Source organism: Podarcis raffonei, chromosome 1 (assembly GCF_027172205.1).
Source record: "Podarcis raffonei isolate rPodRaf1 chromosome 1, rPodRaf1.pri, whole genome shotgun sequence".
Taxonomy (NCBI): domain Eukaryota; kingdom Metazoa; phylum Chordata; class Lepidosauria; order Squamata; family Lacertidae; genus Podarcis; species Podarcis raffonei.
In genome coordinates, this window is record NC_070602.1 from 84,860,230 (window position 1) to 84,964,012 (window position 103,783).

The 103,783-nt window shown below is 46.7% G+C and overlaps 4 protein-coding genes and 1 pseudogene across 7 annotated transcripts; 3 read left to right on the top strand and 2 right to left on the bottom strand.

Annotated features, from left to right (window-relative positions):
• The first annotated feature begins 7,107 nt into the window (after positions 1-7,107).
• DNPEP (aspartyl aminopeptidase) lies at positions 7,108-24,605 on the top strand. Its single transcript, XM_053401052.1, has 15 exons — positions 7,108-7,231; positions 7,387-7,453; positions 10,428-10,516; positions 10,689-10,802; positions 11,538-11,663; positions 14,367-14,497; positions 15,765-15,849; positions 16,008-16,112; positions 16,550-16,627; positions 19,118-19,201; positions 20,271-20,431; positions 21,546-21,585; positions 22,669-22,770; positions 23,345-23,512; positions 24,188-24,605. Exons 1-15 carry the CDS (start codon positions 7,226-7,228, stop codon positions 24,236-24,238), a joined length of 1,407 nt encoding a protein of 468 aa, XP_053257027.1. The 5' UTR covers positions 7,108-7,225; the 3' UTR covers positions 24,239-24,605.
• A 9,334-nt stretch (positions 24,606-33,939) lies between these two features.
• PTPRN (protein tyrosine phosphatase receptor type N) lies at positions 33,940-66,860 on the top strand. The gene is made up of 23 exons (XM_053401108.1): positions 33,940-34,163; positions 43,279-43,329; positions 44,021-44,134; positions 45,101-45,206; positions 46,071-46,254; positions 46,849-47,164; positions 47,433-47,549; positions 48,020-48,057; positions 48,478-48,803; positions 49,702-49,788; positions 50,605-50,684; positions 51,243-51,307; positions 52,284-52,496; positions 52,718-52,933; positions 53,997-54,144; positions 54,759-54,832; positions 56,000-56,077; positions 57,379-57,498; positions 58,785-58,951; positions 63,478-63,531; positions 63,813-63,877; positions 64,149-64,222; positions 65,581-66,860. Exons 1-23 carry the CDS (start codon positions 34,055-34,057, stop codon positions 65,650-65,652), a joined length of 2,874 nt encoding a protein of 957 aa, XP_053257083.1. The 5' UTR covers positions 33,940-34,054; the 3' UTR covers positions 65,653-66,860.
• Positions 66,861-67,461: 601 nt separating this feature from the next.
• LOC128419864 (dnaJ homolog subfamily B member 2-like) lies at positions 67,462-90,507 on the bottom strand. 3 transcript variants are annotated; one of them, XM_053401066.1, is made up of 12 exons: positions 90,079-90,507; positions 88,463-88,528; positions 81,047-81,138; positions 79,208-79,317; positions 77,909-77,962; positions 76,841-76,957; positions 75,642-75,722; positions 75,220-75,325; positions 74,073-74,143; positions 72,816-73,052; positions 70,964-71,018; positions 67,462-68,540 (listed from the first exon to the last, which is right to left on the bottom strand). In XM_053401066.1, exons 1-11 carry the CDS (start codon positions 90,490-90,492, stop codon positions 70,990-70,992), a joined length of 1,377 nt encoding a protein of 458 aa, XP_053257041.1. In that variant the 5' UTR covers positions 90,493-90,507; the 3' UTR covers positions 67,462-68,540; positions 70,964-70,989. The 3 variants fall into 3 exon arrangements, with proteins under 3 accessions (XP_053257041.1, XP_053257059.1, XP_053257048.1); XM_053401084.1 differs by lacking the exon at positions 88,463-88,528; XM_053401073.1 differs by lacking the exon at positions 70,964-71,018.
• LOC128419879 (60S ribosomal protein L18a-like) lies at positions 81,359-81,951 on the top strand (annotated as a pseudogene).
• A 3,083-nt stretch (positions 90,508-93,590) lies between the features above and the next one.
• LOC128419893 (dnaJ homolog subfamily B member 2-like) lies at positions 93,591-102,885 on the bottom strand. Of its 2 annotated transcripts, none has more exons than XM_053401122.1 (9): positions 102,784-102,885; positions 100,993-101,085; positions 99,441-99,550; positions 98,597-98,656; positions 97,846-97,962; positions 96,449-96,553; positions 95,995-96,097; positions 94,776-94,846; positions 93,591-94,190 (listed from the first exon to the last, which is right to left on the bottom strand). In XM_053401122.1, the coding sequence occupies exons 2-9, from the start codon at positions 101,055-101,057 to the stop codon at positions 93,649-93,651; spliced, it is 1,173 nt and encodes a 390-aa protein (XP_053257097.1). In that variant the 5' UTR covers positions 101,058-101,085; positions 102,784-102,885; the 3' UTR covers positions 93,591-93,648. The 2 variants fall into 2 exon arrangements, with proteins under 2 accessions (XP_053257097.1, XP_053257106.1); XM_053401131.1 differs by lacking the exon at positions 102,784-102,885 and adding an exon at positions 102,580-102,777.
• Between the last annotated feature and the right edge of the window lie 898 nt (positions 102,886-103,783).

A 103,783-nucleotide genomic window follows, 5' to 3' on the forward strand; every position in this document is an offset into this window, starting at 1 on the left:
AGGAAGAAATAAGGTGTGCCTTTCTACCCTTCAGTGCTTACCACGTTACTATCAAGAGCTCTGGCTTCTGCCACTGTCACCCCTACTTCTTAGAAAGGGAGGAGATATCAGTTGTTGCTTGGGTAATGACGGTAACTTGACCTATTCCTGTCGGTGTTTGATGTTTGCCCTGACTGTCTATGGTTGTCATGGAGATCTGGCAGCTGAACTGATGTTTTGAGTGGCAGCAGGGGGTGTCCCAGAGATTGAGAGGTACTGGTGGGGGTGCTGTCTCCAGCATTTGATGTGAGAATTCACAGTTCTCCGCTTGAAAGGGCTTGGATTTCAGGGTGGGTCTGATAGTCTGAATTCTTGATGGGGTGTTCAAGCACTTTTGAGCATCGCTCCCCTCTGTGTGGCACACAACATGTCACTGGCGCTTGGAGATGGAGAGGGGCAGATGAACTGAAACTAGTTCATCTGCCCCTTGCATTGCTCCTAGGTCCAGGGTCCTGCTGGTCTTTTCCTGCTGCAGCCTGCCTCTTTCAACCTAGCCAGGGAACTGGGAGGTAAAGCCAGATGATAAGCCCTTGAATAATGTCACATGAAACCTTCCTTTACTACTGGGTACAGAAAAGCATTGCTGGCTCCATGTAAGCTGCTCCCAGATAATGCCAATGGACAAAGGTTCTCCATATTCTCTAGCATTTTGTCATTGGCACCCATCCCAAATTGCAGTTTTCACTGTTGACAGAGGATCAAAGTGGGCAATTGCGTTTTAGCCTTTCTGAGCTAGTCACACATATAATTGAACTGGGTGTCCTCATAGTGCAGTTCTACCATATTGGATAGGCCGTACCACCACAAAAGGATGTAGCCTTAGTAAAGTGACTACTCCCCTTGTAGTCTAATGTACCCAACACATGATTCTTAGGCCTAATTACCCTGCACCTAATGTGCTCCCACCACTGGATTGGGAAGTAATGTGGGACATACACACACCATTAGTCATAAGTCATATCTACCCTGTTTACATTTTGATGCATTTTCCCCAAACTGGTTCAATCTGAATTGAGAAAAAGAACAACCTAGCTGTGTTATGTATAAACAGCCTTAAGTGGGATCAGAAAAGTGATCAAATAACTATTCATTTTGCTGCATTTTTAGGCCACCTAATAACAAAGCTATCAAGGACAATTATGATAAATGTTTATTTTTAGCAGTGACACTAATTTCCAAGTGGAAACTCAATGCCACCTTCCGCTCAGGTTGATGAAAATTCAAGTGCTTAAAATAGAAGCACAATAGTTGATTGTTTACTCCTATGGCTGAATTTATATCATATTTTCTCCCAAATAGGCAGTTTTCTTGTTGAAAATATTCCTAGCTTTTGCTTTTAGGGTATACATATATCAGGCCATAATCCACGTATTCTACAACAGCAACCAAGTGCAAAAGAATTCAACGAAGCCACAGAATTGTATAAAAGAAGAATAGTTCATCTCAATACAGTCAAACCTCATGTTACGTTTGCTTCAGGTTGAGCATTTTCAGGTTGCGTCCTGCAGCGACCCGGAAGTACCGGAAAGGGTTTTGTCGCTCGCGCATGTGCAGACGTACAAAATGACATCACATGCATGTGAAGAAGCAGTGAATTGCGACCCATGCATGCACAGACGTGGGTTGCGTTCTGCTCATGTTGCGAACGGGCCTCCGGAATGGATCCCATTCGCAATCAGAGGTACCACTGTATAATTTTGGGAACAGATTGTAGTTCAAAATAATTATAAAATGTAATGCTTGAAAACACCACTTTGAGGCATATGATGTGGCCATGCCCTATGGTGTCTTCTTTCTGGTCAGAAATTAACTTTGCTTTTGCAAAATCCTTGGTGTTTGCAGATATCCACACACTCTCTAATTATATTTTTGTGGTGTGGGGATTGATGAACAACAAAAGTGAATCCAGCAAGCCGTTATGGTTCCAAAGATGCTTCTACTACAAGAATTGAAAGATAAACACCCACCATCTCCTACTAAGTGGTCTGAAGATCTCACTAGTTTTTATGCATTCAAATGCATTGCTTTCTCATTTAGATACCTGTTTGGACACATGGAGTTCCTATACTAAGCTATACCTTTAAGATATAATTTTTGTTAATCTTATCACTAATGTCAGCTGATGTTACATATTTCTTTTCCTGTCATATTTGCAATCTTAAAAAAAATAAAAAATACAACATATCCATACAAATGATACATTAGATGGGCATCACATAATCTGAGAATATGAAATGGGGCAAAATTTACTAATTTCCCGAAATGTAGCCTCATATGGGAAAAAGGCTTTTTTGTCTATACAAACAAAGAGTTTGTATGGCTGCAAAGGATTAATATGGCTGCATTAGGATACTGGGCAAAGGTACAAAAGTACTCTGTATATATTTGCAAGGATCCTACTTTATAGTATCTTTGTCTTATCAGCTGAAAAACACGTTTTGTACTTTCTTATTTTATACACTGTTTTACAGAGAGTACATGCATATCATTTAAAATTAGCTGGTAGCAAAAAACTGTTACCATGAGCTTTTAAAGCACTGATCTTGTTGGCTGGGGGCGGGGGAAGCACTGATCTGTTGGCTGAGCAAATATTTTTTCCTGTAAGCTACAGAAAGAACCACTTAGATAGGGCAAGTCATAGTGAACAGAGGCGGCTTCCACAAATGGTGGGTCATTCAGATCTGATTTTTCTGTGTGACCATTTGACAAGTTAGCTTCATCACATTCCAGCTTCTTCATTTATAATATTCATTGTTATTTTGCCGCTGGCCGTCACACACCAGTGGGTGAAGTTTGGTAGACTGTATTTGGGCTGTGTTTTTCTGTTTCAGCAGTCACGACAGTTATCTTGCGTTAAAATGAGGAAAAACAGAGGGTTGTGGTTTTTTTAGGGGGGTGCATTTATTTATTTATTTCTCTTAAAACTGAGATCTACTGCAAAAGCGATAAAGGCTTTGCACAAGGCCACTGTAGTAACTTTTATCATCTTATGCTGGGGTGGAGGCCATGGCAGCAACATCCATGATCATGGGGGTAGCCGGGGGGGAGTAGGGGGGCAGCTGCCCTCCCCCTAAATCAATAAAAATCAATAAAAATACATAGCAAACAGAGTTTCTGTCCCCCCTAACAAAAATCCTGTCTACGCCTATGTCCATGAACATCCGGATTTTCACTGTTTTATGAGGATACTTTAAGGAAATGTAAAAGAGACACTGTTGAAGTGGCCTGGCAAAAAGGGAATTGGACAGATGCTGAAGAAATCAGAAAGGGTTTTGAAGAGAAACCAATGTACCTATAGTAATGGCTGAATTGCCTTGCACCGTGTAGAAAACCCAAGCCATATGGAAACTGCTGTTAGCCTCCATCTGTGCAGCCCACCCTTTGAAGCCTGCCACACTTTTGACCAAAGCACTGGACACAAGCATAGTAAGTTTTGACTCCATATGCAACATCAGTTTCACAGGAGAACAACAGCTGACATTCCTGCTTTGCAAAGGGTTGAACTAGATGACCCGCATGATCCCTTCCAACTCTACAATTCTATGATGCTATGAAAAGTATGAGCCCTGCTGGCTGTTTTTCTTCTTCTTTTTAATTACTTTGCTGTTGATTTTTGTTTGTTTCTGTTTTTGCAGGATCCACTGGTGTAAATCTGCTCCCTTCCTCTGCTCTGGCCATTGACAGTGCTCTGTCTGCCTGAGTTGGTCATTGATGTGTCCTTCCATAGGTTTTGTGTGTATGTGTGTGTGTTAGACAAATAACATATCTGAAATCAAAATTAGGTTGATTTAGAGAGCAGGCAAGAGGGTAGTGTCCCTGGAGTTTATTAGCAAGAGATTCCTGCTGCAGCAGCTCCCCCAAGTGGGAGAACAACCAACACCAGCAGCAAAGCTGCAGAAGAGCAGGAGCCTGTATGCAGCAGGAGTTTTTCTTCAAGAGCACTGCAGTGCCATGGCTTGCAGTTCACTTGACCATTGTAAGAGGCAATCCAGTGGCTAAGAATCCCTAGGTCTTGGAGAGCCAGGTTCAGATCCACACACAGCCACAAAGCTCAATGAGTCACCATGGACCCAGTCTTTTTTTTTATTTGTTTGTTTGTCTGTCCCAGCCACTCTGGGCAGCTCCCAACAAAATATTAAAAACCACAATAAAACATCAACCATTAAAAACTTCCTTGAACAGGGCTGTCTTCAGTTGTTTATTTTCTCTCTCACACACCTTAATCTACCTCACAGGGTTTTTGTGAGGCTGCATGTACACCGCCTTGAGCTCTTTGAAAGAAAGGCAGGATATGAAAATTTTTTGCTCAGTCCGAGGCTCTGAACCAAGAGTCATAGAGGAAACAATATGCAATGGCTGTAAAGAGTTAAATCAGGTACATGTACTTGTGACCATAGAATCATAGAGTTGGAAGGGACGATGAGCGTCATTTAATCCAACCCCCTGCAAGGCAGGAATCTTTTGCCCAATGTGAGGCTTGAACCCACAACCTTGAGAATAAGAGTCTCATGCTCTGCCAACTAAGCTATGCCAGGTCTTCAGAGATCCATTAGAACACAATTCAGAGGGACTGTAAACTGAAGCACATCATAGCAAAAGTCCCCTGGAATAGCTGCAGAATGTCCTAAGAATTCAGCCCTACAATATCAGTCAAAATCTTCTTTGCAGGAAGGATACTCCCTCTATCCAGCACATTTGCTTAGGGAAGGAAACCCATGCGTGTCTTACATGTGTTGTGACTTCATTAAAGCTGGAGAGCTGGCAGATATGAGCTAGATGAAAAGCTTGGAGAAACCTGGATTTCAGTTCTACTCTAGGCACCAACTTGCTCAGAACAAGTTATTTATTTGCAAAATAGGGATTTTGAAAAGGACCTACCTCATAGGAATGTTGTGAGAAACAGAAGACACAAGATTTACCCACCCGGGAAGAATGGCAGATGAAGCTGATGGACTATATGGAACTGGCGGAAATGACTGGCAGAATCCGAGACCAGGGAGAAGAGTCGGTAGAAGAAGATTGGAAGAAATTTAAAGATTATCTACAGAAATACTGTAAAATTAAGGAATGTTAGAAGGATGTTGGAATGAAGTTATGTGGTTTTAGCAGTAATGTTACAAAGGGGTATGTAAAAATGGATTGTTAACAGGTGAGAATGTAAAGTTACAATATATTAAGATAAACTATTAAGATAAAGGAAAAAAATGGTAAGGATTTGCTGAAACAACTATTGAACTAGAATACAAAAAAGGGAGGTGTGAGGAGGTCAGGGAAACAAGCAAATGAAAGATAAGACATGGAAGGATTGATTTGTTTTTAATTGGTTTTACTTTTTTGTATTTTGTATTTTTTTATTCTTTTTTGTTTTGTTATTTTTTTCATTTTTGTGATTTGTTTGAAACTCTAATAAATATTATTTTTTTTAAAAAAAGGAATGTTGTGAGAAACAAGGGGGGTAAAAACAATATACTGTACATCACATCTAGATTCAATTGCTATATGCAACAGTGATAATAAAATAAGGGCTCTGAAGTAATTTGCATGTATTTTCAATCCAGTATTCATCTTCACTTCAACCTGTGGCGCTGAATCATTTTCTCAGAAATAGACTTAATTGGTAAAGCACATGAATTTTATTCTGACAGCAGGGTGCACAATGTTTTCACAAATGCCGAGATAGTAAACAAGGAAAGAGAGGTTCATATGAGTTTATAAAGGCCAGAGGAATACGTGCTGAAGTAGAGGGAACAGATATTAAGATAAGGCAAAACTAAACAGAGAGCCGCATTTAGAACAAAAGTCAGGCAGGCCACTTGCCATTATGTAGGCACACCATGTCTAACATCTCTGTATGGTTTCCCCAGCCTTTCGCACATACTGTGCTGCACTATTTCTGCAACCGTGACAGCTGGAAAATTGATTTCTATCTTAAAGAAAAACAGCAAAAAACACTGTGTCAGGAAGCAAGTTCCCACACCAGATTCAGGTCTGCTTACAACCACAACAATTGCAAAGTGAGAATCTGACCTAGCAAGCCAATGCATATTTACTCAGAAGTAAGCCCCATCTTGTTCAAAAGAGCTTTCTCCCAAATAGGTGGGCATAGGATTGCAGCCTGCTCGTGAAAACAGACCTTCGAATTCCCTGCCCTGGCACAAACGCCTCATTATGCAGAGAATATAGAATCACAGAGTTTGATCTCACCTGCAAATGTGATTATTCCCTGTCCTATGCTTTAGGGCAGAATCCTACACTGAAGCTGTGCTGGCTGATGGGCTGCAGCAGGGATGGGAAATCTTCAGCTGGAGGGCCATACTCTCTTATCGGCAACTTTCTGGGGACCACATGTGGGGCAACAGATGTGATTCTTACCTTTGTGTAGGAGGGTACGTTCCAGTAATGCAAAAACCAGAGGTTTCCTCACTCCCCAAATTTTTCTCTGCATCCTCCCTCTAGGCAACCACGATTCAAAGACACATTCCTGGAAGGCAAAAGCACTTGAGGGCATTGGTGAGAAGGGTCCAGCCTGAGAGACCTGGAGGGCTGCATATGAACCCTAGGCTTCAGGTTCCCCATTCCTGCGCCATAGGATATGGTGCAAGACTCTCTACGCTGGCGATGCTGACGGCGACACACGTACGTTACAGTGGTGGAACACTCAAAGACGCGCTGAAAACGGAGCCTTAAAAGTCATGGGTAGGACCAGTGTTTTTTTTTTTTTTAAATTCTTTAGGGGTACTCTCATTTTCCTACTGATATTGAAATACTGCCCCTCAATGAGGCCAAACTGAGTCACAAAATGTTTAGGAGTATGCGCCCCCCTAGAAAAAAGCACTTGGTAGGACTTTGGTTGCACACAGCAGGAACACACTTATGCCAATTGCAGGGGGTTGGACTAGATGACCCTCGGGTCCCTTCCTACTGTAGTTCTGTGATTCTATGAAAAGCTGGCTTATTATGGCAAGCATCGCGATTACAACGTACGGCCAGCTCTCCGCGCCGGCGGCGGACCTCCGAAGCGGCGTCCCGGGCCCTACCGAGAGTTGCCTGCAGAGGGGGCTCCGCCCGCCACTTCCCTTCCCAAGGCCCAGCAGGCCCAGCGCAGACGGGCGGGGCGGGGCCGGTTCTTGCTAGAGAGGGAAGCGGCGTGGGTATCGTTCTTTGGCCGGGCCGGAGCAGGGCAACCATGCAGGTAGTATAAGCTTGAGGGGGCTTTGCGGAGAGGGACGGGGGCGGCAGGAGCGCGGAGGGTCTCTCGGGAGGCCTCGTGGCCTTGGGGCGTCCGCGCAGAGGCGAAGCCGGGTTGCTCCGGTGCCCCCTCGTGACTCGCTCCCTTTCCTTCCGCAGGCGACCTCCAAGCAGGCGGCGCAGGAGCTGCTCAAGTTTATCAGCCGGAGCCCCTCCCCTTATCACGGTAAGACGGAGCCCGGGACCGGGGGCTTCACGCCCGGGAAGTACTTCTCCAACGGGAGGTCTGCCATGCATTTAAAGCACATGTCTTCCCCCTGAAGAATCCCAGGAACTGGGTGTTGGGAATTGTAGCTCTTCCGAAGGAGTAAACTACACTTCCCAGGATTCTGTGGAGGGGGGGGTAAGCAGTGTGCTTTAAATGCGCGGTGTGAGGGGTGTAAATATGCACAATTTGGGGGGGCGGGGCGGAGGGTACATAAGGAGATAACAGAAATCATTGGGTTAAAGCTGGCCGAAAGTCCAGCAGTACCATTATTATCAATTTATGATGGCGTGGAAGGTTCACAGGCTGGGAAGGACTTGCTCACAAATTTATTGACAGCTGCACGAGTTATTATAGCTAGGAACATATGTGTCAACTTTCCCCTTTTCTTGCGAGGAATCCTATTCGGAATAAGGGAATTTCCCTTTAAACAAGGGAAAAGTTGCCAGCTATGGCTAGGAAGTGGAAAGGGGCAAGGTGGATATAAAATGGAAAAATGGTATAAAGTGGTGTGGGATATAGCCATTAATGATATATTAATATGTGCTATTAAGGTAAGACGGGTTGTATGCAGGAGAAATGAATTTGAGGAGATATGGAAAGTGTTTGTAGAATTCGTACTGTTAAAACGGAAAGGGGTCAAACCATCACAAGAGGTGTTGAAATTTTGGGAGGTTGGATAGTTACCATGGAATGGTCTCGGGGGTGGGATGCACATTTTTATTCTTATTTATTTATTCTTATTACTCTGTCAAAATAAAAAATAAAATTATATTAGAAATAAATAAATGTGAGGTGTATGCATTCTAGTCAAGAAAAAGCAGAGCCATTAGGGCTGTGGAGTGGGTAAAGGGCTGAGGGCCAGATAGAGACCTTGGATGCTGCATTCAGCCCTTAAGCCTGAGGGCACCCACCTTTAAGATCTTCTGCTGAGACTGTGGTCACACTTGCACCATTAAGCACTCTTATAGCAGTTTAACATTCATGGAGAATCCTGGAAACTATAGTTTATGGGTGCTGGGAATTGTAGTTCTGTGAGATCAACACCCTTAACAAATTGCAGTTCCCAGGATTCCTAGGGGGTTACAATGACAACAGTGGTATGAATGTTTTAAATGTATGGTGTAGATGTAACCTCTCCAGGTGACTACTGTGTCAGATGTTTGGCATCCAGCAACAAAATAAAGGGCTTTTATCGGCCTATAGTCCTCCTGGGGGCAACCTTCCTAAATTGCCTTGCCTGGTACTTAGGCTCTCTTTTTGGCACCAGGCAGGGGGAAAAAATGTTATTTGCCCAATCATTTCTAATTTGTAACTTGAGTAGCTTTTAAGGATTTTCATCCATCTTACTGTATTTGTACTGTGATACAGTTGGTTCACTACCTGAAATTCTGGATAAGTTGGTATTTAAATGTTTTTAATAATTAAACTTTTGGAAGATTATGGGATGCTTTTCATTCCACTTTCATAATTTTCTGCAGAACTTTAATGTTCCTTATCTGCAACATGTTCCTTATCTGCAAGTCTTGGTGAGCATAATGTACCATTCGTTGAATCATCTGTTTCATTTCCCTTGTAGAGGCTCAAACAGGTTCTGCTTGATTCAAGGAGGTTCACTGGAGCATTTTAAAATACAAGGAGGGTGGTTTATCTTCTCCACTGTGTTGGATGCTCAGTGGGCAGAAGTACAGGCTCAGGCTTGTAGTCAGCTAAATTCTGCTCAGAGTAAACCCATTGAAATAAATGAATCCAAGTTAGTCATGCCCATTAATTTCAGTGGATCTGATCTGATCTGGACTAGCACTGAATATTACCCACCATTCTTTGTTAGCGTTTCACAATTAATTCTAATCGTTGCACAGAGATGTCACAAGAAACATTTCTAGGGAAGGAGCTTTAGAAGGGCAAATGCTTGAGCCCTGTGTAGATGAGAATTTATTTACCATAAGTGCTTTTTCTCTGTACCCTCTTTGGCTCAGTCTGGCCTCGCCTTTCCTCAAGTGTTTATCTTGCTTTCCTTAATACATTTCTTGTTTGCTCTCTGTGGACATCTGAGCCCAAAGGGTGTTCTGAGCAGTTGCCTATCCTTCCGTGTGCAGGGGCGGCAGCAAATCCTTATCATTTCTGTGAAGGTGTGGTAACATGGATGTTCACCTGCAAAGGCTGGGAAGCCACAAAAGGCTTTGTAGCTGAGGCTATGCTTGCTGCTAGGGTAGGGTAAGCAAGTCAGGATGATAACATTACAATATGACTCTCACACTTGAGTTCAAGAGTACAAATAGGCCTGTGAGTGCAATTTAAGCTGCATCATGCTGATTTTGGTTTTTTGGCAGGGATGTGGGGTATCATTCAGAGTCTCATGTGCCGGGGGAAATTTCATTATTTGTTTACCTACCTATACCCCAGCCTTTCAAAGCTCTGTCATCAAAACGTGTGGGACAGTGAATTCCAAGTAGGGAGGCTGCCGCAGAGAAAGACCTTGTGAACCCCAAAACCAAGACAAATGCACTCAGTGAAAGACCACCTACCAGCTGACCTTAGGACTCAGACATATTGGGAAGAGGCGAGACCTGGAGGTGTATGTTTCCAAGCCATAAAGGGCTTTGAAGAATAGCCAGCACCTTGAATTGAACTTGGAGAGGGACCAGCAGCCAGTGCAGCTGGTATAATAAAGGGGATCCCAGGATCCCAGCACTTGTCCCCAGTTAAGTTTCTGGGAGGAAAATTCTGCATCAGCTGAAGCTTTAGGCTATCCCCAAGTGAAGAGCATTACTGTCGTCCCGTAATTGGGGAGGAGGGAGCAGTCGCACAAACTTCCACCTTGTTCAGAGCAGCAAATAGCTCTTTGAAGCCTGCTTCTGCATGCAGCTTGGCCAGCTGGGGGTGAGTGTCTTCATGCCCCCTTCATGACTGCTTGTGTTTTCCTCTCTTGCAGTGGTGGCCGAATGTCGGAGCCGCCTGCTTCAGGCTGGTTTCCAGGAGCTGAAGGAAACTGAACACTGGGATATCCAGCCTGACCGAAAGGTGTGGAAAGAGAGCGGCTTCTTCCTTCCCTTTCTTATTTGGGAATTGGGGTGGTGGGAGAAGGAGTGGGGTGCTCCAGATGAGGCCTCTGCCAGGCACCCCATCTATGGAACTGGGTAAAACACTGGTGTCTCCCACTCTTTCTTTAACCCCTCTTCTCCTGCCATACTAGTATTTTGTGACCAGAAACCTCTCGACATTGATCGCCTTTGCTGTTGGGGGACAGTACCAGCCAGGCAATGGCTTCAGCTTGATCGGAGCCCACACAGACAGTCCATGTCTGCGGGTAAGCAGCAACCCCCCCCCTTCCTCAATACTGCCTAGCATGCCCCTGGGTACTCTTTAGCATTCCTTCCCTCCTGCAGCCCTCTGTTGTCTCAGTCCTGCATTATTTGTTGTCTCCCCCTATGCATTGACTTTCTGTGAACAGGCCTCTTCCCGATACCCAATATGGATGGTGTGGGGAGACTATGCCCCCCCCCCAGATGCTGTTGAATTCCAACTCCCACCAGTATGGCCAGTAGTCGTGGTGAGAGGTAGGACTCCCAACACAAACTGGAGGGCCACAGGTGCCCCATCCCTGCAAATACTGTTTTCGGCCACTCCTTTTGCCTATGTTATTGGATCGCCAGTGTTTGCAGAATTGTGATAAACTTGCTTCCTCCTTCTGTCAGCAGTCTGGACAACATCCCTTTGGATTTGCCTTCTTCCACTCCTTTTTTAAAAAAACAACAACAACTGTTGGTTGGGATTTTTTAACTGGAATTGCTGAAATGCACCTTTTAACACTAAAGAAAAAGCAATGGACCAAATAAATGCATACAGAATACCAACCAATTGAGTGCATAACTTGGTATATATGTATACGATGAATGTAACTGCAAAAAATCCAGAGCTGCCACCCACTCTTATGACAATAACTCTGGCCCTATTTCTTGTCGGTCAGTTCCTTACCATTTGAGGAGCTAATTCAGTGTGTGCTGTTGGGATATACGTATGAATGTCCTTGTGTGTCATCCAGGTGAAACGCTGCTCAAAACGTAGCCAGGAGGGCACAGTCCAGGTGGCTGTGGAGACATATGGAGGGGGCATCTGGAGCACCTGGTTCGACCGTGACCTCTCTGTTGCAGGAAGAGTCATCGTCAAGGTTAGTCCTGGCTGGGGCCCTGCACTGTGGTGTATACTATGTGACTTTAGGAGCTCTTCAACGCTTAGGTTTTTCCAACTGGAAGAGACCTGACTTTACCTCCAATATTGCAGCCATGTCACATTAGGGCAGGGATGAGGAACACTTGCCAGCCTAAGAGCCAAATTCATTTCTGGACAGCCTTCCAGGGGCCACATGCCAGTGGGGGTGGGGAGGGCCAGAGACAACAAGTGCACAAAGAAGCTAATGCAGTTTTCATCTTTGGACAGCTGAGTAATTTCTACACACACACACAGTCCTCTCTATCTTTTATCCAGACACCCACAAGTTATTATCAGAGGACTGTCATGGCTGAAAATTGGCCACTGTTGCTTTAATGCTTAAAAAGCTGGGTCAGCATGAGTCAGCGGCCTGCACTGTGTATATATAGAGTGAGAAATGTTAGTTGGTTGGGTTGGTTGGTTAGTGAAAGCTGGTAGTGTTGATGTGTGTATAGTTGGTCAGTCACTTTTGCAGAAAGACTTTTAAGAATAAAACTCTGCAAGGATACTTTTCTCGTGGACTCTTTTATGCCAACAAGGGTCCAAGGACCAGGCTGAGGCAACAAAGGGAGGTCAGAACCCTTTCTTTTTGTTTTTTTACAAACACTGACAAGGACAAGGACCTATTCCAGTTAGGAAGAAACACTCAAGGAGGGCAGGAAGTAGACCTACTAAAGGGTGTGGCTGAGGAGGAAAGAGTACCAAGGGCCAGATAGAGAGACTTGGTGGGTAGGGTTGCCATATTTCAAAAACCAGGACACCTCCAAAATTGTTGAGCCAAAAGAACTTGCCTAAGATCTAGGACAAAGCGCCACCTTTCGGAAATCTCTCCCCCCTTTGAAATCCAGATAATGTCCGGGAAAATCCAGACATATGGCAGCATTGGTGGGCTGCATTGGCCTGAAGTTTCCATCACCTGCACATCAAGGCCTATTCTTATATTTGCTCTGCAGCCTGGGAGCTGCTGCAGTAGGACTGGTGAACTTGGCCTTTTAGATGACATTGGATTCCCACCATGCATCATTCCTGATCATTGGCCACACTGGTTGGGGCTGACAGAAGTTGGGAGACTCCCAACAACATCTGAGGGCCAGATGTTGTTCTGTCCTACAGCATGACGTCTTCAGTTGCCACTCCAGTAATGTGAGAACCTTGGGGTCACATGGCTGAAATTTGAATATGGCTACTTCCTCTCCACCACTGCCCTGGGTTAGGTGTGAGAAATAGCTCAGTTTCCACAATTTCAAACTCTAGATAGCTCTATTGCCCAGTTGTTGCTTTTTTTTGTTTGGGGTTCTTGCTATTATATGCTGTTAAACTGAAGATTTTAGTTGGTTGTCTTGGGTGTTTTTTAAGTAGTTTGTGAAATGCTAACATGAATTGACATATTCTGAGGGTGCTTGATGAAAGAAACTGAAGTGTTTATCATGTGGAATAATCAAGCTGCATGCATTGCATTGTTTTGATTGAGACTGAGATACAACAAAGATGCCAACAGCAAATATCCTTCCCTGGAGACAAAGTCCATAAAAGTGTTATTAAAAACCAGCAATTTTAATCTTCTGTTTAATGAATTACCCGATCAGTGCTTTCTGCCCTGGTAAACATGAGTGTGTTCAGTGGAGCTGGTTGCCTAGCTACACTTGAGTAGGACTGGAGTCTAGTTCAAAGTGTGCCATACTTTGCATACTTTAAAGTACTTGTTTGAATATGACTGAAATCAAAAGCGATGAAGAGATGAAAGTTCTGATCAAAAAGATGTTTGGGGCTTTGTTCCATTCTGCAATTCTGTTCACACCTACACCTACCTGAGATTAAAATTAAACATTAATTTAAACCAAGTGGAGATGAGGTTCCTGCAAGCATAGGTGCATGGTCTGTGTGGGCCAGAAGATTTATTAGGGAAGTGGGAATGGAAGGGTGCATAGTTATGGTGACACTCTTACCAAATTGAAATGTGAAACTTTCTAAAAGTTCCTCCAAACTCATGTTCTAAAATGCTGTCATAAATGCTCTTAGTTGGCATATTTTGAGAACAAGGGTCTCTTTTTTGCATTCTTTCTGATTTGCTTAAATACAGACGCTCAGGGCTGAAACAGATCTCTTCTTTTTGTTGTTGTTTTTGAACAACTTTAAAGGAGGGAGGATCTCCCATTTTTGTCCAAGCCAGCAGCGTAGGGGGAGGGAAGTATTCACCCACCCACCCACACCCCTCTACCTCTGAAAGCGCTGATTGTCAGTATTGGTGAAACCATGGGCAAAGTTAAACTATTGGTCCAATCTTTTCCAGTCTCTCCCCCTGATAAGCTGCCTTCCCCCCCCCCCCACATGGGCACTTTTCTTAGATTGTTCATGATAGCTCTATTTTCCAGAAGGGCCATATCTGGGTGGAAGATCACCTGCTTTGCAATTTGATCCCTGGTTTGATCTCTAGAATCTGCAAGTCGGGCAGCGAAGGAGGCCTGCCCGATACCGCAAAGAGCTGTTGCTGTAGACAACACTAGGCTGGGTGGACCAGTGGTTCAATGAGAGGCTTTAGCTCACAGCTGCTGCCTCAATCCCGCTCTCCTGTTCCTCCCCTCTCCCACATTATGCCAGTGGGTGAAAGTGGCAGAATGACGCACACCCTACACTTATGTCCCCCTTCTGTTTTCCATTTCAGGACCTGTCCACAGGGCGCCTGGAGCAGCAGCTGGTGAGGGTGGAGCAGCCCATCCTCCGCATCCCACACCTGGCCATCCACCTCCAGCGCAATGTGAATGAGAGCTTCGGGCCAAACACAGAGCAGCACCTGTGAGTGTGTAAACTGCTGTTCCTCTGTGCTCATATATTCCATGGTGGGTTGGGGCGAGGGGCAGCAGGCTTGGCTGGCACTCCTGTCATTTGCCTTTCAGCAAGAGAGTCTGCTGCAGAGTTTGATCCCCTTGGGTGATGGGGAATGACCTTAGCTCACAGGAAGACCATCTGCTTGGCATGCAGAAGGTTCCAGGCTCAAGATCCCCAGCATCTCCAGGGGTGGGGGCTGGGAATGGTCCCTGTCTGAAGCCCTGGAGAGCCACTGCCAGTCTGAACAGCACCGAGCTAGGTAGACCTGACTTGGTATATATGACAGCTTTCTATGTTGATACAATACTCTGTGCTTTAGGATTGCCTAGAGAGGCCCAGGTCTGGATTCTGTGTATAAGTCGTATCGGACTGGTTGGGACTGGAGGGCTTACTGGCACCCCATCTTTATTTGGTTTTTTTACTTCCAATATTATAGACCACTTAATGTTTAGAGTTCCTAAGCAGCATACATAAGTTTTTTTAAAAAAAACTACACCTTATAGAGAAAAAGAATAATTAAAATTCATTGTAAAAGCAGAAAACCAGTGGAAAATGCCTGCTGAAATGATGGTCTTTGTCACGTGCCTGTCTAAGTTTTAACCAAGTCATACCCACCTGCCCTACACCTGGCCTGTGTGATCAGCATCGCCTCCCAAGCCTTGTGCATAGCTCCTTGCATGGCTCTGTGCCAGCCCCAACAATCAGGTGGTGCTTGCACACAGCTGTGCATAGTGTGCTGGAACCCTGACGCTCAGCTGATTGTCAGGACTTCAAGCTTCATGTACCGTACAAGCAAGAAGGTGGCCCACCTGACATCGTTGTGACGCCAGGTGGTTGACAGTGGAGCGGCCCTGCCAGTATGTCAAACTTGGCCATGGAGATGATAAGGATCCAGACTGCTGGCTGGATCCAGTTCTCCACCCCTGGCCTAGAGGACCACAGGTTCCCCAGCACTTGGCTGTTGGGTATCAGGACCATGCTACCAATATGATGGGAGGGGATGTGATGGCAATGGGAGGGGATGTTCCCTGAGAAAAAAGGTGAGGTGTAGTTACAGTGTTTCTTGCTCTGCCGGGGGGGGGCTGACTTTCACCAAGTGGCTTCTTTGGAAGTGTCTTGTGCTGTTGGGTCTTGGTGGCTCCGTGGGCTCCAGTTGCTTCTTGGAGCCAAATTTCCCAGGAAGCAGCAATAATGAGCAGGCCAGTTAAACAGCCAACACACCTGCCGTTCCCAGGGTCCCGATTCTGGCCACAGAAGTCCAGGAGGCCCTGGAAAAGAAGACGTCCAAGACAGACACAGCTTGTACCTCATCTCTCCAGGTAAGGCTGGGGAGGCAGCGGGGGGGGGGGGGACACAAGGATGCTGTTGAATTGGCTGGAGAGGTACAGTATGCAAGTCCAAAACAAGGGAGAGAACTGACAGCTTTCCAGAGTGGAGTAAGTCTCTTTTACCTTCTCACAACTTTTCCTTCTCACAGAGTCGTCACTCTCCAGCCCTGCTGGCCCTCCTCTGCTCCCAGCTGAAGGTGAAACCGGAGCAGGTGGTGGAGATGGAGTTGTGCCTGGTGGATACACAGCCTCCTGTGAGTATCCTGTTTTATTAAATAAATAAATGGTGCTTTAGGGGTTGGCAGTGGGGTTTGGTTTTGGACAGAGCTAGCTTTCTAAGGGTCACATGGTTGAACTCATTACATTTTCTAGCTCCATGCAACTTTCCTTTAGCACAGCAATGGGGAACCTGTGAGCTTCCTACCAGCCAGCAAGGTCAGTGGTGGGGGTTGTAGTCTAGCAATATCAGGAGAACCACAGGTCCCCCACCGTTTGGTCTGAGAGAGAGAGAGGCGTAGAGAGAGATGCTTGTTCCAGATTCTCATTCATCTCCTGGGGAAAGATCCCAGCTGCCACTCTCCAACCCGTTTGCAAAACCTGCAGGGAGAATGTGTGCTGTGGCAGACAGACTGAACCAGGGAAAGGTTGGTCCCAGCTCAGGATTTTTTCTTTCTGGTGAATCCTCCTCCAGACACTAGGTGGCGCCTTCAGTGAGTTCATTTTCTCCCCTCGCCTGGACAACCTCCACAGCAGCTACTGTGCCCTGCAGGTGAGTACTTTGTGCGGTCGGGGGGGGGGTGTCGGGTCAGAGATGAATCCTCTTCTGTGATCCATCAGTGCCATGGAAAGGAGCCATCCTCTAATCTGCTCTAATAACTTGTGTTTCCCCCAGAAGTCACCTAGAAACTACTTCTAACCCTTGCTCTATTGTTTCACATTCCATCCCCACCCCATGTACTAAAATCACCCGTTACTCTTGCAGTCAAAAGGTGGGGTGACCCATTTAACCACTTTGCACGGTGAAACTATTCCTATGTTTGTGGGAATGGCTGTGTGCAGAAATATACCTCTGGGGCTCTCTCTGTGTGTAGCAACAGGTAGAGAAACATTTCAAATCATGGAGGGGTTATGCAGAACCACAAGGGTTCCAGCTCAGATGAAATGGAATACTGTGGTTTACATGGAAGTAAACCACACATGCGGGGGGGGGGAGGTGAGGAGAAAGTCAGAAGCAGCCAAGTGCAGTGTTTATTTACCATATTTTTCGCACCATAGGACGCACTTTTCCCCTCCTAAAAAGCAAGGGAAAATGTGTGTGCGTCCTATGGAGCGAATGCAGGGGGGAGGTAGGCGGGAAAAGCCCCCAAGAGCTGCACACAAGCTCCGTGCGCTCTTGCAGGCTTTTCCACAGGAGGGAGAAGGGACTGACTGGCCGCATCAGTCCCTTCTCCCGCCTCCCAGAAAAGCCAGGAGAAGCCGCGATCTCTTTAAAGGAGTTGCGCGGCTTCTGCCGGTTTTGCGGGAGGTGGGTGAATCCCCCCACCTCCTAGGAAAGCCCTGTGCAGCGTCTCCCGGCAAGGAGAGGCTGCACGGGGCTAAAGGGGAAGCCAAAACAGCAAGCGGGATCCATCCCGCTTGCTGCTTTGGCTTGCTTCATAGCTGCGCGCAACCCCTCCGGCAAGGAGAGGATGCACGGGGCTATGGAGTCTTTAGCCCCACGCAGCCTCTCCCGGTAGGGAGAGGCTGTACGGGGCTAAAGGGGAAGCCAAAACAGCGAGCGGGATCCATCCTGCTCGCTGCCTTGGCTTGTGCCATAGCCGCGCACAACCCCTCCGGCAGGGAGAGGTTGTGCGCAGCCTGTACGCTGCTCTTTGGGGCTGGGGGGGAAAAATTTTTTTCTTGATTTCCCCCCCCTAAAAACTGGGTGCGCCCTATGGTCCAGTGCGCCCTATGGTGCGAAAAATACGGTATGTAGCATCAGGCATGGGCCTTGGGTCTTTTGTAAAGTTTTGTCAAAAGGTAGGGCATTGACAGGTACAGCTTTTTCCTTTTTTTATAAATAATTTTTATTAATTTTCCAACATACGTTTATAATATCCAACCTAAATTTATCACATATTTTCTCTTTTGGACTTCCTTCAGCCTCTCTAACAATCATCCATTATTCAATTTTTTAATTACACATTTCCTAATTTATATATTGCATTTTATATGCCTTCACTCTCTTATTTTTCTTCAACACAATATTACTCAAACATTCACAGAGCTTCTTGAAATCCCACTAGCGTTATTTGCTCATCACAAATACATTTCAAATAATCTGAAAATTTTCCCCAATTTTCGATGAACTTTTGGTCTCATAGTTATCTGATCTTCCCCGTTAGTTTAGCTAGTTCTGCATAGTCTATCAGTTTCATTCTCCATTCTTCTAACGTCGGTAGTTGTTCCTGTTTCCATCTTTGGGCCAGTAGTATTCTCGCTGCAGTTATTGCGTATTGGAAAAGTTTGCAGGCCTTTCTATTTATCTCATTTCCTACTATTCCTAAAAGAAAAGCCTCTGGTTTCTTAACAAATGTATATTTCAACATCTTTTTCAACTCATTATATATCAATCCCAGAAGCCCAGGTACAGCTTTTTCCAGAACTGTTGCACTACAGCGGAAGCAGCATGTGATTTTAAATTCTCCTTTTTGTGAAATGACTAAAGGCACCAGTTATCTACCCTGGTGACACTCTTCTCCCCAGTACACCAGCTTTCTGACATGGGACTGCAGCTTAAGAGTTGAGCCCAAGGGAGTCCTTCCATTTGCTGTAGTTAGAGGCCCAAGACAGCTGGAAGCACAAAACTCACAGTCCCTGAGCTTGTATACTTTCCCAGATACCTAGGATGGGCACAGGTGGTGGGGGGACGACAGACATCTAGTCAGAAGCCATAAGTAGTCTTTCCTGTGGTGCCAGAAGGGATCTAGCATTGCAGAGAAACCGGTACTCTTTAAGAAGTCGGCTCAGTAGAGAACCTTTGCAAATGTTCAGGCCACGGAGGCCAGTCTAACCTACAGACTAAAGAAAAATAGTTCAATTGTAAGTACAGAATTTAACGTACTGAGAACATGAAGGGAGACGCTGACATGGTTTCTTTAAGAAGTCAGCTCACAAGATAGCAACGCATAGACTAGTAGCAAATATTTTTGTCCCAGGGCACTCCCTATCCTGCCCCATTAGGCACTCCCTAACCTTTTCCCCTTACGTTTTTCTACAGGCACTGATTGAATCCAGCAAAGAGCCTGGAGCTCTTGCCAAAGAACCAAATGTGCGCCTGGTTGCACTTTATGACAATGAAGAGGTCAGTACGAGACAGTTGTGGATGGGCAAGGCTACATTCTGGGTAGAAAAGAGGGAAGGGCCATAGCCCAGGGGTAGAGCATCTGCTTTTCATGCAGAAGGTCCCAGGTTCAATCCCCGGCATCTCCAGGTAGGAGAACTGCTCCTAATCAGTGTAGACAATACTGAGCTAGATGGATCAGTGGTCTGACTCGGTATAAGGCAGCCTCCTATGTTGCTGCAGAAGTGGAAAGTGAAATCCTGTTCTGAGCATTAGGTACCCCTGCCCGTACGGGCCAGTCGTGTCCAACTCTAGGGTTGTGCGCCCATCTCACTTAAGAGGCCGGGGGCCAGCGCTGTCCGGAGACACTTCCGGGTCACGTGGCCAGCGTGACGAAGCTGCATCTGGCGAGCCAGCGCAGCACACGGAAACGCTGTTTACCTTCCCGGCAGTAAGCGGTCCCTATTTATCTACTTGCACCCGGGGGTGCTTTTGAACTGCTAGGTGGGCAGGAGCTGGGACTGAAAGACGGGAGCTCACCCCGCCGTTCTGAGCATTAGATGAATATTATTATTTGGAGAGTGGCTCCACCTGATGGTTTGATAGATGATGAGGGGAAATGTTATGAGAAATTAAGGGGCAGAAACACGTCTGCTCTCTGAAACATTATTCATTCATTTATGCAACACCTTTCTTCTAAGGAGCTCAAGGATGGCATTCCTGCTTCTCCCTGTCTCCATTTTATCCTCAGAACAACCCTGTGAAGTAGGCTCAGCTGAGAGGGACTGGCCCAAGCTCACCCATCCACCTTGCTGGTTCAGCAGTGATTTGAGCCCTCGTCTTCAAGGTCCTAGTCCAGGGGTGGGAAATGTTTGCTTCTCCAGATGTTGCTGACTCCTGTTGTCCTTGACCATTGGCCCTGCTTGATGGGGGCTGTATATCAGCAGCATCTAGAGGGGCAAAGGTTCCCCACACCCATCATAAGCCAGCATTCCTAACTGCTGCACCACACTGAGATGGGAGGTGGAATATTTCTGGGTTAAAAAGGCTCTTCTTGCTGGCTCCTTTACTGACTTGACTTATCTGGCAGGTTGGTTCCCAGAGTGCACAGGGGGCTGGCTCGCTCCTCACTGAACTTGTCCTTCGGCGCATCTCTGCTTCGCCCCAGAACTTGACAGCCTTTGAGGAAGCCGTGCCAAAGTCCTGCATGATCAGTGCTGACATGGCCCATGCCGTGCACCCCAATTATGCGTGAGTATGTTGCTGTGCCCAGCAGGAAGAAATGCACGAGGGTTTAGCAAGTATTTTACTAAATATTAGGCATTCTGCTGTGAATTTGCTGGTTTGCGGTACAAACTGAAAAGTTGGCATCTGTTGTGGAATTCGGCTTTCAAAGAGGCTCTGCTTTCATTAAAAAATAAAATAAAATCTAGTCCCATGGTTTTATAAACGAAATTGTTTGATACTTAAAACTGTAGGATAGAAATGCAAGCTGTCTGACTTACCAACTCTCAAACTTGAAAATCCTGAGGTCAGAAACATCTCTTTATCAGTTTAGGCTAATCTGCAAAATCCAAGTCATCTATTTAAAGGCCCTTCCCTCAATTATAACAAGGAAGTAAGGCTCCCTAAACTGTTGACCATAAGTCCTGGGCCTTGGACCCCTCCAGAGCAGAACTGGGGAATCTGCCCCCCCACTGCACACATTGTTGGACTCCAAATCCCATTAGCCCCAGCCAGCATGGCTGGTGGTCAGGGATGACGGGAGTTGTTGTCCTGCAGCATTTGGAACCACCCTCAGGGGTAGCGTTTTGGCAAAGGACACGGATTGAGGCAGAACCAGTAGTTATGTTCAGCCTTCCCCGACAAATGCACTTTCTCTCTCCCAGGCCTCATGGTCCTAGAAAACAGTTTGGCAGCGTATGCTGAAAGTCAGAAAATGGAGGTGCTCTTCTAACTTCCGAGTTTGGCTTGTTCCAGATGATGTACCCAGCGCTGAATCTGCCCCCTGGCAAATGGTGCCCTTGGGCTAGATGCAGCTCTTAGGCATCACTGTCAAGAGGGTCTTTCTCATCCTGCCACTGGCATATGGCAGTGCTCCTCTTCCCCAGAATGCCTGTCTCCGCTCTAATAAAAGTCCTTTATGCATAAATCTGCGTACAGGTGTTCTCACTGACACATCAGGAGCGCCACTCTGCCCCCCCCCAAAAAAATCCTGCTTCTTTTGAAATTGCTCCCAGGCATTGAAATAACACCACATCTCTTCTTAGTTTCATTCCACTGTCTCTTCTTCGAAATTCAGCCTCATGTTTCTAAGAGTTTGGATCTACTTGGCCAGGGTCTAATTTGATGCTCCCTTTTGCAGCGACAAGCACGATAAGAACCACCGTCCAGAGTTCCACAAGGTAGGTGATGGGGCCACGAGGCAACAATAAAATGTGGAAAACTAAGGCAGACTCTCTGCAAGCAGTAGCAGAGTCGTCCTCAGCACAAGTTGAACGGGGGAGATAGCAAAACTTACTCCTGAAACTGAAGTTAATTCTTCTTTAAGACCTGATAACATTGGTTTTTAATACACAAAACTTTGCCTCTGAATGTAAGAATGAGCTTTTGGAGATGCTGGTGGGGTGTGTGTGGGATTTGCTTTTGCTCCCGTAGCCTAGATGTTGGGAAGTATGCCAAAGGTTATTCGATTGCTGGAAACAACATATTAGTTACAGTCCTGTCCTTTTCAATATTTGTGATGTATACCTTACAGGCTGGAGCTGCAACAGAATATTATAGTGTGCAGTGCTCTTGTTCTGGATTCAGCCAACTGCCCCTGCCATTCTGATAGGGTGTTTCATTTCATTCCCCCTTGCCCATTATTCAGTATCGTGTGCCCACTGAGCATGCTCAATCCTCCTTTGGCTTTTGGGTATTCCTCCCCCAAAATAAAAATATTGTAGCACTTCTGCAAACTTTAGGAGCTTGCCTAAGCCCCTTAAGATTTTGTATTGGGGTAGTGGTGCTGTTTTGCCTACATAAGCAATGTCACTCAAACCTAGCTACGGTAGATGGAAGGAATGATTATGCCAGTGGATTTTTCTGTTGTTGTATTTAGTGGGGCAGGGGGCTTGTTCTAGGACTTTGGATGTCTGGTGGCAAGCATTGGTCCCATTCCGTGACTGGGGGGTTCATGGTGGTTGCTCGTCTCCTGATCCCACAAGCCAGAAGAGCAGAGGGAAGAATGTCTGAAAGCCCAAAGGAAGACTCAGGCCTACGCTTGTTTCTGTGTGGGGATACATATAACTACTGCATTATTCTGGGGCAAGATTGCCGTGGGGTAGGTCTCTGCTTTCCAGTGGTTCCTTTTGGCTTCCACACCGCCTTCTCTCTGTTGCAGCTCATGCTTTCGGGAAGCAAAGCTTTATGTTCTTGATGTATGCAGACCGCATCTCCTTTCTTAGTACATCTTTTTGTTCTGAATCCTCTGGTTTCTCATGCAGGGCCCTACAATAAAAGTGAACAGCAACCAGCGCTATGCCTCTACTGCTGTCACCGAGGCCCTGATCCGAGAAATTGCCAGCCGTGTGGACGTCCCCCTGCAAGTAAGCATTGTTCCTCTCTACCTCAAGAGCTACTCCCAAGCTTTCCCCTTGCACTTAATACTGTGGCCACTAGAGGGTGAGTTTGGATCGGCCAGCGTAGGGAAATACACAAGTGCTATGTCCCTGTACTGTAGATTCTGCAGCCAAGGACCAATGGGGCAAGATGCCCCATCTGCCATTGGGGGGCGGGAGTTGGGACCAGAAATGGTGGGCCTTCAGGATTAAATGCTATGGGGGAAGGCCTTACCCCTTATCTGAAGATGGGTTTTTTCCGCTTCCTTCTGTCTCCAACCCCTGGCTGTTCCTTCTTGGGTTTTAAGGTCTGTGGAGTGTTGACAGCATTTCCACCTCATGGCTGTCTCTTGATGCTGGGGTTGTGCACATAGGTGCGCAGAACCTTCTCCCCAAAGACCTCCTCCACTCCCATCATCGACGCTCAGTAGATCCATATCTGGCCGCCTTTCTTAATGGCCTCGTCCAACAACTAAAGGGAGTCCCCAACCCCTGGACAGTGTCAAGGCCAAATCAGCTGCTCAGGAGCCTTAAGAGAAAGCAATTCATTTGCCTATTGCAGGAATTCATGGTTCGGAATGACTCTCCCTGCGGCAGCACCATTGGGCCCATCTTGGCCTCCCGCCTTGGCTTGCGCGTCCTGGACATGGGTTCCCCGCAGCTGGCCATGCACTCCATCCGCGAGATGTGCTGCACTTCCAGCGTCCTGCAGTCCATCACTCTCTTCAAGGTGGGTGGCAGCTCAGGTGGGGCAGAGGGAAAGCGTTTGCATTGAGCGGAGCTGTTTTCTGCTGCCTCCAAGGGTGTGGGTGTGTGCCCAGGTCTCCCACCCACCCCTTTCCCAGGTTGTCCTTACAACAACCCTGTGAGTTAGGCTAGACTGAGGAAGCTTGAGTGGCGTGAGAGAGGAGTATCTCCTTTGCAAAGAAACTCTCTTGTCACGGGCCTTGGCTGTACGGTTGGGAGCAGGCCAGGAAAAAGGGAAGGGCAATGTAAACAGAGAGCTTTCCCTCTGGCCCTGTGTATTGTTTGGGGAGCAGGTTGAGGAGGAGGGGGGCACAAAGTGTGAGAAGAGCTTGGCAGACAGGAGCAAGGTTTCCATACGTATTGAGGTCACCATCCTCCCCGCCCCGGGTTGCAGGTTGAGCCCTGCTGCCGCCCACTCCCTATCTCTTCCTTGTAATCTTGTCTGTATGTTACCATGGCAACGATGGTGCCCTCCAGTCGGTGATCGGTTTCTGTGGCAACATGGTGCCTCACGATTCTCCTGCTGCCATGGTGACGCCATCATATGTGTGTGTTTGACAGCTGCCCCGTCCCCCCCCCCCCGAGGGTTGTTCTTCCCCCACCAAACCTGACTCTTCCTCCTCTTTCTCTCCTCCTTCCTTCCTTCCTTCTTTCCCAGGCCTTCTTTGAGCTGTTCCCAGTGCTGGATCAGGGACTGCTGAGCAACTGAAGAGCATCTCAAGCACAGGAAGTGGCTAACGCCCCCTCTCCCTGGCCAGATAGCAATTAAGGCACATGTTGTACAGCGGCTCATGGAACGACTGCTTCTGGAGAGTTGCATCTTTCCCCCCCTTTCTACAGTCATTTTCCAAAAGAGGCTGGGCATTTGAGGCTTGCGTACAGCCAGGAGGGCCTGATCCAGAGAGGCTGTGCCATAGAACAGCTCATCCTCGCTCCTTCATAGCTGATAGAAAACTTTATTCAAGATAATGACATGTTAAAGGGCTATCTACAGTCATCTTCGTGCTTTAAGTGGGCACTGAAATTATGGGTGAAATTCCAGCATTGAATAAATGCCAAGTGATGCATACTTTTAATTGGATCATCCCACTCCCACATCCTTTGCTCATTCACTTGGTTGGGTTCTAAATTAGCTACCGCCCTGTGTGAATGAGAGGTACTGGCTGCCAAGCAAGCAATGTCTGAGAGGCATTATATACACAGGCAAGTACACAAGATCACACCAGGTAGATTACATTTGTGGGAATGCACTGTTCAGCACCATTTTCTATCCATAATTCTAGTAGCTGGGGGGGGGGGGGTTATTTTATCTTGCCATGGATGAGGGAATCCCCAGAAACTTGGCTGCCTAGATACCATAGAGTTGCCATATTTCAAAAGTGAAAATCCAGACACAAAAATTGGGTTGACGTACGTTCTGATTTTCCCAGATAATTTCACCTGGACACTGTTTTTGACAGCCAAGTTCTGGCAATTTCCAGGAAATTTAGGATGTATGGCAGCCCTAAGATACCAATGAATGGAATCTCCTTACTCAGGGAGCTCCAGAAGACTTGTTCACTGAGCATTCCTCCTGAATTGTTTGCCAGGAGGTTAGATGACATTGCATCAGTGCAAGTGTTATCCCACACTTTCCTGTGCATTTCCCCATCACTTTCCTTATTGCAAAGAGCATAGGCTTTAGGAGAAGCAGGTTTTTGGTGCAGGATGTCCTGGTCCACTGTAATTGTGCAACCAGAGTTTGCCAGTATGTGCTTGAATCCAATCTGAATATACTGATAGTCTGAAAGTGCCCTCAGTCCCTATGCAGGCCTGGTCCTGGGAAGTAGGAATATGGGTTTCCCAGCTCTCCGTATTAGGGCGGAAGATTGACAGCTCTAATCTAAAATAGTGACTGGAGGTTCAAAGCATCATCAAACAATACATACCTGTCTTTAGCAGAGCCTGTGGTTTTAGCTCTAATCTAGACAAGTGGTGTTAATGAAAAGTGGACAGGAAATAGAAAAGACACAGACATGACTGCCTTGTCAACCTGGTCACCTTCCTCCAGATTTGAACCATTTGCTTAATACCCCCATAGTTTCTCCTTCAGGTGTTCTGTTGGAAGGGAATAACACAAGAAGCTGACTGTAGTGTCGCCATGCATGGTGTAGTGAGGAACCTTTTCAGCTGGAGGCCTCTGTTTGCTCAATGGCAGCCACCTGTGGATGCTGTGTGTCAGTGATGGGTGGCGTCAGAGGCAAAAGTGTGGGGAGCAACAGGTGTGATTTTTAACCTTTGTACAGTAAAATCAGAAGTGTTTACATACACCTTCCACCCATCCCGCATCTGTATCCTTCATCCAGACAAGCTAGGGGCATGGTCACAGATCAGGGACACATTGCTGCCAGGAAAGAGCAGAGCCATTGAGGGATGCGGCATGAGAAGAATCAGGAGGCTTGGAGGGCTGCATTCAGCCCCCAAATCTGAGATTCCTACCTATCACCGCTCTATGTGGAAGGCATCTTTTTCCAGTGGCAAAAGCCAGCAATGGCAGCCCCTGGGCAAGAATTGGGTCTCTTGTCTGATCCTTTGACCCAAACAGTCGACATGCTGTCTTCCAAGGCAAAATCAAACATTTCCATTTGCAAAAACTTCATGCTTTTTTCTTGTGCCCCCAACTTCTGTTTCCATATCCCTGTTTCCTAGATGGCACACAAGCAATCTCTTGCCTGCTATATAGTCCTCCAGTTGATGGTGAAACATGTTCTTCCAACTATAACAAAAATGTAGGGAAACAAAAAAGAGAGGCAGCCTTGTTGTATGCTGCCCTGACCCCCTAGCAAGTTAGATAAGTTTCTAGTTCTATAGAAAGACACAGGGAGTTTGAAAAAGTAAACAGCTTTATTCCTACAGCATGTGAGGAGGTACCAGCTGAAATGAGCAAATCACATTTCCCTCTTCCTGCTGCCCCTTAACCACTAAATTAACCTATGAAAGTTGCTGTTGTGGAATGCCAAAAAAATATGGCAGAACTGTGGGAATTTGCTTAGGGTTATTTTGTCACAAGAGCCTAAACTTGCATCTTTGGGGTTGAAGCTGTTCTGCATTGAAAGCTGGCAGGAGCACTTAACACTGGCTCTTCAATACAATGGTTGTTGTTCTGGCTTAGCCCCTCTAGTAAGTGCATTGGGCCTTTCCTGTTTTATTGGAACTGGTGAGGAGAGTGTGTGATGACTGGCCTTGAATCAAGTGCACATGCTCTGCTTTTGAGAAGTGCTCTTGTTTCTGGTGCAGTCTTTTATTTGCAAAATGAATCCATAGGTCACTTTTTAATGAGGTTGTATCAGGAAGGCAAGGGGGCCACTCACTTTTGTTGGTGGCATTCCTTCTGAAAGTGGCAAATAGGTCTATTAAGCCATTTACTACTGGCCATTTTTAGGGGAAATGTGTTTACTATGATTGTGCAGGCCTCTAGAAGCCAGAGAGCATATTAAGAAAAGTCTTGCTGGGACTTCCGGAGGCGGCGCGAAACAGCAATGGCGGTCCTCTTCAGTTGTTGAAGAGGGGCTCCGCGGAAAAGGGTCGTGCGCTGCGGCACAGCGACGACCCGTTTAGGAAAACCACGGGTAGAGTGAGCCCGTGGCCGTGGGATTCGGCGGGCACCAGGAGCGACCTCGGATACGCAGAAGGGACCCCGTAAGGGGCTCCGGAACGTGGAGGGGGTAGCGGTGCTGTGAATCCATCGCTCTTTCCGCGGAAGCGAAGCCGCGCGGCTGCTGCTGATGAGCGCTGACCTTTCTTCTTTGAACATTTGATTGGAAACAACAAACTCGTGAGTAAGAAATTTGAGGCTTTATTTGGACATCAAATTGGTGAATTTCGGCTGAAAGCGGGAGACGCTAAAAAGGAAGTCAGTCTTCCGTCCCTGTTTAAAGTACTGAGCAAAGTTTTTTTAAAGCGGAAGCGTTGAAAGGAGTTTAAAAGAAGTTGGAACTTACCCTGCAAGTTTGGATTTGATTGTGAGACTGTGCTATACCTCTCTATATTTTGTGGATTATAAAGTTATAAGCCCCAGCTCACGGGCTGCCTGGATACAAAGTAACATCAGACTGTGGCAACTGTGTATAGAGACATAAAGTTACATTGGGCTACTTTGCAGTTACAAAAAAGGAACTGTTGTTCACACCTTCGCAAAGAACCTTTATCATCTGCAGTTTAAAGTGAATTTAGAGGGTTTCCCCCCCTTATTTTGGATTTTACCATATTTGGGAATTAAATGGTGGAAACTTTTCGGGAGCTCCCCCTGCTGGATTGTGGAAATATAAACCTCTGAGAACTGCTGGTTGTTTTGGAAATCTTTTTGCCTGGATGATTGCTTTTCCCATGGGATTTACAATTTGACCTTGAAACCTAGACAGTTGTGGAATGAGTGTGGCAGGAAAAACAAGGGCTGCCAAGAAAGCAAAACAAACTGAACTATTGCAATCAACTTTGCCTGTGCAGCCACGTAGATCATCTGTTCCAATTGTGACAGGTCTGCAAGAAGGACAATTTAAACAGCCAGTTTTGGAGGATATGGCTGCAGGAGGATTAGACCCTATTTCTAAAGAAATATTGGATCAACTGGCAGCATTAAATAAGAAAGCTGATGAACAAGCGGCTAAATTTGACCAGGTTACAGCAACGATTAATAAGTTGACAGACCAAGTTGCTCAAAACACACAGGCGATAGGAAATTTTGAAAAGACTATATCAGAGAACCGAAAATTAGCTGAGGACGCAAACACGAAAGCAGACCAAAACAAAAAAAGGATTGAGGAATTAAGAGGGGAAGTAAGACCACTGAGTAGACAGGTTACTGAACAACAGGCCTATCTGTCTATGGCGGAGCTGAAAAACCGGGAAAGTAATCTTAGGATTAGAAATATTCCAGAACTAGAAAAGGAAGATTTGGCTGGCTTTTTGACTGCAGAAATATCCAAGTTCTGGGGTTTGGCAGAAGAGAAAGACTTCAAAATCGTCACCGCTTTTAGATTGGGAAGAGTGGCCAAGAAAGATAAACCAAGGGATTGCTTGATCATATTGAGATACAAGCAAGAAAAAGACAACATACTTGGCCTACATTTTAAAAACCCATTGGTGATACAGGGAAAGACAGCAGAAATCTTCAGAGACATACCAAAACAATTGTTGGACTTAAGAACTACATACAAGGATCTGGCAAGATTATTAAGAAACAACACAATCCCTTACAGGTGGGAATTCCCCCAAGGATTATCTTTTAATTTGAAAGGGAAGAAGGTGAGAATCAGAACAGCAGAAGAGCAAGAAAAATTCCTAAACGATCACGGGGAGGACCTTCGAAAAGGGACAGCAGGTACCTGGCCACCCCCCACGCCTGGTACAAAAGATCCACCTCCAGACATAGACGAGAAGGGAGACAACCCCATCGGCTAACAAGCTGATCCAGGATGTCTCTGCAGCTTTTTAGTTGGAATATCCATGGGGCAAATTCCCCTGAAAAAAGGAAAAGGATTTTTCACATTTTGAGGAAAGAACAACTAGACGTCATTTGTCTCCAGGAAACCCATGTGACTAGGCTCCACAGAAGAGTGCTAATAAACAAGCGACTAGGCCAAGAATTTATTTCATCAGCTAAAGAAAAGAAAAGGGGAGTCGTGATATATGCAAAGGAGAGCCTAGCACCAAAATTTGTGTTCAAAGATGAACAAGGAAGAATTTTGGCGATCGAAATACAATCACAAGGAGAAAAATTTTTGATAATTGGAATTTATGCACCAAATGAGGGGAAATCTGAATTTTATGGGAAGCTGCATGAGACAATGCTGGACCATATGGACTATAATAACATCATTCTGATGGGAGATATGAATGGGGTTGTCTCCACACACATGGATAAGTCACAAAATCAAAACGTGACTAAAGATGGCAGACTACCAAAGACTTTTTTTGAACTCACAGACAATATGGACTTGATTGATATCTGGAGGACAAAGAACCCCCTAGGTAGAGAGGGAACATTCTTTTCTGAGGCCCACCTATCCTGGACAAGAATCGACCAAATCTGGATATCTAGAGGACTGGCACCCAAGACCAAAAAAGTAGAGATCTGCCCTAAAACTTGCTCCGACCATAACCCCTTGAAAATGGACTTGAGACTTACACCAGCTGGATCCTTCAGATGGAGAATGAATGATGCATTGTTTAGAGACCAGGAGATAGTGAAGAAGGCCCAAAAGACGATGAAAGACTACTTTGAACTAAATTTGAACACTTCGGTGGAAAAAAAAACAATCTGGGACGCAAGCAAAGCTGTTATGAGAGGGTTTCTGATACAGCAGAATTCTATTAAGAAAAAACTCTGGAACGGTAAAAAGGATAAGATCTTGGAAAGGATAAAAGACGGAGAGAAAAAGTTGAGACTAAATCCAAAATCAAAAGAAGTTTTGAGAGAAATAAAATTCCATCAAGCACAATATGCAAAACTGATAAATCAAGAAGTTGAATGGAAAATCAAACAGATGAAACAAAGATCATTTGAATCGGCAAATAAATGTGGGAAGCTGCTATCATGGCAGCTGAAAAAGAGACAAAAACTGAACTTTGTTACCAATCTAGAGGTTGAAGGAGAATGTATTCAGAAACCAGAGGAAATTAGAAAGTGTTTCCAGAGATATTTTAAAAAATTGTTTTCCCAAGGACCCCAAGTGGAGACTGAAATAAATAAATTTTTAAAAAGCTATGGCCTACAAAAACTAACACAAGACAAACAAACTGACCTGAATTATAAAATAACCCAACAGGAAATCGAAAATGCCATTCAGAACATGCAACTAGGCAAATCCCCGGGCCCAGATGGACTTACCTCCAAATACTATAAGATATTGAAGGAATACCTGACTCAGCCATTGATGGAGGTATGTAATCAAATTATGGAAGGGAAGGGGGCACCAGAATCGTGGAAAGAGGCATTCATCACTTTGATACCAAAATTGGAATCTGAAAAGACTCAACTTAAGAACTACCGTCCCATCTCACTCCTAAACGTGGATTACAAGATTTTTGCTGACATTTTGGCAAATAGATTGAAAAAAGTCTTAAATGGAGTTATTCATAAAGACCAAGCAGGCTTTCTCCCTGGCAGGCATTTGTCAGATAATACTAGGAACATTGTTGACGTTCTGGAACTTCTACAGACAAATTTGAACACAAAAGCAGTTTTGATATTTATAGACGCGGAGAAGGCCTTTGACAATATATCTTGGAAATTTATGAAGAAGAATTTGGAAGGGATGGGAGTGGGAAGGGCGTTCCAAAATGGTATAGATGCAATATATTCAGAACAAAAGGCTAAATTGATAGTAAACAATGTGGTGACAGAAGAGTTTAAAATTGAAAAAGGAACACGACAGGGGTGCCCCCTATCACCCTTGCTATTTATTTCTGTCCTTGAGGTTTTGCTAAATTTGATCAGGAAGGATCAGCAGGTGGAAGGAATACAGGTCGGAGGAAAACAATATAAACTGAAGGCCTTTGCAGATGACTTGGTTTTGACATTACAGGAGCCGGTGTCCAGCACAAAAAGAGTATTGGAATTAATTTCTGAGTTTGGTCGGGTGGCGGGATTCAAGTTAAACAAACAAAAAACTAAGGTTTTGGCAAAAAACTTGACACCTTTAGAAATAGATGGGTTTCAGAAGGAAACAGAACTAAACGTTGTTAATAAAGTGAAATACCTGGGGGTCAACTTGACTGGGAAAAATTTGAATCTGTTTAAAGATAATTATGAAAAATGTTGGTCTGAAATTAAAAAGGATCTAGAAATCTGGTCAAGATTGAAACTTTCCTTGTTGGGAAGAATTGTAGCAGTAAAGATGAATGTATTGCCAAAAATGCTGTTTCTGTTCCAGACCCTACAGATCGTGGACAGAGTGGAATGTTTTGGAAAGTGGCAGAGGGACATTATGAAGTTTGTCTGGCAGGGCAAAAAGCCCCGAATAAAATTTAAAATATTAACAGATGCAAAGGAAAGAGGGGGTTTTGCCCTGCCGGACTTAAGGTTGTATTATGAAGCTGCATCCCTCTGCTGGCTGAAAGATTGGTTTTTGCTAGAAAACACTGATGTCCTAGATCTGGAAGGGTTCAACAATGCTTTTGGGTGGCATGCATATTTGTGGTACGACAAGGTAAAGTCTCATAAGTTGTTTAAAAACCATATTGTAAGGAAATCTCTGTTTTCTGTCTGGACTAAATACAAGGACTTATTTGAAAACAAGACTCCGAGGTGGTTATCACCGATGGAGGCTAAAGCCACAAAAATACTTAATATGGGGGGTGGCTGGGCAAAATACTGTGAAATAATAGAAAGAGTGGGTGACACTTGGAGGTTGCAGAGCTTTGAAAAATTGAAAGGGAAGGTGCGAGACTGGTTTCACTATGCCCAAATTTTAGAGATCTTTAAAAAAGATAAAAAAATTGGTTTCCAGGTGGAAAAATCAAAATTAGAACTAGAATTACTTGAACCTAAGACGAAAGTGCTTTCAAGAATGTACAACTTGCTGCTTAAATGGAATACTCAAGATGAGACAGTCAAATCAGCCATGATAAAATGGGCACAAGATATTGGATACAACATTATGTTTGAGGACTGGGAAAGGTTATGGACCACCGGTATGAAATTTACGGCATGTAGTGCCTTAAAGGAAAATATTATGAAAATGATGTACAGGTGGTACATGACCCCAGTCAAACTTGCAAAGATATACCATTTGTCTGATAATAAATGTTGGAAATGTAAGGAGGCTGAAGGAACTTTTTACCACCTCTGGTGGACATGCCCGAGGGTGAAGGCCTTCTGGGAAATGATTTATAACGAGTTGAAAAAGGTATTTAAGTATACCTTTCAGAAGAAACCAGAGGCCTTCCTCTTGGGCATTGTGGGCCAGAGGATACCTAAGAAAGACAGAACCTTCTTTCTATATGCAACGACTGCAGCAAGAATTCTCATAGCTAAATACTGGAAGGCACAGGAGCTACCCACACTGGAAGAATGGCACACACAACTGATGGACTATATGCAACTAGCCGAAATGACTGGCAGAATCCGAGACCTGGGAGAAGAGGCTGCGGAAGAGGATTGGAAAAAATTTAAGGACTATTTACAAAAACATTATAAGATATATGAATGTTAAAAATTTGCTAAGGTTTGAGGTAAATATGCTTCAGTATTGAAATTCGGAGTTGATAGAAACAAAGTTAATGATTGAGAAAAGTTTTAATTTCAGAGTGAATAATTAGATGAAAATACAAAAACACAGGAAACAAGGTATTAATTTGCTGTTTATATTTATTATAAAGAATGCAGGGATGGAGGAGATGGGGAAGTCCAGTGGATGATGAAAAAAAAAAAAAAAGACTTCGAAAAATGAATTTTTTCTTGTTTAATTTCTTTTTCTTTCTGTAAAACCGCTTTTGTTGTGTTATTGATGATGGATTTAGATTCTGGAAAAAAGCAATAAAAAAATTTATAAAAAAAAAAAAAATAAGAAAAGTCTTGCTGGAAGAGTGTGAATGCACCTGCACGCTCTCTCTCTCTCTGTCACACACACACGGACTCACACCCTCATTGCCCTGAGCTGCTATTAAGTAGTTGGGAACCAGACCTCCTTGCTGGCTTGCAAATCATCTAGAGTTCTGCTTTACCCTACCAACGGAGAGAGGGTCGATTCTGCACAATCCATCTGGCCGGAATCCTCAAGGATATATGCAGAAGTCTGTGGATCACGTGAGAGTGGAATGACATAATGCTGCCTTGCGGAGTCCCCTGTATCATTCCTTTTGAACGAAGAGCGGGAGCTTTGGACCTATAGGAAAAATAGGACATATAGGGAACCCCCCCCCCAATGGATTCAGTTGGCTTAACCTCCCTTCCCCATTCAGGTAGAAAAAGAGGCACTGCCGATTTATAACCGAGCGTGTCACACAGAGCTATTTCTGGTTGCTGCGCTCTTGGGGGGGATCGTGGTGGAGATTTCAGTGGAATGTGGCCAAACCCCAGACTGGCTGCGCCTGCCTGCAGGAGGTGTAATTCAACAGCCTCCGCTAACGGAGCGATTGGTGAAACTTAATGCATCAGCAGCGAGGGGTGTGTGCCAGCCTCGCCTGGCGAAGTCGGTGCGACTGGTCGGAGGCGGAACATGGATTTGAGAATGCGGCGAGTATAATACGAGGCGAGAGGGGCGTGGCCTCTCGTGTAATAGGGAGGTGTAACTTTTTTTTCCAAGCAGGGTGTGGCCGTGGCTTTTTTATTATTGGCTTTCCCTGTGGAGGCGTGTCCTTTCCCTGCGTTGCGATAGGTCACTGGGGCCCCAGAGTGTGCTTTGCATGCTCATTGAGATTGGCTGGTTGGAGGTGCGCGTCCTTGTCTCGGCCTGGAGGGGGCGCTGATTGCCGGGTTAAGGATGGTGCAGCGGCCGTGGAGGCGGCGGCTGCCTGGGCTGTGAGCGCGGGGGCACCGGCCGGCATGGGGCGGTGGCGGAGCCTGCTCCGGGCGCTCGGCTGCTTCCTCCTCTCCTTGCTGCCGCTCCTCGGGGCCGGCGCTGCCGCGGATCGCCCGCTGCAAGTGCTGCACGGTGAGATGGATCACCTGGGGGTGGCGAGGAGAAGGAGGAGGAGAAGGATGCAAGCGGGCGGGAAGGAGGGAGGGTGGCCAGAAGGGTAGGACTCTGGACGCCGGAGAGGGAAGCGGAAGGCTTCTTCGCTTGGGATGCTCGGAACTGGAGTGGGCGGGGTGAACGGGGGGTCTTGGAGGAGCCAAGGAGCTCCTTCCTTCCCGGCTGGCAGAGATTAGGGGCAGCCCCTTCGCTTCCATATGGCAGCCTGGAGCTCCGCTTCCTATTTTTCGTGCACGCTGGAGCTCCCTAGTCCTGGTCTCCCCCCGCCCCCAAATAAATCCGTATTTCATTCCGCCCTGAGGATTGGAAAAGTATCCTTGGAGGAGGGTTGGGTTTCGACTATTAAATATGGTGGGGGTTTGGGGAGGGGGGGTCGCTCTTAGAGACGGAAAGGTGGTGGAAACGAAGGGAGGTGCCGGCCCCTTCGCTCTTACCCTTCCCGCAGGTTGCTCTTTCCCAGTGGGAGGCGGTGAGAAGTGGGGATCCCTTGGTTGTTGTTGTTTTCTTTAAACAGCCCATGTAACACGTCTGCATCAGTTCCGCTGGAAACATGGAGTGGAGCATCTCCCCCCCCCCCAATGCTGTCTCCCCACCCCCTTTCCCTATTTTGCTTCGCCTCTGAATCCTCCAGAATTTTCCCTCGGGCTTTAGGGTCCTGGCTGGGTGTTGGTGCTGGTTCCCCATCGCCCCCCGTTGCCCCCTTTTCCTTGCACAGCTCTCGATGTATTTCTCTACCCACACGCACCCCACTCTCCCATGGGATGTTTTCCTCCTTTTCCCTGGTGCGGCTTCAGCCCCCGCCAAAGGGAGATTGTCACCATTTTGCGTGGCAGCCTGTCATGTGCACGTCACAGCGTTGTTAGCCTTGGCTGGCTTTGCCTCCCCTTTCTCTGTTCAGCTCCAGAGTAGACCTCTTCTCCCCCCCCCCGCCGCCGTGTTTTCCTCCTCAATTCAGTCACTGACGTCATTCTCTCTCGCTGGGCCTTTCTCTTCACCCCCCTCCCCTTTTCCAGCCTGACCCAGCTGCCTGTTGCAAACATCCACTGTGCCCCTTTAGAAACGGCCTTCCTTGCTTCCTTCCTTCCTCTCACTGGCTGAAGAAAGCTGGGATGCTGAGAGGGATTCCTTCTAGGAAACAGCAGAGCTCTCTCCATCAAGTGCTATAAAAGTGCAGAGGAATAAGCTTAGCTTGGTACCCTCTCTGGGCCTGGTTATTGATTTCGGCTTCCTTCTTGGCAGTTCCTTATTTGCAAAATGAATCCATAGGTCACTTTTTCTTTTTAATGAGGTTGCATCAGGAAATGGCGCAGGAAGGTCAATGTTCCTTTTTCCTTGCAGCTCTCAAACTTGGGCAAATCTGCATCTTGGTTCAGTGCTTCAGTAGCACTTGGCTGAATAGGTTGGATGTACAGCAACCCCTTCCAGAACCACTACTCAGCCATGCACTGAACAAATGTGAAGGTTCATGAATCTTTTGGATGTTTGCTCTTGGACCACCCTCCTTTGCAGGCTGTCTTTTATTAGATGCCTCTCTTGGGTGGGGGGCATTCAAGAGGGCAAGGTTGTTGCTTGTCAGTTTTGGGAGAAACTGTTAACGTAGGGAGCTGCAAACTCTTTATTCCATGTTCAAGGAGGGAAGTAAATGAACTGATCTGCCATGTGGATGAATTTTGACATAGAATGATTACTGGAAGCTTTTCACCTAATATAGGTTAGGTGCTGAGGATGGACTCCTTTGCTGATCAGTTTCCTGCCTTCCTTGGCAGTGAGGGTGCATTAGAGACTGTGTGGTGGGAGGTGGGAATGCTGGAATGGGGGGGGGGAGAAATCCCTCACACCGAACCCAGTGATGGCCATGGAATATGAGTGCATTGCTTGGGCCATGGGCCTTTAATGCACAGGAACCACGAAGGACACTTGTGGTGGCATGGAGGCTTGAGTTGTGGCCAGATGGTATAAAATCAAAGAGCTGAACTGGCTCATTTAAGGGAAGGGTTGGATAGGTCTTATCACTAGCCCCAGGGCATGATAGTAATCTGCGTGTGGATACTTTGCTGGCTTTTTGTATTTAAAACTTGACCTGTGCTTTCCCTTGACCTGTGGGGATGCTGGTAAAGCTGTCTGAGACTAGGCTGAACAGTAATGAGCATGGGTTAATATGGGGGTAAAATTAAGAGATTTCCACCACATTTAGAAAATTCTGCCTGGTGTGTTTATAGAAATAGAAGGCTTGAAGGCAAAAATATTAAGCTTGATGTTTGTTGTTCAACCAAAGTCCCACTCCTTCTACCTCCTATGACATGTTAGAAGTCTAAATCAGTGTCAATGAATAGGATGCTTTTTGGCAACCTACAATAATGTGTCAGAGTATGGTAGATCTGTACCTTTCTTTCCTGCCAAAAATCCACATGTCAGCATTCATATTGCCATGGATGAAGATGGCAGAAGCATTTCCTATTCTTCTGAACTTATTTGCACAACTCATATAGCAGGGGTAGCCCTTTGGATGCTGTTGGACTACAACTCCCATCACCCTTGACCATTGGCCATGCTAGCTGGGGCTAATGGGAGTCTAACAACAGCTGGAAGGCCACAGATTCTTCACTCCTGAAATAAAGAAAAAAAGGTGGCTACTGATAACCAGTTACCCAGTGGTTAGCTACCATGATGTGCATGTAACCACATGGCAAGCTATCCACCTATATTGTTGTGCCAACTGTTGAAGAAAATCTTTCCACACTTTTGCACATCATCTGAAATCCAGGGAAGAGGAGGGGAAGTGGAAAGGTTCTTCTTGTCACATAACAGGTCAATAGACAACCAGCTTGCTAAATATAGTGGCAAGTTGTTATTTGTAAACTTAGACAGCCTTGTTCATTCACTCAGCAAAACAATAGCACCTGATTTATGTAACTCAAACTCCATTCAGCACTGGCGTATATGGTAAAGAGTTTGAGGCAGTGCTTTCCAGGTTAGATTTGACATTTTGTCGCCCTACTTGCAAAATTGTGCAGTAACTGAGGAGAAGAAAAGGATTGTAGAGGCAATGAGCTGTGGCTGCACAAGAGCGAGACCAAAATATGGAAAGGTAAAATTATTTGTTTGGTTACCAATTTGCAAGAATGTCTCTTTGATCCTTGCCAGCATGCTCTCTACCAGACTCCATAGTTCTGATGGGGAGTCGGTTTTGAGCTCAAACATTGTCCTCAGAAGTAAAAGAAAGACCTGTCTGTCTGTCAAAAAGGAAAACCTATGCATCATTACCTGCCTGAAAATGGATCTGAAGTACAAGAGGTTGTGACCAAAATGTGAAGGTATTTTAATGAGGTTTGGGCAGCTCAGAAATGGAAACTGAGCATATTCTGCCCATATATTGTTTGAGTACATGCTGTCCCTGACATTGCCTGTTATTTAATTGCTTGAATAACACATAACACCTAGTGTGTCTGGTTTTCCCCTTAGCTTTCCAGCTGCACATTTTGTGTCCATCTACACACTAAAGAAACCCTGCAGCAGACGAAGAACTCTTCCCTGGTCAAAAATCAAAATATTGCACATGAGCCTATTTCTCCCTCATTCACTTTCTAAAACCCATTTCTTGCCCTTTGAGAATCCTAATGTGGCAGAATTGTTTCCCTGTTCTTTATTAGCTGCTAGGAATTGAACACCAAGTACTGTTTACAGGGGGAAGGCAATTGCAGCTTCAGCAAGCATTTGTAAACAGCAAGTTTCTCACGGCCTTCCACATTTTGACTAGAAGCCAAATCCTATTGCCAGTACAGCATCTGCAGTGATATTAATCTCTCTGTGTATGCATGTCTGTGTGTGTGTGTGTGAGAGAGAGAGAGAGAGAGAGAGAGAATGTATTTTTAATGTAGCATTAAAAATATATCAAGGTTTAATGAAATACATTTTAAAAATAACTCTGCATGTTGGGCATACATACTGGGTGTACACAATGTGTATATTGTGGCTTTGTTAGAAACTTGTTTTTCAGTCAGGTTCTGGAGTGCCCTATCTCCCATCATGTTGCTCTTTTACTTCTATGTCTGTCAAGCAGAAAAGCTGGGCTTTAAAAATACTTCAAAGTCTTCTCAGTCTGTTTGGAGTTTGTGGGTTTGGGTAAGAAATCTGGCTTTGTGATACCAGGAGACCCACTGAAAGACTTCTGCAGGCCTTTTGCTATCCTGGCTTGCACACATTCATAGGGAATACTCGGGCTACAGTGCAGGAATGAGGCAGCAGTTCATGGCTTGAGAACAGCCTTGCAATGTATAAATATTTTGGTCTGTAGCTTCCTGAAGGCTCCAAGCACTGAGGAAGGCCAGGGGCATTTTAAACAACTGCTTGCACCACATCAACTCTGGCTGCAACACACATGGAACTTCTTGTCTTCAACCATTTTGAGAGTTCTTCTCTATGTCTATGGATTTCAGAACTGGGGAAGAATGATCAAGCAGTCTGTCTTGGGATCTCAGTGCAGATGGGGAAAGTTTTTGGCTCTCTTTCTTGATTCTTGGAAATAATAATAATATTAATAATAATAATAATTTATTATTTATACCCAACCCATCTGGCTGAGTTTCTCCAGCCACTCTGGATGGCTCCCAATCAAGTGTTAAAAACAATACAGCATTAAATATTAAAAATGTCCCTAAAACCAGGGTGTTCTTCCTGTCCATCTTCCCCACCCAACACGGCAAGTGACTATTTCCTAAAGCTATTAGCCCATTTCTTCCTTTCAAAAATATCAAGGGCCAATTAGTTGCAAAGGCTGGCCAAATTAATCCAAGATGCCAATTGTTATGTTAACAAACAACCAAAAAATATTGGTATGATGGAAGAGCCACTAGCTGAAAACTTGCCCCCCCCCGGCCCGGTTGTATTTGGGGTTTGCAGTGCACAGCCCCCTGAATGAAGACCCAAACATGGCCCCATGCAGTCAGAGATATTCTCTGTGGACATTTGGAGGTGCCAAGAAACATGCTGGGATTTCCCCTGGCATGTCATTTGTGTGTAGGATCTCAAGAGGAGGAAGAATGGATTGCGCTATAGCAGATGAAAAGGAAGTACCTTGGACCAATGAGGGGTATTAAGGTGAAACCATGAAACTTGGAAATTGCTTCATTGTAGGGGCTTGGAAAACCTGTCATTTCCTTTTTGGACTACCCTGATCTTGAGCCCTGTTAGCTACGTAGGAGCAGCATACTCCCTTGGTTAATATAAATAATGTTCTACTGGGATAAATAGGAAAGGATGTGCAGAGAGAGGACTGTAGAAGGGACTTCCTTTCCTAATTAGGAGCTCTGCCTCGTCCAAGAGTGTACTCCTTCTCCCCCTTGTGGGGAACAATGCTGCCTAGCACCTTGGTGGTGGTGTAGACAGATTCTAAGGAGCTGCCACCTGCCGTCTGTAGAGATTGAGACCTATCCCCAACCAGCATCTTTTGACATTTTTGCTTAAATCTCATTTTGAAGGGTCCATATTGGACTCTGCTGAACATGTAACTAGAATTTGCCTAGGACAGGTGTGCTGACAGAGCCAGAGCCATCCTTACTGTGCTTGGCTGCAGAATCCCATTCCTCTGGAGGCCTCTGACTCACACCGACAAAGACGTCAGTGGTAGTGCAACGCAAATGTGTTTCCGCGGCCTGCTCTGACTCACTGGCTGGGCAGCTGTGATATTCATTGTGGATGTGGCTGATGGGCAAAGAGACCTACTATTTTTGTGCTCTGGTGCTCTGCAGCCTATACTGCTTTCTTCTACATTTCATGGCATTTTAAATGAAGAAGCGAGAGAGACACAAACTACGTATCTACTTTTGAGACCGTTTCTCCCTGTGGATGTGAAACTGCCTTCTAGCAACCTGCCTTCATGGGCTGTCCCTTGCACCCAGCATTTGCCAGAGCTGGGTATCGTATGCCCATGTCCCCCATCTGTGTAAATTATAATTACACGCTTTTGAATCAGATGACCCCCATAGGTTTCTCTCCAGTCCTGATACCCGTAGCATTAATCTGTGTAGTTCTGATGCATTGGAACACCAGGAATGCCAAACGATCCGTCACAGTTCCAGAGACTTCTTTGTGTGATTCATAGCCTCTCTGATTATCTCCTGATAGAAGATCTCGTGTGGGGGGGGTAGTGTCCCCCCACTGCTCGTCATTTTCAGAACCGCTCTGGGTAGCTTTTAGTAAGAATAGGAATAGGTTAACCCCTGGGTTTTCCACTTGTGAGGTGGGCCCCTGGGACAATTATTTTATTGTTTTATTTTAGCTGTTTGTATCCCATCTTTTAGGGCAAGCCCACACAAGGATTCTTACAGTAAGAAATTATAACTGGTGCACACAGTTCCAGGGAGGGAGGGAATTCTGAATCCGGCCCCCAACTTGTTAGGGCCAAATTAGAATCAACCTTAATTGTGTGAGTGCTGTTAATGTGCATGGGTTTTGTTAGACAAATAGCTGAGTGAAGCCTATGCTACTGGGTAAACATTTAGGCCCTGGGGAGGGTTAATTCTCTTATCTTCCTGCCAAGGTCTCTATGCTGCTCAAACTGCTATCTGCATTTCAAGGGAACATCCACTGCTGCCAGTGGGAGCTTATGAGCCATACTAGTTTCCTCCTCACCTTCGCTGTCCCCCAGTAGCTCAATTTCCCTCTCTGTTGCTTTTTATATAGCAAAAACACATTGGGTGCCTTCATGCAATTAACATCACTTTTTTAGTTTTTCCTATTGCTAACCTTACTAAGGAGTCTTTGGTGAGGCACATGGTCAACATAACTGTCTAGCCTCCCAGGGAATGATTCGTTCTGCCACATCTTTCATTATCTTGTATATGACCTTTTAATTGTTGAGCGTTTTTTAAATTTATTACCACTTTGGATTTTGTCCTTGTTAGCCACATTCTCTATTCATTTTAAAAATACATTTTTATTATGCCTTTCTGCTTTAACAAATCACTGAAGGCAGCTCTTAAAATTTTAGAAGACACATGTACATAAAACTAACAATAAAACTTTAACTAAAAACAGCAGTAAGATCTTCAGTACAAAAACTGAAAAGAAAAGAAATGCAAGCAGCAGTTGTTCATGCTTAAAAAACACCCCTCGATGCCTTCTGAAATAAGGATATATTCACAAGTCACCAAAAGCAGATAGCTAAGTGAGCTTTCCAAGGAAGAGAGCTCCAGAACTGTGACTGCAGTAACTGGAAAAGCCCTGTCCTTTTAGTTCAAAAAGGAGGATAATAAACACTTGGACAAAGGGGCAGGAAGGATAGTTCTCAGTCAGTTGCCAATACCAAGCCTAGCTTGGCTGGGTAGATATTGTAGGCTCAGGGCTATTGGTATAGTCTAGCAGTATCTGTATCCATATTGGATGGGTGAGCTACGTTGTATAACAGTATTTTCTCCTCCCAGAGAATCAGTGGCACACCTGGAAGCTCCTGGGGATTTTCACATTTTACACGGCAATCATGTCTACGGCTTATATAGCAGTGTTTGCCTTGATGATTGCCATAAAATGAAGTGTGTGTGTGTGTGTGTGTGTGTGTGTGTGTGTGTACACACAGGTGATAGATATCTGGGAGGGAGCAATGTCCAATTTAAGCCTTGTTGCACATACTGTGTGTCCCTGTGCCTTTAGAGAGATGGGTCTGCTCTTCATGATTCATGGTAGTTGCTGAAAGACACAAACACACACATGGCAGGCATCTGTTCCATAAAATATGAATCTACCCTTAGGGAACGTTCTTAGTTTATATACTTCATTCTACATCTCCCTCTTGTTTGCTATTAAATGTCACTTTCTAAATGTTTGAAAGCGGTGCCACCATTTGGGGGGGGCAGGTTGGGGAAGAGTAGGAAATACTGAAAGCTTAACAAAGGAAAAAAAACACAGCAATGCCCTTTTTGTGTTGGTTTTGCCTCCAGAAAGGTATATCCTAACACCCATACACAATATCTGGTAATTCCTGAAACAGTTCTCCCAGATATTTTTAATTGAAACTTTGCTGCACATATATTTTGCCTGATTCCTTTCCTCTGTTTATTTAATATTTAAAGTGATAAGGCCCAGCTAATGAGAGAGAGAGGTGCTCCACCTTCACCCCCTGTAGCAAAGTCATTCTAATATTTGGGGGAATAGGGAATCTGTGCCTGTTCTTCAAGTGGACTTAATTTCCTTGCCTCAGTTGTGGCAAAGATTGGGGCTGGTAAGTTTCAGCACCATGGTTAGCTCCTTGCAGACAGCTTGAGTCTGACTTTTCGCTCAGCAATAAAGCACCATTGACAAGTTTAAAAGTTGCTTTCGCATCCTTCATTCACTCAGGGTTTAGAAGGGAATCCAGGTGATGTCATTATCAAAAGGTTGGATTCCTGTATTTTCTGTCAACCCTGCTCCCTCCTTTTTTTTAAAAAAAAAGGCTAATTGCTAGCTTCTTTATTTCGTCATGGTGACCATTGCTTATGGTATTCCTGAATTGTCCTTGAAGGTGATGGTTATTGCTGGGTTAGCTATAGATCTGTGTGATTAGATTATTATTTAACTTGTTATTATTGTTTAAACAGTTCATTTACCACTTGACAACAGTCATGTCTAAGCAGGGTAAAAGAAATACCTTGTATAAAAAAGTAAACACTTATTAAAAGTATAAAATCAGACTTCAGTTTAAGTGCCTGCTGGAATAATAATTTAAAAAGTCATCAGTAGGTGCTGGAATTGAACAGGGAGGAGGCCTGCCTGACCTCTACTGGAAGGGCATTCCATAAAATTGGGCCCACAATACGGAGCACACTGCTCTTGGTGGATACGACTCATGCATCAGTGACTGCACTGTGGCAATTGAGTCCAACAAGATCATATGTACGTAAGGACATCCTGAAGGTAGAAAGAAATGAGTTCTATTCATTTGAAACATTGTAATATAATTTAGGTCTTGAAATACATACTATTTGCAGTAGCCAAGTAGATCTGAACCCCTGCGAAGCAGTCAAGCTGGAGCATCTCTTATATGAATTATAATACTGTCTCTCTGGAAAACTCTGGTGTGTCTCTGTCACTCTCTTTCCAGGCTGCCTATTTGACAGGAGACTCTGCTCCCAACAGGAAGTCTGTGTACAAGGTAAATAAGCTCGGGATGGATTGGAATAAAGGGCATTAAGTCCACAGGGAGGAAAAGCACCTGTTGCTGCAGAGTGATGTACACTTATTTCCCCTGCTGTGTTAAAATATGCTTTCTGCATTTGTTATGACGGCGGGGGGGGGGAGGACCACATGTGCAGCAGGCTCTGATCTGGAAGCCTTTCTGCCCCAAGAATGGGACAAGTGCTTGCTTCTTTTCCATGTTGGCATGTTTCCTTGAGATACTCCTCGATGCTTCTCATATGAATTACAGCCTTGTTGTGATATTGGTCCATTTGGGCATCTAATGGTAGAAGGCGTGACTGCACACCTTGTGCTCACAAGACAAAATTATTTCACTTTCCCTGTCTCTTAGTGCAATCCTACCCAGGTTTGCCTTGGGCTAAATCCCACTGAATTCAATGAGGCTTACTTCCGGGAAAGTGTATTTCAACTTCAAGCTTTTGCATATCTAAGTATCTTAGGAGGGACGTTTGTGAAATTCATTGGAAACATTTTGAGTTTCCAGTGTATTCGCACCCTATATTGAAGCTCCCCATAAGCTGTGCAGCAGCCTGCTATCCACCATCTCATCTGCCTAGCTGTGTGTTATTCTCTGACCCTACTTTTCTCTTCCCCCTCCTTTCACCGATCTTTCCACCCTGAGTTGCATAGTCATGTTATCTTTGCAGATGGATTGTTTGGTCAGTGCCAGGAAGGTTCCCTTCGAGATAAGCCGTACTTCCAGGTCACAGCCTCTGTGCTCCAGCGTTTGCAGGATGTGCTACGGCATCTCATGGCACAAGGTAAGTGTCCGTGCTTGAGGAGGAGGAGGAGGAGGAGGAGGAGAATTAACGTAAGATGAGGGAAGTGAGCCAGCTCTGCACAAACCAGGAGAGGGAATTAAGAGCACTCTATGCCCCTTCTTCTAGTCTTGGCAACATTACTTGGGAGTCTGTCCAACCCCCCGGTACCAGAGAACCCTCTACCAGGTGAGACCATTGGTCCATTTAGTGCAATATTGTGTGAACTGACTGGCAGTAGCAGCAGCTCTCAGGATTTCAGACGAAATTCTCTCCCAGCCCCACCTGGAAATGCTGGGCATTGAACTTGAGATCTTCTGCATGCAAATCAGATGCTTTAGCACTGAGCTATGGCATCATGCTATAAATGCATACTATAATCAGGCACATCTAACATATGCTCAGATTATGGGTTCCTCCAAGCTGGATGTTGTTGTTTTTGGTGTGTGTATTTTGCAAAATATTGTGGCAATAATAGTGCATTAGAAGTGGACTTACACTGGACCAACCACGCCTCAATCCACTTTATTAGTTGTTCTGCAATGCTTCCCCAACATTGCTGCATTGTTGCACAACAAAAGCAGGGCAAAAAGTAAACGGGAACATTTATGGTATAAATAGGTGCAGCATTTCAGCAGGAAGTTGTGGGACTTCGAAACAAAGCAGTGTATCTTCCCCAAAACTTTTGCAGGTGCAAACAGTATTGAAAGGAGAAGCATATATAACAGCCATACAATTCACAATAAAATGGATGGGGCCCTGCATTTTACTATTTTTATCTGGCAAATACCTGTCCCTATATTTTTGGGGGGATGCTGTGCTAAAATCTTTAGTCTTAGTTTCTGCAGTTGGTCATTCTTTGGAGTACAGCTGCTTCCCAAGATTGGATGATATTCATAGCTTCAGTGCTGGATTTAATACTTGGCTATTGTGGCCATGCTTTGACTTAGCTCTCCATCTTCATGGCAGGTTTATCATGGCAGGATGACCTTACCCAACACGTGATCTCCCGGGAGATGGAACGCATCCCCAGACTTCACCTTCCACCTCCTTGGGAGTCTGTAGCTGAGAACAGGTAAGGGGAACAGTTCATTTGGAATGTGAGCTTTTACTTGAGTTGCTGCCATTAATTTTCATCCAATATCTGCTTATCACAACTGAGAGGGGGAAATGTCTCTTGGAGAATAAATGGGAACTCCCTTGTCTCCCAGCTGATAGTCATCTGTCTGTCACTCAGAATGACAATTTTTAAGAAAGGGACAACTCAAACACAAAAACAAGCACAGAGAAGTCTGTGCTTCTCTCAGCCAAGGTCCACTTATCCACATTCAAGGGAAAGGAAGCTGTTGTAGGTGGTTTGAGATCTGACTCCAGTGCTCACTAGTACAACACTAATTTCAGAGCGGAACATTCCTCTTCCAGGAGCTTGTAAAGCTTGCAAGACATTTAGAAATGTCTTGTTCTTAAACTCTCAACGTAAGAACCACCTTTGAACAAATCTTAAGGCAACATTTTATTCTCTCCACGTCTATAAAATCTCTTTCTCTTGCTTATTTGTGGTGCTTTCCCCCCTCTTTCTGTACACAACTGTTTTGAAGGCAAAGACTCTTGAGAGCCCAAGAAATAAGGCTCAAAACGGAAACAAACTCAAAAAGTGCCAGGAAGAGAACTGGAAATGGCAGGACTTAAAAATAAACAGAGACAGCCCACTATGACATTTGGAAACTCCCCATGATGATGTCCACAAGATGTCCAAGCAGTGGCCATCAATGCAAGAACACTTAACTGTATCAGGATGAGAAAACTTCCCTACAGAGAGTTAGAGGCGCTGCCCCTGATAATATTGTAGCAGGCAAAAAACACATCTTGTTGGACTGGGAAATGGGAGCTTCTAGATGCCAAGCTTCATATTGATAGCATAATATATTGCTCTTTTCAGGTTCCCACCTAGTCACCTGTCTCCAAGGAAATCCTCTTTGCCACCAGAGCCTGCCTCCCTCCAGACAGCTCATCAGCCTCCTCTCCCTCCAGTCCTCCTGCAGCGGTACCTGGAGCTGCTGTTGGCTTCTCAGCCTGAGCTACGCTACAAGGAGCCCTTCTTATCTTCATATCCACATCACCAGGTGTGTCTTAGCAGTGCTGCATACAGAGTAAGGGCAAGGAGTCTTCACGAAGAGCTGGAAGGAGAGTCAAGGGCCTGTCCTGTGATTTGCAAGGTGGCCTGTTCAAACGGAGAGAACTGAATGTGCTTAGGAGGCCTAAGTTTTACTGAAGCGTTGAGTAGGAAGGAGTCACTTCAAAGCCTGAGCAGAACTGTGACTGCTGATGATAGATTTTGGACTGCAGGCCACTGAATACTAAACTGCACCACTTTGCCTTTGGAAAAAGTTTCTTGCTGGCTAGGATGGAGGATATTTAGAGGGGATGGGATGCTTGTAGTGTTTTATTTTAACCCATAAGTTCCAATCAGTCACTTCAGTTGCTAATTTTTTACTATATCCTTTCAACCTAAAAGTTCCTTTTATCATCTATTTCTTTTTTAGAAACCCACCAACTCCTTATTAAACCCCATATGCCTAACTGCACAAAAGCTTATTTTTCACTGTACTTTTGTTTTTTTACATTGCACAAAATGGGTCTAGCTGCATGTTAAGACACACTCTGCTGCCCTCTGCCGTGAACACTTCAAGATTGCCTTTCTGTTTCCCTGTGTTCAGTTCAGCTACCCAGATGGTACCTTCCGGGACAACCCCAATGCTCACAGCGCTGAGCACCCTGTTCTGCTGGACCGAGCTGCTGCTTCTAAGGCCCTGTTTGGTGCCAGCACTGCTCCCTCCTATAGGGGGCAGCAGGGACTGGATGGAGGTCAACTTTTCCAGGACCTGGGAGCACTTTACCTAACACAGGAGCAGACAGGTAAATCGAGAACTATGGCGCAGCAGAAGCACGATTCCAGGACGGATGGCCCCTTTCCGGACTATGGCGACAACTCTGAATACAGAGGGGAGCCCCGGGCACTCCTGGCAGAGCCAGGTGAGACTGTTCCTACCTGTGTTTCACTAAGGGGTTCCTCAAGCACTTTGTAGCTCAGGGGTGAGGAATCTGTGCTCTTGTGGATGCTGTTGGACTCCTCCCATCTGCTCCAGTCAGTCTTGGCCAACGGTCAAGATTAATGGGAGTTGTAGTACAATGGCCTATGGAGGCCGCAGGATCCCCACCCCTGTTGTAGCTTGTTATCTCAGCCTAGAAGCCTTGGTGCTGTTGCAACACCTTCCCTCTTTCCCCAATTTCCCTTCCACAGATAGAGCACTAGAGAGGCTGGCAGCAGTGCTTGCCAGCTATGGCATCAGGCCCCAGGATCTCACTCCCCAGCATCTCAGCTCCCTTGCTGGTCTTCTCCGGCTCCTCAGGAGTCCAGGTAAGATCGGCAAGATGGTATATGTAAGAGGATCTGGGAGAAGAGGCAGCTGGGATGTCTATAGCTGAAGGAGAGGAGATGGAGAGAGGGTTGTGTGTGTCTGGGGATAACATGGAACAATATCCAGACTATGTCTGCATTGACAAGGGCCGAGCTGTGCTATTACTGTGCTGATCCAGCCCTGCTCCTCACAATCTGGGGATAAATCTGAGTTGGAGCTCTATCCAGAACCTGTTTTTCTGTGTTGGTGCTTAGCTGTGGAGCCCATGAAGTAGTAATGAAAGGGAGCGTGTACTTGCTGTACAGAATACCTTTACTGCTATGTGATCAAAACGCCAACCCTACCCCCTCCTGCACATCTGGGAACATTGGGCAGAGGTTCCAAAGTGGGTAGTTTGATTTCCAGGTTGGCTTGAGGATTTAAGATCTCATACCTTAGAAACTAAATACTCTTCTAATTCTCTCCCCAGCTGGTAGGCTTGGACCAGACACTCCAGAATCTAAGCGGGTAAGTAGCTCCTTCTAGAGGCAAGGGGCAGTCTCCAGCCCAGAGTTCCTAAGGTCCTCTTAAGATTGTTGGAATTCGCTTTCACACAGTTTACAGGGGGCAAATGGTATGGGAAGCCTGAGTTGATGAACCAACGTCTTGCCCTGAGGAGTAGACTTGGCCTGTACCTAACCTGTTCCAGCCCCTATAGTACAATCTTCCACAGCTAGTTTCTAGATGGACAGCCTGTGGAGAAGATTGGGTGTGTGCCCCGGAGACCTGAAGGCAGAGTTGGCCAGCCTGAGGCTGATAATGAACAGGCACAGTTAACGATTCAGGGGCTTTGGTTGGAGTAGAGGGCAGGAGGGATCACCCAACCGCTGGTGGTTGCAGATTGGAAGTGTTGAGTTGCTGGTGAGTGATGTGCCTCTTTCTCCTCAGGTGACAGAAGCTGAAATGCAACATGGGGAGGAGCTGGAGCCACCCCCCTCTCAAGAGAGCTATGTCAGTGCTGTGCCCACAGAGGGGCAGGTGCAGGCACAGAGGGAGACGCTTAGCCCAACTAAGGCCAAAATAACCATGACGACAGCTTCCCCAGAACAACCTGAGCCCCTCCGTGCTGGTGAGGGGGAAGCAGCTGGCCTCAAGAGGCAGGTGGCAGTGATGAAGAAGAGCCACACATCAGTAGGGGTACCTGGCAAGGATGAGGACCGGCCAGAGACAGCGCTGGCTGCTGAGGAATACGGCTACATTGTCACTGACCAAAAGTGAGAGATGGGGCGGGACATGGGGGGAAGGGGAAGGGCCAAGGAAATAGGAGTTAGGCCAGTGGGGGCGAGGTGTGTGCTCTCTAACATTTGGGAGATAGGATGATATTTGAGAGGTAAAAATGCATGTGCTTGTCTAACATAGGCACGAGATCAAGACTCACACTATTAATAATAATAATAATAATAATAATAATAATAATAATAATAATAATTATTATTATTATTATTATTAATAATAATAATTAAATTTGTATTCCGCCCTTCAGCTGAAGATTACAGGGCAGTTCACAATTTAAAAGCACAAAATGATAACACAAAATACATTTAAAAAGAACCCTGCTCCCATAAGCACATTTAAAAAGCCATAGAATTCTTAATCAGCCAAAGGCCTAGCTATAGAGAAATGTTTTCGTATGATACCTGAAGATACGTAATGAAGGCGCTAGGCCAGTCTCCCTGGGGATAGCATTCTTCAAGTGGGCAGCCACTGCAGAAAAGGCCTGTTCTTGTGTTGCCACCCTCTGGACCTCTTGTGGAGGAGGGGGCACATGAAGAAGGACCTCAGGCATGTGGGGACAGTGAGGGAGAACAAGGAATGTTCTTCTTCTCTCCCTTGAATCCTGTGGCTTCTTGCTGTTGCACTTGGGCAAAACTGGACTTTAATCCCAACACATATTTGCCATCTCATTCAGATTGTTGGGTTGTCTTGACAGCTCTCATGGGCTACATTGCTTAGGTGTTTCCTTAGAGTGGGTGGCAGGAGGTTGTTGGCATTCGCTCATTGTATACCAGTACAAGGAAAGTGTTGCCCTCCTGCTTTCTGCCTCCCATTGTTTCTCCCATGCATGCTTTCCCCATTGGCTCCTGGCCTCTCCTCTGTCTCCACCACCTGCAGGCCACTGGGTCTTGCTGCTGGCATCCGGCTCCTGGAGATCCTGGCTGAGCACGTGCACTTGTCCACTGCCAGTTTCATCAACATCAGGCAAGTGCTACTGGGACTTAACTGAGAGGTGGGGATCCATAAGGAACAGGAGTGTGTTGCTGCCTCTGACACCTCAGGAAGGGGAGGAGCCCGGTGAGGCAGGCTGGAGAGGGTTCTGGAGGCATATCCTGAGGAAGATGCCTTTCCCAAGACTGAGGGGTCTTTTGGGATCTCCGCAATCCTTTTCAAGTAGCTAATGTATCCTCTCCTGGCAGGTTCCCATTGCTGGATGGTCACAAGTCACTTGCCTATTTATATAAATACGGTTACCTGAAGTGGCATTGGAAGTTGTTGCATCAGCTGACTTATCCCGAAGAAACAACTTTTATTTAAAATGGGCAAGGAACTGGAGGATATTGTGGCCACAGTCTCTCTTTCCTTTCTCATATTGTTGCATGCTTGCATTGAAATTGGAACTAGGCCCCAATCCTTCTGCATACCCAACATTATGATTGTGATATAGCTTCTTGGCCTGAGACAAAACACAGGTGGCCTTTACTGTGCCTGACTCCAAGCTGCTAATTGGTAAATAAAGGAGGTGTCGTGAGATTAGAGGGTTAGATATTGCCAGGGCTTTTTTTCTTCTTTTTTTAAAGCCAGAAATCACTGAAACTCCGTTCTGGCACCTCAGGTGGGTGCCATTGCTAATATAAGAGAACAAGTTTGAGTCCTGGCACCTCTTTTTCTAGAAAAATAGCACTGGATATTGTTGAACATGGTGATACACAAAGCAGCAGGGGCAACCTGCTTTGTGGGTGTATATTGTGCTACGATGGAATCGGGACACCTTGTAACCTCAAACCTCTCGCCTTGCAGTGTTGTGGGTCCAGCTCTCACCTTCCGCATCCGTCAAAACCACCAAAACCTGTCTCTGGGTGATGTGGCCAACAGGGCTGGTAAGTTGACTCTGAAACAATAGTTGCAACACATGAGAATGCATCTGGTTACAGACTCATTTCGCCATCCTGGATCTAGAAGGACTCTAGTGGTTCTTCTCAATTAGATATGGGACAGGAGGGCTGGAGAATACTCCAGATGTTGCTGGACTCCAAATCCCATTAGCTCCAGCCACCATTATCAATAGTCAAGGAGGAGGTAGACCAGCAAGGCTGGGAGGAGTACAGCTTCCTCCTCCTGCCCTACAACATTGTACTCCCTCCTGACTTGATGCTTGGCCACCCTTTATCCTGCTGTCCATCTGCCCAGTTAATGTCCATGTGCAGAGTGTCCATTTCTTCCTTCAGATGCAATAGGCAAACATTAGTGAAGGCAGCTGCCTTTAGTAAACAAAGTAAGGAAGGCTGTCATGCAATATGGCAGTGATCCAGAGATAGCAATTAACACACCACTCCCTGGGCCACTCAAATGCCTTCACTCCCCCAGAAACTGCCTGCCCGCGTGCCTTTGCCCTTTTGCCAGCTGTCCCTCCTTTTTTGTCCCCTTTTCCCATCTAGCACTGGTGAAGCCCCAGCTGGAGACGGAGGTGGGAGTGAAGATCCTACAGACAGGTGTTGGGCAGGTAAAGCTGGGGGGTCATAGGCCTTGGGATTTGCAGTGGTCTTTGGGTTTTGACCATAGCCCTATTTAAGAGTTTAAGCAACATAATGGAGAAGCAGGGTTGGTTGTGCTGCTCAGACCTGCCCCCTGCAGCACACCCACCTTGACACAGTTCAGAGCCCTTCACAGCTCTAAAGCAGAGATCTGCCCCCAGCTTGGTGGAAGCACCCAGTGCAGTTTGAATCCCTGGATGTGCTTGGCTTTAAATCCTTACAGGAGGCCTGTATGAGTGGAAGAGGCTCCTTGCTTCTGACATTTACCTTCAAAACTCAAGGAAGGCTCTAAACTGTGTAGAGATGATGGGGTGGAGCTTAGCCACATGGACCTGCTCTTCCTAGCATGTTTATCTACACGTGAGCAGGCCAAGTACCTGAATACGGCCAGGGATTAGTCAAGAAGTGGGGCTTGGAGAATCCTGGATCACCAGCTCAGCATCGCCCAAGTCAAATTTGAAAGTGAGTGGGGCAGGGGCCCTCCAGATGCTATTGGACCGCAGCTTGCATCAGCCAGTGTGGCCAGTAATCAGGGATGCTGGGAGTTGTAGTCCAACAGCTCCTGGAGCTCCCCAGCCCTGCAGTGCCCTTGCAGCAAGAGATCAACCGAGGGATTGGATCACGTGTGGTGGGGCTTCCAGCATGCAGGTTCAGAGTGGGAGGAAATGTACTCGCTGCAGGTTACGTAACGTAGGGAAGAAGAGTTTGGCAGGGACTCCCATGGACTGCTGGGGTTTTCACAGTTGATCAAGGAAATGAGAACTTTTTTCTTCAAGGAGCCAGAGGAAATCCTGGTTGGTTTCCATGATACAAAGATCGTGGGAGCGGCAGCAGCCACCGACTGCCACATGTGCCAATTTTGACTCTCTCTTCCGCCTTTGCTTGTCCCAGGAGCTCCTTCCTATCCCACTGTGCTGCTCTTGACTCCTGTCTGCTTCCCCACAGCGCAACGAGGCTGCGACCTACCCGCACCCCACACACTTTGGCGACACCTTCCGCTCGGTGCTGCTCACCTTTGTCCTGCTGGCCTGCGTGGCTGGCATTGTGATAGCCGCCGCGGTGGTCTTCTGTCTGCGCCAGCATGCCAAGCAGCGAGAGAAGGAGCGGTTGGCAGGGCTGGGGCCTGAGGGAGCGGCTGACAGCACCTTTGAATACCAGGTACGGTGCGGCCCATTTTGCCCTTTGCAAAGAGCTGCAAATTGGGGCTGTTTCCCCAAAGTTTGGGAGGAGCCACAAAGCTTCTGTCCTGGAAGAGGGGCTTTGTGTGCAAGGACACTGCTTTATTGCCTCTGACGTTCTGGCAAGCTCCGACCTGACGTTTGCTCTGCCTGTGGCAGATCTTTAGTGCATTAGCTGCTGCAGCTGTGTCTTTCCCACAGGAGTTGTGTCGGCAGCACATGGCTGCCAAATCACTGTTTGGCCGTGCCGAAGCTCCCTCGCCCTCCGCTCCGGCAGAGAATTCCCGCGTCAGCAGTGTCTCCTCACAGTTTAGCGATGCACCCCAGGCCAGCCCCAGCTCCCACAGCAGCACACCATCCTGGTGCGAGGAGCCTGTGCAATCCAACATGGACATCTCTACTGGGCACATGATTCTGGTGAGGCGTGTTTGCACCGTGTGTGTGTGTGTGTGTGTGTGTGTGTGGAGCTACAGGCTATATTGAGGTGCAAAGTTACCAGATAACAGCTTTACAACAACCAGAGGTGCTATGGACTAGTGGTGGGGAACCTGTGGTCTTAAAAGTGACATTGGACCCCAACTCCCATCATCCCCGGACACTGGCCATACTGGCTGAGGCAAAGGGATGGTGGAGTTCAACCATATCTGAAGCAACACAGGTTCCCATCTTTAGACATACAATTATTATGTGTGGGCAAAATGATAGTAGATGAAATGACAAGATTTCTGATTTCAGATAGTACGCAGCAGTGCCCCTGCTGTCTTTTGCTCCCCATGGATCTTGGCCTATAGATATCAGCAGTCTCCTTTTTGATGACTGGCTATTTCTGGGGCAGCCAACACAGTGTCGTCCAGATGTTTAGGGCCACAGCTCCAGTCCAGAACATCTGGGCAGCACCATATTGGCTACCCCTGGACCTTTTATTTCTTTATTTGGCAGAACAGATATTCTGCTTAATCAACAAGAACCTCTTATGTGGTTTACATAAAACAATATGAAATATAAAGAAACATTTGAAAAAAAATACCATGGTTATGCTAAAACGTATGCAGGATTTGAAGTATAGCAGCAGATGAGAATTGTAGTTTAATAATTTATAATTAACATATATAATGGGTAAAATATAACTAATATAGCAGCTTTATAAGGTCAGAAAAGAACTGCTATGGAAAGGAGGATAGGTCAATGGAAATGAGAGATTTGCTTTGATGGTTGTTTAAAAGAATTTGCAAAATTTGAAAGTTAATAAAATAAATATTAACAAAAATATAAATGAAGAACACTGGTAAGAGCGAACATTAAAAACAATTTTTTTATAATATAAATAAAACCAGCAGTTTCAAACAACATCTGCGTAATAAAATTGCATGTTTAAAATTACTTGTCTGGGGTAGTGTATGTGCAGTTGTGCTTGTGCAAGTGGACATGTTTAGGAGGTGGTAATGATGCTGTCCCACCCCTACCCCCCCGTCGCCCGTAGGCATACATGGAGGACCACCTGCGCAACCGTGACCGGTTAGCCAAGGAGTGGCAGGCGCTGTGTGCATACCAGGCTGAGCCTAATGCCTGTGAGGCTGCGCAGTGTGAAGCAAACATCAAGAAAAACCGCAACCCTGATTATGTGCCCTGTGAGTAGCACAGAACGGTGCTTCTTCCTGGTATCCCTGTTTCCAGGGCCACTGCTGGCATGCCAGTCCTGAGGCTCTTCTGCATGGGGTTTGTTGAATGATTGCATGACCAATGACTTGCTTTTTTCCAGTTTTAATTTGCATTTAAAAGCAAATTTGTCTAGTTTGCACTTTCTAAAACAATGCACAAACGGAAGCACAGCCATTCTTTGAAATTCAGACTTCTCCAAAGTTTCCAGGGGAGTTCTCCCACCAAGGGATCTGCACAAAAATGCATATGCCAGTGTGCATAGAAATGCATATATTTCTGAAAATAAGATACTAAAATGGTATTAGGGGGAATGTGTATATTAGGATAAATTTTCACTAAAATGCTAGTGACTTGAAGGACTTTTTTTTGTAAAAGCAAACTGATGTGGCAATGTGGAGAGCTGAACTTAAGAATGGAAAAATGAGAAACTGAGAGAAACTGGAATGGAAGGATTCACCCGTCCTTAGTAATAGCTCATGTTGTCTGTGAACTTCAGGACTGAGGCCCAGAACCCTCCAGGGGTCCCTGGCTACTCAGTTGGGTCCTGTTACATTGACTCATTGCACTTTATTGCTGTTTCCAGACGATCATGCCCGCATCAAGCTGAAGGCAGAGAGCAATCCATCCCGCAGTGACTTCATCAATGCCAGCCCTATTGTGAGTGCCACAAACTCAGATTCACACTCTCCACTGAACTGCCCCCTTGAATCCACTGAATCTGTCATACTGCCCTCATGTAAGAGGCAGCCTTTTGCTCGGTCAAGTCTATCAACTGTGGCTCATTTTTAAGTGATGTCCTCAAAGCCACCAGGTCCCTTCACTAAAATATGACAGACCCGTCATAAATGAAAGCACAGACTCTCCCACCCTTCCCTGGCCACGAGCTCTTCCCGGAGTCCAACAAACTCGTTTTTCTGAATGCGCCCTCTCAGTGCTGCCAAACTGGAGGGAAAAGCTGGATGCTTTCCCAAGTGCTATCTTACCTGCCTTCCAGAATCAGGTAAACTTTCTTGCTCTCTTGTCATGCAGCCCTGCTCCTCCTAGTGTTGAAACTATGCAAATACCCTTCCACTAACCTAGACTCTCCCCTTTCAGACTGTCTGTGTATCATAGGGGACTCATAGAATTGTAGAGTTGGATGGGACCATGTGGATCATCTAGTCCAATTCCCTCCAATGCAGGAAACTTTTGCCCAACATGGGGCTCAAACCACAGACCATGAAATTAAGGGTCTCAAACCACAGACCATGAAATTAAGGACTGTAACCCCTTTACAGAAAGTCCTTCAGCCAATCAACCTTCTATCGTGGATGCTTAAAGGAAATCTATCTTGAATAGCAACGTGTACGACTCTAGTACAGTAGAGTGGACAATATGAATTGTATTCAATTATGAATGGACCTAAGTTAGTAATGTTCATTCATTTTAACTGGTCTGCTCTAAACAAAAGCTAGTTGAGTACAACCCTATATAGTTGAGATTTGGTTTTATTTTTTCTCTTCTTTCTCTTGCCCCCATACCTACCCAGGCACGGTGACTTATCCTCCTAACTAACAATTCATTTGGGAGGGTGGGGTAGTTTGCTGCTTGTGGATTTGTGAGCCTGGACAATGACAAGCCATGGGAAAAGAATTAATTTCTAATGTTCAGGGTACAGCTAAGCATGATTGCTGTCTTGGCACAAGATTTCCATCCAGAGTTATCGCAGTTAGCAAAGTTCAGGCAGACTAGAGTCCTGCCCCTGGACCTTGACCTCTTTTACCCCTAGTTCCACTCTTCCCCTTCCCTCCAAGATGAGTATAACACATATTATTTTCTCCGCAGATTGACCATGATCCACGGATGCCAGCATACATTGCTACACAGGGGCCACCGTCCCACACCATCGCTGACTTCTGGCAGGTGAGGCAAGCATGGCTCATGGTAGCCTATTCAGGGAAGATCTTGCTCAAGGGTGGTGTGGGGGCAAAGAGGCATTTAGGATGTAGCCCTTACTCCTGCACTGTGTGAGAAAGCTGACTGACCCTTGTCTGGCAGTGATTCATGCTGCCTGCATTAATATTCTATACGGAGCCCATAGATGAGGTGGTGGCAATGAATAGCCTGCAGGGCAGGCAAGTTCGGGAACCTGTGGCCTTTCAGATGTTGTTGGGACTCCATCAGCCCCAACCACCATGGCTAATGGTCAGGGATGATGGGAATTGTAGTCCAACAACAGGAGCAGCTACGTCCTTGCCCTACAGGCTATTCATGGTTGCCACTTTCTCTAGGGGCTCATGGATTCCCCATCCCTGCTGTAGAGAAACCCTCAATCCTGGCCATGGATGAAGCTCTGCATGCTCCACACTGAGGCACTGCTGTGAATAAATTTTGTGAATTGGCAAATATTGGCTTGTTTTTGCACGATTTGTTTTGCCCTTTGTGTGATTTTATGTTACTTTTGCTAGCCAGAAGAAGGAGGTACACAAAGCATTGGAGCTCAATCTGTAAAAGTCCTCCTTGGCTCCCCTCTAAATTCTTAATTTGGCTAGACCATGGCCTGTACGTTTCCAAGCTTACCTCTGCAGTCATGAGGGAATGAAACTTGTCCTTTTGCTTTGTTTTTAAACTGTAGCTAAGATTTACTAAATTCTGTGCCTGACACAGTGCCAAGTTTCATGGGGTGGCTATGGATGTCTGGCCCTACCCACAGCCCTGAGGTAGCTTTCAGGCCACTCTGGTTCACATCCTACCTGGAAATGAAGTAGAGGTGGGTCCCATCCTGGACAGAAGGGAGAGGAACAACCTCTTCATTCCTGTGTGCTAGATGGTTTTGGTCTCTGACTTGCCCTGTAAGAATATAAGCACTGCTGGGTCAGGCCAAAGGCCCTCCTAGTCTAGCATCCTCTTCTCACAATGGCCTACCAGATGCCTCTGGGAAGCCTGTGAGCAGGACCTGAGCACAATAGCTCTCAGCTTGCGTCTGGCATTCAGAGGCACGCTGCCTCCAACAGTGTTTGGAACAAAGCCCTTGTAAAACTAGCAGCCATTAGTAGCTTTATCCTCTGTGACTCTGTCCTATGAGAACATACAGCCTGGGCCCATTCCCTCGACCCACACCTGCCCCTTAGTACCTGCTGTGGACTCCGCCTTCTTCTGGTCTAGAGAAGAAGGGTGTTTGCATTTTGAGGGCTGGGAATTAAGTGTCTGTTGCTTGTGCATAGATGGTGTGGGAGAACGGCTGCACTGTCATTGTCATGCTGAGCCCTCTAGTGGAGGACGGCGTCAAGCAGTGTGACCGCTACTGGCCTGATGAGGGCTCCTCCCTGTACCACATCTATGAGGTGAGTCTGGTGAGCGGTGGCCCAAGGGCCTGCGGACACAGTTATTTTGTAATCAGCATCCCTGCACTTGTCCCAGGCTCCTATTTACGTGATTCAAGGAAAAGGAATCCCAAGTTGCCACTCTTTTTATGGGCATCTAGGGAACATACTGAGTGGTCCATCTAGCTCAGTACTGACTACACTGACTGGCAGTGGCTGTCTCCCAGCCCTACCTGGAGATGCTGGGGACTGAACTGGGGACCTTCTGCATTCAAGGTGGATGCTCTGCCACTGAGCTGCACCCCTTCCTTTTCATGCAGCTCCCTGCTATGTGACTGAGCTGAGCACAGCCGTACTGAGAAGCCCAGAGATGCTGGCTCTGTGGGAAAGGCTTGTGACATCTGCCCCACCCACATGGGCACACCATTTACGTGCACCTCTCCCCTCCCCCAGTTGGGAGCATGTCAGAGAGAACTACCTGCTATGTAGCCAGTTCCTCCTCCTCCTGCCACAATCTCTTCCCTGATCCTGGGTAGCTAGCTGCCTACCGCCCACCAAAATCCTTGGTTCTTAAGCCCTCTTGGGCAATGCAAAAGCCATCTTCTATGTACAGAGAGCATAAGGAAACAAATTCCTTGAATCACTGAATGCTAAACTGCTTTGTGGCCTCGCAAGGTAACATTGTTGGCCATCCTTGCCCCAAACTCTTACTGCTTTGCACAATTCTGTAACCCTGCAAAGGGCCAGGAAGTGATGTGATTGGCCCAAGATAACTTCTGCAAGGGCTGCCTGGTTGATACGCTCACTGGGTCTGCAGCCCTGAGAGGAACTGCCTATGAAAACCAAATGGTGCAGACAAACCCCGCCAGCTGGCTGTATGGACACAGTGCTCACGAGGGAAGAGCAAGACAAGCCCTACGCGGGCCTGACAACTGCAGGGGTGAACAGAGTCCCACTTCTCCTGGTCCAGGGAGAGCCAATGTGGTAATCTCTAGATATTGTTGGACTCCAGCTCCCATGGTCCCTGACTGCTGCCCACGGTGGCTGGGACTGATGGGAGTTGGAGTCCTGCAACTTCTGGAGAGGAACCACGCAAGCTACTCCCACTCTAGCCACTTGGGGGAATGGTAGGAAATGAATTACAATTGACTGAGCAGAATAAAGCATTGGGGCTGGGCTGGGCTGGGGGAATAGCAGCAGGGGAAACTGGGGGCTGGTTGGCTTATGTATAGTTGGCTAGGGAAGGATAAGGCCTCTCAGTTAATATGCTATTTTTCTCCCTCTCTCCCCCTGTCCCCACCTTCCAGGTGAACCTGGTCTCTGAACACATCTGGTGTGAGGATTTCCTGGTGCGCAGCTTCTACCTGAAGAACGTCCAGTCTCAGGAGACACGAACTCTGACACAGTTTCACTTCCTGAGCTGGCCTGCAGAGGGCATCCCCACCACCACACGGCCTCTCCTTGACTTCCGCAGGTGTGGGATTTCGTGCCTCCCCCCTCAGTGGTCAACTAGGATGAGATGTTGCGGGGGGGGGGGTTCTGGCACATGGTGTCTGTGACAGCACTGGGCAAAGAGGAGGGTTAGGAGTCAGAGCTTATGTAGCTGAGTTCCTGGAAATGGGCTAGGCCATGTTTTGAATCTTTCCTAGCTATTCTGGTCCAGAGGTCTTCAGGACCAGTGTTAGGAAGCTTTCAGGGGAAAGGGAGGAAGACTTGAGTACCACAGAAAGAAGGCACAAGTTAACCTACTACATTACTTGTGCCCCTTGGACCCATATGAAGGCACCCAAGGCAAAAGCTCTGCGGGTTTTTTTCACGAGCTTGATATCCCCTCAGAATGGGTGTCACAGGCAGGTCACAGTTAGGCTCGGTGGAAATGGAGTCAAGTGCCCTTTTGGATGACCCTTACAGTACTATCTCCTTCCCCACCCTTTGCAATACCGATGAGAAGGCTGGTTTTTGTGTGTTGAGGCACTCCATTTTTCTTGCATCCCAAAGGCTCTAAGGGAGCCATCAAAGTCCTCTTCAGCAGCCTCCCCCCCCCCCCCATTTCCAGAACCAATTACCTGCATCACTCCAGACTTAGGAACTGGAGGTGTCACTCAAAAGTAAATTGCATTGATGCCGACTGTGTCGTTTAGCCCGATGGTGTTAACTTTGTGCAGGAAGGAATGTTCTGGCGCATGAGTCATGCTGGGGGTCCCTGTAATGGTTGGGAAATAGGGTGCCTCTGGGCTTTAGCTCTGTGGAGCGTCCGCTCTGACTATAGAGGCTGCAGTGCTGAGGGGCTACCTGGAAGTAACATAATTACTCACGGTGCTGCATTATTTGTGTGGGTCAGAGTGTGGCGTGTGGGCTGGTAGTGACGCTTAACGTAGATGACGAACCCTTTGCCTTTCAGCTTTAGTATCAGCCTTAGTGAAAGGTAACCTCAGAAGGTACTGATGTGGGGGAAGCATAATTTGGCATTTAGTATAGGATGCTCGATACTTCGGGTGTGCGCGCACATGCGCCCACACTTGCAGTGCAAATGACGAAGGCCCTGCAAGGTCACGAATGAATCAGGAATTACATGTAGTAGCGATATTGCCTCTCTGCACTGTCACCGCAGTCCTGTGAATGCTTTAACTGGAATGCGTTTTGGGAGATGCGGACTACAAAACAGGCAAGGATGGGGGGGGGGAACTACGAATGCCTCTAATTAAGTGAGAAAAGTTTCGTGACTGGAAAACACACTTCAGATACAGACAGGGGAGTTGTGTGCAGCTGGACCCTTTGAATTCCACACACCTCACTCAAAAGGGTGCCATTGAGGAGCAGTATGAAACACAGTTCACACCAGATACAATTTATTCTTCAGGACTGGCCATTTCCCCTGATTATTGTGAAGTATGAACACAGAATCACAAGAAATGTTATGGAGATACGCATTTTTGAAAGGCAATGAATGTTTGCTTTAGTTACAGCAAGGTTCAAAGAATGGGGCTATTGGACTTTGCTGGGCATCTTCCTCCCCACCTCCTACCAAGATCTGGAAATGGCCCCCTGTGCTGCCTCCCTCCCCAGTCCAGTTTCCATATGGGGAAAACCAAGTGGGATGTCTTACGCCAGCTGTGAGGACCATTTGGCCCTCCAAATGTTGCTGAAATACAGCTCCCATCAGTCCCAGCAAGCATGGCCAGTGGCCGGGGTTGATGTGAACTGTTTGTTCAGCATTAACTGGAGGGCCAAAGGGGTCCCCACACTTATCTTAGTCTAATGAAGGTAACTATGCAAATATGTGTCATTATTCTGCATGTTTTCTGACAGCAGCCAAGGATCAACATTTGTGAGGGTCCCAAATTCAGCTATGGTCTATGTTGTGTGGGTTCTCCCCACCACCCAGCCTCACAGTGAGATGAGATCCAATGGATAAAAACACTGCATGGGGCAAAAAAAGTGGAGAAAACACTGTAAAGGAGCAGAGGGAGACTGCGAAGTTGGGTCCTTTACCCCCTTATAGAGAGTTTGTGTCTGGAGCGATTGGCCCATCTTACGCAACCTGCTTCCAAATTATTTCTAACCTGTTTTATCCCCTCTGTCTTGTCCCTCCCGCGTGCTCCAATAAGCCTCTCTCTCTTTCTCTCTCTCTGCATTCACCCATCCTCCTTGTGCAAGGGGACTCCTGCTGCCTTGACATCTGTGCTGGCGGTGGGTGTGGACGTGGGGTTGCTTAGCTTCCCCGGCAGCCATTGCAAAAAGAGGCATCTCTGTGCATTTCCAGATCCATTAGGAAAACTCTCTGTGTGGCTTTAGGCTTGGAAGATGACAGAGAGGAAAGGATCCCTGTGTCACGGCTTGGGGTTCAACGGTTCCTGTGGCCTTCTCAGCTTCCCCCACCAATGGGCAGCATTTGGGGGCCCAGGGCACATGTGCAACCTAAGCAAGCTGAAATACGAGAGGATCCCAGCTTGCTCTCAGCTCTGCCTTTCTCTCCCATCTGTGTCCTGTTGGTGCTGCTTTATGAGGCTCTTTGCCTCTCTAGTTCCCTGTGGAAATCGCTTAGCTCTTTCCTCTGCCTGCATTACACCATTGCGCTCTCTCTCTCTCTCTCTCTCTCCTTCACCACCACCACCACCTCTCCTCCTCCTCTTCTTCCTTCCTTCCTTTTTCCTCTCTCTTTTTTCTCTCACAGCCGCCAGTGTCATTTTTGTGATTTGCAGCTAGTAATCCTGGCCCAGTTGCATAGTCACAAAAGTGATCATTGGCTGCCGTGCTGGCTGCATGGAACGAGACAGGGCCTCAGCTGCTGTCGTGCTCCACCTTCTGCCCTCCCTCCCTGCTCTGCCCTCGTTCACCAGAGCAAAAGAGGCCCAAAACTAGATCCAGTCTCTTACGTGCAGATTTCCATTGGAGAACAAGGAAGCTGTGTGTGGCGGTTGTGAGTGGATGGAGGGTCTGTGCCATAAGGCAAGAGAGGGGATTTGATCCACAAGGGCAAAGAGCCCATGACTCTCTGCCACCATGAGCACATGGAAATGGAAATGGCACTTTGATACGGAGCAGGTCCCTTGCTCATAGCCTGCCAGTTAAACCTGCAGTTTGCAGGCAGTGGATGCAATGCCTCTGGCTCTCATCATTCCTGGCCATTGGCTTTCCTGGGTGGGGCTGATGAGAGTTGGAGTCCAACAACATCTGGAGGGTCACAGGTTCTCTTTTCCTGCTATAAGATCGTATTTTTCACAGCTGAATGCTATAGGCAGAAGTTTTGCAAATCAGCCTGCAGACATCTTCAATAATATGCTTTCTTCCCCACCTCTGAGATACTTTGGCATACTGCACCTGCTTTTTGGAACCTTATATATATCAAAGTGCTCCAAAATGTCAGACTGCCTGACTGATGCTCTGCAGAGTAATGTGTCCTTTTTGATCCAGATCCAGCCCCTTCAACATGTGCAGCAATCAAATAACCAGAATATCATCTTTCTTATATATTAGATTCATTTGACATAATTCCTTCTCATTGTTCACACAATTTGACTAGCTGATCTGTGACACCCCATGGTGTGGATACAAGAAATTCCTCTCTCAAAAATAAAGAAATTTCCCCCTTGCCAGCAAAAATTCTGCAACTAGCAAGAAAGCAAGGCTCTTCACCTCCAGAAGAGCAATCAAGGTGAAGTGATGAGAGCAGCATCACTCACTTTGTGGAATCAGATGTGTAGCTGTGAAAAGGACCCCAAATAACAAAACAAAGGACTCTCATATTGCTACAGTGGAACACTGGTCATGTGAAGGATACGCATTTCATATTGGATATGTAAATGTGAAATAAATATTTTTGTTAGGAAAAATATATGGACTGGTGCAAGCAATCTCAATCACTTGTTCACTGCATTTTACCATGTGCACTATAGTAATCACATTGGTTTCATGCACTCATGAAGGTAATACTTGGGTTATTTAATGGTGTGTAGCAGGGGGCGGATTAAATAGAATGACATTTTGCTCTCCAGTGGATCAATTAGTATGTGATTTTTAAAATACCATTTTTGGTGGGTGAAGAGGATTGAAAATCCAATGTGATGAACCAAATTTTAAAAATCCATTTGGGGGATTACTGGGAGACACTTGGAACGGGCTTTGAAAAGGAACACTTGTTCTGCAAAGTAGCATTTTAGGCTCCATGCCTCTTGGAGGCTTCTGCACTTTCACCTTTTTTTGACGTTTTGGAACATGTCCCATGGGCCACGTAGGAGAATCTCTGCCAGTTGACTTTGCAAAGTTCCATCTGTACACAGTGTCCTCCTGCCTGTATACTGATGATAGTTGGGAGTAAAGTGTTTTGGTCCTACTTGGTGCTGAGCTCGCTGAGAACCATCCTTGCACCCATTCCTAGTTCTCCTTGGCTTGGTAAGTGAGGTGGGGAGGGTATTGCCTTAATCTGTGCAGCTGCCCTGCAATCAGTTGAAACCCAAAGCAGGGCTGCTCTCTGATCCTAACCTCTCCTTGTTCCGGCAGGAAGGTGAACAAGTGCTACCGCGGCCGCTCATGCCCAATCGTCATCCACTGCAGGTAATGCCCTGGGAAGGCTGAGTCTAATTGGTTGTGGTGTTGCCGTGGAAACACCACCCCGCTGAGATACAGAGAACAGTTCTTTTCAGAAGCACACAGCAAAGTGTGATGGATTTTGCCGGGCTGGGCGGGGGATTTGCCCATCAGAAGCATCTCATGTCATAGAACTAAATTGTACTGTCATGTCAAAGGGTCCCCTTCTAAGGGAAACAGCAGAGTTGGATCACCTCTTTTGTTGTGTTGTTCTCAGCAGCAGTGCCAAACCTCTTATCTTTTTGCAGTGATGGCGCAGGAAGGACCGGGACGTATATCCTTATCGACATGGTTCTGAACCGAATGGCCAAAGGTGAGAAGGGATGGGAGGGAAGGCAGGTCTTTTCCATGCACACAACCTGGTCTTGGCCAAGCCTCCAGGTGCACAAACTACTGCACAAAGACAGGCCCCTGCTGTCTGAATGCCTCCAACCCACCATCTCCTCCTGTCTCTTCTGCATTTACCCCTGATTATCTTCAGATTCCACAGCCACCATTTTGTTCATGGGGGTATGGAGTTTCCCTCTTCACTGTTTCTTACCCCTTCACTCAATTCAGACTTTACCTCTCCTCCTGCCTGCTAGGTGTGAAGGAGATTGACATCGCAGCCACCCTGGAGCACGTGCGAGATCAGCGACCTGGCATGGTGCAGACAAAGGTATGTTGGGATGCTTGCTTTCAGGTAGCCAATGTAATGCTCTGCAGCCCCAGCCAGCATCATCAATGGTCAGGGATGATGGGAATCGTAGGCCAACATCTGGCAGGCATCACCTGAGCTATCCCTGCCCTGTGCCCACTACTTGTGGACAAAACCTGAAACACCTGCTGTGGGTGGACGCTGGTGGCATAACTTGGTTCCTGGAGGGCATGGAATAAGAATGCATTGGGTCCTTCTGGCAGTGACAGGGTGGAAGGGAAGTGTAGGCCCCACCTGCACTATGCATTTAAAGTGGCATCACATCACTTCAAGCAGCCACGAACCCCCAAAGAATCCTGGGAGATGTAGTTTGTTAAGGGTGCCGAGAATTGTTCGGGGACCACTATTCCCCTCACAGAGCTGTAATTCTCAGAGTCCCCTTTGAAGAGGGATCAAATGTTCAACCACTTTGAGAATTATAGCTCTTTGAGGGGAATAGGGGGGTCTTTCTTCTTTACAGCTCTCAGCACTCTTAACAAGCTACAGATCCTGGGATTCTGTGGGGGAAGTTGTGGTGGTTTAAAGTGGTCTGATGTGGCTTTGTATGTGTAGTACAGATGAGGCCTAAGTCAAGGAACCATTGTACTCTCTGTCCCTGCCTATTGGGGGGGGGTCAGACATGGTGCTTGGTAGCATACTAAAGGTCAGGGGGTTTTTACCCAGGAGTTAAGAGTGCCTAGGTTTGGAATGAGAAGGACTGAAGTAAAAAAAAAAAAAGGGAAGAAACTAAGAACTTTTGGGTTGTCAAACCCTATCCAGAGCAGGCCGACGCTGTGTTCCTTCCTGGCCATGCTTACAAAAGTGGGCAGAGTGAGGATGCTCAAGTCTACCTTTGTACAGTAGGATAGCTTCTTTACACACACCCATACACACACACCCCTCCCTCTTTATTCTCCATCTGGGCAAGCAAGAAGCATTGTCAAAACAAGAACAGGCAAAAGCCCCTTCTGTGAAGCAGGGCCAGGTACATCCCCACCCCCATTCCCTGTCCCTAAAGCTCTTTACACCTGCAGTGGCAGGAAAGTGAGGTCCCTCTGATGTTGCCAATCTGCAACTTCCCAAATCCCTGCCCATTGACCATGCTGGCTAGGACTGAGGGGAGTGCAGCACCAGCCACAGTGCCACACATTCCCCACCCCCTTCCGTTGAGATGTTGCTGGACTCCAACTCCCAGCATCCAGGACTGGCAGCGGCTGATGGGAGTTGGAGTCCACAGGTTCCCCATCTTTGCTGCCTTTTTCTTCTAATTTTGAGGTGAGGGGGATTAAGAACATGATGTGGGGGATGCCGACACCCAGACTGATTTTATGTATCCCCAGGACCAGTTTGAGTTTGCACTGACAGCCGTGGCAGAGGAGGTGAATGCCATCCTGAAGGCCCTGCCACAGTGATGCCCCACTCGGCGTACCCTAGCTTTGTGACTCCCCCTGACTCGATCCCTTTTGCCTCTGCTGTGCCGTGTCCTTGCCTGGGATGTTCTTCCTTCATAAAGTCTATTTCCATGTTATCGACCATGACTGAATTTAAGCTACGGGTGGTGGCCCCTCACCTGCCTGCCCCACTCCTCAGCCCCTAACCCTCCTCATACTGTGGGGTGCTACCCTGCCCATGTTCTCCTGGAACAGGGGTTGCCAGTGTTGTGCCCTCCACATGCTGCTGGGCAACTACAACTCCCAGGAGCCCGAGCTAGCATTGCAAATAGCCAGTTTGTCGTCTAGCAACTTCTGGAGGTTGACTGCCCTTGCTCTGGACGCAGCCCTTAGTTAGTGGGAAGTGGGTACTTTGACACACTTTGGAGGTTAGTCTGTGCCCTAATAAACATGACTGGATGTGCCACAGAGCAATTCAAGGGGCTCTGCGCTCAGACACTGTGTTAAGACACCTTTCAAGGCAAGTTTTCCAAGGAGCCTCCTTTGTGTGTCCAGCCACTGTAGATGTGCCTGCTTCTACAAAGGTGAGAGGTGTAGACTTTGTGGATGCATGTGGGCTCCTCATCTATACAGAATGCTGCTTTGTCCCTGTGCCATAATCGGGGGTAATATCCACGACAAGGCACTGCTAGGGAAGCCTATCTAATTAAACCATGTGGTCCTCATGCCCCTTCCATCTCTTCCTCCTCCAATCATCTCCTCACCTTCAATTTGGAGCAGCCCCCAAAGGGTCCCTAGGTCTAGACAGGTGAGAGTGGGGAAAGCGTAACAAGGCTTCTACCCCAATCGCTCCTTTCCCCTATGTCAGGCATGGCCAAACTTGGCCCTCCAGCTGTTTTGGGACTACAACTCCCATCGTCCCTAGCTAACAGGACCAGTGGTCAGGGATGATGGGAAATGTAGTCCCAAAACAACTGGAGGCCCAAGTTTGGCCATGCCTGCCCTATGTCTACTCCCCGTTACTTACAGCCTAGCAGCCTTTCCCTCCTTTTCCAAAAAAGGGGGCAGGGTGTTGCTCTGGGAGAGATGGACCTATGCCTGCTCCTCCCCACTATGTTGCCCCGTCCACTTTCTCTCTGTGATGTTACGTACACCAAGAGACATTTCTAGAGAATCTAATTTTGTATTTGATGTGAATAAAGTTTTTGTGTCGCGTTTGTGCAGCTGCAGCCCAGCCTACTCATGTTGTGTGTCATCCAGAAGGGGTGGGGGTGGGGCAGCGCTATTCGTGTTGTGGGCTGCAGAAGCTGCAGCCAAGTGTCCCAACGCATGCCAGGCACACAACCCGTTCACTGCCCTGAGCCGCTTCCTTGAAAGGGTAGGAATACAAAGGGGACTGCTTGCCTTCAGCTGCTCAGCCTGAACACGGGAGGCCTTAAGTCCATGGTAGAGCATTTGCATTGCATGAAAAAGGTTCTAGGTTCAATCCTCAGCATCTGGGGGCTGGCTTGAGTCAAGGCAGACAACAGCCCCACCCCTAGGGGCCTCATTTATTTTCTTTCCTAGCTGGCACGTGTCAGTATTTGTGAGTTGAAGTACTTGATACCAGTGATGAAATTCTGACACAGCATTCGTTGCAAATAAATTTATTGACAATGTTTTCCACTCTATATACCAGGCCAGTGCTTTGAATTACAAAACAGATCAATCTCACTCCCGAGTCAAGAGATACACTGAGCAAGTTAACTCCAGCCCTGTTACCTTCTGGGAGAGGATTTCCTCCAAGGGATCAGAGAGAAAGAAAGAGAGAGAGAGAGAGAGAGAGAGAGAGAGAGAGAGAGAGAGAGACAGCGAGACCGAGACAGCCCCAGCCCCATCCTTCCTGGCATGAGAGGCCTATACTACACGCCCACTCTCTCTGCAAGGCCTGGTCTGGAAAAGTGACATCCCTGCCGCTCTGAGGGAAAATTTGGTTTATAGCCCTTTGGCCCTAGAGCAGCCTCCCCCACCTTTGGGTCTGCAGGTGGCTGCTGGGAGTCCAACCCCCATTGCTCCCCATATGTTGATGGGCTACCAGGCTGAGAAATGCTGCTGTGGAGGTCAGGGGGAATCTTTGGCTCTCTAGGTGCTGCTGAACTACAGTAGTTCCCATCAGGGCCAGTGGCCAGGGCTGAGGAGAACTGTGGTCCAGCAATATCTGGAGGGCCAAAAGTTGCCCACAGCTGCTGTCGAGCACAAAGTCTTCTATGCTAAAACTGGAAGCCCTTCTCCCACGGTTTCTGTCCCAACACCTCCACACCTACCCACACCCAATCAGTCAGTCAACACTATAAACAGGAAGAGTGTTGTTGTGCTGTGGCCCAGAGAGTCCCTGCAGGAGCTAAAGAGGACCAGAAGGCCAACCTGCATCGGAAAGGCTTATCACTTCCTGTGCCCACCACAGCTCACACAGCACCGCCGTCTCCTTCATAACTTACTCATAAAATGGTCCAGCGAAAAAAGTCCATTGCACTCCTTTAGCCACGGTCCGCTCTTGCAAGGGAACAGGGCACCGGTGAAAAGGGAGCTACAGGTAGCGGGGGGCTTGGGGATACCTCCGCCCAACCCCACCAATAGGTGCTGTTATCTCAGGAGCAGCAGCAGCAGCATAGCTACAAGTACATTGTTGTTGTGTTAAAAAAAGATGGGCTGCACCGAGCCCGACCCTTTTGAGCTACTGCTATAGGACACGCAGCAGAGAGAGAACTAGCGGGGAGGAAGTCACACACTCGGAACCTGCCCATCAATCGTTCCCCCAGGCAGGGCTCAGGGAGGGAACAGAAAGCGAAGTCCAGGCTTGAGTAGCCTTCTGGGAGCACAAAGTGCTAGAGAGGCAATTCTCCCATGGCTCTTCCAGACTCAGAACACACCTGGGGAGACAAGCAAGGAGACAGGACAGGAGGGAGAAAAACAGACACCGAGTGAATCAGACAGCAGTGAAAAGTGTTGTGACAGCAAGCAGAGCCTGGGCTGTGCACGACATCATCCCCACCCCACCCTCCAGAGGTCAGGCTTCACCAAGCAGGAGTAAGACTTGCAGTACTGAGAGGGAGTGGGGTGGAGGGGCTGGTGAGGGGCTCTAGCATCAAGGCACAGCTGCTGTGGACTATAAGGTCAAGAAAGAGCCACTGCCCTTTAACAAATCAAGGGAGGAAAGGGTGCATCCAAGCATGCAAAATAAGGAACTGTAGCTGGTTGCTCTGCAGAACCATCACCTTCCCACCCATCCACGGTCCCCTGCCAGTTAAGGGTTAGACTGGGGGGGGGGTGCAGCAGGTGCACATGTACCTCCTATGAAATATTTGGAATGAGTGAAATTCTTTTTTAAGACCCGATTTTAGTTGCTCAAAATGTGTGGTTGGAAGAATTTTTTTTTTTATGTAAAAGGACCTAGAGCTTTAGAGAATGACCATTCCTGTGGATACTGCAGTCATATGCAACACTCAGTTCCAGGAAACTTTTCTAGAGCAAGAGGCTGAAGGTGGGTGACTAAGCTGTGACCCTCCAAAACTTGCTGGACTCCAACTCTCATCAGCCTCACACCCAGGATGGTCAGGGCTGATGTGGCCTTGTGATTCAGCAGCATCTGGAGGGCCACAAGTGAGCCACTCCTGAGTGAGAGGCTGCTGCTTTCATCTATGAGAGGATCTAAGTAGGCACAGGGAGAACGTGGGTGAGACACAGTGTTGTTCAACCTTGGGCCCCTGGATGTTGTTAAACTACAGCTCCCATCATCCCCAGCCAGCTTAGCCAGTGATCAGGCATGTTGGGAGTTGTAGTCCAACATCACCTTGGGCTCCAAAGCTGAAGAGCACTAGGTTCAAGTTGTGCTTATGGCGAAGTGCAGCCCCAGGTTGTACACAGAGGAGAGGCAAACTCACCTGTTTTTGTTATTTATAGGCAATCTTTCCTACAAAAGGAGCTCAGAGCAGATTAAATGTGTTCTCTTGGTGGCCTCACATATGGGCAGTGTTCAACACCCAATTCTATATTAACCAGTGGAGCTCCTAGAGGCCTTCACACAGAATAATAGAAATGCAGTGTTGGAAGGGGCAACAAGGGTCATCTACTTCAACCCCCTGCAATGCAGGACTCTTTTACCCACGACCCTGAGACTAAGAGTCTCATGGTCTACCAACTGAGCTATGCGGTGCTTCTATAATGATGTGATGAATTAGGGAGCGCACTGCAACTGAGGCTTATGAATTGAAGCAGTTTCTAGGCCCCACTTGGCCACAGCCACAAGCTGAAGCCATGTCCTCACCTTGCCAACTGAATTATGTGAATCCGCCCAATCCCCGTGAGGGGATCTATCACCCTTCCTCAAACAGGACCCAGTGCCGGGATATATCAGGGCAAGGACTAATGAGGAATCTTGTAGCGTGGAATGTGCACACAAAAGCAAGAGAGATTTGGGGCAGATCAATTACCACAATCATAATCACTAGGGCTGTGCATATTCCATACTGCCAAAGTAGGAGTGGACAACCAGGTCAGCCAGGTCTTTATCTCCTTACACCCCACGAGCCAACTTTGACCACCAGTCAATAATCTGATGGTTCCACTCATCTGTCAAAGTTGACCCATGGGGGCGGTCTGCTTTGCCAACATGTTCGCCTCAGGAAATACACTGGCAAAGCAGCACCCAGCGGGACTGAAGAACAAGATTTATCCTCTCTCATCAGCTGATTGGGGGAGGGGGTTGCATCCTGCTGCTTTGGCTGCACAACAACACATTGTGGGGAACTGACATGTGCAGCCAACACAAAACAAAACATCATCCCCTGCTCATCAGCTGATGTCAGCAGATTGATAGGAGCATGGTTTGGGGGGAAGCAGCCTAATGGGCCTAAGGTTCATGTATTCTGCTCCAAACGTAGAATAAAACACTGCAACCAACAAATCTAAGGTCTGTTGAAATACTTAAACTGCACTTTCCTATCAACAAATATTTAAGCATTTCCAAAAATACATTTACCCCCCTGCCTCTACAATCCAATTAACACCCCCCACCCCCCCAAAAAAACCCCAACCTCTGGGTATTTTGGAATCCAGGAACAGGTGACAGAAAAGAAGAGAGGAAGGGAAAGCACATGGAAGTGTCTGCATCTTAACAGCCAGAAACTCACTTTAAAAGATAGGCAATTTTGTATGGCAAAATGCCAGGCTGTGTAGGAAATATACACAACTCTGCTATTATTATTATTTTTTAAAATCATCACCACCAACAGAACCACCCTGCAGATCTTTCGCCATTTCAACCAACTGGACAAAATGAACACTTGAGGGTTACCTGCAGAGAGGCGGCATGGAGGGGCATCAGACAGAGTATGCCTGTCCATCAGGGTCTGTGGCATGGGAAGCACAGGAGGGAGGGATGGGCAGGTGAGGAGACAAGCAGTGGCGGCAGCGGCAGCAGCAACAACAGCAGAGAGAGAGAGAAAGGGCACCAACAAGTTACATTCCTACATCGAGCATCCACCGAAGCCTTATCCAGGGCCTGCCACCGGGGGTTACATTAGACACAAAAGGGATCAGGGAGAGAAAGAGGAGGGTGCAAAGGCCCTGGGAAGCAGGGGAGGGGGAAAGGAGGAGGTCACAGCTGCAGGGAGTGGTGCAAGACGCTAGCAAGCAGGGTTGAGAACTGCTGATTTAGGGGCAGGCAAAAGCTGCAGGGGAAGATGGCATGCACTTGCAAACTACAGGACAGGTAAGGGGAACCTCTGCGGCCATCCAGATGTTGCTCCCATCAGCCTCAGCCAAAAGTCAGGGATACTGGGAGTTGCGTTCCAGCACCATCTGGAGGAGCCACAGGTTCTCCACAGAGGTATAAACCTACATGCGTTATGTCTCACATTTTCCTCAGGCCCCAGGAAGTTCCAAAAGCAGGAAGTGCCTTTCAACTAAATTGTCATGACAGACACAACGTAGCCTGGTCCGTGTTCAGACCTCCCTGCCCCCCTGTGGTACCCCTCCTCTCTTCCTCTGCACAGGAAATTGGGTGCTCAAGCGTTAGGGCCTAAGGCAGTTCCTATGTGAGTCTCCATGCCTAGGCTGCGCCCCCAAAGGCTGAAAACCGGCAGCGCTGCCAAGTAAGCGGAAGAGAGCCGAGTCCTCTCTCAGAGCTGTGCCTTTTCTGACATCTCAGCCCATCAACAGACCGCTCTGCTGCTAGTCACTGTAGGACGGCCACCACTTTCAGCGCAGGTTGAGTTCTCACTAGCCCTTCGCATATAGGGGTTGTTTTGTAGCAGTGGTCGGGGGATAAAGGCACAGGTTTTGGTACCATTCATGGAGACGGGAGGGGATGTTAGTGCAGAAAAGGCACTCGGATCCAGGGCAAATTTAGAAGACGGCCCTCAACATAGGCCATCACATTCTGTTATTTGGGACGTAACAATAAATAAACAAACAAATAAATAAGTAAATAAGTAAATAAATAAATAAATTATATGTCAGCTCCCCCAAATTGCTGATACAAAACCCTGGGGCGGAAGCAATGCATTCGCTTCCTTTAGTGCCCAGGGCAAGCAGTGGTAGCCAAGAGCACAGCCCCCTCCCACCCCCACCCCCACCCCCTCGTGGATCTATGCAGTACAGGAGAACGACAGGGACATACAGCCAAGCCATGCACTACAGCAGCAAGGCAGACAGCACAGCTTGAACTTGCCGAAGGCACCAGGGCTTTGCTGTGCAGGAGCTGCCTGGACCAATGCCTCTCCATGCCAAATTACACACACACAGAGCTAACAGAATTTGCTCCTGCCCTTTACTCAGTAGCAGCAGCAGCAGTAGCACCTCCTCTTCTGACCGGGTGGGCCTTCGGGCGATTCTGCCAGTGACGCATCACGGCAGCTGTCCTGATGGAACAACCCCCCGCTCCTCCATTGGCCAGGGTCCCAAGCGCACCAACCAATGAAAGCCCAGTCTCAGGCCGGCTCAGAGGAGGTTGCACTGCGCATCTTTCTTCTTCTTAGGGGAGGAGTCTTTGCCTCTGCCCTTTCCCCGTCCGCTCCCTCCCACGGCCCCCGAGGGGGATTTAGAGGGGGGCTTGGACAGCCTGTCTGCCTGGCTGTCCGTGGCGTGGCTCCCCTGTGGCAACTGCGCTTTTCCAGGGGGCTGCTTTTTTGAGGGGCTTCTCGCACCTGCTCTGTGCTGGCCCTTGGCCTCCATTTCAGACAGGCTGTAGGCCATCGCCAGCTGCAGGTCCTCATCGTCCTCGTCGCTGTCGGTGTACAAGATCACAGGGGACGAACTGGGGGACGGGCGCTTGGGGGGCGGGTGCTGCGGCGCCGGCGAGGAAGGAGCTGGTTTGCGGCTTTGCACAGCTTGCTGGTCCCGCCGGCTCAGCTCCAGGCCGAGGGCCAAGTCGTCTGGAACACCTGAAAGGGAAGGGGTTGAGCCAACAATGGTCCAAAGAAGGCACCCCAAGTATACTTCCCCCCTCCTGCCATTGCTATGGCCTGGCCCAGAAAGGCCAAGCACCCTAGATGTGGGGTCCCCAACATGGTGCCGGCTGACACAACAGCATCCTCAGACACCTCCTTGGGACCTAACAAGAGGCCTGCCATTTCCAAACAATATTTTTAGTTGACTTGGGGGGGGGCATGTAGCTATTATGCTCGAGTACTGCCAGTTGTTGTGGTGCTCACAACGGTTTTTGAGATTTCCAAAACCACCCAAAATGGTTGAGGACTCCTGCACCAGGATCTTCAGCTGGTGGGTAAGGATTTGCAGCCTGGCCTAAAGACAGTTGCAACAGCAACACTACCACCAAAGAAATATATGGTTAGAAAATAATAATAATAATGAAGAAGTTGATCCCTGAATGCATTTTTGAAATTAAAGGCAAGATCTGGGTCTGAAAAAGTTGGAGGTGACTACCCTAGGCTGCTTCCCTTCTCCAATATATGCACCACACTTTGTGGGTAATGGATGTCTTAAGGCCCAGGTGAAAACTTTCCTAGCTCTCCCACTGCTCTCTTCCGTTCCTCAGCTATTATCACATTCATCTCTTATTTTACCTCTCTAAGCCGTCCCAACACAAATCTGAAAAGCCCCCCTCCTTCCTTCTGCCTGTGTTTCTGAAAGAGGCCAGGAGTGCTGGGGAGATCCTTCCACCCCCCAAATGTCTCAGAGGTTGGCACACAGGCATCCTACCGCTTGGTGGGAGGGCACATTTTTCACAAAGCTTTTTACAAGTTGTAGATTAAATGTCAGAGGCACTCCATGCGGATGAGGGTCTATTACTTTCTCCGTCACCCAGGAGACAGGTTGAGATCACACAGAAGGCAGCAGGCATCCAGAGAAGCTCACATTTCTGCTCTCAGCTGGAGAGAGCTGTGCATGGCTGACTACAGAGAAAAGAAACTCGGGATACCTCTCCCCTTTTAGTCCCATACCATTAATTTGGATGGATTTCAGCTCCCCGTTTTCTTCCACTTCCACCCTCTCCTGCCCATTTTCGATGATCCTGGAGAACAAGGGGGAAGGGGTGGGGACAGAAAAGTGAAATGACTTTGTGAAGAACACATAAAACCATGCAAAACCTTCCCCCAGCAATGTTGAACTGGAGAAAACATTAAGTTGCATGGCTACAAAAATGTCTATTGTTTAGCCTTTGCTTACATTTTGGGTGCATGATTAATCCCATAATAGCAACCACAGTTCTCTTACTACCATATCTGTAATTATGCACCTGCTCGCCTTCATTATATTTTTCAAAGACAAACACCAAAAAAATTATTTGAAGCTGCTCTTAAAATTTATTTTTGAAGAAGAGAGACCAATAAAAATATTTTGTTCTACAGATGAGAGTTTTTGCACAAAAGCATCAACTTAGAATCTCATTTTTTTAATGTATTATGTCTTTCGTATTTTTTATGAGGCCAGCCTCCTTCCACTAGATTTGAGGGACAGGTTTGGAGTGTAGAAAGGTCAGCATCAATGCACAAATTTGACTTCTCCTGTACACTTTAACCTTTTCAGTTATGCTGTAGGACAGTGGGGGGGAGAGAGAGAGGTGTTACCCTGTACAATCCACCGCAAACACATGATCACCAGAGGGACTGCGGTTTATAAAAGTTACAAGGCTACAAGGCAAGTAAACCTCTAACTCTCTGGGACGCAACATGTGAGCAAGCTGCTAAAAGGTCTAAAATACCAGGGGCCATGGGATTTCCCCAACTTGCTGCTGACAAGATGACCAGTAACAAGAAAGAGCTAGTGCGCTCTCTCTCTCTCTCTCTCTCTCTCTCTCTCTCTCTCTCACACACACACACACACACACACGTAAATAAGGAATGCATCCCCAATCTGGTACAGATTGTGTGGCTTTCCCATCCCTTCACTTAGATGGACCACTCTAGATATCCTCCCCATAGCTTACTCTGTGCCTCATACAGAAACAAGATAGCAGAAATGAGAAGGGGAGGAGGGCCAGGGAGAACAGAAAGAATGGGCTTGGTCATTCCCCAAGAGGGCCCAAAATCTGCGTGACAAGGCCAGAAGACAGTAGGCAAATGGATTAAAACATCCTCCTAAGCTTACCTCTTGGTAGTAATCCGCTTGCCATTGATGAATCTGGTGGAGGTGGAGACAGAGCGGAAGCCCATTCCTGCATTCATAGCAGGACCAAGCCCTGGGGAGAAGAAGTCTGAAAGAGAGAGTGCACCAGAATCACTGACAAGGAAGGGTGCAGCTGGCACCAAGGCCAGGGGAGATGAACCAGCAAAGGAAAAGAGACACCAGGCAGGAAAGCTTTCCTTTGAGATTCCAAGGAGGGGCAAATAGGAGAAAGAATGTAGCCTTGCAAAAGTGGCCACCAGGTCACCGTGTGCAAAGCACACAGTCCCAGGGAGAAGTCAACCCTACAGCAAGGGTCCAAGTGCAGTTGGAACCAGGGTGGGGAACTGGAGGCCACAGTGAGGAGCAGGTGGGCAGGCAAATCCTTCCAGCTGTTCCTTCCTTACCTGGTGATGCTGCAAAGGGAGAGAAAAACGGCCCTGCCCCAGGGTGCCGTGGTCCAGGTCGAAGGTCTGCGAATGGATCGTCTGGAAAGAGGTCCGAAGAAGAGATCGTCAACCACTACATTCCTCTGCAGGGAGACTGCTACTCAAAAGCATGCAGATCCATACCCTTTGTATTCTGGCCTACTATCTGCCCGCAGTTCTGATTCATGTATCTTGTACCACATTGCTGCTGCTTCCTTCCACACAAGTTTTATTGCCTTGCCAGAGCCTCCCTGAGCTGCAAGAAACCACCCAGTGCCAGGAGTGGGTGTGGACAGCCACTGAGCTGATCCAATTGCATCACACAGAGGGGAGCATTTCCCTTCCCCAACACAGAAGTTCTGGATAAGCACGAGGTCTGTACTAAAGCCAGTGCCAACATTTGGCCCATGTCTAACTAGGAGGGATCTGGTTCCCCAGAAAGGATCTGGTTTCTTGTAATCTGGAAATGATCCAAAAAGGAGGGACTGTTCACTGTCTAAGACCCCCTCCTCTCCCTTTACTCTCCTCAGCTACACAAGGAGTTCTGGAGAATGTTCTGGCCTGGCTTTATGGCTGTGGGTCCTCCAGATGCTGTTGGACTCCCATCAACACCAGGCACCATGTCCAATGGTGAGGGAAGAATGATGGGAATTGCAGTCCAGAAATGCCAGGAGGGCAAGAGGGTTACATTGTCAAAGCTAAGCGGGTCTCAGCCTCATGAATCCTGGATGGGAGACTGCACTGCTTAATCACTCTGAGCTTCCTCATGAAGGAATTTATATGCAGGTAAAATAAAGTAACACCAAGTTCACACAAGAAAACACCAACAGACCTGGCATAACCCAAACCACAACAGTAGCATGTAGGTCATAGAATTTCCTGTAGGAATGGGGCAGGGTGGAGCAAGGAATGAGTAACAAAACCCTACCGCACTCTCCACAGAAGTGCCCTATATGGTAAAAGGAAAACCCAGCTAGAGGAACCCTGGGCCTGACACAACCAGATGGCAATGATATTCTTCGTTACTAGTTCCTTCCATCTCTCAGGTGCTGGTTGTCTTTGGGATACCACTGACAGTCCTCATAGTTTTGAAGTCCAGAGACAGCAGATAGGGTCTTCCCTCCCTACTCAGATAAAATCCCCTTGCAAAACAAATGAGGATCAAACCCAATGCACACCAAAAAAGTCAGCAAACGGATCGTGCCCTCCAAAGAAATCCCGGAAGACGTCGTGGGCGCTGCGGAAAGTGAAGGTGAATTCGGGTCCTGGGTGTGGTCTTGACCCGGAGGGCCCACCTGTGGGGGAAGCAGAGACCAAATGTGAAGCTTTATTTTCCTCACACCAAGACACTGGCTTACTGTTTACCAAGGTTAAGGCTGTGGCACCCTGGAGCGCCTTGAAAGATGGTCACGGGTGCCACGGGCAACGTTGGTTTCTGTCCCTCTTTCCTTCTCTCCCTCCTCTGATGCCCTCTTGTGTCTCTGCCTCCCAAAGGCTTGCACAGTTGTTTGTTGCAGCAGCCCTGGCTACAAGCTCCTCAGGCAAATGGTGCCTCTGAGGCTGGCCAGGGGGTGCTTCCCAGGCCCCTGTGGGACAGTGTGAGAAGGCACCTTTCTTTGGGGCAGCTGTGGCCTGGGAACACCCCAGAAGGGAGGGTGTTTGAAAATGGGACTCAGAAAGCTTGAAAGCCTCTGGCTTAGGGGTACTAGATAACTAAAATCATTTACATCACAGGCCCAGCAAACCTGCAGCCTGCCAGCCAGCCATGCCTTGATATGTCTGCAGCCCCTGGAAATAGTTTAATCAAGCACTGATTCATGGGTCAAAAGCCACAGAAGGGCTACAGAGCTGGACAAACCCATTTTACAGAACAGAAAAACAAAACTGTTAAGAATCACACAAAAATGGCTGTTTGGGCCGTGAAAGGCCTAACTGCGCCACGGCTGCTTTGGTTTGGAACTGACAAGGCAGCCAAGACCTTAGTAATATTCTGCTCCCAAAGAAGTTACCCAACTCTGCAAATTTCTCCCAGGAAATTGCTCCCTGTGAAAGTTGCTCAATCACATTACTATGATAACAGCTAAAGTAGCTAATGCAGAAGGCCTGTATGTTTCTGAGCTGCACATAAGCTATCTGTTGCCGTCTTTGTTCTCGCCCTCTTGGCAATGCAGAAATCTGCTTTGAACCTGATCCTGGTTTTTGATGATATTTGTCAGGATAACCCAGATCTTGACCAAGCTCCTTACCTTGACCCATGAGCCCATCTTTGCCATATCGGTCATAGACTTCACGCTTGCTCTCTGAAATCAGAAAGCACCTGGGTTAGATAGCTGCCCACAAAAAAGAGGTGAGGCTCAAGCAGACGTGTCTGCCATTGACTTAGTTGGGACACAGCCCCCCCCCCGCCACACATGGACTGCGGGGCAGGGAATGTTACTGAGTCCTTGCCTTGTCTACCCAAAGCTAGTCCTGCCTGGGTTAGTAATTAGTAGTAATTTGCACAGCATGCTCAGAAAACATTGCATTATTTCAGAAAAACTTGCAACAACTGTGAAAAGTCAGCCAGCAAAATTGGAATCATACTACAGCTAGGGGCTGAGAGAGAGAACAGTTAATGAAACACACCTTCCATTTAGTCTAGCTTAAAAGGCTCTCATTTCAAAGGAAGCCCAATCTTCCTCAAGTAGCCTGTCCTAATGGCCAATTGTCCCACAAGGCTTAGGCGGGTGCTCTTGACTTTGCCTCTCAGCTTCTAGTTTCACTATTACAGGGATGGGAAGCCTTTTTGGCTCCAGAGGCCAGACACTGGAGGTTTGGCTACAGGGCCCAATTTGACAGGTGGACAGAACAACTGGCCAGCCAATCACATGACATGATGATGGCATCACATGCCTGACAGGAGGGTGGGGCTGACACCTGTCAAAATTCTTCCCAGAGCTTTGGGAAAGTCATTCCACACTTCCCCTTTAAACACAATGTGGGAGGTTTAAAAGAGAAATCGTAGAACTGAGGTGTTGGAAGGGACGCCGAGAGTCATCTAGTCCAACCCCCTGCAATGCAGCAATCTCAGCTAAAGCATCCATGACAGATGGCCATCCAACCTCTGCTTAAAAACTTCCAAGGAAAACAGGAACATGTAGAGACGTGCAACACCCTTTGAAGCAGCCTCTACCCACTCATTTAAAGGCGTCTCCAAAGGCACTTTTGCTACGTCCTTTTATATGCCTTCGCTTGCTAGTGTTCTGCCTCTGCTTGAAAAACATGCCTCTTTTTCTCCCTTCTCTGCTTCGTTTTATTTTGCTATATAAAAATGGGGGCTGGGGGGAGGGAGGAACCTCCCAGCAGCCCCAGCCAGTCTGGGCTTACAGGAGCTGTTGCCCAACCATATCTTGATGGCCGCAGGTGAATAAAACTCTTTTCCCTTCTCTTACAAGGAACAGGAAATCTCCTCAGTCTCCAGAAACAGCCCACAACCAGGGCCAAGACCCTACATGAACCGAAACAGCCTGAGGGAAAGAAAGGGTGAGGAGAGAGTCGATGCTTACTGTCCGATAGCACTTCATAGGCTTCTGCTATCTCCTTGAACTTCTGCTCAGCATGTTCCTTGTTATCTGGGTTTTTATCCGGATGCCACTGCAAGGCTTTCTTCCTGTACCTGTTTGACAAGACAACCATGATAGCTTGGTTGGTGTATATTCTTACGGTATAGGCCCCCCGGTCACATACTGGCCTACACATTCACCCCCTTGTAGTTAGCAGCAATCCTACACACACCCCTTTCTGCTGCTTATGTGGACATTCTGCTTCTGTGGGAAGGGAGTTTCAACACGTGGGACTAATGATCCTCATTTGCTTCCAGGTGAAACCAGACTTCTCTCTCTTCCCACAGGAGCTGATAGCAGCTGGTGGCCATAGCAGATGAAGCTCCAGCTCAACCAAGAGTGGTCATCGGTCATTGTTCTGCCATCTGTCCTCCACGAGGGGGCACTTCACTCCCACAGTAGCACAAAACCCACAAAATTAAAAGTAAAAGCCAATTTACGGTTCCTTGGCTTTTCAAAGGAAAGTAGATTGCTGCACTTCCAAAACAGGATCCGCAGAGTCTCTTTCACAAAGGAAGAGCAGACAACAAGCCTGGAGATTTGCTCACCTGATAATTTGCTTCAAACCCTTAGTGAGGTTTCTACAATACCTCTCTCCTGTTACAGGTGTGCTGCTACCTTAGGGCAGTTCCAGCCTGCGCTAACACAAGGAGCAGAGTGGGGGCATTCCCCCAAGGGGAAATTTGGGGCCAAAAGGCTCTTGAATCCTACAGCTTTCATTATACTGCAGTGCCACAAAGATCTCCTGGCACAGCACTAAGTGTCGACACGTTCTCCCTCTGTTCATTCTTGTGCAAGGGGGCTCACCCAAGTTGTCCTCCTCTGGAGTGCAGACCTCCCTGTGCCCATTCCAAAAACAAAAGCAGCCCTGCAAACAGCCCATCCCTCTCCCATTCAATTATCTTTCTGTAAGGTGGGTTAAAAACAATAGTTTTGCATGAAAAAGGCTATTCTGGGTTTTTTAAAGTTTTACTTCTAGTAGATTTCTCATTTAAAAATCAAATCAAATCTGAATCTTCACACAAGCTGCACAAGCAAAAGTTTTGGATCAGCCTCCTTGGATTCATCTCCAAGGCACTATTTAATAGCACATCAACATGCTTTAACGGATATGGCAACCAATCAGCATGTGCTTTGGTTTTTGGAAAATATACAAAACGTAGTTTGGAAACTGAATTTAAATACTTATGTTGATCTGTTCTAATCTAAAGCCTCCTTTTTATATGCTATAGTATTCCTGCAGGCAGAAAGTTTGTGAACGTTAATTAGGCAGTGGAGGGAAATCAGACAAACATAATATAAGTCAGCCCTCAATTGAGGAGTCGCAAGAAAAGTGAATTTTCAGTATCTGGCAACTAAGTACCTGCATAACGGCCCCAAGAGCTAGAACAGATTCTCAGATCAAGTACATTAGACCTGAAACTAGTAGCTACCAGGTTCTCCACAGGAAAACTAGGAGCTCGAGTGGAACCAAAAGATGGAAGCAGAAAGGGAAAAACCCAAAGCACTGGGAAAATGCAGTGTCCAAGGCTCATCAGAGTCCAAGGCAAAGTTGGCAATACAACTTACTGCCACAAAACCACCCTGTGTCCCCTAACACTGGGAAACACAGAGTTCTGAGAGCTCATTATTCTTGTCACAAACTTAAACAGGCTGCCTTCCACTAAACTGTGGCCAGGTACACTGTGCCACCACTTCCACATCTCACAGTCACACTCATAACCACCACACTAGGACCAGCAGTCAGTAGCCTGAGTCGGAAATGGAGAGAATGCAACTTACGCCTTTTTGATGTCATCCGGTGAGGCACCATGGGGCACCCCCAGCACTTCATAGTAATCCACCATGGTGCCCAAATGTGCTATGCAGCAAACCTAGAGTAAGAGGGAAAGGTTAGTATAGCACACCTCTGTTGAGCATTACCCAAGCTAACACCATCCAAATTAAAATAGCCCTCCCACCCACCCTTTATCGCCGGAATGGTTGTGTCAAGAGTCTTGTAGTAACACATGAAAAGGGTTCACGGATACATCCAGACCCAGATCTTTGCCGTTCCTGAGTCCTTAAAGCAACTGGTACAACTGCAGCAGGGAGCAAAGAGGCAGCACCATGAAGGCGTCAGGCACCCTGAGGAAGTTGTTGGGAGATGCCTCCCCGCTCCTAAGAGCCCAAAACCACCTCTCTATCGTATGCGCATCTTTGCTCCTAATCATGTTGTTGCAAAGCCCCGTTTCTGGTACTTTGTCTCTCAGCTGAAGAAGATGAAGAAATCTTCTGGGGAAATTGTGTACTGTGGACAGGTTTTTGAGAAGTTTCCGTTGAAGGTGAAAAATTTCGATATCTGGCTGTGCTATGATTCTCGTAGTGGAACTCATAACATGTACAGGGAATACAGGGATTTGACAACTGCTGGAGCTTTGACAACTGCTGGAGCTGTTCCGATATGGGAGCCCGTCCTAGAGCTCGTGCTCACTCAATTCAGATCATGAAGGTGGAAGAGATTGCTGCTAGCAAGTGCCACAGGCCAGCTATCAAGCATTTCCATGATTCCAAAATCAAGTTCCGTCTGCCACATAGAGTTCTGTGTTGTCAACATAAGCCACGCTTCACCACCAAGAGACCAAACACATTCTTCTAAATGCAGACTTGGTTCATTTGCTCTGAGTTTCAATAAGGTTCTTTTTGAGAGGGAAAAAATACCTGCAGCAGGGAAGGGTGCACAACTCTAATGTGAGAAAAACCAAATCCATCAGGCATAGCCAACCAAGGACTGGCCATCAGCTGCTCTGGCAAAGTCAGGTATGTCTGGAAAAGGGACTCCTGTGAGCTGCCAGAAAACACCACATCCCAACAGCGTCCTCCTCCTTTCCAAGCTGCTACACACACAATGGACATTAGTTGATTCACAGCAATTTTGATCATGTCTAACCGTGATGTACCCAATGCCACAAGAACCATACTTTATTCTCCTACACACACCTTGACTATACACACTATAAGAAATCAGTGCTTATTAACCCCCCCCCAAAACAACAACCACCCAGCCTAGACAAATGATAAAAAGCAACAGGTGTGGCATTCACACATTCTAAGGAAAATAGTAAGGGACGTGAAAGATCCACATATGCGCTTGCTATGTTTGTACTGTAAATAAACGTCCAGTCATTTAAAGAGAAGGAAGAGGGATCTAAAAAGTGAATAGATAGAGATGTGAACATCCAGGGAGGGTGGGAATGCCTTCTCATATCTCTCTCTCTCTCTCTCTCTCTCTCTCTCTCTCTCTAACACTGGGGTGTGGGCAGGGAAGCTCCTATTGAATGAGTGAAATGCATAAGCTTCTACCCACTCAAAATGTGTATTGCAAAGATATCTATGTAGGATAATCTACATCATTAGAGAATGAAGTGTATGCTTTGAATGTATACAACACTCAGATACAAGCTGCATTTCCACACCTAGAGGGTGCTGTCATCTTTTATGAAAGGGCCTTCCCTGCTGGTGAATTGCTGCTAATCTTTTGGTGACATCTGATCTAGTTTGGAGAAACTAGAAGCAACTAGCCTATGTGTACTGTCCTTTTGACCTGGTCCCAATCTTCTAACTGTGCCACAGACTTCCAGCTACAGATATAACAGTGCAAACCTTTGCATATCTACTCAGACATAAGTACCATTGTTTAAGGAGACTTACTTCCAGGTAAATGCAAACAGGAATCCAGCCTGAAGCTGCAATCCTAAATTTGGGAATAAACTAGACTAAACTAGAGAAGGCATTACGAAATATGCATAAGATTCCTAGGCCGTATTGCTGCGATAAAAATGAATGTATTGCCTAGAATGTTGTTTCTGTTTCAAACTTTGCAAATTTTGGATAAAATGGACTGTTTCAGGAAGTGGCAGAGAGATATCTCTAGATTTGTCTGGCAGGGCAAGAAGCCTAGAATAAAATTTAAAATACCAACAGATGCAAAGGAAAGAGGTGGATTTGCCCTGCCAGACTTTAAACTTTACTATGAATCAGCAGCTTTTTGCTGGTTGAAAGAATGGCTGCTTCTTGAAAACACAGACATTTTGGATTTAGAAGGTTTTAATAATGTATTTGGATGGCATGCATATTTGTGGTATGATAAGGTCAAAGCACATAAAGCATTCAAAAACCATATTGTCAGGAAAGCATTGTTTAATGTCTGGATAAGATATAAGGACTTATTGGAAAACAAAACCCCAAGGTGGCTGTCACCGATGGAAGCGAAAGCTCAGAAAAAGCTTAATATGGAGGTTAGATGGCCGAAATATTGGGAAATTTTGGAACAAGAGGGAGATAGATTGAAATTGCAGAGTTTTGAGAAATTAAAAAACAAAGTGCGAGACTGGCTTAATTATTATCAGATAATGGAGGCATATAATTTGGACAAGAAAATTGGCTTCCAGGTGGAAAAATCAAAATTAGAAACAGAACTGTTAGAACCCAAAACTAAGATTTTGTCAAAGATGTATAAATTGCTGTTGAAATGGAATACACAGGATGAAACAGTGAAATCTGCTATGATTAAATGGGCACAAGATGTTGGACATAAATAACATAATGATGGCTGACTGGGAACAGTTATGGACCACAGGTATGAAGTTTACGGCATGCAATGCCTTAAGAGAGAATATTATGAAAATGATATACAGGTGGTACATGACACCTGTCAAGCTTGCAAAAATCTATCACCTGCCCGATAATAAATGTTGGAAATGTAAGGAAACTGAAGGTACATTCTTTCACCTTTGGTGGACGTGCCCAAGGATTAAGGCTTTCTGGGAGATGATTTATAATGAACTGAAAAGGGTATTTAAATATACTTTTTTGAAGAAACCAGAGGCCTTTCTCCTGGGCATGGTCGGCCAAATGGTGCCAAGGAAGGATAGAACTTTCTTTATGTATGCTACAACAGCAACAAGAATACTTATTGCAAAGTATTGGAAGACGCAAGATCTACCCACCCTGGAAGAATGGCAGATGAAGGTGATGGACTACATGGAATTGGCGGAAATGACTGGCAGAATCCGAGACCAGGGAGAAGAGTCAGTGGAAGAAGATTGGAAGAAATTTAAAGACTATTTACAGAAATATTGCAAAATTAATGAATGTTAGAATGATGTCAGAATGAAGTTAAGTGGTTTAAGCAGCAATGTTATAAAGGTGTATTAAAAATGGATTATTAACAGGTGAGAACTCAAAGTCGTATTATATTAAGTTAAAGGATTAAGATAAAAATAAAGAGGGAAAGAAATTGCTGAATTAACTAACTGAATTGGAATATAAAAAAGGGAGGTGTGAGGAGGTCAGGGAAGCAAGGTTATGAATATATGATATGGAAAGATTGATGTGTTTTCTTTTTAAATGTTTTTTATCTTTTTTGTATTTTGTATTTTTTTTATTTCTATTTTTGTCTTTCTTCTATTTTTTTATTTATGTAATTTTTTTCCTTTGAAAACTTAATAAATATCATTTAAAAAAAATAAATAGAGAAGGCATTATGAAATATGCATAAGATTCCTCTGTACATTTCATACATATGTCAAATAGTGAAATTTTGTATGCAAAGTTATTAAATCACGTATTTTATGTTGCAAAAGCAGTAAAACAGATTTCAGCTTGAGAAGGTATTGCATATTTTCCCTGAAAGTGGAAGTAAAAACTAGATTGTCTGGAAGACTTATTCTCATACCAAATGCCTCTCTTTATCTCTTTATCAGTCCCGGCAGACTGGAGGAGGGCAAATGTTGTCCCTATTTTCAAAAAGGGGAAAAGAGAGGACCCAAATAATTACCGCCCAGTCAGTCTGACATCAATACCAGGGAAGATTCTGGAGCAGATCATTAAGCAAGCAGTCTGTGAGCACCTAGAAAGGAATGCTGTGATCACCAATAGTCAGCATGGATTTCTGAAAAATAAGTCATGTCAGACTAAACTGATCTTGTTTTTTGACAGAATTACAAGCCTGGTAGATGAAGGGAACGCAGTGGATGTAGCCTACCTTGATTTCAGCAAGGCATTTGACAAGGTGCCCCATGATATTCTTGTAAAGAAGCTGGTAAAATGCGGTCTTGACTTTGCTACCACTCAGTGGATTTGTAACTGGCTGACTGACCAAACCCAAAGGGTGCTCATCAATGGTTCCTCTTCATCCTGGAGAAGAGTGACTAGTGGGGTGCCACAGGGTTCTGTCTTGGGCCCGTCTTATTCAACATCTTTATCAACGACTTGGATGATGGACTCAAGGGCATTCTGATCAAATTTGCAGATGACACTAAACTGGGAGGGGTGGCTAACACCCAAGAGGACAGGATCACACTTCAAAACGACATTGACAGATTGGAGAACTGGGCCAAAACAAACAAGATGAATTTTAACAGGGAAAAATGTAAAGTATTGCACTTAGGCAAAAAAAATGAGAGGCACAAATACAAGATGGGTGACACCTGGCTTGAGAGCAGTACATGTGAAAAGGATCTAGGAGTCTTGGTTGACCACAAACTTGACATGAGCCAACAATGTGACGCGGCAGCTAAAAAAGCCAATGCAATTCTGGGCTGCATCAATAGGAGTATAGCATCTAGATCAAGGGAAGTAATAGTGCCACTGTATTCTGCTCTGGTCAGACCTCACCTGGAGTACTGTGTCCAGTTCTGGGCGCCACAGTTCAAGAAGGACACTGACAAACTGGAACGTGTCCAGAGGAGGGCAACCAAAATGGTCAAAGGCCTGGAAACGATGCCTTATGAGGAACGGCTAAGGGAGCTGGGCATGTTTAGCCTGGAGAAAAGGAGGTTAAGGGGTGATATGATAGCCATGTTCAAATATATAAAAGGATGTCACATAGAGGAGGGAGAAAGGTTGTTTTCTGCTACTCCAGAGAAGCGGACACGGAGCAATGGATCCAAACTGCAGGAAAGAAGATTCCACCTAAACATTAGGAAGAACTTCCTGACAGTAAGAGCTGTTCGACAGTGGAATTTGCTGCCAAGGAGTGTGGTGGAGTCTCCTTCTTTGGAGGTCTTTAAGCAGAGGCTTGACAACCATATGTCAGGAGTGCTCTGATGGTGTTTCCTGCTTGCAGGGGGTTGGACTTGATGGCCCTTGTGGTCTCTTCCAACTCTATGATTCTATGATCTTTCACATTTACAACAAAAACTGTAAGAGAAGCTTAATGGTCACAAAGGAAACGGCTCTTTGTGGCTTAGAGTTGCAACCTGGGTAGTTTGAAATGCAGTGTGAACTCAGAGGTCAGTCCCACTGGGTTCAATAAGGCTTACTTCTTAGTAAGTTTATTTAGGGTTGTAGCTGCATTTTTTTTATCATTTTACTAGATTAGGGGTGGTATTCAACCAGTGCATCCTGTCAGCACCATGATTTCTGCTTGGGCAAGAGGACTCCTCCTGCCCTGTGTTCTCTTTTAATCTGCTCCAGAGCATTGAGGGAACCCCTAAAAGAGATTTAGAGGGCATGTAGGGGCAGGGAGAAGACGGGGGAGATCTGCTAAGCAAAGAGAAATCCTTGCACTTACAGAATGAGTGATGTAGCACTACGATGACTTCCACTCTAAGCTCTGAACAGCTTTAGATGTGCATACAGTTAGCTTTTTTCCCAGCCCATGAAGTGCTTCATAAGGATTTATTTATTTTTAAAAAATAAAATAGCTCAAATAACCAGAGCACACATTATGGGCTATATTCAGCAGTGCCCAGTTAAGAGATTACAACTGCAATCCTATGCACAACTTCCCTGGGAGTAATCCCTGCCTGACACAGTGGCAGTTCTGAGAAACAGGTTTAAGATTGCTCTTTGAATATGCAATCCTACGCATGCCTGTTAAGCACTGAGTTCAGTGGAACTTACTCCAAAATAAATGGATTGCAGCTGCAATCTTATATATATGCTCACATGAGAGTACCACGGAAGATCTTACTTCCATGGAAACATGCACAGGCTTATGCTGCAAGTGTATATCTTATGAAACTATCTGCAGAAAACTCTAAGTTGCATCTAAGTTGCTTGGTTGCATCAGGATTTAAGGGAAGCTGTTCCAATTCCAAAACTCCTCCTACAAAACTTCAAGTGCATAGCAATCCTGGCCCATGCCTCCTGAAGCCCAGACAGGTTTAGCAGCCCATGCTACTAAACTGTCTGCTGGTTGGAGCCTTAGGCCAGACTCATATATGAAGAGTACTGCTTAAAAGACAAGAAATGTTGCTTGTCTCCATATAGGAAGCTGCTTGGGTTATGTCAACCACAGACTGCGGATGAAATTGCCTCCAGCCAGCAAAGAGCTGCTTTGCAACCTAAAGGACCCATGGTGTGGAGAAGCATCCACAACACCACACTGCTGCTTGCACCATGGTTTTGGATCATCAAGCAAAGCGGGGGGGGGGGAATCTGTGAGCCTCCAGATACCCCCAATGTCTATCATCCCTGACCATCCCTTGCTATGGAACCTAAGGATCCGGGATCCATGGGGAATCTCTCCTACCCAAAGGCAACACTGAACAAGCACCTGAGCTGACCCAGGCCCAGTGCACCCAAAAGGATACGACTGGCCCATTGCCTTCCTCATTAAGTATCTTTATGCATTAAGCGGTTTAGTGGCCATTAAGTTTTTAAGAGATTAGGAGGCTGCGGGAGGAGCAAGAATAGCTACTGCGACAACACTAAGGCAGGAAAACGACCAAGGGGGGTTTTCCGTCTCAGTGTTGCAGCCCAGTTCTGAAGCTCAGCTTTGCCTGCTGACCTGCAGATCGTTGCTTACCTGTTTGGATCATACAAATGGATGCTCGGGCATTTAACTCACAAGGAGAACTCCTGCAGGCTAGTTGCTATATGAATGATAAGAAATGAAATCACAACCCCATGCTCTTTGCAGTTACAATGCAAAGATGTTGACTCTGTGGGATTGTTTGTTTTTTAATGCTGATACTCATCAGTGCTGACTCCTTTGAACTCTTCAGTCTTGGGTTTTCAATTTATCAGATTCATGATACACCACTTCCTGTTGCCATTTCCTTTGTGGATCATCCACTCTTCTGTCAACGTGTCCGCCAAAATATAAACAAAATTGGAAGCTGGTGTGGAGATGACAGTGTGCCCCTTCACTTGCTATCCTCCTCTGAGCTGGGTTCTACCTAAACACTCTGACAGGGGTACCTTCCTTACCTCTACTTTGCTGGAGTAGAAGAGGCAGAGAAGGCTTTTGCAATAGGGTGGTTTTCTTTTCTCCTCCTCTGGGAAAGAAGCAGAAAGACTCCACCTTAACATTGTTACACTAACCCCATTTCCACATTAAAAATATTTCCCTTCAGCCCCCCCCCCAAGTTATGCAGAGACATTCCATTTGAGGTCACCCTCTGTCAATAATGACTTTCCAGCACCACCCTAAAATATGCAAACCAATACTAAGTAATATTAAGAACTCCGAGATCAGGAAGATGGGTTTCCAGGTCAAAGTATTTGACTTGAGACACTCTTCAGAACCTCATTAAGTTCCCTTCCTGGGGGGGGGGGGGGAGGGCACCTTCCTACACCTTTCATTTCATTTGGCTTTTTTATGGCACCAGCTCATTTCTTCAAAAGTTGCCTGAACTTAATATTCTCTTTCCCGCCTCGCCTAGTGCACATTTGTGTTTGAATCAAATTAAATCTGAATAAAATCGTCACCAACTCCCTGCCTTTGCTCATCCTATCAAGCTGATCTTTTAAAACAACAACTCTTCCTCTAAGGAGCTTCCACCGCCCCTTCACATTTATCTCAATCCGCTGGTAGAATCCTACAATTTTGTTTGCAGCAGCCTGCAATCAGGGGCAAGCCTTCTCCCGAGTTCTCCTAGAAAGCGTGAGTGCTTTTGTTGCCGTTTCCCGGCGAAAATGCTTATTTGTCCTTCTCGGGGCTGGCTCTGGGCCCTCGCCTCTCCCTTTGTTTTGCGGTGCGCCACCGGATCAACAACAAGCACAACATCCGGCCGGTGCGAGGGACCGATCGCGTTTCAGCTTCTCGACTGTTCTAACAGCGCCTTTCCCCATAGCACCCATTTTCCTGCCGGCAAGAAAAAACAACACGCATTCCGTGCAGGGCAGCACCGGCGGGTTGCAAACGCCTCTTTTTCTGATGGCATTTTGGATGGGGAAGAAACAGGCATGCCTAAAACTACCCACAGCCTCCCGGATCTTAAACCCTATTTTTGGACAGCGCGTTAGTTACTGCGGAACGAAACTCAGCTGCTCTCTCCGCGTAACGTACACACACACACACACGCAACGCCCACCCGACACAAGAGCGTGACTTGAAAGCGGGGAGACCAGGGGTGGATGACCCTTCAGTCCTGCTAGATGCGGGGACGACAGGGCGATAGCAAAGGACCGAAATTGTTGTTTTTATTTATTATTCGTTGAATTTATATACCGCCCTTCGCCCGACGATCACAAGTTCGGTTTACAGTGCAAAGACACGAAATAGGAAAAACAATACCCTCCCACCCCCCTATAGGGGTAAAGCGGTTTTTAAATCGTATTGACAGCAAGCGAAACTTCGAAGCACTTTTGCTTGTCAGAGCAGCTTGACCCTCGTCGGTGGGTCGGCAGACAGCCCCTCTCAGGGGATCTGCCAGCTGCTCCACATTCCTGTCCCGGGGATCCTAGAAGAGATCTGCATCTCCAGATCGCTTCATGCGGCCGCTCTCCCCTGGCCGTCATCTGCCTCGCTTTTGTTTTATTGCAATGGCACCCGATGCTCCGAGAAACAAGCGGGCAGCAGGCAAGCCAGCAAGCAATCGTACCTCAGCGCTGGAGGAGGCTCCGTCCGGACTGCACCATGCTCCGCAGCCCCGCTCGCTTGGGACGCGAGTTTTTCGCCGCTCTCGCCTCCTGCTGCGGCTGTCAAGGGAAGAGCGGAGGAGGGCCCCGGCCTGCAAGCCCCAGCTCGGCCCCGGGGACTGGCGCCGGCGCCGGCCAATGGAACGCGCGGCTCCATTGTGACGTCGAACCCTGCACTCTGAACCGGTGAGGTAAGGCGAGGAGGCCGCGGCCAACAGCTGCTCGGGGCTCCGGTGGAATTCTCTGGAGCGCGCTTGCGACGGGCGGCGCGTGGAGCCCCCTCCCGGCCCCACGCGGATGTGCGCTACGACTCCGGTACGCCGGCGGAACCCCTTGCGCAGCCGGGGAAGCCGCCCCCCTTTTGTGGGTGGAAACATCTCACAGCATCTCAGGCTGCAACGCGTGCAGGACGCGCTCTTACCTGGGAGTAAGGCTCGTCGAACTCCCTGGGGCTGACTTCAGAGTAGACACGTCTAGGGTTACACTGTCAGGCAGCCCTGGGTCTCAGGTTGCAGCTTTTCTCTCTGAACCTGATGCTCAGTGCTACATGGATTTCATTCCCACTAGTGTTCGGTTAATATAATAATAATAATAATAATAATAATAATAATAATAATAATAATAATAATAATAATATATTAAAACCCTTCTGTACTAGTGCCACATTACCATCCCTCTCTGCATAAAGGGTAGCAGACTGTTACGTATTTTATTTTTCTAAACAACAAAAATACCCATAAAAGAAAAAACAGATTTAACAGCAAAATAATATAAATATGACACAAGGAGCTTTCAATGATCAAGTCAAAAGATTAAAAACAAATCATGAGTAAATGAACTGGGTGCAATTGTGAAATTATAGAATTGTAAAATTATAAATGATGTATAAAAACACAGTTACCTCACACAACAAAGAAAATGGGGGGGGGGTCTTTCCTGTTTACAGACACCTCCAAACACAAAGTTTTCCTTTTCCAGAGGAGAGGGAAGTTTGTTTGGCACCATCTTGGCTGCAGGAGTTGCCAGGAGGAAGTGTACAAGACACCATCCAACAGCCTTAGGGACTTTAGGGTTTACCCTTAGCCTTTTCTTCTCCCAAAGATGTCCCACAGGGCAGCCTCATAAAGACAATTGCCCTAATATGGATGTTCCATGGGGGGCGATGATAATCTCCAGATGTGTCTTACACTATAAATTTCTTGTTTTAGGTAGTAAAGACTTGTGTGAAATGGTGCGTGAGGGAGGTGAGGTGGGTAGTTGGCTGCAAACTCTGCCAACATTAGCACAACATGGAGGCAGCAGGTCAGCTGAGAAAATACCAGAACATAATTGTTGTTATAAACTGGTGGGTGGTAGCGGTAGCACAACTGAGACATGATGTAGCAATTTAGAACAGGCAGGGTGGATGGCAGAAGCCAGCTGCAGTGACTCAGCATTAGGGGAATATTGCTGCTTATATAGAAGCTTGTCAGCCAGGTCTCCACCAGGATCCTAAAGCCTGAGACTCAAGAGGTGGGTCTTGTTAATGTCACAGGGTTACCTAGTCTTCAAAAACAACAATAAGAATCTGATAATTGGCTTGGGCCTGGGTGCATGGCCCCAGAATGAAAGGGTGGAATTTGGCAGCAAAGGAGCTAGAGATGTGACAGATCAGAAAAAGGGGGGCAGGCGAATAAGGAAACACTTTGTTTTGCAGTGGGGGATGAAAGAGAATGGAAAACCTCTTATGAATGATGAGTAAGAGACCTTTTATAACACTATCTCTCAATTCCATATGCTTCTCAGCTAGTCCTGTGCGCTGTTTGTAACTGATGGTGCTAGATACACAAATCACATGAGTACTAGTTACCACAGACAGGCATTTGCCAGCTAGTTAACACACAAAGAAGAAACCACCCTGGCAGAAGGCCTTGATGCCAATTCCCCAGTGTGTGTTACTCACCCCCAGTGGATGGAAGCCACAAAAAGGAGTGCTTTCCTGGTGAACACCCAAAGTCATAAGGAATTACTGGATGCATGGGGAATTCCATGTTCTTACAGTAATCCAGAAAAATTAGTAAGGCTGTGCATCAAATCAATAGGAACCAGTGTCAGGGTAGAGGCTTAAATCATCCTGACCTGTTTTTTTTATTGCTAATGCTTAATGCTTAGCAATGCTAAATTGGTTTATATTTTAAAAATTTGCATATGCTAATAGGTTGTTGTCTTTCTTTGTGTGAGAGAGAATGGTGGTCAGTGTAGAGAGACTGTAACAGTGTCATTACCTGGCAAGTCTGCATATGTTTTTGCAAAGGGTAGAAAGTTGCTTATTTTAAAACAAATGAAATGGGGGGTGGGGGATGACAGGGTGTCTTAAGGTGCTATGGGAGGGACCAGCGTCTGTTCTTGGTGCCATGTTCCTAACTTTGTGGTGAGAGCCTAACAGTTTATATATTTATAAAAGCAGTGCCACATCACAGGACCTATGCAGTGGGATATTAATCTGTGTGGGTGTCCTACTTCTAAGAACTGCCTCCAGGTTCCTCACCCTACTAGCATACACCTTTTCCAGGTGCCATTATCTTTACTCAAGGGTATGATGCAGAAGGTCGATCTTTTGCTGACATGATGCACCAGCCATCTTGTATGCATCTGCTGCGACAGCCTTTCTCAATGTCTGCAGGCAGTGATGGAAAGGTGATTGGCATCTCTACATGTGCAAAGCACCTGCCTTGCTACTGAATCTTTGTAACCTGCTCCCATGCATCTGGACTAGAGGGTGCGGCTTTCAGCTAGGCTTGAACATCTCCCTTCCTCACTAAGAACACTGAATAGTATGTGAGCTGTAGGGTAGAAGGCTGCCCTTTCTTCAACAAGACAGGATTTTGGTCCCTTCTAGCTCTTCATAATTTTACAAGCCAGTAATATGGCAGGGAAAAAGGACAAACCCTAGAGATGGTCCATTTATCAGGCAACCACAGCTGTTTGAAGCTCCTCCACTCTTTTCTGGTTTGACTGGTTTTCCTGAACAACACACTTTCAATTAGGCTGCACCCAGAAAGACCAAATTCTGACATCAGAATAAATTATTTGGCGCTGGTAGGATGCCTTATAGTGGTCACTTGACAACATAATGACTGACTCAATTATTTATTGAATTTGTACCCCACCCTTCATTCCCAAGGTGCCCAGGGTTCAAAGCTGGTCTGTGGGGGAAGTAAGGATCCATTCTACCAGCTAGATCTAATTCCCCATGCCTGAATTATGCAAATGATGTGCACATAGTAAAATCATTAATGTTTTCATGATACATTGCTTTCTTAAGAGATTTTTTTTTAAAAAAAGGTGTGATACATAAACAGTTTTAAATAAAATAAGTGCACAAATAAGTGCACGCCTCTGAGCTTGGCAGTTCAGCCAGAGCCAGACGGTTACTGGGCTGGGGTACCCTGCATGCCCCCCTCTCAGGGGAATAATGCCACTGTGGAGACCAACAGCCAGGCTGTGACCTTTATTGGACACGGGAGCGTTCTTCTCTTGCATGTCGGTGAGGCTCAGAGGACAGTGCACATGATGGATTCCCTCTCCCTGTGGGAAGGGATAATGTCGGGGAAGACATACCGCATGTCACTGAGGACCGAGTCGTTCTCCTCAGGGGCTGCCGGCAAGGCGAGCTGCTGCCTCTCCGGCTCTTCAGCGCAGCCTCTGCCCTTTGGGCCTTCTGCTGGCTTGTCCTCCTTTGTGTTGTCTCCTGCGCCCGGGCTCCTGGCTCTAATGGGAAAGGGAGCCCCCGCCACTTCCTCGCTGGGCCCAGGCATCCTTTTGTGTGCCCTCCGAGCGCTGCCTCGCCTTTTCCTGGAGCTGTCTCGGGAGGCGCCTGCCAGGTGCTGCTGCCCCACGGTCTCCATCTCAGACAGGCTGTAGGCCAGGGTGGCCCGATGCAGCTCCTTGTCTTCGTCTTCAGGGTGGGCGAAAGAGAACCCTGTGCTCTGCGGGCGTGGCGGAGTCGGGATGTCCGTAGCAGACGTGCGTAAGATCTCGTGTTGCTCCGGCTGGATGAGCTCCACCGTGGCCTTCAAGTCGTCGTTGGTGAGGTCTGGAGGAGGTGAACAAAGCAAGGGATGGGGAAGCAGCCTCTTCAGCATCACTCTGTGGGCCCAGCATCCCTGAGGCTCAAAGGGGCTTTGCATTCTGCCCCAGCATGCAGCAGTGTCATTTGGATAGGAATGAGAGACAATGGGAGCAGGAGCAGGGTTCTTTAGCACCTGAGATAGCAACATAGAATGGGAAGCCTTCCCAGTGCCCATTCAGCAGCCCTCAGTCAAGGAGGACCCACTGCCAATGTGAAAAGAATATCCTGACCTCAATGGATTTCTCTGCTTATTTTAATGTGGGAGAAACATAGACCAATTCAAGCCTGGACCCAAATAGTCTTAATCCTTGCACAGCTGCTAATGGGCGATGAGGTACAATGGATACCCTTATTACTCCAGGGACTGCCCAGCCTAGAGGGAGCCGTAGAGCTGCTCCTGCTCCTCCTCAACTTAGGCTCAGTGTCACCCATTGGCTCTGGCAGTCACAGTAAACACCAGTCACCACTGACCAAGATGCAGACCAAGACCCCCATCTTCCCTTCTAGATGTGTGCCCAACTCTAGTGCCCTCCGAGTTTGATTTCTTACCATTCACTTCTGCCACTTTGAGCTCCCCGTCTGCGTCAATCTCCATTCTCTCCTGCCCATTCTCAAGGATCCTGCAAAAGAGGCCTTGCCACATTGTATTGCAGCACTTGCCACATTGCATTCTGGTCAAGCGTGCGCTGCCGCCACACCACACCCCACACCCCAACAGCCGCACAACAGAGGCATTCTCAGTGACTTCTTCCCTAAACTCCCTCCTGCTAGAAGCTCAGCACAATCCAAACCTGAGCATTGCTCAGAAGCACTGTAAGACTTAGGACAAAGTTAATACAGAGTGGCTATTTTTATCGTCAACAGTGAGAATGTTTTGCTTCATTTTTTTCTGCCTTAACAGTTTTTAACTAACACAAGCACAGCATGGGGGCTAGTTATATATCTAAACAAATAAACTGATTGATTGGGAAACCAATGATAGTAAGCAGGAAGCAATTGTCAAGATCTACTCCACAGGGGTGGCAGTTATTAGTTACCGGTATTGTTATGCAAGAGCGAGAAGAGTCAGATGTATAGGGGATGGAGTGGAATTGCAAGGAATCCAAAGGACAAGCTACGCATTCAAAATTATCTCAATAATAACGAGAACTGGTCAAGAGGAACAAAATGAAATTAAGCAAGGGCAAATCTGAAACATTACAGCAAGGATAATTCTTTATTTGCAGTACTATGTTGAGGCTTGGGCACTAAAGGTTTTTTAACCCACAACAGTTCATAAATGAACTGTAAGAAGATAAAAGGTTAAATAATCTGAGCAAAGGATCAGCCTACAGATTAAGGAAGGACAATATACTGGTTGTTTTTAATAGTATTTTAAAAATCTCAGAAGGGCAAAAATAATTGAAGGGAAGCAGTTTTAGGTTAAACATAAGGAAGAATTTCTCATTTGTAAGAGCATTTCATCAGACATGAAGTGCTTTTCAAGGTCTCTTCTATTGTATTATTTGCACAGCACATGAATTTGGGTTAATGGAGGACAGGTAATAGAAAAGGAACATATATTCTAAGTTCAAACAAAATGCCAAATGATGGTTTGGCAAAGTCCCAAACTCACAAACTGCCTCTTCCCCCTTTGCTCTCCATTCTCCTTTTGCACAATTTGCTTTAGTGAGTTGTTTCTGCTCTTGCAGAAAATGATAGTTTGCCATTACATCTGATTAGGGGGCAGGCTAACTCGCATGCGCCTGGCCCCTCCTTGTCACCTCACCTCCTGGTGGTGATCCGTTTGCCATTGATGTACTTAGTAGATGTGGAGACAGAGCAGAAGCCTATTCCTAATTCAGCACCAGGCCCAAACGTAGTGAAGAAATCTAGGAGGGGAAAGGGACAACATCACTGCTGAGGGGGAGGGAGGCAGCTAGCGCAGTCTCAATAATCCCAGCCAAACGGCAGAGGCCTTCCCATACTGCAAATGTCAGTGGGAATGAAGGGACTGGACAAAGGAGGCACCAACACTTAACAGGAGCATTGTTCCTCGGACATTTAAAAGCAGGGGTGAATTGGGTCCTTGTGAGATGACAGAGCCAGAATGAGGTAGAGAAGCAGATGTGGAAGAGGCAAAGTGTATTGGAGAAGCACAGAGGCAAGCCCTCCAATGAGCATGTGCTGCAGATTGCCCACTGAGCTGCTCAAGACTGCAAGGTGATGCATCCTTGCCTTACCTGTCTGGAATGGAGAGCTGTAGGAGCAATAGGAGTAGGTGGTACAGCCTGGCACGACCCACTGGGGTATTCCTCCTTGAAGATCTGTATATGGGGACAACTCGTCTGGAAAGGAAGGAGGAGGCTGATAAGTGGAAGACTTTCCAGTTACACATTATAACCCAGAGAATGCAGGGACATGTTCGGTTTCGTTGCTTGGTGCAATGAGCCTAAGCAGATCAGGTAATATAATGCAATACAAACCCATGATTATACCATACCCCAAGACACAGAGAGGATGTCTTATGTGACATGCACCCCTTCAGTAAGGGCGAGGACAGAGCAGAAAGGCTGCAGCCAAGCTAGACCTGGAACCTTCCCCCTGTCCTCGTCTCTGTCAAAGCACAAAGAAGAAAAGCCCTGTGGATCATGGTAGTGAATATAATCCACTGCTGTGGTGGCTGATTCATTAGGGTGAACAGAACACTGCTCTGAGCTCAGGCTCAGGCTGGAAGGACAGAGCTCACACAATCCTCTCTCTCTCTCAAAAGTCCTCTTCCTCTCCAAATGGCTCCGTTTCAGCAGCCTGGTGACACAGCAATCCGACACACACTTATCTGGGCACAAGACCCTCTGAAGACAGTGTAACCACTATCTGAGCAAACATGCACAGGGGTGAACCGTTGGTGAGGGAAGGAAACATTTTAGTTGTTTCCACTGTTGAAAAAGAATGCGAATAAGAAAAATGTGAGTGAGGCCGTTGTCTTGTAACCTTGGTCCTGCAAGCTATAATAACGTCTAGCTCCTTTGTCTCTGAGAAAGGTACTGCGTCTAGGGTGTTAGTGCCTTTATTTTTTAGCAGAAGAAGCAAGTTATAGACATTTTTAAGCAGGGTGGTGAAACTTTTGCAGCCCAAGGACCACATTCCCTCCCAGGCAGACTTCTAGTGGCTGCATGCTGCTGGTGAGTGGGGCCAGGTGCAAAGTGGGCAGGGACACAAATGCGGCTTTCACCTTTGTACAGTAAGCGGTAGCCCAGCAGCTTCTGCATCTCCTCCTTTCCACATCTCTCTATCATGGCAAGCCAAAGCTACTACCAAGGTTCAAAGACACTTTCCCACCAGAAGAAAGTACTCAAGGAGGATGGTGCAAGGTAGGGTCAGTAAGGGATGCAGCCTGGGGAATTGGGGGTGTAGCACTGCTGTTTTAAAATAAATCTCTCTTGGCAGAACACATTGAGTTTAGTCTCTGGCATCTCCAGGTTAAATGAAGAGAAGTCTCAGGTGCAAAGGCTAATGAAGACCCCTCTGCCTGAGGCCTGAGCTGCTGCCCACCAGAGGAGACAGCTGTGAGCCAGAGACACCATTATAAGGCAGCTTTATGTTGCCTACCCCTTGTTCCCTTCGTGCCAGCACGTACCACAGAGTTCACTGAAGGGATCTTGTCCTTTGAAAAACTCTCTGAAGACCTCATCTGCATCACGGAAGGTGAACATGAAGTCCGGAGTCTCAGTGGCGCTTGGATAAAACCCAGCACCTTCAAGAAAACAAACCAGATACCTGTCACCATCACTTCTCAGCACACCGTGGATGTCTTTCCAGGAGTGAAGGAAGAAGGGAAAGGGGGTGATATGCTGAGGACAGCTGAATCTAGGCATGATCTCTTGGCCCAAAGCAAGATGCAGAGCCAGAAAGGAAGAAACACAGAGCAGGGAGCAGCCCAAACCACAAAAGAAAACAATTCAGTTCCCAGGGTTCATTATTCCCACTTGATGCAAGAGGGGTCTCCATGCATGCACCCCTTTGCAAACAGTGGTCAAGCAAGAGGACAGCTCCCAAAATAAAAACACAGAAAGATAGAGAGATAGGGGGCAGGGGTAAAGGATACAGTGAAGCAACAATGTGTTTTGAGCCACCCAGATTTTCATCAGGGTTTTTTTCTCCCTGTGGATTTCCAGTAGGGAAGAAAATTTCCAAGTGCAAGCCTGGGACAGTCTGCACAGGGTAGGTTCCTGCCCTGCGGTGCTAAACAAACTCTATGCTTTCAGGGTAGCAGGGAGGAACACCAGTTGGTGTGAGCACCAGCAAGTGCTTATGGTGAGAACTGAGCCCAGAACAGAGGTCTGTTTGGATAATATGTCCTGTATGTCTACACACCAACCTCCACTCACCTGTGCTTAGTCCTATCAGCCCCTCGAGTCCGTAGAGGTCATAAAGGTCCCGCTTATAACCTGCCAGAAATAAGGAACAAGAGAAGCTACAAGACTCCTGAGACAGTAGCAGAGCAAGGTGGGAGCGGTGGTGGCGGTCCATCCTGGGTGTCACCACTAAGTGGGGGGTGACACAATGCCAGGTGGCACTCACTGCGGGGTCTGCAGCATGCCCGAGCCACATGTCTCTCCCCAGTCTGTCCACCACCTCCCCCTCAGCTGTAGGGCGGCTGAGTGGGAAGAGGCAGGCAGACTCCTTGGAGGCCCTGCGGAGCATCCTGCCCCGGCTGGCCCCGCCCCTGCACGCGGCTGGCCCCACTCCCAGACGTAGGACACGCACGCCACCCCAGGTGCCCGACCGGCTTGCTCCGCCACTGCCCTGAGACACCACAAGCTCTCCCTCCAACACTAAGCACTGTGGCCCCAAACACCAGCAAAGTACTGAGTAGCAGAAAATATAGTTGCTCAAAGTGCCCCTGGTTCTTCCTTTTCAAGAGATGGATGGAAGGCAGACTGGCAGGTCTAGCAGTGAACCAAAGGGGCTGCCAGGTGCCTGGAGAAGGGGTTGTACAGGAAACTCATGCTGGGTGGACTATGATTGGGCTGAGCTCTCACTTCTGTGGCCTGGCCTGCAGGGAGTGAGAACTGAGAGCCAGCAGCAGCTCAGGAAGAGGCATGTGTGCATTATAGGGAAGGTCTCTAAAAGACCACAGCAAGGCAGGGGGCATATAGGAGCACATAGGGAACAGCTCACAGATGGGAGACCCCTGGGATGGGGAATGGCGAGAATGGTCCAATGTCTTACTGTCTGATAGCACTTCATATGCTTCTGCTATCTCCTTGAATTTCTTCTCCGCATATTCCTTGTTCCCTGGGTTTTTGTCTGGGTGCCATTTCAGTGCATTCTTCCTGTACCTACAGCAGTTCAAAAGGAGAGACTGGACTGTAGGATTACCATTAAGAGAAACCGTCATCCCTCAATATTATGTCAAGAGGAGAGGTGTCATTTCTTCCCCAATACCAGCAGTACATGCCGTGGTGCATGCCTAAACTACATAATCTGTTGATTTCTAGAAGTCTTCACATAAGAAGCAGTATTGACTAGGGCTGCCATATGTTTGGGATTTCAAAGGCGGAATTGACATCTGGGGTGGGGGGGTTCCAAAAAAGCTCAACAAAATTTGGGGTGTCCTGGTTTTTACTTTTTTAATATGGCAACCCTAATATTGGCAATTATGTAATTTCTGCATTCCAAAGATATTACAGAAAGGACCACCATGTAGCCAGCGTACAACCAATTTGTAGGAATACCTTTGTAACCTCGAGGATAGGCTACTATGATGCACTCTGTTTGGTTGCATCCAGTTACTATCTGGTGGGTTCAGCTAGTAGACAGTGTGGGATCCTGCTTCCATGCTGGGGTATTCCTCAAAAGATGAATGACACCTGTGATGTAGCATCTGCATTGGTTCCCTGTCCTGTTGCATTCCAGGCACAATGCAAGGTGCTAAATCTGACCTCTTAAGCCCCTTTGGCCATTATTATTACTGAGTGCCGCCTTGAATCCATTTGTCCATGCATCAAATTCAAATAGCTAGGGCATGTAGATAGGTGAGTTTGGTGGCTGACCTATAATTGTGGAACTCCTTTGTCCTAGAGTCCTTTGTCCAATCAAAGTCTGGGCCTGTAAGCTCTCCAGAATGGTTGCAGAACATTTTTTCTTTCGTCTGGGATTCTGTCGCAGGGTTAATCAAGCATGGGGTGATTTTTTTTGTTTTGTTTTCTACATGAGTACTATTTCATCTTCTTTTTGTTTGTGTGTGTCATATTACTCTGTGCACTTGTAATTATGTCCTTTTTATTTTTCAATAAATGATATTTCTAAAAAGCATGGGGTGATTTTAATTTATTTAGCTATGTTATCGTATGTTTGCTTTGAAGTGCAATACCATAATGTACCTGGAATCCTTGGGAAAAGGTAGAATAGAAATTGAATGCACCAAACAACATAATTAAAGGGCAGATTGCACAGATATTCCTAAAGGGGCAGGGGTGAATCACAGTTTAGATGTGTCCAGCACAAAAGTCCCTGGACCTATTTACCTGCAATTTGGCAGTTTATCTACTCTGGAAGGGCTGCTATGTATCCTCTTCTGTCGAAGGTGAAAAAAGTAATAGTCATTAAAAAAAATTCCCAATAGTGAATAAGGGTGAGGAGAAGGAAGCAGGTAAGATAGACCTTCCCAAGCTGAACTGGGCAGGCTCCAAACTGATCTGAGCCAAACTGGGCTATTTTATGAAGTGCCAAATTCGGGTTCATATAACATCTTGTGGTTGGTGCACACTGTGCTACTTACGCCTTCTTAATGTCATCTGAGGAGGCCGTTTGAGGGATGTCCAGTGTTTGGTAGTAATCAACCATGATGCAGCTTGTTTAGCACAGAGGCCAGCTGTAAATTAGGGGAGAACATGGTAGGACATTGATCATCCTCCAGCCAGGCTTCCACCTCACCCACTCCAGCTCTCAGAAGCACTCAACTGATGCCAGATGCAAAACATCTTCTGCTGAAAGTACCTAATAGAAGATGTCTGTTCAAAACACAGTTTAGCTTCTTGTGCGGCCACCACTATCCCATCCTCTCATAAGTTGCATGTGGCATGCATGTGCTTCCACCTCAGGAGGACATTGCTGACCAACTCCCTTGTTCTACACTATAAAAGGGTAAAGGGACCCCTGACCATTAGGTCCAGTCACGGATGACTCTGGGGTTGCAGCGCTCATCTCACTTTATTGGCCGAGGGAGCCGGCGTACAGCTTCCGGGTCATGTGGCCAGCTTCTGGCAAACCACAGCAGCGCACGGAAACACCGTTTACCTTCCTGCCGGAGCGGTATCTATTTATCTACTTGCACTTGATGTGCTTTCGAACTGCTAGGTTGGCAGGAGCAGGGACCAAGCGACGGGAGCTCACTCCATCGTGGGGATTCGAACCACCGACCTTCTGATCAGCAAGCCCTAGGCTCTGTGGTTTAACCCACAGTGCCACCTGCTGCACTATACAGTATTATAAATGAATGTGGCCCTAGGTCCTGGCTAAGCATCACAAAGGCACAAATTATTGTACTTAAGTAAAATAAAAAGGTCTTTGGCCTGTGTTGATAACCAAGATGTGAATCATTAAGTATATATACCTGCAGTAAATTGCCCTGGATCTTTACAAGTGGAAACAGTGGCAACATCTCTCCTTCATTTAGTGCAGACTGCAGATAATATTACAGGATTTGCACTGCAACACATATTCACTCTGTTATCTGCCCTATATCATTCCCACTAATCCAGGCATGTCCAAAGTCTGTTTTGGGGGCCTAATCCGGTCCGCCGGCCAATTTAATCTGGCCCCTGTAGCGGTATATGTGTTGGGGTAAAATCCTAAAAAAAAGCTCAGCAACTTCAATCCTATAAAAAACTCAACAACTTTGGTTGGCCCTCATGCATCAAATCTTGCCCTCTTTGAAAAAAGTTTGGGCACCCCTGCACTAATGCATGTTATGCGCACAAGATCACTAGGACATGAGATGGCCAAAAGGAGGCTTTGTTTTTGAGAAGGTCATTGTGGTATAATAGCGACAGGTTCAAATCTCTGCAAGGCCAGGTAGAGATTATTAGGAATACTCATACATTGATCCATATTCTGAAAGGAATTCCATTAAATTTCCTTCCACGTACATATTTTTATGTATTTTTAGCAATGCCAAGGAGATGCTTTATGGATATGTGCAATTGCTTTGCAGATGTCTGGACTGGTTACCCACAGCCACCCACCACTGAGTTGCCGTCTGGACTTATATTTCAAGAATGCAGATATAAAATAGCAGGAAGGCTGCTGTGAGAACAGGATCCTGGACAAGGTGAGCCATTGGCCTGATCCAGCAGGCTCATCTTACATTTTTGTGCTTAAGGGTCTAACCTCCCGATTCTGATCTCTGTATTCCAGGGTCTCTCTAGACTTTACTCTTCTCCATCTGCATCCCTGGAGACATAGACCTCATTTGGCTTCTTCCACCCTCTTCTTGTGGAGTTCTGTATTCATCTTATTGTTTCAGGAGGGAGGGAGAAGGTGCATGCTATCTGCACCATGAACTCAATACCTCTGGCTCTTCATACCTGCCCAAAGCCTCTGTTTCTGCCTCTGGCTGCCTTGGACATAGGAAAGGACAGCAGGACCTCTCCATCATCCTTTTGCATCTACCCTCTCTTGATGAGCATATACTGCAACCAATGACAATCTTCTGCAGATTGTGATGTCAGGGGGGTGAGGCTGCAAGCTCTTGGTCATAGCCCAAGTGTATGGTACTTGGGAGGGGTAGTAATTGAGGGAGGGGGACTCCTAGCCAGTGCATCACCATGTGACAACTGGAGGCTGGGATTCATCACAGACACAGAGAGGAAATGGTAAGGAATATATGGCACTGTGTGTGATCTGTTGTACGAAATGAACGTATGAAACTGTGAAATAACATCTCTGTAACACAAAGTCATGCAGCATTTCTGTGGGTCCCTGAATAACACTGTTTTGTCATTGGCTTCCCGTTGTGTGTAGGGTTGGCTAGGATCCACCTGCAGCCAGACATGACACGGCTCAGTTCTAGAACATGCAAAGGAATAATAAAGAAGAGTGTGTGTCTGAGCGTGTGTCAAGTATTCTTTTGCTCACCCCTGAGGAACTACCATCGATCTCCATGTGTCTGGGATGAATGAGCATTAATGTGTCAGAACACATGGCTTCCAAGCTAGTCTGAGTTGCATCATCAGAATTTAGAAAGAAACCTCTTCTTTACATGTGGTTACCCCAGGCACTCTGGACGACTTCCAACATATATAAAAACATGATAAAACATAAAACATTAGAAAAACTTCCCTATACAGGGCTGACTGTACCTTGGGTTACAAACACCTCAGGTTACAAACACTTCAGGTTGCAGACTCCGCTAACCTGGAAGTAGTACCTCAGGTTAAGAACTTTACCTCAGGATGAGAACAGAAATTGCACGGCAGAGGTGGGAGGCCCCATTAGCTAAAGTGGTACCTCAGGTTAAGAACGGTTTCAGGTTAAGAACGGGTTAAGAACGGACCTCCGGAACAAATTAA

Coding starts and splice junctions, on each gene's coding strand:
- DNPEP (XM_053401052.1), top strand. Junction 10,517..10,688: donor ATATCCAGCCTGACCGAAAG/GTGTGGAAAGAG, acceptor CTGCCATACTAG/TATTTTGTGACCAGAAACCT. Junction 11,664..14,366: donor CAGGAAGAGTCATCGTCAAG/GTTAGTCCTGGC, acceptor TTTCCATTTCAG/GACCTGTCCACAGGGCGCCT.
- PTPRN (XM_053401108.1), top strand. CDS start 34,055: ATGGGGCGGTGGCGGAGCCTGCTCCGGGCGCTCGGCTGCTTCCTCCTC. Junction 50,685..51,242: donor TGATGTGGCCAACAGGGCTG/GTAAGTTGACTC, acceptor TTTCCCATCTAG/CACTGGTGAAGCCCCAGCTG. Junction 52,934..53,996: donor CTACTGGGCACATGATTCTG/GTGAGGCGTGTT, acceptor CGTCGCCCGTAG/GCATACATGGAGGACCACCT.
- LOC128419864 (XM_053401066.1), bottom strand. CDS start 90,492: ATGTTTCCACCCACAAAAGGGGGGCGGCTTCCCCGGCTGCGCAAGGGG. Junction 77,963..79,207: donor CTATGAAGTGCTATCGGACA/GTAAGCATCGAC, acceptor TTCTGATTTCAG/AGAGCAAGCGTGAAGTCTAT. Junction 74,144..75,219: donor AAGCGGATTACTACCAAGAG/GTAAGCTTAGGA, acceptor CTTGTTCTCCAG/GATCATCGAAAATGGGCAGG.
- LOC128419893 (XM_053401122.1), bottom strand. CDS start 101,057: ATGGTTGATTACTACCAAACACTGGACATCCCTCAAACGGCCTCCTCA. Junction 96,098..96,448: donor CAGCTCTCCATTCCAGACAG/GTAAGGCAAGGA, acceptor TTCCCCTCCTAG/ATTTCTTCACTACGTTTGGG. Junction 94,847..95,994: donor AAACGGATCACCACCAGGAG/GTGAGGTGACAA, acceptor CCTCTTTTGCAG/GATCCTTGAGAATGGGCAGG.